At 37.2% G+C, this 144,179-nt stretch overlaps 2 protein-coding genes across 2 annotated transcripts; one reads left to right on the top strand and one right to left on the bottom strand.

Annotated features, from left to right (window-relative positions):
- The first annotated feature begins 3,007 nt into the window (after positions 1 to 3,007).
- LOC140340232 (5-hydroxytryptamine receptor 3A-like) lies at positions 3,008 to 12,730 on the top strand. Its single transcript, XM_072425287.1, has 8 exons — positions 3,008 to 3,145; positions 4,527 to 4,571; positions 5,833 to 5,942; positions 7,766 to 7,935; positions 9,065 to 9,222; positions 10,021 to 10,225; positions 11,432 to 11,656; positions 12,471 to 12,730. Exons 1-8 carry the CDS (start codon positions 3,008 to 3,010, stop codon positions 12,728 to 12,730), a joined length of 1,311 nt encoding a protein of 436 aa, XP_072281388.1.
- Positions 12,731 to 39,420: 26,690 nt separating this feature from the next.
- ZBTB16 (zinc finger and BTB domain containing 16) lies at positions 39,421 to 137,177 on the bottom strand. The gene is made up of 7 exons (XM_072425432.1): positions 137,063 to 137,177; positions 127,734 to 129,030; positions 85,175 to 85,272; positions 66,540 to 66,626; positions 52,962 to 53,132; positions 48,138 to 48,305; positions 39,421 to 47,678 (listed from the first exon to the last, which is right to left on the bottom strand). Exons 2-7 carry the CDS (start codon positions 128,960 to 128,962, stop codon positions 47,449 to 47,451), a joined length of 1,983 nt encoding a protein of 660 aa, XP_072281533.1. The 5' UTR covers positions 128,963 to 129,030; positions 137,063 to 137,177; the 3' UTR covers positions 39,421 to 47,448.
- Positions 137,178 to 144,179: the final 7,002 nt, after the last annotated feature.

Below are 144,179 nucleotides of genomic sequence, written 5' to 3'. Positions count from 1 at the left end.
ATGCCTAATTAGGTCATTGGGCATGTTGGTTGATTAGGAAGGAGTCTTAGTGATATTCCAAGTATACTGTAATTTCTAGTAGGTTTGTGTCAACCTGCATTAGATACACTATATTATTTTAATGTCACCTGTACTGTACAATACAGATAGTGCCCAGGTTACATAAGAGATAGGGACTGTAGATTTGTTCCTAAGTTAAATTTGTATTTAAGTCAGAATGGGCACATTACTTTGATAAATGCAATTAGGACAGATGTTTGTCTCGACATATTATTAGGCAGCATGATGTCAGTTACTGTAAAAATCCTCACTGTGAGGTAATCACAAACAAAGCAAAAAAAACAAAAAAAAAAACTTTATGGAGCCTAGACATTCATTCAGAAACAACTGCAGAGTTTGTCTAAGTCATTAAAGAGTTACAAGATGTTACAGAAGAGTTCAGTCCTTAAGTTCACCCACAATCTTTGCCCCTCCCCATCAAGCCTTTGTCCTGCACACAAGCGAGCAGGGAAGCCCCATTGGTATCTAGGAGTCGTCTGTATGTCAGATGTCCCTAACTCGGGGACTACCTGTATACCGTAATGCACAGAACTTAGAAGAAATCAGCTCTAATATACACTACGGTACTGAGGTTTGCATACGGTATTGTAAACACTGTACAAGCAAATCAACAGTAAAGAGTAAAGAAAAGGTCCAAAGGAAACAACTTGATAACCATTTTTCTTATTCATAACACTTAAAGAAGAAAATGCTGTAAAATAAACATAAATTGTAAATATAATAAAGGAAAAAAGTTATAAAAAAAGACATACAGATTACCATTTTAGTCATCAAATCCTTTGATTTAATGTACATGGGTACTCAGAGAAATAGAAAGAGAGGCTTTTTGTAATTTTTGGGGGGGGGTATTTTCTTTTAAAGAAGTCTGGTTTCTGTGCTTGCTGCTTCACTGCTGATATTCTGGGCCTGATTTATGAAAGCTCTACAAGGCTGGAGGGGATACACTTTTATCAGTGAAGCTAGGTGATCCAGCAAACCTGGAAGGGATCTGGTCCAGGGTTTAAAGCATTTGCTTGAAATCCATTCTAAGTTTCTTGGATCACCCAGCTTCACTGATAAAAGTGTATCCTCTCCAGCCTTGGGAGCTTTATTAAATCAGGCCCTCTGAGTATGCAGGTTAAATTTCCAGCAAATCCATTAAAACCATCCATGGATTTATGTTTTGTTTCTGTCGATTCATCCTATGTACATGATGTGGGAGATTGGCATCAAATGGTATTAAAAGCACTCACTGAAATTTTTCAGGGCGCCTTGCCCACTTTTATTTACAAAAAACTCCAACACACAAAGAAAATCCAGGGTTTTCCCTCGCAGGGGGTCAACGTCTTTCACAGCATAGATCCCAAGTAAGGGAATGCAAATTTCCAGCCACACAATTCATAATAGCCCTATCCAGGCCTTTTAATTCCTTTTTACAGGGAAACCTGAGGTTCATGATGCCAAATACCCTATGAATTTGGCGTCATGTGTATCTATGTGATGCAATGGGCCTGATTTATTAAAGCTCCCCAATGCTGTAGAGGATACACTTTCATCAGTGAAGCTGGGTAATGCAGCAAACCTGGAATAGATTACTTACTAAGTAATTTGTGATTTGTTAGCAAATGTTTACAATCCTGGACCAAATCCATTCCAGGTTTACTGGATCACTTAGCTTCACAAATGAAACTATCCTCTCAAGCCTTGGAGAACTTTAAATCAGGCCCAATGCCTTCAAAGTCTCATATATACTGAGTGCCTTGGCTTGAGTTATCAAAAGGCTCTCTTTTTTGTATCTGGTTGTCAAACCCCTCTATCTTTATTTTTTAAGATCGTCAAAATGGTTAAATGTACCAGCTCCGAGTTATGCGATATCACTTTTATGAGTTTCTTTTTTATCTCAAGATGATGGGCTTACTTTGTATCTTTGGGCTTTCTTCAATATATTGTACAGGTAGTGCCCAAGTTAAGAACATCCAACATACAGACAACTCCTAGATATGAACAGGTCTTCCGTGCTCGCTCATGTGCAGGACGTAGGCTTGATGGGGGGAGGGGGTGGTTTGCATTACTTGCAGAAGAAATCTTTTGCTAAACAGAGCTAAGGTTGTAGGTGTTCTTAAAGGCTAAGCTCTTCTGCAAGCACTTGTAACTCTTTATTGACCAAGACAAACTCTGCAGTTGTTTCTTTTAGCATATGAAAGCACAGCTTGCTTCAAAAGTTATTGAATGTCTAGGCTTCATACAGTTTTTTGTTTTTGCTTTGTTTGTGACTAACTCACAGTGAGGATTTTATACAGTAACTAACGCCATGCTGCCTAATAATATGTTGAGGCAAACATCTGTCCTAATTGCATTTATTAAATTAATGGACCCGTTTTGACATGCATACAAATTCATCTTAGAAAAAAACCTACAGTCCCTATCTCGTATGTAACTTGGGGACAACCTGTACTATGGGGTACAGTACAAACTTAGAGATGAAACACAGTATGTACAGTACAGTATGTAGTCTTGGATTGTGATGTGTAAGGAATACTGATTAAATATTAATTGCTTCAGGAACTGTGGACTGGGACATAATGCGAGATGAGATGCTGCACTGCTGTAAGTTAACTTACAGTTGAATACCAACAGGTCAGATAGCTGATCATAAGTCATCACAGTCAATAAATGGGTAGGAAGTAGAAGTGTCTTTAAATATTCCTCCTAAAAGGTGTATGCAATCAAATTATAAAGCTCAGTATGTGTCACAATACCATTTAGATAAAAATCAACTATGTATGAACATATGTTATTATGGCCTGGTAAATGGCTATGAAATTAAATAAAACCTTTTAAAGCTGATAAATAGACACCTTTAATCTTCAAGCAATGTAATTGTTATTTTTATTATTATGATGTGTGTTTTTAGCTAAATGTATTAATGTTGTTTTTTATCCTTTGAGTGCAAACATCTCATGAATTAATGACCAATAAATCAGCCTTGATGGAACTTTCACACTACTTGATGAATGGGTACGACAAGTCAGTGAGGCCTGTAAAGAACTGGAGAAAGCCTACTACAGTGCATATAAAGATTGCTATATATGCTATTCTTGGGGTGGTAAGTTCTTTATGAGTTATGCTTTTTTATAGGCAATACCCTGACTATTGATCTGAATTGTTTGTTGATCATCTTGAAAACAACCATTGTTCTGGAAAAAATTACTTTTGCTAATATGTTTTTTAATGATACAGCTAAATAAACTGGTAACCAGTACTTCATTTTACATATACACATGTTGCTGCCCTTGGCAGTAGAACTAAAAAACTGAAACATATTCTGTTATACAAGACACACTGAAAATGTGCATACCCATACAGTCCAAGGATAGATTATCAGAGGATTTCTGAGTGGAGATGCAGCACCCTGATATGTGATTCCCTGATGTGCATCCTATTACTATCTTTCATCCTATTTGATCACTTTTCAAAAGGTTACTGGCAACTATGGTAAATAGGGTAGCAGGGCACCCGGTATATAAAATAAATGATACAAAATAAAATTAAAAGCTGTTCAATACATAAGCTTTATTACCTAAGACTTTTTTATGTTTGGCTAAAATGTTCTTTGTTTTGGCACAAGAATGTGAAAACTATATTGCCAAAACAAGTGGTTGCAGTGATATTTCTATAACTATAATTGTATCATTCAAGTTAACTCCTATGGTCATGGTGTGGGGGCTTAGCTTCAAATAGCAGGCGGGCAATCAGGCAACTTCAAACAGCAGCTTCTCTTTAAGGCTCCTGCCCATATTTGTTGAACAAAAGTTGCAAACCAATCAAAGGGTCTTCCCACACAAGGGTGGTGTCAGCAAACTAAAAGTCCAATAAATCAAAAGTATAGCCTCCTGGTTGGTGTAAATCAATAGCTTCAATACCAGTTCTTCACCCATCAGGCAAATCCCAAAGAAAAAAAGGCTTACACAGACCCAGCTATTGCTGCCTAAAACCAGGTATGCTAACTAGGCCTGTGGGCCTTGGGAAAATGGGGGACCCTGAATTGGGAATCTGCCCCACCCTACTCTTTTCCCAGTAAGAGAAGCCCCCAAAACAAAAATTTAGAACAACCAGCAACTTCTACCGAGTGAATCTATATGTAACTTGCATGACCTGTTTTGGCATCAGTTGTCGATTTTATTCCCCAGACACAATTTGAGAGTAGTTATAGCTGTCATCTTATCTGAGTCCCTCCAGTCACTGCCAATAGTATTACTTCTTTAAAAAGACAGAGACAAGATTATTTTCTCGCCAATGAGCTAAAACCTGATGTTGCAGGTATTTTCTGTGGTTTCTGTCTGGGAAACCTTAGTATCCTGAACCTGGGACTGTGATACATATACGTTCATCCTGAAAAATTAAATAATTGGTTACCCATATCTAATTTTATTGCCATAGTCTATGTTTTTAAGTCTTCATATAATGATAACATATCTGTTTTCTAGGATGAGAAAAATCAGCTGGTGAAATCTTACATTTGGTACAATCAGGTAATATTTTTATTACTCAAACTGTTTAGTACATTGATTTATTATTATGTAATTGTAGAGAACCTTGGGGTAGAGGTGAAAGCCAAGTCATTTCGGCCCCTCAGGCCTCAGCCTTCTTGGACTGGTCCATTATGGACATTATGGCTTAAAATGTTATGCCATCTACAACTCTCTGGCTCTCCAGACAGGATCTTATATTTAAGGTAACTGATTTATGGACTTTAATAAAGACTCTACCCATCAGAATGGACATATTAGCACTGACTAGTCAAAAAACTGCCAAACACAATGTGTAGCATGCCAAAGTTACTGGGAGAACAGATGAGTTGGAGGAGCTTTCCTCAAGGCTAGAAACAAATACTCCCAACAACTCAAGGCTTTCCACGTAACGATTGATGGTTTTGCAGGATGGATGACCACGCTCTTGAGCCTGGAAGCCTCTCTCTCTACTATTGCTTTCTCTCTATATACATTTTCTACAAGTATACCTCTAGTGTTACTGATACTGGACTTGAGGAATGTGTCCTTTGGTCCTCAGTTCAGAGTCCTCCATGGTGTTAACCTTGGCTGTTTGGCTGGTGTTCTGGCTTTGGCTGTTTCCCCTGACGTCCTGAACCATAAATCAGTTTTGGAAGAGACTTCCCACTACAGATGGACTGATACGACTCTCTACTTGTCTGAACTATTTTTTCCACTCTTAAATTATTTTATGTACCTCTTAATCTACAACAGTTGATTTTATATCAAGAGGTGGCCTGGTCAAGTGTCTATAGATGTTCATGTTGAGATGAGGTTTACTGGGGGCAGTAGTCATTTCCCCATTATTGCTATTAATGTGTTGTTTTGTAGTCATGGGTTTATTTCCAGATAATATTGTATACCGTATCATCCTTCCTTCCATTTTCTACAATCTTCTAGTTCATGTTTTCAGATCTCTGTAAATTTAAAATGATCAGGTTATTGTAACAAAGGATAAAGAATACTCACTTTTCAAGAACCTGTTTTCATTATCTTCCTTTCATTCCGTTTGACAATAATTAAATTGAAAGACTCTTCCACATTTAGCACTTCTAGAAGTGTTTCATGCCCGCGTCCCCTGTTACATGTGTCACCACAACTTAGCTGTGTTCTAGGGAATCCAAGAAGTGAGCATACCCTGTCTTCAGTTGCATGGGCAAAATGGTTTTACATTTTTGGAGACTTAATGGAACCTGTTTTGACAAGTACAGGTCTGTTGTTGAAATTAACTTTTTTTGTACAGTCTTGGGTAGATGAATTTCTCCAATGGGATCCAAAGAATTTTGACAATGTGACTCGCATTTCAATCCCCACACAATCAATCTGGCTTCCTGACATTATGGTTGAAGAAGCGTAAGTATTCTTGTTAACTTTTTGTAACGTTAGGGCATAGTGTACAAAAATGGAAATGATTTTAAAGTGTGTGCTTCAATACATAAATTTCTTCAAACTAAATATCAAAGACTAAAATGTCTTTGCAAGATGGCTGCACTTTTTCTGCTTGATTCATTTTAATGGGGTTTATTTACTAATGGTGTTTAGTCTGTGTATTTATTACAGAGAGCTAAAACTCTGCAAGAGATTCCGAAAATTCCTTTTGCAAAGTATACCTAACAATGTGCAAAGAAAAGAAAAACATTTTTCACTTAATTCTCTTGCATAGTAATAATTATCTTTTGAAAGTGAACAGCCTAAACTCCTATATTAAATCAACTCCAATGTGGTTACTACAATCTTATGCAAACATTTTGGAATCACTACTCTTGGAGAATGTTCATTCAGCTGTTTTACTTTGTTGTAGAAAAACAAATCAGATATGGTAGAAAAACATTTACCGTTTACAGCTGAACAATATAGCATTGTAAAACATACCTGCACATACCTGCAATTACAAAAATCACATTGTTGTAATTTATGATACATGCCTTTGTCAGTCCAAGTAGGGGAGAAAATTATGGAAAAATTGAAGATGAAATATGAATAATATGAATATGAAAAATTATGAAAATGGAATCAACCCCAAAAATACACCTATTACTTTGTTGCACTTCATCTGGCTTTTATGATCACCCTATTTTTGAGACATGAACTGTTTAGCAGTTTACAGATCAGTTTTGCATGATGCAGCCATGTTATGATGATCCATGATAGTGTTCTTTTCTTTGTGGCAATTGTATTATCATCTTTAAAAAAATGACTTCATTATTAGGAAACCCACTTGAGCATGATTGAACATTACATTTACAATTGTGTATTTACTAAGGCTAAATACTTTTCAGTAGAAATGCCACTTCCTCTGGTGTATTTTAATGTTTTATGTAACCATGAAAATTAGTTGCTTTCTGTGTAAACAAATGTTTAAATGTCAATGAACCAAGCAAAGCAAACGGTGAGAGTGCTAAACCTCTTTGTGATACCCCAAAAATTAGTTCTAAACAAAAATGATATTTCTAAACAAAACATTCAACTCAAAGTATGTTATCAGGTCTAAAAAATAAAACAATTGTGAACAGTTTAGAAACCTTAATGTTATGCTTTGGAGCTAGCCAAGGTGCTGAAATTGAAGCTATTATTGAGTTTTGAAGACCCTCTAGAGGTTATTTGTAAAATGCTGATATAGTCATCAGTGAACTTGAGTGATTCAGCAAACCTGGAATGGATCTGGCCCAGGATTAGAAACATTTGCTAAAAAAATGACTTTGAAGACATCCATTCCAGGTCTGCTGGATTAAACAGCTTCACTGATGAAAGTGTATTCTCTCCAGCCTTGGAGAGCTTTAATAAATTATTATCAATGCTTGTGCTTATTAGTACTAATAAATACAATCCTATACCTCACTAAATATCTATGTTCCTGTTATATGTACATACAACTAACCTAAAACTACTAAAATATAACAACTGACCCAATATCTGAAATCATTTGTGTATAAACATGTATTTTGACAATGTCTACATAAATGCACTGAGCTGCTGCCATGTGATTAGCTGGCTAGATGGTTGTTTGTATCAACAACAGTTGAACAGCTGTACCTGAAAATTGGCCTGTCTGTATCAATATAATATATATATATTTATACATTATTATTTTGCAAATCATTCACTATTCATGCACAAGCACACATTTTAAAAATCAAGTCTGATCCACGTCAATTTTTATTTTTCTCTATTTCCAGAGTGGGACCCAAGGATTCTCCAGATGTCCCTTATGTGTATGTAAATCATCATGGTAGGGTAATCAACAACAATCCCATACGCATTACAACATACTGCAACCTTGATGTTTACTATTTTCCATTTGATGTCCTAAATTGTTCCATCTCGTTCAGTAGCTGGCTGCACACAAGTAAGTTTGTGTTGTACTGTTATCTATCATTTTTCATTGATTCATGCTTGAACCTCTGAATTGTATGCAAGCATTCAACAGCTGTCTATGTACAGATCAAATTGTCTAAGCCTAAACATGTTGTCTACAATAGTCATCTGTGTACAATTGTTTATCTAAGCATATCTATATCACTTTTTATAAACAGGAAAGCAAAACAAATAGGACTTTTAAGGCATCAGCAATCTTAATAGCACCTTTCTGTAACAAACAAATGAACATACTTACATAGAAGGTTAGGTTGAAAAAAGACAAAAGTCCATCAAGTTGAACCACTAGGGAAATAAACATATCCCAAATAGAAAACCCTATAGGACATATTTGGTCCAGAGGAAGGCAGATGACAACAAACTATGTAATGGAATTAGGTACATACAGGACGTCTATAATCTACAAGCAGACCTGGATGTACTGTTTGATTGGGCAGCCAAGTAGCAAATGACATTTAATATAGATAAATATAAAGTTACTTGGAAGCTAACAACATGCATGCTTCATACTGTCTACTGTTGATTAAAAATGTTGACAATCACTTATAATATAAGCTATTGACTTTGATATGTTTTGCAGTTACTTCTGTGTATGAAGCTTTATCAAACTCTTAAATATCTTATTTACAAAAGAAAACACACTTAATAACCATAGTAAAGCTGCAGTTACTGAATTCATTTTTTAATATTTAATATTTTTATAATATTAGTATCACATTTGTTTTGTACCAATTTCTTCCTATAAAGTCAGTAGATAAAAAAATCTCAAATGAATAAATTAGAAGTAAGTCAGAAAGTGAGCTAAACATTTTAGGGGGCTGTGGGTACAAGCCAAGGGCCCCATGTGGCTGATTTTTATTTGTAAAATAGGATTTTAAACCTTTTTACTTTGAGTGCGTTTAAAATTGCATAAAAGCCATCCCCATTTTTTACATGCACATGTACATTGCCTCCACTATGGTAAATTATTTATATATAGCTGAAGAAGATATTTAATAATTTTGCTCTTTTTTGTGTACACCGCAGCATTATTTAACTAACTATAACTTCAATAAATAACTCCTATACAATGGGAAACAATAACTTAAAATATATTTCAGCTCAGGACATAAATATATCATTTGCAAGAGTACCACATGACCTTAATAAGCTTTTAAATCCATGCATAACCGAAGGAGAGTGGGACCTTCTTAATGTGTTGCCGAAATACAGAGAATTCATTGACGAGGACAGCGTATTTGGAGAGATAACATTCTATGTAAGTTTATTTTGTAAACTTTTTAAAAACAGCTTTATCAGTTATGAAAGCATTTTTTTTTCAGTAATGTTATTGCAAATTTCCCCTCATTTAATTTTCTGAAGACCTGGAAGAGGAAATAAGGGTAAATGAACAAAAAAAAAAAATCCACAAATAGAATAAAGACAGCAATAATAATATAAGCCAAAAACTAGAAGCATTTTTAGTAGTTCAATACTATTCACTGAAATTTGATACCTGATTCTGCAATAATAACCAGTCAGGTTATTATTGCAGAAAGGAACCGGCAATGTCCCTTCTGCAATAACTCCTTGTACTTGCCTGTTTGCTCCAGGAATATGTTCCAAACCCTGAGCTCCCAGCTTCTCCTGCTCTTCCCCAGATTGAATGAATTTGTTTGCACCTGCTTGGGAGATATGTCATTCCAGGCCCAAGCAGTCAATACGCCTGAAGATCATATTCAAAAACAGAAGAAGACAGCTGGGCCCTGCAATGAGACAGGTACAGGTGAGTATAGCAGGTTTAGTATTGCATTAAGTTATGGTCTATTATAGTTGCCTAAATTTCTGTTCTGTAACAGTGTAACCAACTTACTAAAAGCTCATAAGTTGCTTGTTCTACCTTCCAAAGGGCTTGAAATTTATTTCAACCACTTTTGTAAGGATTAATTTAAACCAGGACACAATCTGCCACGATTTCATACGTTGAGTTGCATTGTGGTCACTGAGCTAGGTACAATATTAAAAAATGTGATATGAAAGAAGCAAAGCCTAAATGTATGCAATTAACTCCCAACAGATAATCCTCAAACGAAAACCACTGTTCTACACAGTAAATATCATTCTACCTAGTGCACTTCTGATGATCCTGGACACATTTGGATTCTATATACCCCCTGAGAGTGGAGAGAGAATATCTTTCAAAATCACCCTACTTCTGGGTTATTCTGTCTTCCTTGTGATTGCTTCAGATACATTGCCAGCAATTGGGGCCCCATTAATAGGTAAGGTCATATATATATTGTTATATATATAAAATGTGGAATTTGTTTTACCAACATCAGAACTAGCAAGATGGTTGGAATGTTAGCGCTGTCATGGTATCAAGGCAAATGTGAATTGGAGTTCCACAGTCCTTTTGAAATTATGGCTAATTCCATTTAGAATGATTTTTTTCAAACTGGTCTGTGCCTCGGCCATCACAGCTTCTCACTAAAAGAAAAAACAGTTTTAAGAAGGGTGTAAGATAATGTTGAAAGGTATGTGTTCTGGTATGGTAGAGTAAAAGGAGACCACTTTATTTGCTGGCCCCCCAAACTGTAGGCCTGGATAAAGGTCTGATTCGAATATTGGCAGAATCCAAAGACTTTAAGGCCCTGGTCCAGCAACAGTACTCACCAAACAGCAGTTCCCCAATCTAATGCACCTGTCTTCACCTATAGCAAGCCCCTGTTCAGCCTCCGGAGACTGGTTGCATCTCCTTGTACACAGTTAAAGGTCTGATAACTTTAAACGGACCCATCACCAACATTCCTTTTTTTTTTAAAAGGGGTAAGTCTCTCCTTTTCTGTCTTTACTGCCATGGTGGTAAAGACTGAATAAGAGTGCAGAGACTTCTGGCATACATAAGGTGGGTCTTCTGGCTGTTCCTTCTGCGCATGCCTGATTCCGCCTTTTCCTTCAATGGGTAAAAAAATATGCTGATCTCACACAAGCACAGTGAGATCTGCACTGTTTTTTTCCTATTTACAGCAGGGCAGTGCAAGATCAGGTGACATAACTAGGAGAAGAAAAAAGAGGGGGGAAGATGGTGGCACTCAGCGTTTCTTCCATGCCAGGACAAAGGTGGATTACAGAACGGCACAGAACCCAATTGAGGAAAGCCCCAGAGAGATTAAGGGATCTGTGGTAAGTAAAACTTAGTCCTACTTTAGGAATCCAATTATGTGCAAGCGGAAACCGTGTTTTTTAGTCATTTTCATGAATATGATTGAGTAAGCCACTCCACTTGTTCATTCAGACCATTTCCAGTAGGCCAACTTCTTTCTTCTTAATTACAGTTGAATAAGAGTTGATAGTATTTCAGACTGCCTTTAGTTTGACACTGATACAATCTAATCACCTAGTACTAAAAAAGTATTAGACATATTGATAAGTTTGTTTGTTTTTTTAGTAAATGAAGCCTAAAACAGTTTGTTCTGTTGCCTCAGGAATCTATTTTTCAATATGTATGCTGCTGCTAATGTTAAGTCTGATAGAAAGTATCTTCATAGTCAGAATATTACATGCAAAGAATCTCCTTCCTAAAGTTCCAGAATGGTTAAAAAAAATAACACTGGAGAAAATGGCACATGTTCTTCTCATAAAAGACAGGATTTCTTCTTCATGCAACATTCAAAATGGAACATCTAACGACAAAATTAAAATTACCAATGGTAAGAAACAGCTTTTTGATGATGTAAGAAAAGCCAAAATAGTAATAACAGCAATCAAAATGCACAATTGACCATTGTGGATATTCCCAAAATTCTGTCAATCTGTACACTGTTTCTTGCTAAAGCAAGGTGGCAAACTTCTTTACCCTGCTTTGCAGTCCTCTATCTTTCTTCCCTGCCTCTCCAGGAGATCCAAAAGCCAGAGAATTATACCATCAGTATATGATGCATTACATGTTGGGATTTTCTGGTGTGAGCTATACACGGCCGGCTTCTGCATCACATCCTTGGCTTGATCGATGTGACGCGTGAAGCGCAGCGGGAAATTTAAAAGAAGATTACATTGTAATCTTCATTTTAAAACATTGATCACAATGATAAAGTTATAAAAAATAAATCCAAATAATAAATCCAAAAGTTTGATCTATTATTGTACCCTTGTTTGGGCAAATTTAAAAAAAATGTTAAACTTTTTAAATAAAATTATTTAATTTATTAATATATTATTTCATTATTTTTTTTTAATTATTTAATATAATATAACTTATGATTTGTGTTTAAAACTTTATTATACCCGGGTGTTATTCCTAAGAATTACAGGCCTAAAATATTAAACAACAAATTTCCACGCAAAACAACGTACCACTTTTGACATAAAAATACAAACATAATTAGACTGCCAGGGGGGTTAGTAAAGCAGACCCAGTGTATCAGTTCTTACATAGGGGTGTTTACCCCTCACCATACATATCTTCATATTTTACATAAAACAACTTCACATCTCTGGGCTACTTTTTTATTTTTCTCTACACAGACAACTTGTCTAACTTCTGCAAGAGGAAAACATATGATTGTAACATGCTGGAGCAAGAGACATGGAAATATATGGACTATGCAGAATGGAACAACAATGTGAAAGAGATGGCGACCATGTGGAAACAACTGAACATGCCAGAAGAACAGAAAAATGAGTGGCTTTGTGTTGCCTATGTCTTGGATACATTCTTCTTCCGGCTGTATCTTACGGTTCTGATAGCCTATGGTTTGACTATGGCATTCCTTTGGTCTACATAGTGCAGTGGAAATGGCCCACTTTAAGTGGTATGATTTTGTAAAAGAATACATAACTTAAAGTACACGAGAAGGCAAATGTGCATAAAGATAAAAAAAAAAAACATCACATAATAACATTACATTTTTATTTTCTGATATGTAGACATACAAGAGTACACATGTGTTTGTGCTATTCCTATATTATTACATTCTCAATGGACACTGTCACTTTGTTCTTTCCAAGCATGTCTATGGACTCTCTACTATTCCAATGCATGAATTACATTGTATTTATAGTTTAAAAATAGGCATTGCATGTGGGTAGTGTGCTGCATTATGTGATTTTTACATATATTTGCTTCCTGTGCTGAACAGTGCTTGCTGTTGTTATTATATGTACATGTTAATGGCTATGCTTAGATTACACAAAGATTATTGATAAAAAAATCTAGGTGGCTAATCCCTTTTTTTTGGGCTACAATTCTTTCTCCAGCTCAATAATATGATCATAATCATTGAATTAGTACAATAATATTAAAGCAGGTAAACAGTTCACATATCTATTCATATTTAAGGATAGTTTAGAAAAAATATACGCATTATGCGGGATCAGTGGCAGAAGTAGCCAACTATGGTCCGTATAAGTAGAAGTACTTTGGGACACCCCTGTTCAATTGACTTGAGGTCCCTGTGGAAGTCCTTGTTGGCTAAGGAGGGACTGGAACCTTTCTGCAGCAAATAAATCTTCACATTTCCAGACAATTTGCATGCATAATTTTATATTTATGAAAGCTTTGTTCTTAAATCTATTTAAACATTTAGACATTTTAGTCAATATGTCACCATCAGAGATAATATACTGCAGTAATGTTTACATTTTTAGTAAACCTTTTGACCTGTATATAGAGCAGACTAGATAATATGGAAAATGTGTCAAATAAATGAGTGACAGATTCAATGCAATTAAAATAAGGAAACAGCAGTATGATAATGTATTGCTTTACAGCCACCGTGACATGAAATGTTCTTGGAAGGAAAAGAGTTGAAGTGTGGGTGCAGGCTCATCAGATATTGTGTGATATTTTAGATTTAGTTCAATATACAAGGTCATTTTTTTTATTCCAAAAGACATTAAATTGTGACAAAGTGTCTTTTCTGATGTGTATTTATTAAATATTATATATGTTCTTTTTGAATAATTATGTCCTGTCAAAGAGAGCCTATTCAAATAGAATTGTTTGTATTGTGTTTTCTGTTTTTATGTGATAATAAGCAAATCTTTATTCCAATGTTCACAAAAAAAAGTTAATTTTATTTGTATAATTGTAATTTTTTTAGAATAATAGAAATATAATATTTATAGCTTTATCTAAAATTAACATTCCTTTTTTTAATTATTGTCTAGCAATATATGTAAAACAAATGCAACATGTTCGTGAAAAGCAAAAAGCAGGTCATTACAAATCTTAACTATTTTTGTTGTAGCATTTGTAATATTATTTGGGGCAATTCAATTCTTTCATTGTTAATGAGCAGCACAGGACTGCCCCCATCATTATCACCATTGATGCAAAGACAGTTATTTGAAAACTGCTGCAGATTTTATTCAAGGCTTGATTCAACACATGGCTGTCCCCTATTAGTTTAACACAGTATAATACATTAGAAATGGTGTTGCATCTATGTCTGTATATACAGCATGCTAACAGTAATACTCATATATAGTACTCCCCCCTGCCCCCAGAGTAAGGAGGTGTATAAGTAAATTTCCAGCAAGAGATATTACAAATTTCATTGTCACAGTTCTTAATATTCTGTAGACAACCAATAGAACCACACCAGTGATGTACCCTACTTCACTATATCTAAAGCTACTAGTTTGCTGTTTCGATTTGGGTCAATTGCAACACGATCCTGATCATTATTTTAATTTTAATAGAACAACAATATTTTAGCCTAATATATGAACAATGGGTTCATAGTCATACCACCAAATTGTGTATATAAGGAAACTCTTTAGCTCAAAGTATGCAGTGAAATTACGTACCCCAGAGTGATAGGTTAAAGTGGCAATAGATGTTTTTTTTTTTTTTCAAAACCATATTTTTAATTTCTTAGCTTTTTAAAACCACAGATTGAATAATTTAGTGGCTAGATAAAAAGGCTTAGTGCAAACATTTAATGTAGTTTTAGAGGTGTTTATATCCACCCAACAAGAGGGACAACTGAAGAGGAAAAAGGTACACAGGGACTTGTTGGAAACAAATGTAAAAATTGGCTGGTAAGTCCATTGTCAAAGATACAAAGTAATTGAATACCCTCCAGAAAATTGCTTTAAACACAAATTTGCCTCATCCCCAAAGAGCCAAATATGTTTATTATATTAAATTCAAAAAGTTTCTTTTTCAGCCTCTAAAAGTCCCGACTTTTTAAATTTAATAAAATAATCCATTGTCAAAGATAACAGCAATCAACATTCCGATTGGCTGGTGGTCAGCAATTCCGAACACAGCAACCCACCATTGCACTGCCCCTGGCTTTGGCAATACAATCCTGTCTCAAGCCTTTGTCAACTGGTTTACCTGAAAAAATAGGTCTCAAGGGGTCCCTCTGTAAAGGTACATATATCTATAGCTTAAAAAATGTGAACATGATCTGTAAATTGTATTTATACTAATAATAAAGAACAAGATGAATTTCAGTGTGAAACCTGTGCTTGTTTTACCTGCTTAATGTAAAGACACTCTAACATTGGTGATCACTGGAAAAGTGGTCCTTACATTGATAGGGGGAGAAAGGCCCATTTACATGGTGTTCAGTGGAAGAAAACAATACTACAATACATTGGTTGTCAGCAGAGAAGGACTAACTTACATTGGTGGTCAGCAGAGAAGGACTACCTTACATTGGTGGTCAGCAGAGAAGGACTACTTACATTGGTGGTCAGCAGAGAAGGACTACCTTACATTGGTGGTCAGCAGAGAAGGACTATCTTACATTGGTGGTCAGCGGAGAAGGACTACCGTACATTGGTGGTCAGCGGAGAAGGACTACCTTACATTGGTGGTCAGCAAAGAAGGACTACCTTACATTGGTGGTCAGCAGAGAAGGACTATCTTACATTGGTGGTCAGAAGAGAAGGACTACCGTACATTGGGGGTCAGCGGAGAAGGACTACCTTACATTGGTGGTCAGCAGAGAAGGACTATCTTACATTGGTGGTTAGCAGAGAAGGACTACCGTACATTGGTGGTCAGCGGAGAAGGAATACCTTACATTGGTGGTCAGCAGAGAAGGACTATATTACATTGGTGGTCAGCAGAGAAGGACTACCTTACATTGGTGGTCAGCAGAAAAGGACTATCTTACATTGGTGGTCAGCAGAGAAGGACTACCGTACATTGGTGGTCAGCAGAGAAGGACTCCTCTACATTGGCGGTCTTTTGAGACATGCCACCTTACAAGGATATTGTAAAACATTTATTTAAAAAAACATTTTGGCAGACATATACTTTACAACTTGGCACTATCTTTATAAAAATCATCTGGCACAGTCTAAGCCACGGAGCGGGTATAGAGAGGTGATGTTTAGCATCTGTTCTTCACTTAATGTGCTGATCATCCCTAAGTAACCATCTATTGATGAGGTGTCCAGACCGGGAGTTAGTAAGACAGTAAATCAGCCCATTGATCCCTGTTAAATCAATTGAGTTACAGAGCTGATCAGCACAATGGGCAATTAACAACCTCTGCAATCGCTTACGTTCATGTAACATCAAACGCCTGGCTGGACAAATCCAATAGGCAGATTGATCTACGCCGTCTTCTTCTGTATATGCCATATAAATGTACATAAAACATGGAAACGAACAGCACTCGTTGCTAGATTTATATACTTCATGAAAAAACAAGGTCTGGAGCGTTTTATACCTTGCTGCTGAGAATATATTTCTTTCTTTTCTTTTAAGCATCTTATGTTTTAGGTTGTGTCCTTTCTCATTAAATGAATGGAAGAATAAGAAAATGCCTATATACAAAAATGGGCCAAATACTCACTTAATAGGGAAGTTAAGGAAACTTCCAGGTAAAATTTGAAATTTATTCATGATTATGAAATACAAAAATTCTATTTTGTTGTCTTTACTTTTTGCTTTGGCATTTCAAAGGTATAACAATAATTTTTTACAATTTTTACTCTGCTTTTGTTGGTTCAAGATGAGGAACTAACCAGCAACAATTCCTATTTAAGAAATCCCAGATTTCTGAGATTCTATCTTCTATAGGGATTTTTTGGGGCTACAGCCTGGTAAGAAATATGACAGAGTAAAAATGAAGTCCATAATTTTAGAGTTGACCCCAAAAAAACAGGTGGAGGGGTAAATCTTTTAATAGGAGACACATGGTCCACGGACAATTGTCTGAGAGGGGTGAATGTTCCATACAGAAACACAAACAGCAATCAAAACCTAACAATGCATGTTATTGTTATCCTGAGCAGACACAACTATTCTGGTTTTCGTGACTCAATAAGACATTAGATCCCTATCTTAATGCAGTTTTAAAAGCTAGATCTGTACCATATCCTGTAGGTTTTCTTTTGCATTGTAGTTCAAGAACAAATTAAAATATAATGGCTTCCACCTAACCAATTGGCTGACAGTGAGGATTTCCTATAATGTAATCCCTTTTACCAAATAACATGTGTCTTGGGATTTCACTAGCTACATGCTCAGTATAGGTCAATATTCCACCCTTTTGCAAAGCTAGGATGAGGATAATAGTATTGCCCTTTAAAAAAAAAGGAAAAAACACAATTTGGGATGAGGTTCAGGTCTGCCACATCTTAAATGTATGGAGAATCCTTGGAATATGCAAAGTTCACAAATTGCAAACTTTTGCTTGAAATTGTCACAGTTTCACTATCAAAAATAAAGAAAAACTAATAATGAAGTGCATAGCCTTCCATCTGTGTGACAACAGCCAATAATTTACAAACAATAGATAACCCGTTCCCCTTTCTATAAAAGAAGAGGCTTACAGCAGCCACATTGTCAGTAATGTCAGAGCTGTATGGGAAAGCTGGCAATTATGTAGGGAGAGACACTTTCTGGCATTGATATATGTCCCCTATGGCACTTTGCATTGCTTTCTTTTAACAATAGCTTGCTTATTATCTCTACAAATGGATGGAATTAAATAGGAAGATTCCCCCTCTTTAGACTTCAACACGGTTTGCAGTAAAGTTCATGAACTTCCAAGATTTGTAAAACTGTTTGGGAATCAAGTGATTCACTTATCCATAGCCAGTAGCAACCGTTCCAATATTTGACAGTTTGCCTGCATATTCAGCATACCTAATCCTAAGAATGAAATGTAATATATTGCATATCCTTAGATGTGCATTTGTTTAATTTTTTTCAGGGTAAAAAGATTTTCGGCAAGTACTGAAAATGTATGCTGATGTTTTTGACAATGCTTTCAGCTTTCCTAGTTCTAGGTATTTGTATTCCAAGTCAGAAAAGCAGCCTGGAGAGACAATGTTGCGTCTCTGTACTGTACAGTCTTCATTCATAATATTATTATTATTATTAGCCAGTATTTATATAGTGCCAACATATAAAGCAGGGTTGTACAAAGTCAATGGTCATGTCGCTAACTGTCCTCAAAAGGGGCTTACAATCTAATGTCCTTACCATAGTCATATGTCTTTAATACCGTCCAAGGTCAGTTTTCAGGGGGGGACAATTAACTTAACTGCATGTTTTTGGAATTAGGAACGAAACCGGAATACCTGAAGGAAATCCATACAAACACGGGGAGAACACGCAAATATTAGGTATATATTTGGTAATCCGATCTCATACTATAAGTAGATGTGATAACATTACAGTGCAACAATCCAACCGTTCTACCACCAGGCACTTTAGATGATAAATACTGAATATAATAAAGCCGGCCTTAAATATTGAACCTTGATTCCACAATCTTCTTTAAATTTACCAAATCTATGTAATAATAAATCTTGCCTAAGAAGACCCTTCTTCATATGACAGATTGTTCAGTCTACAGGAGATTGTACAGTTATGTCTGTCATTTTATGGCATTGTTCTGCTCCGGATACCATTGGTCAAAGAGATCCATGCTATTTATAGTTTAAGTTCAAGGATAATGAGCCCTGGGAGGAACCTTAATTTTTAATTGGATGTAAAGTAATCCAAAGTAAGAGATTATGTTTTATCTATCAGTTATCCATATGTCATTGTAGAAATAAAAAATGTAACATTGCTTAGCCTTGTGCAGAACATTGTTCCTGGTTATAATGCACTGAGCAGTAAACCACAATTTAGTGCTGCCTTAAAACCAGAATTAGCTATGTGTGCTAAATATTGCCATACACAGAGTTTACCGGGCTTCCCCTTAAAATTTGAGGCCAGATTTGTTTGCATGCATCCAAACCAATAATAACCAAATAAATAAATAATATTAAATAAGTGTTTTGGGTGTTGCTGCCATTCAACTTACTGCATCTCAATTATTAAAGCAAACACATGCTTTGCTCAAGCAGAGCAGAAAACCTAAAAATCACATGCCTAGCTTTTCTTTATTTCACCTCCCATCTATCTATCTATCTATCTATCTATCTATCTATCTATCTATCTATCTATCCACTGAAATGAAAGAAGAAAAAACTCTGTATAAGCTCCAGGTTTCTCTCATCAGAGCTTACACAGGGCTATAGATGTTCACTAACCCCCTAAGACATCATTGCAACAATCCCCAGCGATATCACAATAATTGAATCATATATTCCTTCATACCTGGATATAACCAGGTATGGTTAAATAAAATGTCTGCTGGTATTAAAGCCAGTAAAACAAACCTGCATAGGAAGAACACATGGTTGCTTTAAATCTGCCATAAAATATTGTACATTGTTGCCCCTCAAACTAATAATTTCTTTACATTTACCATTAAACACATTTACTTTAAATTAATATTATTAATATTATTATTAAACAGGGTTTATATAGCACCACCATATTACGCAGTGCTGTACATTAAATAGGGGTAGCAAATGACAGTGACACAAGAGGAGGAGAGAACCCTGCCCCAAAGAGCTTACAATCTAGGATGCTATCAAATGTATTGAATTTATTGTATATATGATATAGTATCAATAGTTATGCAGTTATTACAGCTTGTCACTTGCTTAAGACTTGCATGACATTTGTCCATTATGTTATGATATGTTGTCCATTCAGGAAAGAGCAGAATAAATCTCAGGCTTTTTTCATTTAGGATTCTTCTAAAGGTTCCTTGATCAGTGGCAGGTTTGTCTCGCACCTATATTACCACCAGTATAAGGGGGTCATTATCAACAGACATACAACGAGGGGACACTTCTTTATTGATTGACAGTATAGGGGAGAGCTCCCTCAATGTAAACAGAGCAGCTCAATTTTCACAATCTAAATTTATTTTGTTTTAAATAACATTATCAACTTCATATTACAATTATTAAATCAGGAATACGTTGCAAAATGATCCACTGCTGCTGTTAAATAGTCTAGGCCTGCAACGTTTTTTATTCATTTATTTCAATCTTATCTTCTTATACGACCTCATGATCACACTAAGACAATGTAAGCTGTAGATGTCAATTTTTTGCAGAGGTTCTCTAAAACATAAAAAGCTTTTAGGAGTTTCTTTATGGTAAAAAGGTTGAGAAAGGATGCAATCACAGACTATTTCATTTAAACTGATTGAACCACTATGCAATAGTTTTGTTGAAAGAAAATGATTGTGAAATTAAAAAAAGCAAAGTTACAACAAGTCCAATTAATCTTCTAAGAATAAAATTTACCTTGATATCAGATTTATCTTTTTTATGCTTTTTTTAAAAAAAAGAATCACTTGCAGAATTATTTGTGTCCACTAGATGTCAGAAGTGTTCTCTTTTTGGGGCAAGCTCACAGCTTCCCTGGGGTAGTGCTACACTACCAATAAAATCTTCTCACATAACACATCTTCCAGTAATCAATATGCCCAACAGGTCCTTCAACAAGTATCAGTCTGCAAGAGATGTAATGGAAAGCAAAGGTCTTACTAACACCAGCCTGGGAGACATCAGGACACATTTTGTTAACATTCTTCACTAGTACACAGGTTAAAAGGACTGCGTAAACTCTTATGTACGTTCACCGTCTGCCTTTTATGTCTTGCTAGTAGTATCAGTGGCACTTGAATGTATTGTTTGTTAATAAAATCAGTTGTTATATGGTCCGGTTAATCTAATGCTGCCCGCAGACGCATCGATTTTTTCGTGCGATCCACCAAACTGATCAGTTTAATTGTTTGGATGTGTGAGAGTATTATTCAATACAGCACAGACAGTAAATTCGCCTTCAACAATCCAATTACTTTTAACATCGAAGGGTTATTGGAAAAAGTCATCAAATATCAGAAGTGATTATTTTTATGATTAGCCATTTAATTATTATTTGTCGGGCTATGTCAAGTGATAGTCAGAAAATGATTAGAAATTAATGAGTTCAAACCCATCCTGTGGGGTTTATCAAAATTTTGGTCGATTAGTGGCCAAATAATGGTCAAGCTGAGATCAAGCCTGTGATATATAAAAAAAATATTTAAAATGCATCCAGATCAGTTCATAAATAAAGACAAATAAATATTGTATGAAATAATTGGCTTCTCAATAATCCCAAACATGTGCTTTAGATTATATGTTCCAGAAATCAAAATGGGCCAATAAATCCACTTTCTTCTCCTTTTATATTCCAATCAGAGGCTGGGGGAGGAACAAGACCTGTAAGAAATTCTTAACTGTGGCAGAGATGATTTAGAACTCATTGGAATATCAGGTCTTTCATGTATTTTATATTATAGGAGTGATATGCAAAAGTCGAAAGGAACCCTGTTTCTAATCTTATATCAACGCTAATAAGCATTTTGTAGCCATTTACAGCTACTACAATCAAATAAAAGAAATGTTCAATAGCAAGGTTACATTTTCACTATTTTAGAAATATAGTTTTTTATATGTTCTTCATCAGTTTATGATATGCCTTATACTGAAAAAGAGACATTGCAATCTTTAGATTCTAGTAATGATGGCTGATGAGAGGTAGCATGTGAAAAATATGCCATTCGTTCTTTCTTCTAATATTTGTTGCTTGAGCTCTGTCAGAATTATCTTGCATCATATGGTCTATGCTAATCCTTCTTGCTGATTGTAACACTGTGTAAAGTAAAACCTGAATGATAATGCACTGAAGGCAAATGTCTAGTAATGCAGAAAGAATAAAGGACAAAGGCCACCGACCAACTAGCACTTTCAGAAGGCAGTACCATTAGTCCTTGACGGTGGCAGATTATGACCTATGTCGCCTTGCAGGCATGGAAGCTGCTGATATCTTGCCATTGACAATGAGTAATTTTCCAAAATTCCAACTGTTTCTTTATCATGGGTGAATCTTTTCTAAGTTCTTCCCTCCTTGACACTCACAACATGGCCTTCCCTCAACCTCTCTACAACCTGCTCTTTTGACCTCCGGGACCGGTGGACTCCCATTGTTGTATCTTTAACCTTAAACTTTGCTGGGTTTATGGTTTCTTTTGGTAACACTCCACAGTGTGCAGAGGTTTAGCACTTAGTATTAACCAGGAACCATACCAAAGTGTTGCCATGCCTATGTTGGTAATGTAATGTCTTCTGTAACCCAGAAGATTGAATATAGAATAGGAAAATATCAACAGAACAAACAATGTGAAAACAATGCATACCTACTGATTTTAAAAATATCCCTGCAAGTAATCAATGGTCAATCACGTTATTCAGCAATGTAATTCTACGTCAGTCATGATGAGCAACAAATGTTAACCAATCAAACTCCAACCATTCAATGACATATTCTACATGCCACTGAAACTGCATGGAATCTGCAGAATCACTCAGATATTAATAAGATAAGATAAAGAAAACTTAAGTTGCCAGTACACACAAATAGAACAAGGAAAATTCTTCCCAAACAAGAAAACTTTTTCAGAGCAACCAGTAAGATCCCTTGTTTAATTTTTCCAAACAATAAAAAATTTAAACCTGATTACTCACAAAGGACAAACATTTCTTTTTGGGAACATTTTAAATATGTGGACTGTCATTGCTGATCTTTACTATAAGATCTTTACCATTTCAAATGACCTGCTGCCTGTATTTCAAATGTTCAGTTCAACCAATATTCTAATACGTTTGTGAGTCAGTGTACAAATGCCTAACTGGTTCATACAAAGGGCAACCCAGGGAGGTGCGTGGGGACCAGTAGATGTCCTCCAGCTACAAACTTTATACTTTTGTAGGGAAGGGAGAATATACTTGTGGTATTCGGTTTCTGATGGGGTGGACCATGCCAGTAGAAATAGTGGCTTTTTCTGTGTCTATATCAATTCTTGGTAATACCAAGGGATGTTGGATACAAGAAAAAATGAACTCTGATACCTGAAAGAAGGGGTCTGATGGACTTTGAATCTTTTAGACTGGTGGGCTTTTTTAATTGCTAAGGTTATGAAGGGTTCCTTCGTATTGTCATACACAGAGTTATGTTATTGGTTTTTAATAGTTCAGTCTGACTGTGATTTTAGGGATAAAATCAAAATTGTTGATAAAAACTGACAAGTATAAAATGTTTTTAGGGTTCAACAACTCTTTAAGGGCTTTTTTGTAGTTGTATAGATGTTCGATGCTGTACCAAAATAGATCTTGTGTGGGGGAATGAATTGTGTACAAAAAATTGACTTTTCTGAACTTCTATCTAAATGTATTATTATTAAATGGGCTCCCTTGTCACGTACTGGGGGTACAATTCACGAAAATCATGATTATCCAGGCTCTTCTGTAGCTTGAGGAACAAGGTGATGATTTTTTCACTAGACTGCTTATAACAATTGAAGAACGAGAGCAGGCAACTGAAAAGTGACCAAGAGCGACAAATATTCTCAGAGTCAGGGACAAGACAAAGGTTAGAATAGGCAATGAGCAGATGAAGTCAGGAACAGGCAGAACTTAGTGAAGGGAGAAGCAACAGGAAGGTATGTGGGAATCACAGAAGGCACTATGGTAACTGAAGGCACCAGGGCCAAAGGTTGTCTGGGTTCCAAGGAGGCTCTATGGCCACAAGCAAAAGCAGCAGGAGGCTCAACCATAGCAATGCACTGCTATATCCTTAGGTGTCCTAGCCTATCAGGAGAACTTACATCTGATTGATCGTGGTGCCTTGTTGTGAAACCCAGAAATACGGTGGCCATGCGAAGGGGGACCCATCACTGAAATAGAGGCATAGTACGTGTGACACCCATTATGGTTTAATCTTTCTTTACACATGCTTAATTCTTAGTCTATTCCCTAAGATCTAATAACCATTATTAACCATAATAGAATCTTTTAGCAGTGAGAGCCAATGCGCTTTGAATATAGTAATAGCTGAAATTAACTGTTATTATGGAAGATAAGATATGCGTAAGTAAATTGAGTGTAACACTTGCTAACTTAAAGAAGAAAGGTCACATGGTTTACAGAATCTATGGAGACACAGCTGGAGGAAGTCTGGGCAGGTTTACCCTTTAGGCGAATAATTCAGCCATCTCAGTGCAGCAACATCCCCAGAAGCTCATCATAGCCGCTCCACTGCCAATTCTAGTGATGATCACAGTTCATCTTAGGCATCATAAGAGATCCTCATGCCGGTAGTGCTTACTTCTTTCACAGCCAAGCTCATCTTTTTTTTTACACAACTCCAATAAAGTCTGTACAGAAAGTAAACGACAATAACGTAGAAGAGGACAGAAAGGTGTAAAGATTTAAACCACATCTCAAAGATATGGATAACCCCCCTCTTCTTCACTTGTCTTCCACCAGCCCCCCACACAACTGACCACGGACACTCTCATTCATGTGGATAAGCTCTCGTCATTGGCACACACCTTTTGCTAGGTAACTTTCAGACAGAAATTTGTCACTGCTGCATCGCCCGAAGCCACCATCTTTACTGCCAACCCTTTCAAGCCCATGGCAATCTTCATTAGCCAATAAATGGCCACTGATTATTTAATTCCTGTGGTACCTTTTCTCACAGTAGGTCTGATTTAATAAAGCTCTACAAGGCTGGAGACAATACACTTTCATCAGTGAAACTGAGTGATCCAGAAAATCTATAATGGATTTCTTCAAAGTCATTTGCTATTTGCCAGCAAATCAGCAAATGTTTTGAATCCTGGACCAGATCTATTCCAGATTAGCTTTAATAAATCTAGTCCAGTGTATTGAGCCAGGCTCTACACCTATTGGCTTATTCGCCTTGTATTGTAGCCAAAAAACAAAAAGACACCATAAGTCAGAAAAAAAAGTTTTTGTGGCAAAAGAGACCATGCATATTTCTTACTCTGGTGTATAGTTTGTGTTTAGTTTCACTTTAAGTTGCAGTCACATGACACCACATCTCAGTCTTTTTTCTCTGTGTACTTTGGGGTCCGGTCCTTCCTCAGGTGTCCTCGCCTCTGATGTTATAGAGCTTTCCTATTCATTGTCTGTGGTGAACTCCCTTTCTAATTGGAGCAAATGACATCAGCAAGAGGGGACAGGCAGTGACCAATCAGTGCCAACACCATTGCAGTGGAGGGTAAGCAGTTCCCTGGAGAAAAACAGTGCTGCCACGATACCTGTATGGCATATTTAGGTGGGTATACCCTTCTCAATGCAATAATGTCTTTTCACATGCCGATTATTACTAAATCACACTGGTTTACCTACATTGCAACACTTTACAAGGGCTTTTTACCTTCCTCTGGATCATCATCATGTCTATAGGTTTTTATCTGGGATATGTTTCATTCCTTAGGGTAAACTACGATGCAGTATAATTCATGCGGCTGGGTCAGAGATGGGTAGAAATATTGGGGTCTTTTCCTTCTTTGACTTGGATGCCATCAGGACTTGTGCCATCTTTGCTGCAGATTATAAAAAAACAATAAACTTCCAGAGGACAAATGTTTAGGCTAATGTACAAGTAGGGCATTTATACAAAAGAGAACAATGTGACAAAAAACAAGGAAAAAAAAGAAAGGGTAAAATAATACTTTAAGAAAAGTTTTAAAACAGCATAACTTAGACGAGGGTACAGATATAATAGTTTTGGTGCAATAAGGCAGCCTCTCTTTGTTTGCTCTCACCTTTCAGCTGCCAGCAGAATTAGCTGTTATTCTTCACATATGCCTACATTGTATATCCAAATGGCACAGGAGAAGCAACTGAAAATCAGCGCAGTTAAAAACCTCCTTCTTTGAAAGCGACAAATATACAATGGTATTGTTTTCCATTATTGTAAAGCTCATGATGTTTATTTTCAGGGGGTGTGGGTGAAATAAGAGCTGCGCAGTATGATGGCAGAATCCTGTTAACTCACACGTGCCACTTTAACTGTCTAGCTCTTTGCCAACTCACCCCAAGCAGCAACACAAGCTGAACCAGAGCCAGGCCTGCAATTAGATGGCATTGAGATGGTCCCGTTCTGCTGACGTGGAGCGGCACAAAGTGAGGATGATCCTGCATCAGACCATAATCTGGAGGAAACTTAATTACACCACTCTCATCACAGCTTAATTAGTGCCACTTAATATGAAGCGTTAAACTATGTTTTAATATAATGCCAGGCTCTGTGGGAGGGCAATGGTGGGGTGCAGAAGGAGGGCTATGTATATTTTTATCTATACGCTGTTGTAGTTCTTTTTTTGCTTTTGACATGGGGTGTTCTGTTGGCAAAGCAGGGGTGGTACAGTTTAACCCTTGTTCTTCCTAGAGAAAAAGTGATAGCAGAAAAGGCACCCTATGTAGAACCATTGTGGCCATACAGGTAAAACCTATACATGTAATACATGATATGCACAAAAACATAGGAGAACATTTTTTTTCAATATTCTTTGAATAATTTGAAAAGAATAATTAATTTTGCTGAAAGAAGTACCACAATTGGGGCAGAGAAAAACAATTATTTTACATTATATTAAACTGACCTGTGAGTTGCTGACATTAAATGTAAAAAAACAGTGCACAAAAGCTGCATGCTGAAGAAGCACACGGCCATTTAAAACAGTATATTCTGTTGCCGTATCTTTCAGCTGATCTTCTATTAGCTGGTGGTTGTTACTAGCTACATTCAAATACATTTGATATGCTTTAGGCACATTTGATTTTCTTTTGCTAAACAGAACTTTTCACATTCAACTTATTTGAATTCCCAGTGACCATATCCTTGTGTTAGGATAACAGGATCAATAGTATTGTTGGGGGTATTGTTAGGAAGTCATATGGTTTTAAAAATGGCAGAATACATTTTAGTGTTAGGTTACAGATTGATTAGTTTGTTTTTTGGGTTTGTGTGTTAGTTTAAGAAAACACTCCCTGTGCTAAAAACTATCAGCACCTAGCTTCTGCTGCTGAAAGCTAAAGTCTCATAAGAGTCCAGAGGTGTATTAAATTGCATTGAGTGTACTTCCTTCCTAACATGACACTCTATACTTTGTACTAAATGTAAATTAGGGATATATTTTCAAAGCCACAAATGCATCACTTATTAATTGCCACTTTTTCTGCATTCCTATTGTCATAATAATGCATTATTAAAATTGGTACATGTCTCTAGTAAGAATTCTGAAAAGGGAAAGTCGCTTTACCATTAGTCACCATATCCATGGTGGAACAAATTTGAACATTTATTGATATAAGATTATTTCCCTTGTTAACCAGGCTAACCATAGATTTTATCGCCACAGCTGCAAACACTTTCAAGCAGTGGGCCCCAACTTTTTGGAGCTTGCGGACCACTAATTGCACGGACTCCGGATCGCGCCTGTGCAGGGAGCCGTGTGTCACAAAGGGTGAGAAACTGTCCAGAGACATAACCTGCCCACTGCCTTGAGCCTGCTATGTCTCCGCGAAACATGGTCTACGCCTCTGGCCGATGCACCCCCCAACTGAGATCCTTCTCCTGACCACACTAGTGGGTGCATCGACTAACCTGCGGACCGGTGGTTGGGTACCCCTGCTTTAAATATAAACACAAACTCCACACAATAGGCTTGCTGTAGGCCATTATCTAAACAGCAAACTGCATCCTTTCCTCATTAACTCTTTTTTTCACATATGAAAGCAAAAAAATATTGTTGTGACCAGAGATCATTAAAACCAATTTACCTGCATCACCATGCATTAGTTATCCTAATTGTAATTTTTTAACCAATGTTCATACCTTAGGAGTGTTATAATTTAGGTTAAAGGCTTTCAATTAGCACACTTGTTTAAAAAAAGTCTGCTCTGTTGTTAAAATGTACATAGAGATGTTAAACAAGTATTTTTATTTTCAAATGAATATATCTTTTTAAATGCTGTAATTGTATCTAAAATGACAGTATCAAATAGGAGCAAACTGCCATCTTTGGGATGTAGGGTTTATTTTGTTTGAATAATTTTTTTAGGTTTAAAAAAAAAAAAAAGAAAAAGAAAAAGTATTAACACAGTGACATAATAGTGCTTCATATCAATTTCAAAATAATATGAGTACAAAAGAATATTAGGGAATTAAACTCCTTTAGGAGCGAATAGGGGGTTTAAAAGAATGAAAAAGATATTACATGGAAAATAGTTACCAGAAATCGTTTTGGTGGATTATTTATGTTTTTGAAAGTATATTTAATTACACTTTCTGCACCAAGATTGGCTAATCTAAGAGTAGCCTAGCTAGGGACCTTTGATGAGCTTTTTTTGCTGGAGCTTAGAGATGTAACATGGCAAACATACCGGCATCTATACATACTTGAAATATCAGCTTTGGGAGGATTCTCATGTTCACATACAGATTTAGCCATCATTGGATTCCAACAACTATTGTTTAATAAATAGAAAACTTTTGAAAGTGTTTGAAGTCATATGAAAACTGACACATGTATTGCCGATGCTATTGTATTTGAGTGAAATGGAAATGCATTTACAATAGATTTATGTAGACTGTTTAGATGTACAAAAGTAAAAGCAGCACAAAAACAGCAGGGATGGGAAGCAATGAAAAATAAAGATAGTAGAGCCTACTTAAATTAGAAGGTATCTGTGCATTTCATTGTTTTCCTATATCTAATAAATAATGGGATTTTTCCTTGTTTTAGCATAGAGGGCAGGTCTATAGGAATCAATGGCCTTATTAATGGTCCTTCTTGCCCTTGGGCCAACGTTGCATCCAGAAGTGCTAGTTTACAGCACAGATACAACCTAATATTATGAAGCCAAACTGCATGCAGCTGTTTCGGACTTGTTGGCCTCAACCGGTGCAGTGTATGGATAGCACGACTGGAGATAATCTCGGAAGCACAAGTACAAAGTAAAGTGAACACAGAATACCAGTACTTCATATGATCCAGCTCAAACATGACATAGAAGTAGAACACAGACATTTGTGTATATTCATTAAGTGGTGCAACTAGAGCAGGACAGTGTTGTGTCCTCCCTACAGGTATATCTCAGGTGATAGGGTGCCACCTGAGAGCCAATCGACAATGCCAGCATAGTTCCATCACCAACATCACATTGTAGAATCCAGACCACTGCACTGGAATAAGGTCGGTGTTGTTCTTGTAACAATGTAATGGGCTATTTTCACCTACCAATATAAATGTTCCTTTACACTAGAGGTCAGTGGGAAAAATGCTCCTCATATTGGTGGTCAGCAGGAAAAATGCAACATTCTTCAGAAACAATTACAAACATTACCTCTCCTATCTGTCTTGTGTTGTTACTTCCAGACTTTAAACCTGATTTATTAAAGCTCTCCAAGGATGGAGAGCTGTGGCTGGACATTGGGAAATGATCCAAACGCCAAATGATATCCCTGCTGCCTAAGCAGACATGCTTGGATGTATATTATAAGTGTTCATGTCTGGGTACATTCATTCGTGAACCTGGGTGATCCAGCAAACTTGGAATGGATCAGGTCGAGGATTGAAAACATTTTCTAACAAATATAATTAATTCCATTCCATCCACACACTTTTACTGATAAAAGTGTATCTTTCTCTAGCCTTGGAGGACTTTAATAAATCATGTCATGTGTTGTTTGATGTTGCTCTGCAATTTGAAGTTTATTTGTAGTTACAGCTGTGTGTAGAGGTGGAATTACAGGTTTTTGTTGCATGTGATTAATGGAGAAAAGAGAAGGGGAGTTGAAAAATGACCAATGTCAATGACACTACCTGCATGACTCCTCTGACCATGTAATGTTCATCAGACTATGACAATCTTTATATATCTTTGGGTGCATACAAACATTTGCAGGCATCCTTTGCAGGCCCACAAAGCTCAAGGGACAAGTCTGTCAGCTATGTTGGGTTATCACAGGGAATAGACATTGTCCTCCTGGGATAATTCTGGAAGAGTAGCTTCGCAATACACAGACATGAACACTTATAATATACATCCAAGCATGTCTGTGTGGCCATTAGGCAGCAGGGATATCTTTTGGCATTTGGATCGTTTCCCAATGTCCAGCCACCGTCTGACCGACAGCACTTGCAACCACTGACAGTTCCCTCTAAACAAGGCACTTGTACTTTTTGTTATTCTCTTATTTCTACATATAGAATACTGGTTAAGTTATCAGAGGCAAACATGTTTGGCTTTGCCTCTAGCAACCTACATTTGAAGGTACAAAATAATGAAATAAATGCCTGCTTATTAAAGGAAGGATTTTATAGGGCATGCCCCTATTCAGATGTGAAGTGTGTATGAGGCAGATAAGAACAAGGGCGGCTCTCTGGTTAATGTAGTCAGTAAATAAATAACGGAAGCCTTAAACTTAGTGTACTGCAATCAGCTGGAACTATGGCATAATTAACACAGCGGGGGTTCAAAGTGCTCCACACTCAGGTTTAAATGAACAAGTTGCCTCTGAATGGAAGAGTTACTCGCACGCTTTCCCTGGGGGAGATCAGGAGGTTCAGAAATTAGGAAAACATTCCTGGACTCTAGCTTTTCTAGAAGAGATTACAGAAATAATATGGCTTAAACAAATCAGCCATATTTACCTGATCTTTATTGCCATAAAGCTAAATTGAAGATTTTAGGAAAAACTACATTTGGCAAACAAAAAGTCTGATAGAATATAACTGATGATCTACAGAAGAACATCAGTAAGGTTGTATAACAGATAGGCTTCCCGTGCAATACAATGTGTTTTGTTACGCACTGGCTTCTTCTTCCAAAGAACATGAACCGAGGCTAAAGTACACCAAATGCACACATACAAATGCTTTGTGCATGATGATGTACTAAATTAGAACAAAAAATATTCAGGACCTATATGTTAAGATAAATGGGTTGCCTTATTAAATGTACTACAATGCATATGATGCAGTTGCGGTGTGAATGGGCCTATTCAGATAATAATAAAGAGGATTGCTTAACAGAATATTTTAAGTTTGGAAAGACAACATGACAATTGATTGTTGGTCACCATCCAGTGCCTATTTTACTTACCTTCAGAATAAGCATCCTTTTTTTTATTGGTAACAAATTTAAGTTAAATTGAAGTTAAAAGAGAAAAGTAGAAGTTACTTAAACATGACTGTTACTAAAAAGCAAAACAAAAAACATATTAGTAATAAAATGTTTGGCAGGTGGAAATAAAGAGTAAAAGGAAAGGCGCAAACATCAAATACATAGGGCAGCTGGTATAGACCTACAAATAGTAAGGACTGTTGTAACCTGTCCAGGGGATTAGGAGTGATGTTCTCCTTTGTTGCATTTATCCTTTTTAGTTGTAGCACTGCGATTGGTTGTTGGGTATTGTAGGATGTGATGGAGTTCGGGTGGATAGAAAGGCACGCAGCCTGGGAGTGGGGTAGTAGTGAAGTTCTGCCCCATTCTTAGGGTACTGCAGTATATTGTCAAGCCCTAAATCAGTCTCTTGCTATATTAGGGCGGTTGTGACAAAATAGTAACCCTGACAATTGCTGTTCTAAGTAAAGTGCCAGATTCAGAACATGAACATTTCTAATTTCTAGGAATTTTACAATAAAGCTGATTCAGGTTGTACTCTGTGAGGACTTAGAGCAGAACTAAAACTTCGGCATAATAAATGAGATCCAACAGATTCTTTATTGCAGAAGAGACAGGGAAAGACCCTTCTGGAATAACTTACCTGCCTGATCTCATAATATTTTTTATTTAGACTCGCCTGTCTTTGCTTTATGGAGTGTGCTGCCATCTTTGTCTGGTTCGCTTCTGGGTGTCAGATCTTTGGCTGTCCTAATTGGTCAGGCTGGGATTACATAACATCCATCCATACTTGTCATAGTCCATATTCTACACTAGGCTGTACATGTATAGCTCAGCGTACTTGGAGAAAAAGATTGCAAACAGGCAGGTAAGTATGCTTTATTGCAAAAGGAACATCTTCTCTCTTGCCTTGCCTTTTTGAATTGGGAACTATGGCCTAGCTTTTATTGGTGCATACCATATTCAATGTTGGATGGGCTGTTTGATATAGTCTTGCCGTATAGGGCCGGTAGTTGAGATTGATTGCTCCTAAGTGTAGGTTACATGTTGTAAGTGTGGCTGTGCCTGTGTATCCCAGGAAGACATCCATGGAAGCCTATGACTGCACCTGCCCAAGAAGAAATGAAGGATGGGGTAAAGTTCAAGCGCTTTTTAAAAAATGGGGATTTGCCAACACCCATCCCTGTACATCTTCTTACCACTCCCTGTTGATTAATTAAGCTTCCCATCATATTTAAACAACAAGAGATTTATCCAGTGGAGGAAATGGTGCCTATGATGTTCAGATTTGCACATCATTGTATCTGTCTATATTATGCATTTTTTATCATATGTTTGCTCTGTACTGGCTTGATTTATCACAGGCTCACTTTAGAGCTGTACCAGACATAGGGCGGAAGAGATATTAGAATCGGAAGAACTACCATGGGTTAAAGATTGAAAAAGCTGTGCTGATGATATCTGTTTTTTTCATATGCACCTAATTCCAGTGTAGATTCCCAGCAATGGTGGATTTTAACCTACTTGCCACTTAGATTTTTCACCTTCCTGCTGGTAATGTTTTGTCATTTGGCATCTATTCTAGAACTCTACTAAACTACAACTACCAAACTGTTCTATCCTGAACTGCAATCATTACAAAACATTATTATACTCACTTTTTACTTATTTTGGATTGTCTCCATTCTCTTAGTCTGCAGCTTGAATAGATTATCATATAAATTATGCTGTACCCTAAAATCCCTGAAAACTACCATGTGTAGGAACAGAAATACAGAGCTGCCAATAATATTTTGTTTTTAAAGGTGCCAATTCTACAGTTAGGCTTGGTGCAATTGCCTCATCCAGAACACTTATAATTGATAGGGTTCAGACTCCAAGAGCAAGATGGAGACCCTGTAGCCTGCACCTTTAGGGGCCCATTCTCATCAATACATTGAATGATGCATTAAATGTATTTTACTGGAAGATTAAAGTACAATTCATTTTGAATGAACACCATATGCACATAACACTGACAAAAGTCTGTCTTTTTTCATTAAAATTGCCTTAAAGTCACTAAACTCTAAATAAAATACCTTGTTATAATATTGCTTAAAGCGGAACTAAACCAAAAACAAAAAAATGACACCCATCTCCCTAATGACACTTACCTCCTTAATCCTGCACGGTCCCTCGATGGCATTGGTCCTTTCCGCGATCCGGTCCCACATCGTCCTGGAATTCCTCTTCGTCAGCACCGGACGCCACGATCTTCATTCTTCTCCTCTGTCTTCTTGGCACATCACCCGATCTTGCACTGTGCAGGTGCGAGATGGGGTGACATAGCCCGCTGTAAAGGGGAAAAAAAAAAAGACGAGAGCAAATCTCATATTGGCATATTTCACTTAATAGAAAAAATGCCCCTTCATGTCTGAGATTAAGGCATGCACAGAATGAGCACCCAGAGCCTCCCGGGATGCATGACGTAGGTATCCCGGAGGCTCTGCGCTCCCATTCAGTCTTTATTACCTAGGAGATCAAGACTGGAAGGGGAGGTGTTGCATCCCTTTTTTTTGTTGCACTTAAAAATAAATAACATTTTCCCTTTACGTATACATACAATGGTTGTCTATCCTTTTATGTAAAGTGAAAATGTTGAGTTTAGGTAAGCTTTAAATTGTTTTTAACACACATAGGGTCTTTTTATAAAACAGTAATTATCTCAAATACTTGTGGGAATCATCAAAGTCCATGTGTTTCAATGGCAGTAATTGATTCCCAAAAGGGAATTTTTGAAGGAATTTCAGATTCCCTGTTTTATAAATAGAGCCCATAGTTGTGAACAGGTCCCTTTCAGCAATGGCTGTCTCCATATTTAGACCCTTTCAGGTTTATTTAATATTTTTATATCAATGATTTAGTTTGGCATCAGCAGCACACATAGTGGTTGAATTGTAAACTATAACATCAGTACAGTTGAGTGCTGTCCGTGATATTTTTTAATTTGCATTAACATCTAAACTTTCAGGATGAGTTTTTTGTGGGTCACATGGAGCAAAGTCTGTTTATACAATTAATAAAGAAGAAGAATAAATAAAGCAATTCACAATAAAATTTATAATATAGCTTTTTCCAGTCCCTGTAGAGCCAAAACATTTCACAAATAAACATACAGTATAACGCTCTAAGTACATTGCAAAGAAATGGTAAGATCTGGAAAAAAACATTCCTTTTGTGTAAATAACAGATTCCTCTGGCAATAGAACAGCAGGCCAGTGCAGACAAACTAAGACAAATAACATCCCGAACTATGGTTACTGGGCCCCTCCTATTGTCCCAACTACATTCATCTCTGACTGCCCACAGCTACTGGAAGTTTTAGCTGTTTTTAATATAGTTCCACAAGAAATAGTAAGTATTTAAAACAAATGAAGTTTCACTTCTCAGATTTTTAGTCAATTCTAAAGACAAGCATTTATTTTCGAATGAAATGCCCAAAGTAATTCCTTCCTTTTACTGAACATCTGTTAGGAGACTTGTGGGAATGTATTGTGATGCCTTTCTCCCGGGTTATGTTTTTTACCCATACAAAGAGATGATCAGTACCCCGGTGTTTACACAATCTGGAAGAAAAAAAATTAACTTCAATTAATACTGCCAAAGGAAACAACATGGTTTACAATGATAATAACAATAACGATAACAATAATTTAAAGTTAGTATTTGTGGTACAGTATGAGCTAGAATACTTAACCATTGTTGGCTGATAGAGTAGGAACATCTATAGTGTACATGATTTTGCAACTTCAAAATTACTATTATGGAAAGAAAATAATTTTGACTAATGTTTTTATGTTGCCTTTGGAAGAACCATGCTATGCCCATCCCCCTCTGTATCCCACGCTGTCTAAATACAGCATAATGGAGGCCACTGAGGCTTTGTTTTGCTTTGAAAACTTCTCTGCAAGGACAGCCCTTCCTATCCAGAAGATTATATCTGGGTCAGAGAGCAAGCACAGATACAAACCCCTGGACTCCATGACAAAGGCTTTTCAAACATTAGCAGGTCATCCCCCCATCACGACCTTCTTAGCCCTTCAAAACATTTTTTCTTTCATGACCATCCAGTGGCAAAACCTCTCACACGTCTTTGGTGAAAGACTCTGATCTCACTCTAATCCATGATCGCCCTACCTGAAATAGCTAATGGGTTCTAAACAGGATGGCAAAGAGACAAGAGGTAGCCTTGTCCAGATTTGACTCCTGTTAGGGTGAAAGACTTTATTTACAAGAGGTCTTCATGAACTCTACTTTAAAATGAATGTACAAAAATGCCTACAGGGTCTCTTCAACCACAGTGGTTAGCACCTGACATTACCAGCGCTAAGTCAATTTGTTTTTATTTGATTCTATATAGCTTGTATATAGTTGTCAAAAGAATTAGTTAATTGTGCACTCCCCCTGATCAAACATCAGCAATGACTAATGAGAAATGTATTAAAATTCATGTCTTCCAGCTTTGTTTTACATCCTGCAATGCTAAAATTCTGCACATAGTTCCACTGTTAGGTGCCGGTCATTCTATCTCAGTCCAAAATGTTTAGCATACAGAACCATAAATCAATATAGCCATTTATTTTCAAGCAATAGCATGTGATTGGTACACCCAAAAATTTACTTTCTTTGTGTTTTTTTTAGGATGCTTGACGGGCTTTTGTTATCATCAGAATTGTGTCTTGTCACATAATACACAAGCCTATGGCATAGCAAAAAAAAAGCCCAAAGCATGCAGATGCAGCTTAAAAGCAGGTTAAAGATACTCATCAGTGAATTCTAAATCCAAAACGAATGCCAAATGAGAGCAAAAGCACCCTAAAAGCAAGCTGCATTTGTCATCACCAAAAACCCTTATCCAATTTGGAAGCTAAATTGATTCTGGACTTTAGAATGGATTAAAAAGGATTCTAATTTTATTACCATATCTAATAAGTAAACTATTAGCTCTGCCACACACCTGGTATTGATTGGTTTGATGAAACATGAAAATAAGAGCAAAATTCACATTTGCAAAGTTCTCTGTGCAGACCTTTCGAGCAGAATAGAAAAGTGCCCTAAGAGAGGCTCAAGTTGCTGGACAGAGATATGAAACATGGTAATCTTGACAAGCATGGGATCCGTTCAATCTACTTGCAAGTACTTGTCTTTCTGGGCAGCTACTAAAGCTGCGTACACACTTCCAATTTTTGTCGTTGGAAAGGATCTTTCACGATCCTTTCCAACGACAAGGGAGTGCACGATGCATGAACGGTGCTGTACATACAGCACCGTTCATGCTCTATGGAGAGGGGAGGGGGAGAGCGACGGAGCGGCACCCTGCTGCGCGCTCTCCCCTTCCCTTTCATTAGGATCGGCTGTCGTCCATCGTCCGTGGATCCGGCAGGTCGGTCGTCCGGACGATGGACGACACCGACTGTACACACGGCAGATTTTCGCCCGATAATTGGCCGATGCCGATTATCGGGCGATAAAAATCTGACGTGTGTACATAGCTTAAGGGTTGCTTTTAGTTAGTGTTTAGCAAAATTTCAGGGTTTTTAACACTATCTTTGTTTTGCAGATTTAAATTCGGTTAAAACAAAATGTAACCAAGATGGCAAGAAATATTTGAACAGTATTCACCATTATAGTCTATAATGAGGTATGTAGTGTACACCAACAGGATTGTGCATTTGCTTATAAATGCATCAGCTATTTTGATATCCGGATCAGGTGTCAATGTAGTGTACTTAACACTTACAGTTGAATCCAAGCAATTCTCCATAGAAAACTGTTCCAAAAAAACCTTGTGCACATCAAAAGTTGTGGCTATGTCCATTTGGCCACTTTTCCTAACCCCCCACCCTTTTAGGTCAAGGTTCCAGTACAGAACTTTCTTTAGTTCAATAACATAAACAGGAGCTTTCAGTTTCCAAACTAAAAGCTTAGAATCCCATATCTCACCAAGCCTAACCCAGCTTGAATACTTCTCCATTATTTAGACTTATTTTTAAAATATCACCCTTCTAAAGAACAAGGCATAAAATTAAATTTTACAGTAACATTTTCAGTGATATTAATAAATATTCATATCACTGGAAATGTTACAGATTTAAAGAGATCCTAAAACGGCCATATTTGACTTTTTTAAATAGCAATGTTTGCCAATCTCTTGAAATGGTTGTGTTGGGAGGAATATATTATAATGACTGTATTTCACGGTATGTTGTTTTCACTGTAATGAAGCACCAATATTTCACCGAGTGCAGGGCAGAAGCTTTAGCAAATGCTACCCCTTCCAGCACACACTAAACCAAATCTCTTCAGTATCCCATCTGTCGGAGCTGTCCTGGGTCTTATATTTTATGCATGATATACCCGGTTAGCATCTGCCTAAGGTATTGTCTCCATGTGATTGCATAGTTGGGATATGGTGAATTAAAGAGCAGGAAGTGAAGCAGAAAAACTTTGATTTGGAACTCCTTTTTTCTTTACAGCAGTAAATGATGTCAGTGCTAAGCAAATCTATATAGGTTCAGATGTTTACAATGATTTCTAATTTACATTGTTACACTTTTATACTATGTAAAAGGAGAATATAAACATATTCCCAAATTTAAGTGTAATTTACAAACCGATGATGATTAAAATAGATAAATTTGGTATTTATAAATTAACTTCAGTAAAACAGCATTTCCAATCCAGAATTTTATTAAAATCTTGTCTTTTGCCGATAAGAGTTTGGTCCAGTCCCTTCGGTTGTCTACAAGTCTACACACCATGGTAAAGAAACAAAAAAAGAGGCTTTAAGGATGGTAAGAACATAATGAAATTTTACTTTTCAAAATAAAGGTAAAAAAAAATAAAAACATGTTATCATTTGAGATTCTTAAATAGAAATGTACTAATTTTGCAGACATAAGGTTTTCGGACCATGTAATGTTTCCCTTTAGTACAGGGAATGTCAGAAGTGGGAATAAGAAGCTTTGAGGTCAGACTGGAAACATAAACCAAGAAGTGTGAAGTAACAGCAGAATACACAAATCAAAGGCTGCTACAGATTTTTCATATTGAGTAAATCTTAGTAGGGATTTCGAAATGCACAATGGGAACATTTCTATTATATGGTCAATTACCTCATTGCCGCTCCTCAGAGTACACTGTTCCAACCTTGTGATTGGCTGCTACGGGATGAACATTGTCACATGGGGTGTCACATGCTCCTGCATACCCAGACAGAATGAGGAGGCAGTGTAAGGAGGCAGTTGGTGAGTATACCATCCAAGGGTTTTATTATTTTTAGGGTTTTAGTTTTATTATTAACAGTGGGCAGCACGGTTGCTCAGAGGTTAGCACTCTGGCCTTTGTAGCACTAGGTCTCAGGTTCGAATCTCAGCCATGGCTCTACCTGCATGGAGTTTGCGTGGGTTTCCCCTGGGTACTCCAGTTTCTGCCTACATTCCAAACCCATGCAGGTAGATTAATTGGTTTCCCCCAAAACTGACCTTAGACTGTGGTAATGATATAATTATGGTAGGGACATTAGATTGTGAGCTCCTTTGAGAGACAGCTAGTGTAAACACTATGGACTTTGTAAAGCGCTGCATAATATGTTGTAATATTAATAGTGTCTCCAATTAGAGAAAGGTTATGTTTTTCTTGCTATAAAATGTAGAAGGAAAAATCAGGCAGAAGTGGCACATTTTGACACAGAAGCCCTTTGAAAGTAAAAAAAGTAACAAAAAGTTGAACACACAAGCCCTCTCTGGTAATGTTGAAAACCTGTCCACCTTTGCTCACATCGTCCTTTTTATTTTTAAGACAACCTATCAGGGTCATGGGCCAACAGAAAGATGTCGAAGGTAGTCGGGCAAGTAAGATTGGACTAGAATAACTAAGGTTTTCAGTGATCTTGTAAAGTTTAAAGGTAGTTCTTGGTGCCAAGTCTTTTGTTGGTGCTTAGTTTAGTAATTTTTTTTTTTTTTTTTTTTTTTTTTTTTTAGAAATACACATTACTGAAACATGATACACACAAAGCCATTCTCTTATAAGAAAATAAGACACAAACTTCAAAATACCAAGGTGACAGTGGAATTAACTTTATTCTAACTGCAGATTTAAGGTATACAACCAAACATTTGCTATTTTTCTGTTTTTTTATGAGACTTATAAATAAAAATACAAAAAATGTTCACTACAAAAAAATTTATTTTACTGTTAGTAGGATGTAAAAAATATTTTCTTTGCTATACAAGGCACAAACTTCACTTAGTGACAATGTAGAGAGAAAAAAAATCCTGCAGCATTTTATTCAAATTTTTTTTCTCTATCAAAAAGGAAAAAAAAAAACCCAAGAAGAGAGAATGAGAAACACCGTAGATACAAAGATGCTTGTCTACACAGCATGGCGAAGGAAAGTGGCACAGAGAGGGAGAGAGTCAGTAATGTAGCTATGCCCTCTTGAGATTACTGCGTCTGCTCAGCAAAAAAAAAAAAAAAAAAACAAACATAACAAAAGCAATATGAAAACCAGGAAGGCAGAAGCTCATTAAGGTTTTGGCTATATCCTTTAGCTTTAAATAAAAGTAGTATAAGCTAGATTTGCGGAATACTAGTTAGTTTCTACCAAAACAAGTCACAGTGCTGTATTCTAAAGCAAAATAGAACTCTGCATTCACAATTACATCTGACCATTTACCAAACAGGCAATACGTACTATGCATGGATAAAAACATTGCTTAACCTAAGCCTTATGAGCTAACTTAACTAACACCTAAAATCTGGCACTGGAACATCTGAATCACAAAAACAAACTTCTTCTAACTTTTGGGATCCCAAAATGGTGGGGAAAGGGCTACAAATCTGTGCCTGGAACAGGTCCATCATGTAACGTATGGTCCTTAAAAGGTTTTTACACCTAGCTGGCCTTTAATTTGTTCCAATAGTTGTAAAATCAAAGCTAATGTTCACAATAAATCACTGATGATTTACCGAGAAATAGCCATTCATAATTTAAATATCAAGTTTGGTCTGAGAGACTGCTTGGATTGCAGAGAGCCAATGGGGGAAACCACAAATATCCTTAATTTATTAAATTTTAATTGCTCAGCAAAAGATATCATTTCCACCAGCCATTATTTTCCATGGTGTTAATATATCACACCCAAGTTCAAACCATCTGAATGAAGTGTAACCAGTTATGAATGATAACCGATTTACACAACAAGCCCTCATTACAATCGGGAAATTCATTATGCCAATACAGGAACCTTTAAGTTCTTTGGCCCGGCAAATGTTTGTCCAAATACAAAAGATAGAAACTTGCTTTATTATTGATAGCCATGGTTAAAAACCAGACATAATAGGGCACTGGGGCAATTACATTACACAGCTTTCTTCTGCACAGAGGCTTCCTATTCAGAGTTAGAGATTCTCAAACCGTCATCCAGTGACTTTAGTGATAAAACTGTACATGCATGTACATATAACACCATAATAAATAGTTGATAGTAAAAAAAATGTTAATGCAGGTTTGCTTTTTAGTAGCTTATTTTACACATCAAAAAGCTAAGGAACCCATACCAGGCCAGAAAGCTTTCAATAAATCAGAATAAACGGAATGGCATATTTTGAGCTAAATTATTAATGAATTAAAGGACCACTTAAGCAACATAATTTTTTTTTTTTTTTTTTTTTTTAAGCAATCACTGCTCACCTATCATTATGCAAAGATTTACCAGTTTATACATGGTAACGCTAAAATAAGTGAATGCAGAAAAGGGGCTTCAGTACTGAAAGCTGATGAATAATGCAGAATATTGGCTGTGGTCTTCCAAATATTAGGAACATGCATGACAATAAAGGTGTTGCATTTTGTGCTGCTAAAAAAAATAAGGGTTATAACACTACCCCATGTGCCTACCTCTACAGGGTCCATGATGGGGACTACAAACCTAAGGAAAATATAATTATGAATACAACGGTCTTAAGGTAAGACGCGACTTGCTTTCCTGTCTCCATAGCATTCTACTACCTAAAGATTCACACCTTACCTAAAAGGTAGAAAATTCAGGTACTCTACCAAGTACTCTACCAAAGTCACATAAATGCTACAGATCTTCTGTCCTACTGAGCTAGCTTGCTAATATTTTGGTAAGTAAATGGATAAGCATTGTGTGTACCCAGTTCTTTGCTGTAGAAATACATTTAAGGAACTGGAATAAAATTAAGAAAAATATTTAGCTTTCAAAAGCTGTGGCGAAATCAGAGGTGAATTTTAAATGACTAGGCAGTAACCTGGGCTTTATGAGAATTGTTTAGCTTTACTGTTATCATGAAAAAACGAATATTCCTTGCATGGCTTTTAAGCAAAGCCAAATAGATGCAGAAGTCAAATGATGAAAAGGTGAGAACATGTAAAGCTTTCTAGGTTATAAAAACAATGACTTTAGTACTAGTGGTTTGGCATAAACACCACACCTAAGCAATGGTTTGCAGCCACTATAATTACATAAGCCTCTTTCAGTCTAGGACAAGTGGAGATAATCAAAGCGAAAGGTTCAATGGGTTTTACTCCATTTAAAAACACCATGCTATAGACCAAGCTGGTCAATCTATTAAATGTACTCTGCAGCAAAATCTGGCTTTATGATTACATTTGATTTACACCTTACATGAGCCACTGTTTTAAAAATAAAGGTATAATAAGGACAAAAGCTAGAGAAATAAAAGAAGAGAGGGGACATACAGGGGAAAAAAAAGAAAAAGGTATTTTAGGCAACATAACCAGTAGGCACCCATTAAACATAGGCAGAGGGTGCTGAGGTAGACTTAACATTAAACATTTTAATGCAGGTGGGGTAGACAGAAATGTCAAACCCACTAGCAAAAAATGGTCAGATAATACACTATTTTATTTATTATTTTTTCTTGATTTCTATTAATTTACTTCTGACAGCATTTGCGACTGGCACTTGTGCTGTTATAACACGGAGGCAAGCAGAACAAAAAAAAAAAAAAAAAAAAAAACTAAAATAAAAGAAAAACTGAAAAAAAACAAAAGGAAACAAAAACACATAGAAAACGGGGAGGGCACAGGAAGTCATTTTGCTAGGTCCCTCATGGCAGTTGGTCCATAATGTTACAATATTTGTGCACATATAATATAAATGGACAGATTTACCCAGGCCTCAAACAGAGCAGATCACATGCAAAACACATCATGAGAAGTACAGCAAAGACAATAGAGCAGACTAAATCCTTTGGATTGAACAGGGGTGGCACCATAGGTAATGCAAACCAAGTCGGTTGAACAGCTCGCCTAAACAGAACTTATTGGATGGACCTATGACTATGGTACTTGCGATAATCATAATATTGACAGGTTCAGCAGCAAAGTACAATTTTTTTATTTTTCTAGGCAGACATGTAGAAAGAAAGCAGTGTCCTGTTGTGCGCATTAACTTCCTAGTGTATGCTTATTTTCCCAAACGTTAAGATTCCGTTAACGTTCAGAACTATTGAGAAACTGAGATTTTTTTCAATTTACTTCCAGACCTATGGTTTTGGGTGTTCTAAATAGTTATTTGTGGTACTTTTGGCATTGTTCAATATAGACAATTTAGCTTCTGTGGCATCACAAATGTTTTAGAAGCCTGAGACATATAAAAATTGGCTTTCCCTTAAGTAACCGATTTAGTATCCTCATACTTGTTGCATATTTGTTATTCCTCCATTGGTATTTTGTTACTTGCTGTTAATATTGTTACTTTTTTTGTTGTCCTTGTTAACTTTGGATTGGAAAAAGAAACTCATCTGTGGATTGTGGTTTCTAAACAGACAAATTAGTCATAGTTCTAGGATATGCCAAAAAGCAATCAAAGCAGCATACACTAGGAATCAGATATTCACCTATTTCTATATGCTGAGTGGACCTAAAAATTTGGTAACAGTCACATTTTTTAAAATTGGTTCCGGTTTATGTATAACTGCTAAAATATTAGCAACTAGCCACCCCTGGCCTTAATCCAAAGCATGCTGCTCTTTTTTATGTTTTTTTTTTGTTTTTACTTTTTTTTTTTTTTTACAATCATAACAATAATGATATACTGCAGCAGACTTTTTTGTTTTAATACATACATATTTTGTAGCTGGACACCTTTGCTGCATTTAATTTTTTTCTTTACATTTTTTTAATTAAAATAAAAAATGTTGAGGCACAAAGAATAAAGAAGCCTTTTCTCTGTCAACATACAGCTGGTATTGATAAGAACATAAAACACTACATTACGGTTTAAGGTTAAATGAAGAGATCTGGGATTTCAAACAAGATTACAAATAAATGCATTTCAAGATCTTGCAGTTCTGATAAATGTTTCACATCAAATCTGTTTAGTAATGTGGTACATAAAAGCAAAGGGTACACTGTAACCGGCTGTGGACAGTGATGTGCCAAAATGTCATCATAATGAATAATGTTGCACCGACTATCCCTTTTTTTTCCATTACTGAAGTTGGGGCTTTTTCCACCTTGCCTAAAAATAAGGTATTGCAGGACAATGCTGTGCGACTGTCAGGATTGTAAATACTTCTGACCCATTAAGTACCTTGGCACACCCTGATGTATCCCGCCAGATCTTTTCTTAGCGGACTACCTATTCTTGAAAGTATTAGGACAGCAGAAATAGTTTACACAAGGCAAACGAAAGCTCAAGCTTTAATAGTGGCATGAGAATATGAAACTATAGGGTCAATGCTCACTACTAACACAGCAATCCTGCTTTACAATATCAAATTTATTAGAAAGGTGAATTATTTAGCACCCATTTTTTTTTGGTTTAATATGTATGCAGACCTATACTGAAAAAAGTCTGATTTTAAAAATTAGCCAGATATAAGAAAAAAAAAAATCATGAAATGTTAGAGAAAAAGTTAGTGATTGGTCAGGAAAAAACTTGTACTTTATGCAATAGCCCCATTTGAGCAATACCTTAACATTGGTTTTGTGAGCCAGTAACAGAGTGACCTATTATTTCTGTTATTGCAGCAATATAAGGTTTTCAGTTGCTGCTTTAAACTTAGCTTAGCTTACATTTGAACACATTTTTTCCAGTATATTTACAGCTTTTTCTTCTTGGGTTCAACAGAACATATTGCTTTCAAAAATGACGTGACAATTAGGACATCTCTCCATTTTACTCCAACATAAAACCTATAGAGGTTGCTTTTTAGACTGGATGGGCAGACATCATGTTTTAGGAAGTAAAAATTGAAGAGGACAATACACCAAAAAGCGTAAGCAGTGTTTACATTACCATACCAGCAGAAGCAGAGTCTCTGATTAAGCACAATACTGTATGACTTTCAATACAACTGAACACGCAAGGTACTTCTTAACCAGGCGTGTATACACGCATACACATACACACAGAGTTCTGTTCACATTACAAAAAAATATATATAGGGCCAAAACTGACAAAAAGACTAACAAATATTACAAAAATATCACAACTTTGCAAATATTAGTCCTTCCCCTTTCAATATTTATGTTTTTATTTCTCATGTATGACGAAAAAGTTCAGAGCAGAACCTCAGGGAAGGGATAGATAAGAAGTTTGCCATTTGCTTTTCTGGATCAACTTTCAAATCCCTTATATCCCTGTGTATGACGAGGAAATGCATCAAGCATTTTGCCTTGAAGATTTTGGCTGGCATTTATCTGTTTTTGTACGAGTCTGCATTGGTACATACTGCAAAAAATATATATAATGTATATCTGCCAAGATATTTTAATACTTTAATCACCTTCACATTATGAATTGAAATCAAAAGAAGAAAAAAACAAAACAAAAAAAAAACAAAACTAATTTTCTATTCACAAATTCAAGTTTAAACCGCAGATCCTTCACTCCCCCTCCCACTACCCCTTAGAGCTACAATACAAGATCTCTATAATGGGGTGCCAATAAACCAATAACACAGGCTTTTATAGTAAGGAGATGCAAAGCAAAATGGGATGTGCCAAGTGAACAAACATACAGCGCTCACCTCACTACGGAGCAGACTGAAACTCTTGACTGGTCGTGAAAGGTCACTGTATCATGCAAGCCCAACTTGCTCTTTTCAAAGTCTTACTGAACAAGCCCGAAAATGGTTCTTGGCATTTTAAAAGGCAAAAGACGACAACAGCAGTATCTTAGCCCTTTGTACAACAAAGAGGTCAAAATGGAAAACCACTTTGCAGTATAGAAGGTTAAAATGTCTCCTCTGCTTTTCCCCCAATAAGGCTATCTACCGTATTATCCCGCTAAACCAATTATATTTCTTTTTTTTTTATATATATATATATAAATGCAGCTTAATCACAAAAACAGCAAGAAATAAAAAATGAGATGAAAACAATAATAGCATTAAGCGTAACATAAGATTAACATGGAACGGTAAAAAAAAAAAAAAAATAACCTATTCGCTGTCAGAGGAACCTACACAGCATTGTTAAATGTCTCATAGGCACCTCTTGCAGCATACAGGTTACGAGGTAGCTTTCATGAATAAAAAAAAAAAAAAAAAAAAAGCATAATGCAAAAGGGCCATGTCAACCCTTGTTTGAATACCATATTTGGTACTGAAAAAAATACAAAAAAAAATAAGACACACTGTTTCATCCTGCACACTCTGTATTTGGCACATTTCTTTCCTACAATGTGTCTTATAGAAACAAAATGCCTTAAAATTAGGCACTGGTAAAAATGAGGTCATCAAAAAAAGAAAAGACAAAAATTCAAGTACAATGTGCTAAACATAACAAAATTAAACAGACTATGTACACATAAGCAGCCCCCTAATAAAACTGACCTCTGTGAAAAGATACTGACTCACAAGAGGATGCTGGGAATTATACATTATTTCCAATATGAAGAAAAGGGGAAACAAGCAAATGAATCAAACACATCCATTAACTTGGCTTTTATGAAAGTAAAGTATTTCCTACATACTTTTAAGAACCAATTTGTAGCAACAGATGCAATTGAACTTTTTTTTCTGTTGCCTTGGACAACTCTCAGGACCTATTAAACCAGTTTTCCCATGATCTGTACAGACCACTGACAAAATGTTCCAGTATCACTTAGACCAGTTTTGCTCTGCCACCAAAAAAGGTGTCCCCCTCTTTATTATTAATTTTCCTTCCAAATGAAAGTAAGTTTTTTCCCAAAGTGCTCCACTTCAAATACCTTATAGCCACCACCACAAGCCATTGATGGTCTTCTGCTTTGCTTGGCACAAAGTCTAGAAAATAACATTGTTGCATACATATGAAAATAACTAAATATAGATCAGTGGTGGACTAAAAGATTGAAGTCAAACATAAAATTTGAGGTTCCAAACCCCTTCAGTGCTACAAAAAAAAAAAAAAAAAAAAAAAAAGAATACCTGATGGTATTTACACGTTATGCTCCACACTAGAGCATAATACTTTCTTCAACCAATCCAGCTAACTTGGCTAGGTCATTTAATATCACAGCATGATCAAGGGAGCATTAAACAAATGAAGGACTTCAAATATTTTGAGAAAACATCTGACATTTGAGTCATTTCAAAGATTTGTGGATGACCACAGAAACATTATCCAAATTGGTAGACAAACAGTTACCACTAGTATCTGAAGAATTACAGATTAAGCACTCATGGATATCCTCACACCATCAGTAACAGCCAGGACATATTTTGCCCATGAGTACAAAGCACACGGGTGTTAGGTTTCTGCAGTAAAGAAGAAAATGTTTCATACATATTTTACTTCTCTGAACAATTACATGTTCTTCAAAATTAGGCAAAGATGGGATTTCTTATTGAAGTGGGATAGATTAATTAAATTTGTATTTTTTATTAATCTTATCAGGGAGCTCACAAATAAACCCAAAAAGAGAAAAAAAGCTTGGGTTCCATTACACAGTTTTTTTTGGGAATCACAAATGATCCCATACGAAGCCAAACATGGTGGATGTGTTTGATTTCTTTGCTTTAAAGTGGGTTTTTCTTAAACATGTCTGTATTGCTCAGCCTTTCCCAAATCACTATTTAATCTCCCCCACAAACATATGTATTTATTTCACTACACATAACACAAATACAAGTAGGTCTTTTCAATTCTCCAGTCGGCAGGGATATCCTCAGGTTTGTGACTCTTCATGTGCTTCTGCATGGCAGATAGGCTGGGACAGTATTCGAGGCAGATGGTACATTGATAAGGCGAGGCTCCGTTGTGGGTCCGGAGATGCTTTATCATAGCCGAATAATCTCGAGAGCGCTGGTGGCACAACTTGCACTCAAAAGGTTTCTCACCTGAAGAAAAATGAAAAGCATAACATAGTGAATATCAAAACCCTTTAAACTATGCCATTATCCATCAACTGGCAGTCTTGCCCAGCACAAAGATTTAGGATTAGGTTTTTTTTTTTTTTTACAAAAGCTGGTAGTTATGTAGAAAATTGTGGCCTACACATACTTAATAAAGGATTAGTCTAAGGAAAACATCCTACATTTCTAAGAATGTTAGTTACAAGACCTTTGCTTACAATTTTCCAGAACTATTCATCAGTGAATGTTACAAAGGCTTTCATCCTTCCTGAGGATTAAAGCTTCTCGTACCATACTGGGTACCAAGTAGAGTGCCCGACACATAACATTGGTTTGGTGAGTTATCCTGCATCAACCAAGTTAGTTTTGAGTAGGTTGAATCTATACACAAATACAGACAGTGTAAAAAGCTTTATATCTTAGTTTAATTTCAGAGACACCTACCTGTATGAACTCTGTAATGTGTTTCCAGTTGGTGCTTCAGACTGAACTTCTTCCCACAACCATTGCACTCGTAGGGCTTTTCTCCTGTATGGATACGCTTGTGGCCCTTCAGTGTACTTTCATCCCGGAAACAGCTACCGCAGAACTCACACTCATATGGATGGTCACCTAAAAACACAATGCAAGTAAAATATTTTTTTTTTTTTCTAGAACCACAAAAATGAATGGATTTAGCCTTCCTTTTTTTCTACATGGCAAGGATTACCAGTACAAACAGAGGAGGATTTTCTCTAATGGGGATTAGGATAGTAGGTGGTCTACCACCTCACAAAAAGGTTTTGCCTAGAGCTACACTTTAAAGACTGGTAAACTGCAAAATATTTTATTTCTTTGATTTCGATACAATTGAATCACCATCATTACTAGATGCATATCTTTTATTGTACTGTACATGTCAGTTTTATATGATGCACACTTATTTACCCAAAGATAAGCTTAAGTTAGACTCATGTAAAGGTTAGAGGTGAAGCAAACCTTTTACAACATAGATGTTCAAAGAACATAAGCCTGATCATACACATACCAATATCAGTCCATATGTACATTACATAAACACACAACTTCAGTGGCGCACATCCTTTCCAGCAGTCAGCTAAGTCTAGTGACAGAAAATATAATAAAGAGGGTGACAGGCCCGTGGCTCCTTATTTATGTCAGAAGGCAGAGCAAGGACAATAAAACCAGATTGATCACTGCAGCCCCAGCTCATGAATATTTAAAATATTACTGATTCCACTTGTCACTGTAATTGCAATTTTCTGCGGGCTGCGGATCGGAGGCCCTTGCATTTACGGCGGGGGAACAGGGGCGCCTGTATTTTTTCCTCGGCCAGCCTGCCAAGCGTGTAATGTTCTCGTTGCTTCATACATTTTCTCCGACTCCCAGAGACTTTAAGTCATCCACAATGACCTACGTTTTTTCATTATCCTGGTGTCAGGCCGCGGCTGTGCCTCTGCATAAATTGTCCTCCTGGTTACATGTGCTCTATCTACTTGTATTCTTTTATTACACTCCTTATTTCCAACTGCAAAACTATAAACACTAGATTAAAAACAAAACAAAACAAAAAAAAAAAAAGGAAGGAGGAGGAAACCTTGCCAACCATGAATATGCCATAAAGGGTTACGCACTGCTGCAAAATATTAAATTGCGCTCCTTATCTATTTAATAAGTTTAATTCTTAATGGACTCCCAATACATAATTGAGCGTAAGCAATGCATAATCGGCCTCTTGTGAAGAAGCAAGAGTTAGACACATGTTTATTCTGCATACAAGCTGCAGCAAGCAGACAGATGGGACAGCAATAGATAGATTCTAGATGTATATCTAAATAGCCCAACTTAATACTGGAGACTTCTAGAATCATTTAAAGTCTAAAAGCAGCGGCCAACACACACAAACAATAAAGGTAACATGCATTTATTTAATAGATTGAAGTCACAATCATGGAACACAAATGTATGCAGTGGAGAGGAAACGCTGAAAATTTACACTACACGTGGAAGCACAGTAGTGGCGTTTGTTACTGTTAGAATAGTAATTGACTAATGTTGTAAACTAAGCCATCCAAACTTTTAAAACTTTTGAAACATATTAAATCTGAATAAATTAAAAAAAAAATACAAGATTGTCTAGTTTATGTCCAACACAACACTTCCTGTCCTAAAAAGTTAGGAAACACAGACAACTAACACTCTTTAAAAAGGAACTTAAGTCAGAAACTGAGGCAGAAGGAAGCTGGATAGAGCCAGCCAATCAATGCTTCTGATTGGCCAAAGAGAGACATATCAAAGGGTCAAATCAAAATAAACCAACTTTTAAAACTTTTGAAACATATTAAATCTGAATAAATTAAAAAAAAAATACAAGATTGTCTAGTTTATGTCCAACACAACACTTCCTGTCCTAAAAAGTTAGGAAACACAGACAACTAACACTCTTTAAAAAGGAACTTAAGTCAGAAACTGAGGCAGAAGGAAGCTGGATAGAGCCAGCCAATCAATGCTTCTGATTGGCCAAAGAGAGACATATCAAAGGGTCAAATCAAAATAAACCAACATAAATGAAAGTATGCTTGCCTCCTGAAATACAAGATTGTGTTTATGGATAGTATTGAACCTCCACTTGTTGGTTCTTTTTGGCTAGGGGAGGGGTCATTCTTCTTATGCAATGTAGTATTCCCACCGATTACCATGCTAAAATACTGACAGTTGTGGATATAGTGGTTAAAGAAGAGGTTCCCTGAAGACTTGAAATTTATTTCAAAGGTTTCCCCATGTTAAAAATGTCAGGAAAGGCTACACTAGATGGTGCTTATTATATACAGCCAGCTTAAAATACAGTTAAAGTAAGTTAAAATACAGCTCCACTGAACAGCCGCTCAACCAGAATAATGTTCTTTATATTGATTGCAAGGTTTCTTTCAACTTTCATGTGACTGTAATATGTCAGGCCAGGGCAATAGCTGATAAAAACCTCAACTGTCACTGCACATTCCTATAGACCAGAGAATATACTGGACCGAATGGCTATTTTATTAGAGCAGGCTTTGGTGTTTGAGTTTATTACAGCACAACAAATAGATGATTCATTGTAGACGTCACTAGCAAAACATTACCATGATAAAATGATGACCCAATAAACCCAAATATAGACTTGTTGTGAACAATTTAAAGTACCATTATTTCTGGTTTGTATCGCTAGTTGATAATATGACTGTCAGGGCACCACCAGTTAGTAAATTACCTGAAATGAGTGTTGTAATCAATATAACCTGGACTACCAAAACTGAAAAAAAAATAAGGGTTTAATAATCTCAAACCTTTTATTCTGACAAGAGAAACAGCATAGTTACTTTTTGGCACTTGCCAAAGTAAAAGAACATTTGCCCCCATATATATTTGCCCTAACCAAATTTATTGGCAGTAGTTTTTTTTCTTAGCACATTAATCTAATTTAAAAACCTGTGCAGACAGAAATACAGATGGAGGCATCACAGACCTTCTTCTGTTGCCTGGCTGCCTCTAGATCTGAATCAATGACCTGGAATAAGTATGCAGATTATCAATGCAGTTTGATGTTAATACTTCTGGTCTGCATGCTTGTTCCAGGTCCTACAGCTACTGAGGCTATGGGATCAATGACATGTAGGAACCAACTGTCTGCAGCAGGAGAAGTGTCGTCCTAAATTTCTTAGTTTTTTTTTTTCTTTAAAAATGCACACTAGTTTCTTTTTGGAAACGTGGGGGCTGCTGCTATGGCAGAAAGGCCATTACCCATGGCCCTCTCATGCCTTTTTTGCTAATATGATAGTACATGAGGAGTTCCACTAAATCAACGCCAGGAGGCTGACAGTGGCTTTGCTATCAAATACAGCTGCTGATGTTAAGCACACAGCCTGGGCACGCATGCTGAAGACACCTCCTGCATTATTAATGAAAGCACGCGCCACTCTGCAGCACAAAACTGGGGGGGATCAGTTGTCTACCCATTACACTTTCTACCCTGCTTACCAGAGAAACATGTCAGGCTCTGGTCAGTTGTGACTTAAGTAAAAGTTGATTGTTTTCACATAATCCTTTTTCTATAACTGACAATTCTAGCTCTGTATGCCTTCACTTGTTCTGACAGGGGTTGCTGTTCTGTTTGCTTTTAGCATGATATATCTACAGCACAAGTAGACGGTAACCACAAAGCAGCAATTCTAGATATGGCAACAGGACACCTAATAGTTGGTAAAAATACAGTCCAAAAGGAATGTAGACCAGACTGAGTAATGTGACAGAGGTGCCTGGATCACAACCCCTCTTGCAGTCGAACAGTTTCCATTATTGCAATTCAACTTTTTCCTTGTTCTTTTGCCTGACCGTTAATTTTAAAAGCATTCATAATGTAGAACATTCTCAAGGTGTATGGATATATACAGGTAATGGGATACCCACTTTGGGCATTTAGTGGGAAAGGTTGTGTTATCTTGCTGGAGCATTTAACTGGGGAATACACACATTTAAGGTAAGGATGAAAAAATCAGGCGTTTCTTTCCAAATTTGGTGTTGATGGCCATTTCTATGGTTAACATTATCATGGTTTTTTGTTCTCCATCAAATGCCACAGTAATGGGACTTTATCTTAGTAAACTAATGGACTATTTTTTTAGATGTTTGTATTGCCACTAAAATGCTTGATTTGGAAGCCTTAGATTTATAAAATGATTCTCTAAGTAGCTTTAAGTTTTTGTATAGTGAAAAGGGATCAAATAAATAGTAGAAATATGCTTTTCCCTCCAGGGCTAAAATTATTGTTTCAAGATGACACAATAGGCATTATAAGTCTGATGCATGTCATAATATGTTTTTTTTTTTTTTACACAGGTATTCGGGTGAGGTTATGGAGCTGTATGGCTTTCTGGAACATTTCAGAAAGGTTAGAAGGAAGCAGAGTTGTAGACCACCCTAGTACACTGCTTAAAGCAACTAAAAAAATGGGGGCTTTGGGGGAAGTTGAGGGCTGGTCGATAATGGTAAACCACAGAGGTACTCCTGTGTAAAAGACAGTCCAACTGCATAGGAAATTATTGCCCTTTGAGGATCAGATACGTAGCTTAAGTACAAAGCTAAAAGCCAAAAAGGTAAAATTGGCTGACAAAATAGAAACATTTTTTAGATGCTTTATGAACATAGACCCATTGAAGGAATCCTAAAACTAACTACCATAGGAAGCCATACAGAACTGTCCATGGTACTGTAGTTATGACGTCCTCTTACCTGTGTGTGAACGGAGATGGCGTTTAAGCGCAGTATGGCTGGGAAAAGTCCTGTTGCATTCACTGCATATGTAGCTTCTCACTCCTGCATGGACCTCCATGTGCTGCTGGAGTGCGGTCTGAGTCTGAAAACGCTTCCCACAGAGGAGACAGAACACAGCCATATCAGAACCTGAAATAAAATAGATAATGTAAGATAGTTTCCTGAGCCTGAACCTTCCAGAAGATAAGAGAAGGTCACATTCTTAATTGCAAATTAATTCTTTATCTGTGAATTGTGTACAACTAGTAATTCCACACATCATCTAATGTTTTTATTAGGAATCATTTATTATAAATTAAATGGAGTAAAATGAGTCTGAGATTTTAACATAGCTTCATTCACTTATAGACAAATGCCGAATGATATCAGTTTTTGAACACCTCTTTCTAGGGACTGATAACCCATGGACCTGTAGGTATAACAACCATCAAAGACAAAGGTAGAAAGTGGACACTACAGTCCACTAAAATACTTTGTAATAGCAGAAACACAACATTGGAGGCAAGGCATATTTACCCACAAGCCATAACTTTACCTCCCCTTTAAACCTTAAATATATTTCATGAACATATTATAAGTCTCTTCCCATAAAGGACTACTATACCATTATGCATTTCCAATAAGTGTATATAGGTTTCCCCTGTATGCAGTATCTAAGAAGGCAGCTACGACTATACCTACTGGTCTGAGTCTGGTGAGAGTATCTCTGAATTTACAGCATGTCAAACCTTAAAACAGATGGGCTACAAGAAAGAGTAGCAAGGGACCACACCGAGAGTCACTCCTAAAAACAGGGATCTGCTGAGAATAGGTACCCGAGGACACATTTTGCCCAGGCTCACCAATATTGGACAAGAGAAGACTGGAAAAATGTTGATGAGTCAATATCTGCTGTGACATTCGAAGTTAGGGTCATAATCTGTCAACAACATTAAAGCATTGATCCATGCTGTCTTGTATCAAGGGCTCAGGCTTGTGGTATAATTGTGTGTGGATATTTTCTCGGCACACTTTGGCCACTTGCCAGCTGAGCATTGCCTAAAGCATACCTTAGTATTGTTGTTGATCATGTTCCCAATGCACCAGGCTTCTGTTGGCTACATTCAGAAAGATAATTTGCCATGTCACAAAGCACAAATCAACTGGTTTCTTGAACAGGAAAAGGAGTTCACTATACTCAAACGGCCTCCACAATCACTAGATCCCAATCCAACTAAGTGAAACAAGAGATTGACACCATGGATGTACAGCTGACAAATCGGTAGCATTTGTGATGGTGCCATGCCAGTATGGATTAAAATCCCTGAGGAATGTTTCCAGCAACTTGTTGAATCTATGTACACATATACACACACTAGAAACCACAAGATGGAAAAACAGAACTGTATTTTTATCAACAGCTTGTGTGCTAGCCACAGTTTACGGAAAGTTATTTATGTGTTCAGAAAGCAGCAATGCCGATACGTTTTTATTTAATTTGTGTATATATTTTGGTTAGCACCACACGCGAATACAGAAACACATTATGAAAACATTGATTTTAAAGCAGTGGCGTTTGAAATTCAGATATAAAGAAAGACTCATTAATGAAAATAAAAGCAGAACAATGAAAAAATGAGATAATATTTGGAATTAAATTCCGAACCTAGCTAAGCTGAAAAGTATTTTATTATCAAAAGCACAATGCACAGGACATTAAAATGAATTAAATAGGCAACCAAGGGCAACATAAACACTGCTTAGCAGCTTAACGAAGACTATTAGTAGTTTAAGAAATTTCCATAAAAGAAAATCCAATTGCTTGAAATTAGTAATATTTAATTTTAAAAAGGGAATAAAAGTGTGGACGTACAACAGCACGCATACAGTCATTACAAAAGTAACATGATCTTGCAAAAAGAAGTTGCGGAGGCATAGCTTAAATTTGATTGAAAGACTGTAGTAGGCGGAGTTCAGCAGCTGATTAGGTTGGGTACAGAGGGAATGGGCCTGATTTATGAAAGCTCTCCAAGGCTGGAGAAGATATACTTTCATCAATGAAGCTGGGTGATCCAGCAAACCTGGAATTGATCTGGTCCAGGACTAAAAACATTTGCTAACAAATAGCAAAAATAAATTCCAGGTTTGCTGGATCACCCAGCTTCACTAATGAAAGTGTATCCTCTCCAGCCATAGAGAGCTTTAATAAATCCCAATAGGTCATTGACTTTGCAAAATTTTTGCAAATGATTGCAAGCTACCAATGGTGGAAGACAACACACTGACAGTACTAGAGTAGATGGTGACTTGAATGTAGTATAGTAGACTACAGTAACTGTAGAAATCTTTCCATGAGAAATTGCTTTACACCAACCCTAATATACCCCTTTTATCACCATCTAAATCAGAAACTAAATCTTTCCTGTTATGCTAAAAGTAAAAATGTACTATTTGATGCAATAAATTGCTGCTCCCAAATGACTTAAGAGATAAAAAAAACATAATCATAATCAGAAGGGGGTGTATGTTGACAATTAATGTTCGTCCTGGACTATTCATGGAGAAATTATTTAGAATTGGCTCTTTGTGGAATTAGCTATTCAGCGGGTGTCCCCCTCCCCCAGCTCTTTTTAAAGAAAAAAAAAAAAAAAAAAACACAAAAATTTGCATTCAATAAATTAAAATAAACACACACAGACACAAGGCTTATTCAGGGAACTGACGTCTTAATGGCTTTTTCTCTCTTTTAGAAGAAGATTACAAATTAAGCAGCAGTTAAAGACATTTTACAGAAGATGCAATAGGGAGGCTTGTTATTCATTTCCACGGTAACCAAAATAGTGTCTGTGTAAGAGGCCTGTACTGTACCGGGAACAATAGGGCCACACGGCCACAAGGACAAATACTGACTAGAGAGAAATTTAAATCATTTATTTAGCAGGAAATTAAAAAAGATCATTAAAAAACCCTACATTAATCTAAGCAATGTTTTCTTTTTGTTATGTTTGCAATACCAACATCTCAGGAAAATTCAGGCACATTTCATTTGATCTAAATAGAATCAGCAGCTGATAATTGTGAAAATAAACCAGTGCTAGACAAAGCTTGGTCCAGGTAAAAGGATTTAGAAATGATTGTTCTTCATATAAGAATAAAGGCAATTCTTTGCACTCTATAAAATAAGCCTGGGAAGAAATAATTTAGGTTAAGGGGCACTTTATTTAAATCAGACCCGGGAAAGGGGTGTACCTGTGCAATAACTTTATTTTAAAACTTTGCATCACTGACCAGAAAAAACTATGTATAACATATAGAGTCAGCAACCCCCAGTACTAAAACCAATGGGATCAGTATGGCAATCAGACAACTATATTTATGTTGTGATTTGAGCAATATACACTGATCATAAACATTTGCCTGTAGATCAGCCATTCTCAACCAGGGTTTTTCAAGCTGTGGCTGATTGATCTCTCTGATAGTGCCTGTCTAATCCTGGATCCAAGACCAATTGGTAGAGTCACCTATATGACACCAATGATCTTTTTCACTGCCTGAAGATCTGATCACCACTATGAGGAAAAATTTCCCAGAGAACTTAAAAATGTTTGCTTAGGGTTCAAGAAGGCAGATATGAAAGAAGGTTTGCTGCATTATCTGGCAAAAGGTTCGCAGCAGATCCTTTGATTAATTCTGCCTCAAGCTTTGACATCTTTCCCTTGTAGTCAAAATTACATTTTCAGATATTTACTCTACAGTAGCTCTTCCGTGGAATCAGACAAGACTGGCTAGACCATCTCCCCTCCTCTATGCACATCAATGAACCTTGGTTGACCCTGTGAGTCCATCAGTTGTCCTTCTTTGGACCACTTCTAGTAGGAACCAACCACTGCGTACTGTGAGAACCCAATGAGGCCTGACATTTTGGAGATGACTTGACCCAGTCTCATAGACCCCAAAGTCACTCAGGACCCTTATGTTTGCCTGTCTTTACTGCTGTTATTACATCATTTGATAGGTGCCATTGCAAAGAGATAATCAATGATATTTAAAACACCTTTCCGGGTTGGTATTGAAACTAACAATCATGACCAACCTGTTCTAGGGAAGTACAAAAATAATTTTAATTTACAAGTATGTATACATTAATTAACTAAGGACCTACTTAGTTTTACTTTAGGTTTCCTCCAAATAAGTCAGTCTTCACCATTGTAAGACAGAGTTGATCTTTATTATGCTTGGGCAATCTAAAGTTTCTCAACAGACATTCGATCACCATCTTACAGTGTAGTCATTTTTACTAGATCTAGGATAAAATACAGTATCTACAAGGCAAGTTAGGCAATATCCCTAAATGAGTGTCATCCAGCTAAAAGCAACTTTCCCAGTCCCTAACTTTTCCTCCCTCCTCCATTACCCTACAAGCGAAGGTCTTCAACGCTATAGCTTAGGGAAGAGTCTAGCCATAATCGTGAGTCAGTTGGATAGTACATGCCTGTCCAACATTTCAAACTTGTTTATCTCTAGACTGTTGACATTGCACAGGATTAGGCAAAATAAATACCAAAAAAAGTGGGGAATAAAATATGTTTGGAAACTCAAAATACCTAATACTAATCCAATCCTTTGATAGGTATCTGAAGAATTATAAAGAAAAACTACTTTGTTTTATTTGTGGGTCCAATTTCTTTTGTCGCACCAAAGTGATATAGCCGAGACGTACAAGCCGGCATAGAGTGTGTGGCGTGAAGTCAGAGCGGGTAATTAGTAAACATGGCGTCTCTCTGCTAGCTCATTGGCATGCGAGCCGGACGGAGGGAGGCTCGTTTAAAATGCAGCCTGACGGAGCTTTGAGGGCTGCAAACCATTTGTTAGCTCCTATTGAAGAGGCTTCGGGGCCAGTGGCAATTAAACTGGAATTAGTGTTTGGAATGAGATACAGCAGATTCATACAGAGGAAGGGAGAGGGGACGGGTGGAAGTGTTAAGGGAGGCAGGCTGACTTCTGCAGAGTACCTTCTCTTTTCGAATCTTTTTCATGCCACATCCTCCCTCCCTGTGTTCACTGGACAAGAAAAAAAACCCTGATGTGCTCAAGACTGCCTAGCAATATACTGAAGAGCAATTATAGTAACCTCTGCCAGCAAGGTTTACATAGAAAAGACCTGTCACTGCTTTAAAAATAAGAAACTAGTGGTTCCAGGCAATGGTAAATTGTAAGTTAATTTATCCATGAATTACAGATGCACAACAGCATTTCCAACTTTGGCCACAAGATAAGCTAAAGTTTGTACAAGTTTCAGAGTTACTAAAACAAAACAGCCAATAGCCTAGGCAACTAGATCGGGGAACATGATTGATCACGTTTACAGTTTAGTAGCAGAATTGTAGCAGTCTCTGAAGTCTGGGGGTACTATTTAGTAAGTTTGACCTATCACAAAAATCCTATATTTTATATAATTTTTTTCACAATATGGTTTCTCCTTAAAAGTTTCTGTATAAACATGTGGATTTCAGAACTATTTTTCAAAAACTATTTTCAAATCTGTAAAAAGCTTGATGAAAGATTTCTTGAAAGCTTACATTTTTGATAAGTTAGGCAACAAAGGCTTTTAAACTCCAAATGTTCCGTAATAATTGATGACTTACCCAGTACAGCACTCTACTACATATCACAAACAAGTCTTACGTATACTGATTAGACCAACAAACAGTGCGTCACAAATGCCGTTGTGCGACATGTCCTACTAACTAATGAGAGAATGACAGAGAAGGAAAACAAGAAGGCTTGTACTCAAGAACAAAAAAGAGAACATTTGGAAAACCAAAGTAACAAAATATAAAAATAGCAAAAGAGAAAATAAAGAAAGCAAAAAGTATAAAAAGAAAAAAAAACAAGACCAAAAAAGCTTTGAAAACACCAAGGAAGCACTGGAGATTTTCAAGGGAGAATCAAAAGAAAAAAAAATACACAGGGCCAGGCAGTAAAATGGTTTTAAATGTAGGAGTGTTCACTCAGGGAAAACATTTTTATTATTTTATGCTTGTGACTTCTGAAAGTCGCAACAGCATTTTGGTTCCCTGAAGGTAGCATGGTGCTGAGTGACTTTATAGAGCTTAACTGAAGCCCAATACCCATGGAATCACATCCCATGTGGCTTTGTATTTGTGTTCATCACCACATGAATTGTAAGAATTATATGGCAAATGAAGGGAAGGGAATCCATGCCAACAACTAAAGCATGGCCATGATACGAACCGTAACTGTAAGTAGAGGAAATCAGTTTAGTAGATTTCAAACAGATATAAGGATGGTGCAATTATGAACTAGATTCCCTATAAGTATCTTTCATGACAAAAATCCTTACCCTTCATTACTTTGCACTGACTGATTATTAATACTGCACCTTTTATAAATTTTTACTGTTAATGTATTGCTTACTGGAGTCTGATAGATCAAGTAGAAAATAAATTATACAGAGACACCCCCAGGCCTTTATCTTTACAAAATACACAAATACATATGCATTTTTGAATTGAAGTGTACTTATTATAGATTTCGTATACAGCAACCATGTGAAACTCCAGATAAACATATTGGCCACAGCTGCAATTTACTCTTTCTTTGCTTGTCAGTTGGCCAGTTTTACCCTGATCATAGAAGACAGTAAGATTAGCATTCATGGATTTGCTGCCTTGTCTACGTTATACATTTTCCATAGATCACACACATGATCAAATCAACCCGATACATTTTTTTTCCAGAAGATAACAGGCTACTTGATTATTTTGTACCAAAAATACAGTGCAAATTTACATTTCAATGGAAGAGGTATTGTGCCATTGGCATCAAAGATGGCTGGTCTATACAGAAAAGAATCTTTTATGTAAAGTTGGGGAATGGCAACAGCTTGATGTATTTGTGCCAAGTATTCTTGAATCATTAGATGAAAAGCCTAGGGATAGACATCCTAATCAGACATAGGTTACTTTGCCATTTCCTGTTTGTGTGCCAATCCATTTCAAAGAAGGCCTTCCGTGGATATTGGTGGAATGGGGTGACCTTTTGTAGTTTGTGTCAAAATACCATTGGCACAGACATAACTTTAATGTGTGTAAACGGCTTGCTTAGTCAAAGGCCACATGGTGGTCAACAAAATCATATACTCTTAAGGGATATCTGAATAAATCAAAGGTTAGTTTGTATATGTAAAATTTACAAACTATCTTCTAAACAACTTTCTATAGTTGCATCAAGGACACACAAAAAAAAAAAAAAGTCAAGATCCTTGGAGTAGACAGTATGGAGTAGGACATTACATTAACATTTTTATTATAGTATGCATGTTGTATCTTGGTAGTGAATGGTTTTCCGTATGTATTCCTACTACTAACTAAAAGTCTACAGATTTGGACTATACGTAAGTGTTTTATAACAGATAAAGATGGTGGTTATGGGGTGAAGGTAATCAATGCATAGCATTAAAAAGAGGAAATGAGCAATCCCTTAAAAAAATGATGTAAGATATTTCCCAAGCCGTTGCTAGACTGGATTTAATTTATTCCAGAGGCCATCTGGCCAGCGTGAGCACAAAGACCTGTCCCTTGTGAATGAGAGGCCATATTTGTCACACCCCCTTCACACTGACCCCTCTGTCCCTAGTCTTTTCAAGCAGGGACAAGCCAAGGTTCATTCTTTTTCCCCTGGCCATTGTCTTCATTCCCAATAGGTCCCTAAGAGAGGGGCCGCCACTAACAAACATGCTAGGGACGTCCCCATGGACAGCTGAATGAAGCCAGCAACAGAAAGACGTTAAAGCCTTTGACATTAGAGGAGCTGCCATCCTACTGTAACAAACCCATATTAACCCTTTTCCCTCTAAGGGGTTAATGGGGCAACACATTTGTAGAAAAGTAGCATGTCTAAAAAGAACAAAGAAAAGGATTATCGAGCACCATCTTTATTACCCATCTAGCTGAGGAACAGCACTGTGTGAGGCACTCTACAGCTGTAGAAACAAAGCAAGTAAACTTCTGTTTATTAAAATTATTGATCTGAATTGTGTAAGCATTTGAACATTATCCCCACTGACTTCCTATCTTGCTAGAAAAACTTATTTCCACTCCACTACCTTTATCTAAACCAACCATATGGGATCACCCCAGTAAAATAAAATGTTTGTTGAAAAATAACCTGCCTTACATTCCTTGGGAGATCACCGTGGACATACCCCTAGCCTCAAAAATCAAGCTTCCAGATACTGGGACAATGGGCTTCCCCCTCTACCATTCTGTAATGCTGTGCACAATATTCTAAAAGGCATGTCACTAGGCTCAAAGATTTCCATGAAAATCCATAGACAAAAATTGACTTTCAAAAAGTTGCCAATGCAGTGATTCTTGAGGGAGGGGGTGGAGGTCCATCATGGTACGGACATTTTCTATGAGTTGCCCATGTAAGGTATATTTATTGCTTACAATACAAATGTAGTTTAAAAGCTAATGAGCGCTGTGGTGAAATAAGTAAGAAGTGTACCTGAACTCTGGATGCTGTTCTTTGTTTTTAAGCATATTGAAAAAATTGTGAACAGCACTACCAGTATGTGGCTGGTGCCAAAGACTCATTATATGGCAGGTGCCCGAGGCAGCCAGGTATGTGACAGTGCTAAACAGACTTCCATAGACTCAGTGGATAACATTTTTGCAATGCCTGTGTCCTGGATTTATTTCTTACCAAGGATGCAATCTGAACAGAGAATGTAGGTTACTTGTGCTGCCCTTCCTTATTCTAGGGAAAGTATTAGGCTGATACTAAGTAAAATATACATACTTACACCAACTGCATTTAAAATACATTTCAGGTTTTTAAAAAACATAGCAATTTCCATACTAAATGTGCTTGCCAAGTCTGCTGAGGTTTAAATAGCCAAAATGAATCTACTAAACCTTTATATCAACCATTGATGGTGATGAATGAGTTTGCTGCACTAGCCAAACACTCTTCTGGGGAAAGATGCAAATAAGCATTTCAGCCAGATTGTAGAAATGGAGGGAAAATGGGATATCCCCTTCTGTTCCCTCTCGTTTCCCTTGTCTTCTAAGAAAAAAATAAGTGTGGGATAAAAAGAGAGGGAGGGGAGGCTTTGTGTCTGCAGAAAGATCAGACCCTCTATGTACAAAGAAGAGGGCTTAGGTCAAAGCACAAGATGACCCTGTGACTGGACAAAGCATAATATCACTCCTAAAGCTGCCCAATACATCAAAGTAAAAAAAAAACTGCAATATAATGTTGTGTAATTCTGTGATTGAATAACACAAAATGGATAACAATAAGTTAACAGGTGGAAAAAATGAAATCAGACAAAAGGTGAGGAAAGAATGCACCAAGACATTCCATCACTTCAATAAATTATAGTTAGGCGACAATACACGTCACAATGGCTATTATCAGGTCTAGGTGAAAAAAGGGTTAACTGAAGTTGAACTGAAAGAAGAAACAAATGCCAAATTTGGCAGCTATGACTACAGCTGTACAAAGCTTCTCATGGTAAAAGGGTTAATGAATGTGGCCACAATGGCAAAGTACATGGAGAAAATGCCATGGCCTCATAACCATAATGCTTTTGTGGACAGAAGGTGAAAGGTCAAATCTGCATTACTGCTAATCCCTAACCAATGGTGCTGTCATGGGAAAAAAGTAGCAGTTTGTGGTAGGGGATTATTAAGGGAAGAACAGATTTCTGGAAACAATCCAATAAAGTCCTAGTGTTTCCACTAATTAAGGGGCTCTTAATGTATGCAAAGAAAAAAAGACAAAAATATAAAGTTAGAACATTGTTGGCTGTTTAACATTTTTATGTTTATACTTTTATTTATTTCTGCCCTAATATAGTAAAATAATAGAGGACCCAACACACTCAACCAAATTTTGGTTAACTGGTGGCAAACAAAACTTATATTGTATGTACCAATTGTTTTCCAAACCTGTGAAAAGGTTAGATTGGTCATATGTTGGGCACTGAAGAAATCCATGGGCCTAGGATAACCATCTTCATGTGCCCACTGGTATTTTTTCAGGACTTTAATGAAGGGATGCTTACTGGGTAGTAATGAGACTGGTGTGCGGAATAAGATGCATTTATAGTCATCTATATATGCATATACTTATATAGGGAAAGTCAGAGTAAAGAAAGACTGAATTGTTTATTGTAAGTAAGAAAAGTAAGTAAAGATTTAGGGTCACAGGTGGGCATTTGCAAAGTTGGCATCAACATTTTTACCCACAGCAATCAATGTTTTAACTTTTTTTTTTTATTTAAAAAGGTTTGTTTTTAAGAGCAACACAACATTTTTCTTCATTTTATAAAAGTCATTCCCAGTAATTAATGTTTGATTAGTTCAGTATCTGTCTTATTATGCCAATTTATTTTGCCTACTTTGACACGTCTACCCAATGCCCTATGTTCAACCACAGACTCCTATTAAAACCACATGTTTCTAAAAGGAGATACTTGTATATCAAGGTCACGAGTAGGGGACTTTACAGGCGGAAGATTCTGGCCTCCATTTCTCAAAATGAAGCTGCTGAACCGGAGGGAAAAGAAATGCACATTTGTACACAAAATAAAAGCCCAAACTGTTGTGTGAAGGCAACTTTAAATAAAAGGAAATGGTGCGAGTACCTCCATGCATGCTCAGTATATTATCTCTAGGAAAGGGTCATCTACAAACATTCCACCCCTTTATATCTCTAGAAAAAAAAAAGTAGAGTAAAATAAGAGACAGTTGTGGTCCATCATACGCATGTCAGAGAGTATTGATGTTTCCGTTTCACATGCGGATCAATGGTCATGATTTCTATCACCATTCATGCACTGAACAGAACGCAGGACAGACGCATGACTAAACACCCGCTCTATACAACTGCCATTCGGGCTCTTTAAGTTGCATAATGTTGGTCATTTTTCAGAAACCATCATCAGTTCAAGCTCCATTGACTGTCACAAACAAAAGTAAGGAACAGTTTTTTGTTTTTTAAATGTTGAAATATTCATCAATTTCCTGCTCTCTCACTCTAAGAAGGGGTTTTATGAAGGTTTTTTAAAAAAAAATTTCCCTTCAAGTATAACTATGAACATAATAAAATTCCATTACACCGCCTGTAAATAGTACTGACATTGTATTTCTGAGCCCCTTGTAACATTAAATTTACATTTTATTACCTGTTGGTCTGTTTAGTCGATACTTTATTTTCTTACTTCAAATAACAGGGTGACAATGCTGTTCTTTCTGCAGTAAAACCACACAGCAGCATTGCCACTCTATAAACAGCATAGTATTTAAAAGGACAATTTCAAAATAGATTTTAAACAAGAAACAAAAGTAAACTTAAAGTAAACTCCTGAACTTTCAGGTTTTGGCATCTTGAGCTATCTTGACTGGCCAGGCCAGAAAGATGCAACTCCTGCCCATGTGCACAGAGGTTCATTTGTTCCCAGCATTTAGGTATGCCAGGATTGAATATTGTGCTGTACATCGACAGCTCAGTGTACATTTTACAGGAGATTCTGAAAAGACAGGTACTCTTTTATAGTATTAAATATTTTGTTTTCTACAATAAAAAGCCTGCTGTGCACATTTTTTTTGTTTTTAAGGTTCATTTCTGGTTAAAAACCTCAACAAATGAAAATCTATAATTAAATGGTTTGCTCCAATCATAATATATGTGAGAATTTTCTTGGTCAGTTAACCATCTTACATTCTCCCCCCCCCCCTATGGAAAAAAAGTTATTTTTACTATTACAAGAAGTTTGATAACATCATGAAGGAATCATATCCACTTTAAGGAGAAGTCAGGGGGTCCATTGGAGGATTACTTGGGTATTGAATTATATTTAAACAGCTTGGGCAGGATCAAAAGGTAATAACACTATATTATAAGAGGACTCCACATCCATGCTAGCTACACATAGCATCATTGGCAACATTTTATCATTAACCCCTATTTTTATTTCAAGGTATGATTCAATGGGCTCGATTTATAAAACCGGGAATCAGACATTCTCTTAAACATTCCCTGGTGAGAATCTTCAAGGTCCACGTTTTTCAATTGTCCGATTCCCTGTTTTTATAAATAGAGCCAAATGTGTTTTCTTCCCAAAAGTGGCCACAAGCTGCAACATTAAAAATTTATATTACTCAAAAAAAATGGCGATTTAGGACAGTGAAACAGACATTCTTAATGCTAATTTGTTTTCTACTTATAATCAGATTTATAAAAATCTAATCTAACTTTGCAGTAGCTGTGTCTGGTCATCTCCATTGGTTGTTGGTAGCACAGAAAGCATTACTCCCACCAACCCAATACAATATGGATCAACTCATTCTGGGATGTAGTGTTACGTTCCTGAAATCTTTTTTTATCTATTTCTATCTATATTGAGTATATTGCACAATTTCACGTTATTGATACTGCCACCTAGTGTCCTCAAAGCATAAATACCAGAAGGACTGGTAGGAAGAGAAGAGATTGTACTTAAACAAGTATAAAAGATTCTGTACAGAGGGAAAAATAAGGTTACTCTCAATTACGCACGATATTGCCCATGAACAATTTGTATAAAATATATTTGCAGAAACAAGCTTTTATTTAAACACTGTACTAATTAATGTTTACTTAATAAATAGCATTGATTCATTTTTGCCAGACTTGTGTATATCCTAAACTAAATGTAATTCTCTTAATAGCATGAATATTTATTATTCCTTTTACTACTATAATCCTTACCCCGTTCATTACAAATAAATTACAGACGGTGTGCTTGTTCTTTTACCATGTGATAAGTCAAGCAAATTCTTCAACTCTTTCCAAATTTGCAGTGAAACGTGATGATAGAAAATGGGCAGTGACCATATGCTGGGCGTGGCTAATTTGGGAAAAATTCCAGTGATTATTCAGGGCCAAAGGGTGATAAATGAATGTTTCCTTTTACTATGAACTTGCCATCTGATTGCAAATATCACATGCAGGAAACAAAGTACACCACTTGCAGTTAGGATGTCAGCCTTCTGAGAATCTGTAAAGTTATCTAAACAACTTACCAATAATTTTACACCCTGGAACTTCTAACACATTGATATCTCTAGGAATAGCTTGTGCTTTCAGATTAAGTAGATTTCAAAACAAGTAAATGAGGTGAAAAGGGTATGAATAACATACACAAGAATGTTCCTTCTAATTTTGCATAACACCTTGTAGAAATGAATTATGAAGAACTAAGCCTATCTACCACTTTTTGGCCCTAGTCAAAAAAAACTCTGCCGTTTGTACACAACAGGTCCAAGTTGGCTTTAATGGTAATAAACACTCTTCACTGGATCATCAGACTCGGCAGATAGTGATATCAAATACGAATGTGCCAAAAATAATATGCCAAGGCAAGATGCTTCCTAGCTCTGCTCCTATACAACCAATATATATTGGATATTATGTGGATTCATGGTGTTTGAAAGATAGAGGGAGGAGTAATAGTAAAGTATTAATAGTAATAAAGTTACCAACCATTATGCGTCCGCCGGTGCGCGTCATATGCATCTTCCTTTGAGAACTGAGCTCCACACTGCTCACAAACGAATGCTTTGGCTCCAGCTATTAAAAGGAAAATATAATAACTGGTGAACATGCACAAAGCAAAAAAAAAAAAGGTATATACATAAATGGGTTTATTCAAGTGAACAAAAACAGTAGGCTCATTTATAAAAACAGAATAAAAAGGGGGCCTGTAGACCACCATCTGGGATTATCTTGAAACGCCAGCCTCCTTGGGGAGCATATGGATCCACCAGCCTCCTTGGGGAGCATATGGATCCACCAAAGATATTCTTAGTATGAATGCCCACCAGACATTCACATTTTGCATTAGGACAAACCTGATACATGAAGGACTAAACCAGAACAATTCAGTTATCCTTAGGATTTTACTAAATCAGACATGATCTGCCATTGTTGACTTGTTTTTCTGGAGAAGTCATTTTGATGTCGTAACTTAGTAAATCACTTGTTAAAACAACCATGCAGAACAGATTCCAAGCCTTGCATGGTCACTGGCCATTAGGCTTGTTCCACATAATTGCCAAGTATCAAGGATGAGAATTATACCATTTGCAGCATGTACCTTTCAAATAAAGTCGGAAATGGTACATGCCATACTTCTTTTCTCTTAGGGTAACCCTAGATATCACCCGTCAGTCCCAATCAGGATGCTTTTGGCAACCTCCCCACTGCGTTAAGCTTGCTAAACACCTTTTTAAATATTAATTGTACAGGCAGCACTGAAATCTGTATTTACTACTCTTGGATTGGAGTTGAAGTCTATGCAAAGCTCAAAAATGTGATAACTACTTTATAAATGCTTGTGACGAACATCCAAGTAGAGTTTCAGGACCATGCTGGAAACCTTAAATCTTCATATTGGGAAAAGCCAAATCTATTCTGCCACAGGTGTTCTATGCAGTAGTGACATTTCACAATGCTCATCTAATAGGGTTTCTTGCATTTCTTGCTTGCATATATCATCTGAACTGCAAAGCAATACCTCCTAATAGAATGTTACTTGTGTTTAAGGTACCATAAACCATCATGGTGTATTACCTAGAACAAACTTTTTTAATCGATTCAACACTGGTAGCCTTAACTATTATTTATATGGTCATTGAACACTTAACCACACAACCACCAAATGTTTTTTTTTTACATTTTGGATAGAGTAGGGTAACACTGCTGTTTTATTTTTCATTGTTATCTCATGATGGAAATTCCCTTTACTTATTGTACTGTTAACACATCAGGAAGTGAAATGATACACACATGAACAAATAATTTCCTTCTATTTCTGTTGTAGCTGAAACTTATATTTTCAGGTTCATCCTTCTTTTGATTCATGGTTACAATGCTGTTCCCCAATAAGTACAGAGCAGGCATAACTCCCAAATTTATTAAAAAATGCCTTTAACCCCAACAATTAAACCAAAATTTATTTGTAAAATGGCCCTTCCTAATATTGATCTGCACATTAAATGAACCTTAACACTGAAATAGGAACAAAAGCGGAGGTGGGGGCAATTCTATAAAAAAAAAAAAAAAAAAAAACATAGCAACAAAAGCATGGCAGAATGCCATTCCTACCCTAACATTTTATTAAATATAAAAGTTCCAATAAAAAAAAAAAAGCTTTTTTGTGCCTTTTGTGTTTTATATCTACTGTTTAAAATAATTAAACCACCCAACCCCAAAAAAATAAAATAAAAAAAGAAGGCGTATTAATAATACTCATAAAAACACAGTTTCAATATGCATGTCATAAAAATTCCTGTGGGTTTCAAAAATAAACAGGCTGGCAATTTGCTTACAAGATCTGCATGTTCAGTCTGACTAGGAAGAACATTGTGTTCCAAAACAGTGTTCCGAAAATTTAAATAAATAAAAAATGAAAAACATAAGAAAAAAAAAAAAAAAAACACCACATACATAAGACACAAACCAGTGGAAAAAGAGAACAATGAGTACAGACAGAGCTTGCTTTATGGCAGGCTCTTTGTACAGTCTTATTTACAGTACTCCTTATCAGTACAGGAACAGCCCCTGCCTGCCAAATTCAAATAGCTAGTACAGAGTGTTCCCTGCGCCTCTTTTTTTATATCATTGTCAACAAAACAAGGAGGGAAAAAACTCCACTAGAGCAGAGAATGAGTGGAGACAGAAATAGTATCAAGGTTATTCTTTTTTTTTTTTTTTTAAAGTTCCCTTTTTTTTTAAAGGCAGAAAGGGACAACATGCGTGTTTAGAATAGTTTACCTAATCTAATGTGAATAAAGTCTGCTTTAGTTTTTACCTTCTTTTTTGGTGGTTATTTACTTCCAGTCTTAATGTAACCTAAAATGAATGCATGATACTCATTCTTGTTGTGCACAAACACAGCCTTTCAATCAGCACATTTATAGCTTAACTTGCAAGCAAATTTTACCACTTGAAAGCCTTTTAAAGGAGAACTATCCCACGCTCAGACCATCATTGCCTACCAAGATTGCCAAGTTTAAAAAGAAAGGGAAGAATTTTAGGCACAAACCAAAAAACCCTTCCAATGATATTTTAATAAGAATGAAGAGCTGGCACCAAACTGGCTTTTCATCCATTACAGTGTTTGAGCCTAAATGCCTGTAAAGACATCACTGGAAATTATCTTTCATAAAAGAATAAAAGAATAAACGCTGTACATACAGCACCGTTCTATTCTATAGAGGAAGGAGGATAAATGAGTGGCATCCTACTTTGCGCTCCTCCACAAAATGCTCCAGCAGTTCCCAATCGGACCATTATAGTCTACTACGGCAGGGTGATGAAAAATACTGGGGGACTGTTACTCAGCTAAAATATCAGAAACATATTACTGCTGAAATAGATACTATTTATTATTTATTGCCCACGTCAAGAATATATTGGGTCTTGGAAAGCTATAAAAAACAGGCAAAATGCAAGGATCTAAACGTCCTTGATAAGGGGCACATTACAATGTAGAGATAACTGGGTCACAGCAACTCCAAAACAGCAGGTCCTGGGGGTGTTCTGCCATATGCAGTGGTTCAAGAAAGAAGAAAGCACAAATGTGAACTGGTGATAGGGTCATTGGTGCCCAAGGCGCACTTATTTATATAAGAAGGGTAGCCAGATGTGTCCAACCTTGCAAAAGAGCTACGTAATGCTGGGTATGATAGAAAGGTGTCAGACTACACAATGCATCTCAATTGAAAGGAGATGGTCTGGGCTGTCAAACCATTTTCTTTAAAGCCACGTGTGTGTATTATTTTCCTGGGGGGGGGGTAGATGGAAATACAATAGAAGTGTACAAAAGAAGTGAGCCTATAGAGGCAGTGGGACATAAATGCTACTAATATCTTGGCACCAAATAACAGAGGAAAACTTTAGCAGTTTTGTGGAAATCATTCCTTGACAGGACAGAGCTGCTTTGGAGACACAAGGTACAAATACCAAATATTAGGCAGATGGCTGATCAGTGTATGTTCAATGCTACTACTAAACAAAACTACACAATCGCTTACTGTCATTCTGTCTGGCTGTGAATTAGTTAAGTATCTTGGCTGTATTTATTTAGCACATTGCAGGATGAATTGAAGTGTCCTGCCAAGCATTAGCTATTTAGGAGTGAGCCTTACGATGCACAGTGTCACTCGAGACTCTAAATTTACTAACAAGGAGATTTATAGCTGGGACAGGAGCCAGTGACCTGGTACAAACTGTCCCCAACAGTCACACCGTGCCAGCTAGTTAGATGCAGAGGGGGTCATAATGGGTATACTGGGGCAGGCAATGCGTTTTCTTTCTGTGTGCAGAATATCGGCAAAGTGACATAAGTCACTGGCAAAGCCATTGTCTGGTGACATCAGCAAACATCCTGAAATACTTCTACTATCCTAGTGAGGCATACCAACACATCAGATGTAAAGCCTTTTAATGCCAGCAATCCCCCCCAACTATTTGCACCAACATATCAGAGAATAAACATGCATAGTGTATAACCTTGCAAAGAATAGCCGATTCCTAAGAAGTTCACATTTACCCAGTGAGCACCCACTATGGAAAAAAACTACATGTTACAAATAGGATATTTTCTCTTGTAAATGTTCATTTGTAAATGTTTGTTTGCTACATTTTCTGGAAGCCAATGTATGGATTGCATAAAATGGTAACTTTCCCCATATGTAAACCAAAGGACAGAAATAGGAAGTCTTTTGACTTGCTTTTGAAGGTGCAGGTATCAAAATGATCATTCTAATTCTGGCCAAGCACATGAAAACATGGTTACCTTTAGTTTATCCCATAATAGAATTATTCAAACAAGGACCAGCATGGCCTAATTACTAAGTATTGTTTTAATGAATGAGACCGAAAAAAGCCAGGACCTTCACATCCATACCATGATATACTGTACATTAAACACATGGAATAACACAATGGAGATACATTGTATTTTTATATATATATATATATATATATATATATATATATATATATATATATATATATATATATATATATATATATGACCCATTTACCTTATTTCAATGTTGGAACTTAAGAACAGGTTTGAAAAACACTGCTGTTGAGTTTTAATTGTTCTGTAGCCTTAGAATAACTATAGCAGGAACTCTTCAACTCTGGGCCAGTATTTCCTGCTTTTAACCTGAATACCTGCGTGTGTGCTGCCAAAAGTATAGGTGGAACGGATATCAAGAATATGGGTTATGAGTTCTCTTTAATCATAAAAAAAAATGATTGCTTGAACTTGGCCATGATTTTAAATTTTGCCCTAACACCATACTTAGGTGATGGATACATTTTGTATGGTCATCCCTTTGTCCTAAACTGGGCACAGATATTACAAATTGATAACATTTTTGAAGAAGTACCCACGGCCAGTTGGCTGGAAACTGAACAGATTTAGAAAAGGTCTTTGAATTAAAACTGTATGTGAATAAAAAAGTATGCAAATGGTCATATGTGCAGAAATAAATGCAGGCACCATGCAAGGTCACAACTGCTTACTTTTCTCTTTTGTATTCAAGTAACTCTGGTCAAGACTGATTGGACACACAACATATTTATGAATTAGAAAGCTTATTAGATTTACATTTGCATTATGCAGTGCAGTAATGTTCTGTTAAATAAAATGTCCTGCCTTTCCTAGCAAATGTTGAGTGGCGCTGTGCAGAGGAGTACAGATCATCAGTGCCATAACAGACTTCGCTATTTAGCATTCTTGCTCAGCTCCTGGTGGGTGTGCAACCAATAGTGTCTCCATCAGAGGTATGTATGACCGGTGACAATGCAGAAGCAAAATAGGGAGACATTTGTCACCCTAAAATAGGACATACATGAACAAGGACATTCATGGTAGAAATACCCGGCATCATTTTAAACAAGTACTAAAATTACTTTAATACGTTAAATCTTTTATGAGATTTCTGTGGATGGCTTTACAACTTTTACTTTAAAAAGAAGAGCATTCAGTCGATTGTTTCATTATTTCCATCTTTTGGTCATTTGCAATAAATGCCCATCAAGGTACTGAACCTTTCACATGGCTATTTTTCTATCACAAGATTAAAATTTATGCAATATGCATGCCTACTTCAAAATTGTTCAGCTTTCTTGGTTTTATTTCTTGGTTTTGTTTTTTTCCCCAGTGATAATAGCACTATGTACCTGCAGGTAACCTAATGTAAATAGAGAGGAAGCAAAATAGTGGTGAACACTTTAATCAGGACTAGAACAGGTGATCAATACCATTTATAATATTGCACTTAAGACAATCCCCGGAACTAAAGATCTCACATTCTATGATATACACCATATGTGCAATGCATAGGGAATTTGCTGAATCACTTCTTTATGTGTACAGATTTTAAAATATATAAAAATCAGCATTCACCTAGGTCTGGACTTTGTTTTGGAATCCAAGATTTAGTAAATCGCACCTACATTTAAGTCTACAAGCTTTAATAAATATGTCTCCCTAGTGCGACTGTCTACAAGAAAAGCTGTCAAACACGCACACATAGAGAAATCCATAATGGCCCCCGGCTTCTTTCCAATCTATTTTCTGCTCAGCTGGCTTTAAATGAAGTTATTATGACTCATTAAAAGAGCCGCAAGCCTGTGGAAGTCAGCCAATTACAATTTTAAATTTATCTTGTTCTTTGGGGTTTCAGACTGAGCTGCTTTACCCCTCCCTGGATGTTGTCCGTACACCCCAAATAAAACTTGTCCCATATTGGGGGGTGCAAGCAGGCTTGTTAACTCTGCGTCTGCCATGATTACAGAAACGCATTGCCATCACATCTAATATGTTACAGTGTGTGCAATTAAGTGCACAGCTGTATGAAATAATAATAAAGGCCTGCATATAGTTTCTTTTAGGCATGTACCATGCAATTATACAGACTCTAAAGATGGCAGATTTTTTTGTCCCCAAAAAGTTAACAATACATGTTTTCCTTCATGATACGTCCGAGCCACAGGTTTATCAAAAAAGCTTCCATATCTATGACACTGCATACAGTTAAATGCCCATTTTGCCTCTTCTGCAATATGTACAAGTAGTTAATGTTAAGGAAGGATACTGATTTATCCTGGTCTTGTACAAGTATTAATTTGTTATGGTGACCAACAGTTACTGTATAAAATAAAGACTGGAAGTGGAAGAAAATGCAGCTAGTAGAATGAAAACTTGATTTATGACCCCGATTTAATTACCTAAAGTCTATAAAAAATGAAAAAAAGGCCAACCTACCCGAAACTGCTGATATTATAGCTTTAAATTGATATCAGTAGGGTTATTGAACAAGTATTTTTGTTTATGCAACAGGACTTTGGATGACAGGTCTCAGCATCTGAAATCCAGGATCTACCCAAACAGCTATGGCTGTTAATGTTAAGATGGTGTTATCAGTTTCCTCACAGATGCAGCAGGTGGAGGAAAACTTGCTTGACTTTGCAATGGCTTCTATGATCTCTTTAAAGAATGACTTCCTAAATAATATATATATATATAAATTAAAGATTGATTTAAATGTGGAACTCCTACTGTGTATTCGTGCTTACAAAACTTTCTTTGTCTAACTTTCTCTAAGTATACCTTTGCAGTTCTATAGGTACATGGAGACCAGGTTGTGGTTTACAGACTCTTATCTCAATTTACAACAGTTTGGAAAAAAAAGGCTTCACATTGCTCTTGTAGTCTGGAGACCTTATGATTTTTGCCTAGGCTTTGTATGCCTTACAGCAGTAACTTATTTTATCTATATAAAAAATATATACATTTTAACCCAAATATAGTTCTTTGGTACTGACATGTTTCCTGATGATTTTTACTGAACAGTACACTTTAAAAGTCATTCCATTTCCTTACAGCAACTGCAAATGTGTCATGGCAGGACAGACATGGTGGGTTCAAAAGCTTGGCGATTGCTACCGCAACTTCTCATTTATTGTTGAAATAGACGGGAGAACTGGTACTGATTTTATGCTTCAGCAGAGTACAATAAACTTTGCTGATTTGTAAGCAGAGACTATACAGATTATGTTAAAGTTAAATCTACTTTGTTTTTGCAGGTTTTAGCTCCACTGTGGTTTTACTTTTATAGCTTTGTTATAGACTGTCCAACTCCTTGGGGTAATAACTTTGTATTGTATGAAATGCATGCTTTGAGATTATTTATTTAAAACAATTACAACAAGTACAAAATGTGCTTAAGCATATTCCGTGGACTGGCTCTTAAAAGTCCTAAATTGTGCTAGTAATTTGAAACTACGTTGGCCATCTTTCCGGGGTACAAGAGGAGAAGTATCTATTTTAGATCATCTTCAGTATTGGCATGCACACAAAGTTAAAATGTACAGTCATGCAATCTCCCACTGACGGATTCTTACCTTCCACAGAGATCATATGACCCAATGCTAGGGAAATATAGCAATTTTAAAGCTAGACATTGTACAACACCCCAGAATGATACAATCTTAACCGAACTATAATTACTTTATAAATATGCATGCAAACCAATAAAATGCATACAAGGATCATTGCACTTCCATCCAGGTATTTCTAGAGCACCATAGTCCACCCCACTGCCCTTTCTTACTAAATCTAATAACTCTTTTCCCTTTCCTCTTCATGTAATGCACGGAGGTATCCCAATACACAAAAGGGAGCCAAAGAACAGCACAATGATCTAAATACAAAAACATACTGCTAACAAATCAAATAAGAAAAATCAAAGTGATTTCCCTATTTCAGGACAATTGCCTTTGAAGGACTGGATCAAAACAAAGGTCAATTTACAGTGGAGGTCAAGTCTAAATAAAACCTTGTGGTATACAAACTGCATAAATGACCGTTCACCCTAAAACTGTGTGAAACGTATAAAACAAGTCATTCTTATATGTTCACTTATAATGCGGTTTTGTTTAACAAACTGAATATACTGACCTTTCCTTCAACTGTATTGCCTGCTTGTGTTTTGTGACTGTGTTGTCCACTTATACTTCATAAACATATTGATATCCCCAGTATTGGGCAACATGTGATGGCACAGACATTAGATATCTCGGATAGGATACTTGAAATGACAACTTCAGATAGCACTAGGATTATCAGCAGCATATTAAATACTAAATCAGGAATCCATAGTTGGTCCCTTGGCCTGGCTGGACCTTACCCAACAGGCTTCATTTATTCTCCAGCTTAGTACACAGATAAGCATATTGTTGCAAGATATAGAATAGAATATATAGATAGATATAGAATTACTTGGTACTGCAACTAAATCTGTCCCTTTACCTATTTAGGGCAAATTACCAAGTTCTCTTGATAGCCCGCCTTCTCTACCACTTATAGTTACATTTCCCATGCTCTTCATGGCTTAGCTAAAGTCCTTTGGTAAAGGTTCGGTCATCATTTACACAAGGCTAATAATCTTTCATTGCCTCAAAGTAACAGTGCTCAGGTCTATTGCACTCAATACTGAAGAACTAATTGTAGGAGCAGGAGAGAATGTCAAATGCCTTCCACTTCCCTAGACCTCCAAGCATTTTTAAAGAAAAAATTGCATGGTGGAGGAGTACAGTGAAAGTATTACAGAAGAAAATATGTTTTAATTAAAAGATCTGTCCTTTACCCCAATAAAGTTTACCTCCAAGTAATAGGCATAAAAATAAAGCTGGCATGGTATACATGTTTTTGATGCTGCAGGATTCGAGGATGTTATCCTGACATCCATGCTCATATAAGGACAGTGACTTACTAAGGGGGTGAAACCAGGATCAACACGACAGCCCTGGAGCATGGACTTATGTCCGTTTTGGGACCTTTCATTCATTAGTTCTCCCCAGTATACTTAAACTTTTAGGGGGTAACCTTGAGGGAAGTGTGCACAAACCTATGACGAAAGGGGAGTATTTCTTTACATTTTCCTTTAAATGTAAGCAAATCCAAATCATTAGGATCATTTATGACTTTGTATATGTGAAAAATGAGGAGATCAGAGCACAATAAAAAGGTGACGAGTTACTCAGACAAGTTGCAAATTTTCAATCCTTTATCAGACTTGGACAGTGCAGAATAATATCCGCTGACAAGATTTGATTCATGAGCCGGAACATTGAGGGTGTGTTCAGACAGTGTGAAAAAAAAATCATGTTTAACATCTGTGTGCGTGCCAATATAAAAACTTGAAAGGTATGAGCACTTCACTTATAATAAAATCAATATTTGATCTTATTGACCCTGAATGAAATGAATATGGCTTCTAATATACAGTCACCTAAAAATAATGGATAGCCATGTTTATAAGTTACAAGATCTGACAATACAGTCATATTGTTTAAAGAGAAATATTTCTAGACAAGTTATTAAACCTTACTGATAGTTACATATTGTATAACTACTGCAGGATTATCTGCGTCGGTTATCTATATTATAAAACGTATTGGCACCAGCTGGAAGCAAAAGCTTCATCTTACGATCTGCATCATGAAATCTTTTATGACACTTGTTAAGCTCTTTCTGTTAAAATAGCCACCAGCTGTAATTTTGTTTTTTCTTTTAGTAAATATGCAAGATATGTATGTAAAGCTGAATATGTGAATAGACAAGCCATAGTACTGTACTATTTCAGGACACACCAGTCCTAACCGCTGGATGTTCTCAGTGCAAGAAGAAACAATGCAGGATTGAACAGTCTGTGTTCTGCTCAAAAAGCACAGTGTGTACTGTACATAGCATAAAAACTCCAAACAGCCTCTAGACACAGGCTGCTTCCATCCGCCATCAAAACACTTTGTCTTGCATACAAAAATAAGACCCAGAGCTGTATGGAATACAAAATAAGCCCATTACAGTATGGGAGGGAGGAGAAGGGGGGAGAAGAGCTGCTACTTAGCAACAACGCAGAGCTTTAAACCTAGCTGCCTGTTGGGCATAAACATTAGTAGTGGAGATGCTTTTGCCATACCTAGGACTCTGGGCGGCTTAACCCCTTCTATTCTGATACCTGTTGAACAAGCTGGCAAAGACCGAAGTCCCACCATGCCCCCCAAATAGTAAAACCTTTTGGAGTTATTTGTTCAACATGTTAGGGGTAATTAGAATAAAAGAATATAACAAATGGTAAAATAACTACAGGAGAGTTCACCAAGAAGCTTGGTACTGGTGGTCAACATTTAATATTTACCAAAAACCCCCGACTAACTGGGCTGATATGGTTTACTAAACCATGATGTATAATACACATCTGCACATTTGTCAGGCTCTCAACCGAAATCTGTGCATAATGTTTGAGCCATGAAAATAAATCCAATGGCTATGGGTGCGCCAATTCAGCCATACAGGGAGTAATGTGTCAACTGCCTCTACTGCCCAAAAAATACTAGTTATCTGGCTAGAATATGATTGAGTGGGTAAGAGAAGGAGTGTTTGGACTTCATTTTGAGCTCTTGTTGTAGGTTAGTGATTTAAAGTAAAGAAGCCAGAAAAAAGTTGGCAAAAACTATACCAGTGTTCCTCCAGAAATTTTAAGGGGTTCCTTGAGCAATTTGGACTGCTCAAACCCATTTTCACTGACACCAATGATTTTTACGCGCTATCTGCACTATTGGGAAGAATGCCATCCTTACAAAGTAAAAATAATTTTTTTCAATTACCACCACATTATTGTACGGTGAGCTGTGGATATAGTAAATTTAGACAGGGTTCCTTAAAATTACATTTTTATTTCAAGGGTTCCTCATGTTAAAAAAGGTCAAGAAAGGCTGCATTGACATAATGTCCGATACCCCATACATTAGGGAGTATAGTGCCTACAAAGCTTAGATGATTGACATCCCATACACTAGGCAGGCCTTGACTCTGACAGTCACAAAAAGCAAGAAAGGTTTTGCAAAGGGTCTAAACCAAAAAAAGAAAAATGTCTGGAGTTAGCTTTAAATACTTTTTTTATGCTTTTCATTCTCCAAATATACCAGAAATGCAGCACTCCAGTGTGACCTCCCCATAATGTAAGGATGCTAGGGAAACATGGCTTTTAAATATTTACTTTACTTTTTTACCCCTGCATTCTGCAGCCGGTCACCTGTTGAAAATCAAAAGAATTTCCAAATGGTGCTAGGATCTAAACAGATCTTGTCATAATGTAATTTAAAGGGAAATCTGTAAGGCAGTAAAATGTGTAAGCTGCCATGTTAACCCTAAGAGCTCTGAAATTAGTCAACTAACAACATCAAGTGTCCTTGAGCCAGAGTAACCTTTGAATAAAATCCTAATTTGAATGCTTTTAGGAGGTCAGCAGTTTAAAAAAAAAAAAAAAAAAAAAAATCCACTGGATAAACAAGGGTACTGAAAGTTACTGTGAAATTTGCAGTTTGTGAAAATGAGTCTGCAGCAGCATACCACAAATATCTCTGAGTACTATAATTTGCTGCAACCAGGATCCAGTGAGCACCTAACAGACACTGAGAACATACCATTAGGTACAATAAAATTTATAAAAAATGTGTGAATATGATTGGTGGCTTGGAAGAACGTGATACTGGATTTTAATGTTTAAAAAAAAAAAAAAAAGAAAAGCTGCCGAAGTGGGGTGGTTAAGAAAACTCTTCTGCTGGGGAGTTTCAGATGTCAAAAGTGAGTGAAGCAGATTAGTGCACTACAAAACTACCTGGACATCTAAATGAAATACGCATCAGGTATATGCCCTTTTTTTGCACGTCATTATTTTAAACCTTTAACTATAGTGTACCTTTACTAAAAAAACAGATCCTCAGCACATACAGGACCCCCATATCTCCTATAGAATCTACATATGAAGACAAAGTGTCACAAAAAGCATCCGGCTTTGCTAGTGCTGAATTGCAAAATTTCAACACAAAGTGAGAACAACAATGATTAGGAGCTGAAGTTGAACACAGTTTGCTAAACCTCAAGTATGGTCAAAAAAAAAAAGAAAAAAAAAAAACAGAGACAAGAGTATAACCTCTCATTTTACTTGGAAGCCCCAAGTCTGAGCTACGAAAACAAGTGTGCAGCCTATTGAAGATCAATATTTACTACCAAATACAAGAAATGTAGAAGTAAGAAGGTGTCATGTGTAGAAGAACAGAAGTAGAAGATGTGCCAGTGATTTCTAGGTAATGGCGGTGAAGTGTCGAGACCCCAGTCCAGCTCCCCCACCTTTTAGCAGGTTAAAAATCATTGCCCCGTTTTAGTTTATGAAATATGTCTTGTACAAGATCTGCCAAAACAGGAGCTCAAACCACACTGAGCCTCTTCGGCTGTCAGGGCACGGATAAAATAAAGGCAGAGAGGAGGAAGGGAGGGGGATGTATTTTTCATCAGGCGGTGTATAATTTATAAACAGCATTAAATAGTTTGTGCTGTCACCCCCTCCTCCTCCTCCAGCGAGTCCCTCCTCTGTATCAGGGTTGGACAGCACTCAAGCCTGCATTAATTTCGTCTCTGGGTACAGTGTGTTCTTGGATTCACATCTGCGAGTGATCATAAACGCTGTGGAATGCTGGCAGAACATCGAGACCTGCCAGCGCGCCCATGACATCACTCTGGGAAAAGGCTGGGGGTGCCGGCTGAGGGCCAGGCTCTGGCCTAGGGCTGTGTACAAACAGCAAGCACTTCCATCAACATTTATGCTAGGTATAAAACTATACACATGCCCAATGGTATATATACACATAAAGGTGCAGCATTGGTTTGCGGGGAAAGAAGCACTGATAAAAAATGAGGACACGGCAGACTGACACATCATAACCTGTAAGACAAATGATGGCACACCAGATTTCTGTCCTACACATTTGACTTTTACCTAAACTAGCCATATCTTCCATGTACTTAAAGCATGTAGTCATACAAATGCAAACATATTCTTTATGGTAAAAGGTCACTATGTAACAAGGGCATAGCCCACTGAGCCGTTTGGCACAAATAAAAGCTGCAAGAAACAGCCGGCTAGCGCAGGCCATGTTGCTTTTGCATTAAGTCTACTGAAGGATTTGCTTGCCAGAGTCACTTTTGCCAAAGGAATCTTATTCCTAAAGCTAAAACTCAAAGATGGCTTAGTATCAGATTCAGTTATTCAAAATTAAGCACTCACATGTTGAGCAAGTGAAGCATCTACTGTTAATTGACACAGATCAAACCATAGCTTCAGCTTCTTACTTTGTTACAAAATTGTTTACCTAAGAACAGCTTTCAAATGACAAAAAGATGCAAATTTAATACATTTTATGTGACAAGTGTCCCAAAAGCTTGTGGGGAAAGTACGAGATGGGGTGTATGTAACACCCAGGCAAAAGTATTATATGTTTAGAGCTTCAGGAGATGTGTGTGCTTTGCTTGACTTCTCTGTTTGGTTTATGGAAAGCTGTAATGTTAGGGTGGGTCCCGTCACAAATTTATATTCTATTAAACAATTATAGATTAAACAAACATTCTTTGAATATCTATAAAATCTGTTTTATGCAACTTGCATCATTGTTAGTAATTTGCTGCTCTTTCTGATAATTTTTGCTTTGAACAAGAATAGTACTAGTCTTTTAGGACCTTTGCATACAGAGTTCGGACCGTTAAAATTGTGCAATGCTGAATGTTTTCACCATGGTCACTAGCAACAATATGCCTAACAGAATGTTTGCTATAATAATCTACTATTAAGTAACTATAAACATTTCCCCTATCCTGCCCAGGCATTAGAAACCATATGCTCCTTGTTTTTTCTTAGCTTGGCAAGGAAGTAGCTACACATTCATCCAAGTTGGTCTTGTGAGAGGTTAGTGCGCAATAGACAAAAATATACATGTTGTGTCATTCCATGTGCAAAGGAATATAATGTACCAAACACTGTGCTGGAATGACACAGGGACAATCAGAACTTTATGCTAGAGAGTGCATGGGTGCCAAGGAAGTGTAACAGTGTACAGTGTGTGGTCAAGAGCAATAGCAAGGAGGAGGCAGAGCAGCTGGGTTTAGAAGAACACACAGAACTCCCTTTAAATTGCCTATTTTGAGCTGGTCAACAGGTTCCTTTCTCTCTGATATAAATTGGATATTTGGACATGGATGAGCAGAACATCTAACAGGGAAACAAGACCTGTTAAACTGCCCTTTAAACTGTGTGTGCTGCTAGAAACCTCTGCAAAAGGTGATCAGGGAGTTCTAGCAATGTATGTTCAAAAGCTTATTTCTGATGTTCCTCCTTACCCCTAGGGAGGCCCTATCATAACATTACACCTGTAAGCCTTAGGTATCACCTGCATGGAGGGGGCTATACACACCCAAACAAGCACAGTAGGGTAGCCATCCCAATTGCTATTGCCTCAAACTTTTAGTTCTAAGATGAAAACATAAAACCCTAACCTCTGATTTTCAAACTCAAGGCTAGTTTTTATGTGAGGTTTCCACATTTTTGAATCTATAATAAACCCTTTGAGTGAACTGCAGCCCAGATTCTTTGGTTAGAGAATGGTTGGATAGTTCACAAGTATGTTCTGTAATGAAGTAGAGGTTAGCAAATGGAACCACAGCAAACTTGAGAATACACTGGTATCTGACACACCTAGAAGTGTCGGATGGTTGAGACCCACTTCTCTTGGTGCAAGTATAGTAAAGACTTGTAGCTTACCGACAAGTATTCAGGGTCATTTGCAGACTGCCTTTTAAGGTTTTCTCAAATGGCAATGTTCCAATGGGGTTCACTTTAGCTGGGAAGTTACCATTACCCAATGCTTTAAAAAGTTAGCCAATGTGGAGCATGACCATGCTGTAGAGGTAACCATTATAGAGGGTATCACACCCCAGATGCATCACAACCGCCCTTTCCACTTTACTGGTTATTGTTAACTTTCCAAACACACCCGTTCCATAGCTGTTTCCCCTGTACACTAGAAAGAATTGAATAAACCTAAACAGTGCTTTTTAAAAAAGGTACCTTAAAGCAGGGAGGCCAAAGGGCTGCAATGAATTCCAAATGGCTAATGTCTAAATTTTTTAAAGCAACAACCATTCCAAAATGTTAATACACTATTAAAAAAGTGCATATAACAACACTTAAACAATAACACTAAAAGAATAAAAATTTAAATGTGTCCTCACCAGAAGTGAACTACACTTTCCCTTCAATAAATATTGATACAATTCCTCTATGTTGAGCCAAACTTGCTGAAAACAGCGATTTTAATATGAATGTCAACATAAAATATTCATTGTTAAAAAGGAGCCAAGTTAAAGAGAAACAAAAACAAAGTGATCTTTTTTTCTCCTACTACAGAATCTCCATGGTGCTTTAGCGTAAAGTAGTCTGCAGCAGGGATGTGAATATCTGTGTTGAGCAACTGAGAACAGAATGGACACTTTAAATCTCTGCCCCGGTTATGCACTCTCTGCTCCACCCCCTGGTTACATTAGAACAGGGAGGAAAATAGAAAAAGCATGTATCTGTAATCTCACATGATGATACACTTGGCTCCGAGCACTGTACATACTGTACCAGAGCTCTGGCAGAATCCCAGGGTGGGCACTCTGCCAGATGCACAATAACAAACCCAAACCACCAACGTAAAAACAAAACAAAAAAAAAAAAAAAGGACAAGAAATAATAAAGGAAGGGAGAGAAAGCTGCCCGCTGCAAAACAGTTTTAACAGACTGGAAGAGAAAGAAGTTCAAAGTAACACAAAAGAGACAAAAAAAAAAAAAAAAAAAAAAAAAAAAAAAAAAAGATAGAAAAGAAAATTACTTCAAAGTAAGCTACAGAGTAGCAATAAAATGGTTTTGTACAAAAATATTTGATAAAGTTGTGATAACCTTGCATTTTCTTTTTAAATTTATGTGCACTGGTGACTGTAGATTTATTTATAATGCATTATTTCAGAATAGCTCTGGAATAGGATGGATAACTTACATCTGCAGTAAAATTTTGAGGTATCCAGTGTGGCTACTGGTAGGCAAGTGCAATATCGGAATTCTCCTTGGAATTAAGGGATAAAAAAGTAAAGGGCACTGCTCTGTATTCAGCAAGGATGCTTAGTTACTTCATCAGTAGAATTAATGTTAATGTTATAGTACTAAGGCTTTATGAAATTCCATATAAAATCTAGTGTATCCTATATAAATATTTCTTTACCCATAATGATTTTTAGAATCTTCTTATTCTTCTTAATATTTACACAGTATTTATATAGAGCCATCATTTTACACAGCGCTGTACCAAGTCCATAGTCGTGACACTAACTGTCCCTCAAAGGGGCTCTCAATCTAATGCCCTACCATCTTTATATGTCTTAATTACAGTCTAAGGTCAATTTTTGGGGGGAAGCTAATTACCTTAACTGCATGTTTTTGGAATGTGGGAGAAAATCAGGGTACCTGGAGGAAACCCACGCAGACACGGGGAGAACCTGCAAACTCCATGCAGATAGTGCCCTGGCCAGAATTCAAACCTGGGACCTAGCGCTGCAAAGGGCGGAGTGCTAGCCCCCGAGTCACCGTGCTGCCGGATTCTGTACAAATCCCTAGGACCCACTATAGGATCTAGAATCACCAGCGAGTATTCTGACCACTCTATGGCCTATAATCTACAAAGCTAATGTAGCTACTTATGAGACCTGGATTGGTAGCTATCATCTAATGAGGGGAACACTTATACTTCTCCCAGGCGCATCACCTTTTATACATTACCTTCTCCTCCTTTCAACGGCCTCACCAATGGCAAGTTATTACCTACAACTCAATAGTACTTTCACTGGTTTCCCACAAATCCCCTGAGGAAGCCTAAACCAGTGAAACGCGTCGGGACTCGGATCCAGTTCTGCCAGTAGATCTTAATATTTTATTTTGAATTAGACATTTGCAAAGCACAGTACCTGTTACCCTCTGAAATATTGAGGGCAACATATAGTCCTTGTCTAAAATAAAATTTATATATGTTTTGTTCTTTGTATATAATCTGTAAATCCACATATAAAAAGACTTGAGCCAAAAAATCCCCTGCTCTTCTCTGCTATTATCATTAATATATTATACCAAGGGGCTTGGCTCTGAAGGACACTTTTTAGTGGTGGGAGGAGACTCACCTTTCCTAATAGTATTGTGTATGAAGGCTTTTGATTACCTGCAAGCCCCCCCACCATATCTAGCCACTTCAGATTTGACCGCAGTCAAATCTGGTCTTTGGTTGGGAGGGTCGAAAGTTAACCAGTCCCTCTTCTGCAGGTGGAATATGTATACAAGCTTGTACATGCATTTTTTTTGTGGATCAGATTTGCCCAGCTTTTAGGGCCCTTGGGACACTCCTAATCCCATACAAAAAGGTACAAGAAGGCCACCTATGTTTTGAAGTCACTACAAATTAAAAATGAACATAAACCAAAATGTATTTATAAATATATACATTAATAATTATTTTTTATACTTATTTAATGTGTCCACTAACAATCACTAACTTAAAGCATTCACCATTTAAAATAATACCTTTTAAATTTAGTATTAACTCCCCCCATGCTATCTTGAGGACAAGGTTCATAATAAACATATGGCCCCCTGAACCAAGGGTACCACGATTGTGTGGCTTCTACTAACTGGGTATACATTGTGTGTTTCTAATCTTTCCCGCAAACTGGAGTTCTTTTTTTAAAGAAAAGCTGGCAGTAGAATATCAGTTTTGACTCTAGTCAACAGATAAGAATATTATCAACAGTCTAGAGGAAGTTGGAATCTAAATACCGGACATGAACCATGAATCATTATTGGACCCATGAAGATTGACAATTAGTTGTGTGGAAAATTGGCCACACTACATGCAAATTTTCAACTTACAGAGTGCAATTTACCATATGAATCTGGCACTGAAGTATGGGTTCCGGTAGAATACAGGCTGCTGATGCCCAGCTGGCAGATGTTAACCTCAATCAAGTTATATGGCTCTTGGCTTGTCTGTATCCTGCACTTTCTTTATTCTTTTTATGGACATCATTATGCTCAATCTACAACACTGTTATTTCAGCTTTGTGAACTTGTAATATAGTGTATTACATTTCAACTATGTGTAATCAAGATGGCCCTTACCTGAATGAGCCAGCAAGTGCATTCGAAGCCTCAAACTGTCCAGGAACCTTTTTCCACACAGCTCACAACCGTATGTCTTCATGCCACTGTGCAGCTTTCTATAGGATACACAAAACAGAAAATATTACAAAAGAATCACAAATATGTATACTGTAGATTTTTATTGTGCCAATTTAATGAGCTGTGCTGAAAAGTTTTTTTTTGTTACTTTCACCGAAAAAAAAAATCCAGTTTTTAGCATCACTCTATGCAGTTACCTAAACATATACTAAATCATACATTTAGAAGAATAGAAGAAAAATGTCCTTCAAAGGAACTTGTCAGTAGACCATAGGTGTAGTTTATAGTGGAGTTATGGAGCACAGTACCTAGACTTTACTGGGAAATGAAAGTTGGTTGGGGCAGAATGTGAATGCTTTGCATGCTTGATCTAGTTTTTGTTTTGTTTTTTAAACGAGCCCTTCCGCACGGACAGTTTTGAGAAGCCTTCAGAAGTTATAACACTGTGCACTCTCTTTACATACCTGTATCTAACACCTTACCCACATCCTCCTGCAGTAACTAGCACTATATACAATTGCTCTTGACCATATTTTCCAAAGTGGAAAAAAAGATAAAACAAAGTGTTGAAAGTGAATGAGCAAGGGTAATACACAAGCACTACATTGATATTTTTTCAAACAGATAGGACAAATCTTTGTATTGTATATGGCAAAACATTATGTACTCAATTGTGTACATTATGCTTCATGAGAAAGTGCTGGCAGGCCATGGTATGAATTCCTGTGCCTTTGCCAGCCATTTCTAAGACTTCCGAAGTTCCAAAGAAAAGGGAAAAACCCTTGTGCCTTAGTATGTGCTTGTTTTCTTCACTTGCTATAAAATTTAAAGTAAAAACATGAGTTGGAGAGTAAACAGAGTGCCAAAAAAAGTGCTTAGTGTACCTAGCATTTAACCAACCATATAAAAACGTAGCTGTAAAAAAAAACTACACAAGTAAACTTCAACAACTAACAGCTACCATGGGGCCAATGGTCCTGCACATATGTGGGGGAAAAATTGCACATATACTAAATAACATATCACTTTCTTGTTTTCAACTTTTAACAAATCTGCACTGGTGGTTTAGAAAGGTTGAGCAGGTCTACCAAAACCATACTCTGCACAGCCCTGAATTACAAGAAACATTATGCTATCAATATTTAGCATCCTATGGATAATTTAGGATTACCGTCACCTAAGGCTCTATTACCCGCTTTATATTTCCCAGCTAACAGGCATTTTAAATCTCCTCCTAAAATAGATAAATAGAGCGGACACAACAGTTTCCACCAAAGGACAAAGAACTTTATCTGTACAATAAAGGGAAACAAATAACAGGATAGTGGGATCAACTTGTCTCAATTAACTGATAAAACTCACAGATTACACTGACAGATTTGACTGATCAATCTGGAATTACAGCAGAGCCATGAATAATAATCATGGATTAGGATCTAAAACACCCCACTGGGGAAGAATCTGAAAGCACTAATGATTTAGGAAATAGCTATAATTTGGGAGTGTGTGACTGCAATAAGTCTCTGAACAGCAGCGCCATTTGTCCTAACTATACAGTATTTAAATAGAATTGTGGATTTACTAAAAATAAAAAATATGTACACGCAGGGAGATTACATTATTTGTAATTGATTTTTATTGACCTGTTTGCTTTTAAGGGATTTGACCAATTACTGTAAATTTCAGGCAAACTAGAAAAATCTAGCTGTGAAGAGGTTCTGAGCAAAAGCAACCAATTTAATGGAAATTAAGTTAGGATAAGCATAATGTTTTTGTTTTTCAATGGTATAATTCATCAGTACATGTAGAATGAAACATAATGCACATAACCATCTATATCAGTACCTTCCCCAAAGGAGTTACAATCTAATGTCCACACTACAATACATAACCTCCCAGCTGCATCCTTGTGAGCAACATGCGAATAATGTGATAGTATGTTGTAATAAATTGTGTTAGAAAACTGAACAACACAAACAATATACAAAGAGTAACCAGTGGGATTGCATCCAAAAATCAAGGCAGTTGTGCTGACCATTTTTCAAACAATTTCTGGGTTTCCAGTCATTAGTTTACCTAAATGGAGGAATGTTAACTTCGGGAGTCTAACAGGGAAAAAGCTTTTGTTGGGTGCGAGGTTGGTGGTGGGGTGTGATGACAATCTACCTAATGTCCGTTGTACAAACGGCAAGGATTTGAACAAACAGCCTTAGATTTTCATCCTGTTTTCTCTGATACATGACGGAGCATTGCATTAACGTCCTGAAACAGACGGCTAATTGTGAGAGTCTGTCTGCTGTAATCACACAATCATTTCTTATTAAAAGAGAAAATCTGAGCCATGATATCCCTCCAGATGTGAACTACCTTTGGTAGATATTTCATCAAATATTGAATGGCTCACTGCAACAAACCAGTGCTTGGAATTGCTCACATTTAACCTCAAGCTCTATGGGAACCTATGGGAAACGCAGCAGACAATTCACATTGAATGAACCAAGAACTATGAAGATGGCATGTGAGCTCAGGAAGAGAAAGCCATGCACAGAAACCTACTGAATATTAGACCTAGGTCTGGGGTTATTCAATCTAATAACCTGTGATATTCCAAAAAAAGAACAAGCTTTGGATGCAGTATGCTCTGGCTTTATCACCTTTGATTACAGTTAGATCAAAATATACCCGGTAGTTAATACTTGCTACATAGCTTTGATTTACAACCCAGCAAAGCACTTGTTTACCACCTCCTGATTTCACCATCTACAAATCAGACTCATTCACCTAAAACCATGATTACACAAGATAAGGTAAAAACATTTTGTCTATTGAATTTTGTTAAAGGACAGTTGTCCTCTTAGAAAAAGGGGTAAATGAACCAAAGTCCAAGCTCTTTTATTACAAGTTGTGCAAACATCTTCTAGACAAGGTTGGTAAATGGATAATTTTACAGAAACAAATACTATGAGAACACCTTATTTAACCTTGTGGTGAGTATATAACCCTTTAATTGCTACAAACTATTTTTGCAGTTTGATAAATTAGGTAAGGTAAGGGTCATATGCTAAAGCATTACAATTGACCAAAGAAAATGCTACAAGTCATCTTCTATTAACTTTTTGATCCAGAAATCCTTGTACGAGCAATTTTTTTTTAAATTCAGTATTACTTTGTTATTCATCCTGACTTTATAGTAAAGCATCCCCAAACTACTACCTGCCCAATTATGGTGCCCTAGTGGACTGTAGGGAGACCATTATTGCAGAGGTGGATGGAAACTGATGGAGCTTAGCCATGTGGCTAGGTAAAGGTTGATCTCGGCAACTTCAAACGAGGGGCACATTTTCTGACCAATAAAAGACAATAGTACCTTGTTGCCTTACGTTTAAAAGAAGTTTAGGATCTTTTTCAGACCAAGACAGCCCCACGAGTGCCCCCTAACCTGTCTGCTGCACCCAGTACCATTTTATTTTGAATAAAAATATTTAGAGCAAACTTGAATCTTACAGTGCAAGCTTCAAGGAACTTTTTATATTATTTACCTTTTATTGAATCAATTATTTTGTATAACTGTGCAGTTTAATTGGAGCATTTCTTATATCACTATTTACACACTTGTACCAGGTCAGTGATTTATTAGGTAGGTAAGCCAGAATAAGTAGGACAGTTGCAGCCTTTGACTAGTTTATAGAAAAATACCCGTTCTGTAGAAATTATGCTGTAGTCCCTTTTGGCTGCTCTGCTATAAAGGGCACAATTCCCCAGCACCAAAGACCTTCTAGTGGCTTACCCTTGCAATGCATAAATTGTGACCAAAGAACCAACTAGAACAAAATAGCAAGCAAATGAGAAATATAACCATTCTTCTACCTAAAGTTTAATCGTGTATATGACATTTTTGAAGAAATATTCTATATATATCTAGCTCTTTTTTTATTGCAGCAGTAAAGCGCCTGGAGTATGTAACGCAGAACCTGCCTGTGTCTTACCTCGATGGATATCTCAATACATTGTAGAGGGGGTTCAGGACACATTCCCTTGCTGCCAAGATTAGTCGGATTGTGCATTTGAACATGACAGATGCAGAGGCAGATACGGCAGCTGCAGACATGAGGTCGGGAGGTAACGTACCAATCAATACCTAGTTACAGGCTTCAGTTTGTAAGCAAGAGAAGATGAAACATGGCAGGCATGGATGCTCTATGTGAGATTATTACAGCCTAACAGATACTTGCTCAGGTAAACTTCACATAATTATTCCTTCAATGTGACCTTACTGCAACATGATAAAAGCTGTAAATACATACCCAAGAATGACCACTGTCATTTTATACATCAACCCCAAGACTGCAATGAATGGGCCAAACTCTAAATAAGGATTACTAAAAAGAAACCTTTGGAGGTACTGGTGTGTTTATATAATAAAACAAGAATATAGTGTCTAAATGATACACTATTATGAGCAAAAATTAAATAGTTTATCATACAGGCATCATATAGTGTCAAGTACTTTATATATCAAAAAAAAAAAAAAAAAAACAGCAACAAAAATGTTTCCGTGTTCTTATGAGGACAAGGAACATCCGCCATACAGGTTAATATTTCTCAATACAGTTACAATGTCTGCCAGGTACACAGTCCACCTGCATTTCAAATTTTGCATGACAGCTTCCTTTATCAGCTATTAAAAAAGTACTAGTACAAGAAAGGCAAAGCTTGCCAAAAACTCAAAGCTTGCCAAAAAGTTTCGGTTCTTTTGCATACTGCTCAGATTACTCTACCACCAAATTACCCAAAATATAAAATACTTGGATTGAGATAGGAATTTTGACTAATTGCTTAAAAGTTCTTCATACTGAATTCAACAAAAAACAACCACAAACGTTATCAGAGGTCTGAGTTAACAGGTTTGCATTTGCATCAACGCTGTTTAACCATGGACAACTCTACAGGAATGCAAAGGCAGTCTAATGCAGGTCTGCTGCAAGTCCATGAATACTAAGTTATCCCAGAAACATCTCTAGCGGATATTAAAAGCACACTGAATTTGCAGCTCAAACACCAACTTTAGCCCTAGCAGCCGTTGTCCTACCCTGCAAACTTGTTAAGGCTATGTGATACACTTATACACAAGTCAATATTTAAATCTTAAACATCTCCACGGCCAAAATTCATCTCTGTCCTTAAAACTTGAAATTTTTGTGGGCACATTTTACTACAAAAGCAATTGACACTGCTAATTTCCTTAAAAATGCCAAAAGGAGGTGGTGCCAGATATGACTGTTACAAGAAGAGTCAAAACATTTTATTCATTTCATCAATTTACATTTGTGAGGCTACAAAATGTTTTCAAAGATTACCTTTGTGTCAAAATAATCCGTTTAGTTTACTAGTATCATGTTTTCGTATTTTTTATTATTAAAGAAAAAACATTAATAGAAAATGATTAAACACTTTGCTTGTAAAGCAACGTATGGATCCAATTCATCTAAAGTCATAGTGTAAGTGGATTTTTTTCCCCCATCTAACACAATGTGCCAGCACAATGCTTAGGAAGTCTGACAGAAACCTATTTAAGGTCATTTATTGCCTTAATAAGCACCTTTGTCCAACAGGCAGATTTTGACAACAGTGATAAATTCCAAATTTATGTCAAACATAGCATATGTTTAACAGCTCATTTCTAAGCAGAAGCAGCAGGCTCCCCTATAAATCACAGCTCAGTTTGAAATGAAAGCAGATTATAGGGCTGGGGCTATTGAGAGAAATATAAATCAGGAGAGTTTAACTCTTAATGCAGCACAAATTAACTGGATAGGTGGGGAAAATCAGCTGGCAGAAGCAGCGCGTACTAGTAACCTTGTACAGAACCAAATGGCTACCATTAAAAAATAATACAATGTTCTTTTTGTGGATATAAAAACTTTTTGGTTCTGGAATTTAGCACCTTAAAGATCTGTCCTAAATCTGTATGTTATTGCATTTCAATAGTCTGACAGTTCTATCTTAAACTCAAATAAAGGTTTAGTATACAAACACAATAGGCCAGATTTAAAAAACGTTCTCCAAAACTGGAGAAGATACTAAAATGAATAAATCCATTCCAGGTTTGCTTGACAGACTATCTGCTCATGTCATCAAGATTTTTTAAGTGCCAAAAAAAAGTAAATTAACCTGGCTTCGAAACAAACAGGAGTATCACTGGTTCTCTCCGTGTCTGCATGGGTTTCCTCCGGGTACTCTGGTTTCCTCCCACATCCCAAAAGCATGCAGTAAGGTTATTTGGCTTCCCCTCAAAAAAATTGACCTTAGACTACATTAATGACAAAGGACTATGGTAGGGACAATAGATTGTGAGCTCCTTTGAGGGACAGTTAGTGACATGACTATCGACTTTGTACAGCACAGAGTAATATGATGGCGCTATATAAATACTGTGTAATATTATAAATCCCTAGTAGTTACCCAAAACCTCTGACCCAAACACCCATCTACTCAAGCACTAAAGCTTAGCCCTCATCCTTACACTGAACCCTTGAACCAAAATCCTAAAAGGTCTTACATAAAACAAACATAACTTTTGAACAGATTGTGAAAATCCACAGCCAGCACTCCTTAGCAAGTTGGGTTTTTCACAGCAAGACTAGATCTTCTGTGAACTATGTCTAAGACTACCTATATATATTAGGTGGGGAAATGTACAAAACTGATCTAAAGGAATTGCAATTGTTTGTTCATGTTCTACTGAATACCAAATCAGAACCCTAAAAAACTGTGCAAGCTAATCCAGGGGTCAAAAAAGACCCAAACCCAACATTGGGAGTACCTACGTCAATTGAGAATTAAGTATATTAGAAGTAACCTTCATGGGTCTGGAGTAGGAAATCCCATATATACTCATGCATTTATATATTTTTATTTGTTATAGTACTAGAATACATTTTCCCCTCGCTCAAGTCATTGTGATGTCAGTTGGGGCTGTAGGATTTTCACTGAACTGTCTCTCCCTCATGCAATTCTGGAAGGTTAGCAGCATTATGAGAGGCCAGACTATAAAAAGGCTCGGAGTGTAAGTATTTCCTTTCCTATAAAATATTCATTACCCCGTGTGTGAGCCAAGTAACTGAGACCTCAAACATTTCTAACTTTGTACTGCAGCAATAACAGGCTTTTATTGAATCCTTCTCCTTTTATTTATACCAAACTATAAATATAAGGTTATATGGACACTCGTGAGCGCTTACACACACGGATAATATATAAAACCTTTCTGTCTTTCTTTAAAGCAGAAGTATAAAAAGACCTGCTTTTATTTCCACACAAATAGCATAATTGTGTGCTTTGCCGGCTCATTTTAAGGGGTAACAAAATTACTCTTTCCGAATTAACACAAAAATATGTTGGATTTTTGGCAACCATGGGGAACGCCATCAAAAATGTCATTTTGATTGTCCGTTCAATTGTTCCTAAACTTGTTTAGGATCATTTAAAAAAAAAAACGTCGAAGTCAGCAATAACCTATTTCAACAATCTTTGAATAGATCTGTAACCGAAAAAAAATGCAGGGTAAACTAGGCAATTTCTCTGCCTTAATAAACATGAATATGCCATGTATGTCAGCAAAATAAGTATATAATACAGAATAATAAATAAATGCATAAGAAAAAGACTAAAGAAGTGTCTAAACTGTCGTTTTTTGGCTTGTAGGGTTCCTAAAAGCAATATGAATTTCTATTTATATGTAGTGCAATTTGCATGTGCCTTCCTGAGCTTGAAAGTAAAACGCAATCCTTATCAAAGATTTAGGAGAAGCCAAAACAGGTTTATAATTAAGCAAACCACATAATTCCAAAATGCCGACTTTACATAGGCGACTTTGAAATGGCCACAGTAAACGCAAATCCAATTGGCTCTATGCTTCACTGTGATTGTTACATTTCCCTTGCTTTGTTGACCTAGCCACACAGCCGATACATGTTTATGCATTGAATTCAGCATCTAGAACACAAAACCCCAGAAATCTTCCCTCACCGTTTGCAGTGTTATATTCAAGGTGTATTTTCATGCACCTAAGGATGCTGCCACAAATCAATAGACAAAAATCAATTCATCTCGGAGCAAAGTTTTATCAGGATCTAAACACACGCACATAGACCACAGTATTTACTGCACAATAAGGTCACCTCAGCAGAGGGGCACCCTGCAAACGTCCCAAAAACATACAGAAATTTAAAGCATGTTGCCGGCAAAATAAGAAAGTGAACAAGAACAGAGGGGAGACAGGCAGATATACAAGCTGGAGGAGAAAGCAATTACAGGGTAAGTAGCTGGCAGCTGGATTCCCAACGCTTGCCAAGTTGGTTTAAACGTGATATAATGTACCTGTCAGATGCCACCTAACACCGTAGTCAACTACAGAGATCTTTTTAAACAGATTACACATTTGGAAACAGATACATATAACATAAACACAGCTTAAACAGGAAATTGATATCCATAATTATAATAAAATACGACGTTGGAAAATAAATCCAACACTGAATGTTGAAAAGACCACCAATCCTTCAAGGTGAGCTTATGATCAAGGTAAACTTTCTAAAGCAAGACTCAAAATAAGATGCAATAGAAAATTATTGTGTGCACCAGCATACAGGTATCTTGTACGATAACACCTACTTCCCTTCACATGTATCAATATGGCAGAACATAAAAGGGCAGAATCCAATACTGGCATTATTTTGCACTATGCTTTTCACACTAGGGACTGGTTTTTATTTAAAAAAAAAAAAAACAATATTAGGTGAACTGTTACTAAAACTACATTTTATTTTACAGAGTACATGATTACTATTGACTACATATCTAGCATAAAGTCTAGAGGAATGTATTGCAATAGATATTTCACAACAAAATTGAGAGTTTAGGTCAAGGTTAGTGAAAGGTTTACTTTATGGCACAAATAGGCCCGCAAATTAAACAGGTGCTCCAGACAGACAAATACAGAATAAAAACACACACTCCGTTACCGTGTAATGATTTATAGTTTGGTTTAGTAACCCCTATAGTCAAAAGGGTGTACAAGTCCAATACAAATTTGAAAAATAGAATCACATGCCTGAAAATCCAAAGGTGTCCTAATGATCTGTTAGAAGCAAACCCAGAAAAAAAAAAAAATAAGCTTGACACCTAAAATATATTTATTTTATTTTTATACCGAAGCCACAAAAAATGGCTACAGGACTGCGTTAAATAGACAACATAGCAATGGCTCCATGAGCTTTGCAAATGTAAATTCTCTTTAAGAAGCAGAAAGAAGAATCCAAGAAATACAATAAATGTAAAATATGACAGATCAAGAGATAGTGGAGTGGCAAAGTAAGATAATAGTGGTAAGCATTGCTTGTTTATTGCTACAAGTAGTAGTAGTTCGGCAAGCTCCACGACGCACGTTAAATGGAACGGTACTAGCAACACACAGCAGGGAATTCAATTATTAGCATACTGTAATCATTTGTATTCTTTGTTGCCTGGACGGGGAGGATCTGCAAACCTCTGATACATTTCCACCCTTCATGAAAACTCATCTCTTATGCCCAGCGGCCATTCTTGTGTCTATAATTAATCCTTTAGTGTGTGGGGTGGTTAGAATTGTGATTCTGTCAACCAGTAATCGTTAGATACAAGAGAAAACAAAAAACCCTGCTCCCTTTCTGCAGCCGGGGCGACAGTCAGAAATGTGATCATTCCATGCTGAATAATTCGGGAGATTAGTGACCACCTACCAAAAGCCAACTGCATCTATTTTAAGGCAAATCCATGAATGTTCTTTAAGCCTAGTGTGTACCTGAACTCCAGATGTCCTTTTCAAATAAAAAGGCATTTGTATGTTCTGCTCAAAAGCAAAATTAGCTACATACCTTTAGATTGTCTCAGTTCTGGAGTAATCCCACTTCTTGCTTGCAGACTCGAAGTCAGTCCGCAGACAGAATATGGGAATTTTTAGGAATGGGATACAAGTATAGGTATGTAGCTAATCAGGTTTTACAGGAGAACATATTACATTTACATTGCCTCTATAAAAGCAACAACTCTGCTACTCTGTTTCCCCGATTATAAGGCACGGTCTTATATTTTTTGAAATGCCAAAATATGCCCTATGTCTTATTTTCAGGGGATGTCTTATTTTTCCATGAAGAAGACTACAGTACACATTTATTGTTGAAAGTCACTCATGATCACTCGTGTTCCATTGATTGTCCCCTTCTGATCACTCATGTGCCGTTCATATTCCCCTTCTGATCACTCTATGCCATTGATTGTCCCCTTCTGATCACTCTATGCCATTGACTGTCCCCTTGTGTTCACTTACCGGTAATTAAGTGTAGGGATCGCCGTTAGGGCAGGGATCTCCGTTAGGGCAGGGATCAGCAGCTTGCTTCCTGGTGCAGAATGCCGGCTTGTTACTTTCAGTTTCACTCTGCACTGCAGCCAGGAGCAGACACGTGCTGCAGCCAGCATCAAGGAGACACACACAGGATCAAATATCGGGGGATGTCTTATTCACGGGTGAGTATCTTATTTTAATTATTTTTTCAAAAATCGGGAGTGGCTTATTTAATGGGGATGTCTTAAAATCGGGGAAACACGGTACTAGGTATTTATAAAGAGCACCTATAGGTACCTAAATAAAGCTAGTTAGAGGTCTTGTGTTATTTTTTACCTTGAGTTTTCTGCAATGGCATTGTGATTAACCTGCCAGTGATAGCCTAATACAGCAATAAATCAGCCCTCGTTCCACACCCTGCCAATTTGAAGTGAGCCCCATTAAAAAGAAAGGCAATGCAATGCAGACACCCATGTGCAGGTATCTCAAAGGGGAGATCAGTTTTAACATTACACATCAAAGTATTTTCAGGGGAATTTGTGCAACTCTGTACCTAAATAAAATAGTACCCAACTAGTGGTGGTGGGGGGACGGGCAACTTGGAGCTGAAAATGAATCCCTGAGGACAAAACCTCCACTCCTTGCTTATGTTTTAAAGGAAGCACAACAAGCAGCAGTAGACCCCCCAAATCTGGTAAGGTGCAGTAGTCTCTAATATGATTGCACCCTGGAATGAAGCTAAGGTACTTAAAACTATTTTATTTGGGAATAAATAAGGACAAAGGGTACCATTTATCACAGTATGCGTATTGATTGACTATATGACATCTGGGTATAATTCAAGGCTGTGGAGAAAAGAGATAGAAAGCCCAAATTGCCATATAGTTTCAGCATTCCCAATACCAATTTAACACACGAGAAAAGGCCAGAAAATAGCTGGTATTGCCCAAAGCTGGTCACAGACTGTTCGCTTTTTGCACATTCAGGTAAAAACAATCATTATCTCCCAGATAGCAAATCTTTTACCTGGATTACTGCTGAGCACCACTAGATATCGATCAGATTTCAGAAGAACTCTGATTGAATATTGATTAGATTGCTGCCACCTCTAGCTTTCTACCACTCATTATGGTACCACGCCATGTAGTTGCTGATCGCCAACCACTCTACCCCGGGACCTCCCATGCACCCACCTGTGCGTCAATACAAGAAGGGCATTCATGCTCAATGTTTTATCAATGTTTCCTTCAAATGGGGCAATTGGGAGAACCCTGTTTTTTAACAGATTGAAGATATATAACATTCTGTACAAACTATCAGTTCTGATGGATAGCATGGTTAATGCACTTTTTAGTATTTTTGCAAATGTAGGATTACATTTTTTTTTCCTTTCAGTTAAGATTCAAATAGCAATGGTGGAATAATTTGAATTTCTCCTATTCTAGTGTGCTTACACATTGATTAGGACTCCAGAAAATTTGAAACCAAATTCTGGATTTAGAATGTTTATAATAGAAACTTTTTCTGTGAATCTGTTTTTGGAACTATGAGACTATGCTACTTGAAACACAACACGTGACCACCCATTGTTTATTAAAAATCTCAAATTTTGTAACCTTACTTTGCTTGGTGTTTTTTAACAAAACGTGATGCAAAGTCCCTAAAATGCCTAACTGGCATATAGGTACCCATAGGAATCCTTACCTGCTAAATCTTCCCTAGGGTGAGATCCGTTCAATGTAAAGTCACCAACTAGGTGCCACAACCTGAGCTACCAAACAATGCAATTGCCATAATAAAAAACTAAGAAAGTTTTCACCTGCCTGGCCATGCAATATGGCAGAAGTGAGAAAATCATAATAATGAACATTTTGGTGTATTTATGTTGATGTTCTACTTTAATAACTTCTTAAAACAATTTGTAATGTTTACCAACTTTGTAAATTGGTATTTTTTTATCATTACTTGATTACCCGGATATGAAAAAGTACTGTAGCAGGTATAGTAGAAAGGTTTCAATGTCTCTCCAACGGAGCATCAGGAGGTTAGAAAAAAATTTTCTAATTAGTCTCATTTCTTGAAGCAGCTTAACAGTTAACATTGCTGATTGAGAGAACACTGCAGTTATTGGTTTAAACCAGTTCCTTTCACTTACGCACCAGCAGAGAAAAACAATTTTATCAGCAACATCCCCCTAATTACATGAGCTTGCTTTCAGCTGAAATACTGGGGTTTTACACCAATGCTCAGCATCATGTGGACTAATTCTCAGCATCTGCATGAACTGGGATCACAATAAGCAAGGGGAATACACTAGCTTTACTTAGAAAACATATTGGGCCGAGGGAAGGTGTGTGTGTGTGTGTGTGTGGGGGGGGGGGGGGGGTTCCATTTTTTTTGCAATTTTTTTGTTGTCTTAAACTTTTACAGTGGAGATTCTCCAAAATTCCATAGGCTACAAAACAAAATAAAATCTATATATACCTACCTACATAGGTAACAAAAAAAGTAAATATTGCCAAGATATGAATGTCTGGGGATTGTAGATTCCCCATCTACATGGGGGAGATGGGTAATACGAGATGAGAGGTACGTGGCTCAGTTTACCTGACCAAGGTCCAAGGACACAGACCTTCTTTTAAATATGGCTATAAAGAGAGATAGCAGCTTTTTCATCCGATTGTGAACACAAAACAAGAGTCTGCTTTGTTCAATTAAGCCAAAGACAATGGACATTTGTGTTCTTGGCACTGCTGGAATATCAAGAAGTGACATAGCCAACATACAGAACATTCTATTTAAAGCTGTGATGAGCAAGCCTTTAAAAATTCTATCCATGACCCATGAAATGAAGAAAGAGGCAAACATGGACTCCAGCAGATCAGTTCAATTTCTAATAGCCATTACAAAGTAAAAATGAATAAACCTCTAATCAAACTATTAAAATACAGAAGAGGCTTTAGGAAACACTAAATTTCTCACCAAAAACCTCCCCAAAACTGATATTTTAGTTATGGAGGGGAGCACAGTGGCTGGGCTTGCATTGAATTATGCATAGCTTGAATACTTTAACATTATTAGAAAAAAGGTGAGGAAGGAAGATGTTTTCAGGAAGTTGGCACCATGGTGGCCCCCTAATCAGTCATGATCTGTCTGCGTTGCTTGTAGAAACACAGAGACCCAGAGATGGCATGCCAATGGGGTGGGGAACCAAGTAGATTAACCAGGGAAGGCAACGTATAAACAGATTTAAATTCAGTTATAATTTCCTAGAATTTATTAAAAAATAAAATATCAGTGATGGTTCGACTTAACCTTTTTTAACCTAAGAATAATTCCAGGAAAACCTCAACCTTCTCTATAACTACTGGAATAATTCCAATGTCTTACAGTTCAAATAGTAGGAATGCTTTTTTTCCCCCCACAGGCAACTAAAGGCCAGTTCTACAAAAAGAAACCAGGGCACAATAAAATGAAAAGAAGTGTAAGGCTACATGCACACACTGGATAATGGTCACCCAAGACGAAAGATTACTTAACGAGTGGCAATGACCACGGTCATTTCCTATAGAAGAGGACACAGTAGGGTGCCTCTCGCACATTGTCATTCTAGGGACAGAAATTTGACATCTGTACACAGCTAAAGATGCTAGTAATCCTCAGTATCACTATTATACTGGTCCCAAAACCATTGACGGAGTTTCCTTTTATAGTAATCCCCTATAATTTACTTAAAACACAGAAAGATATTCAAGTAGATATTTTTACCTTACCCAGAGTGACCCACGCAAAAACTGCATATTAATTTGCAGCATTTCAGTAAAAAGAGAGGAAATGACACACCTGCTTTGACTCATGTACCTAGAAATCTGTTCCCAGAACAAGAAAGAAAGCACTCGGTAATGCAACAGATTCTGTACTCTGTCATAAGTTTCAGATGTATATTAAGCAACTTGTGGAACGTGAAGACATGACAAAAAAGGTCCAATCACAGCAAAAAATACCCACAAAACTAAAAGTGCCTACAAATTTCTCAGGGTTCTTAAACGATTTTTTTGCTACAGTGTAAACACCTATCAGAGAATATTTATATGTGAAAAAACTGGTAGGAGTATTGTAAAATATAACCTGATTTCACACGTGTTTCCTAGTTGGAAATGTGAAGACTGCAAATCATCAATCTGAGGACTAGTAACGCTTAGTTATTCTCTAGGGGAAAAAACAAAAACAAGCATAATATAAATATACGGTAAGTAGCCAAAAAACTAAATAGAATTTCTTTACACTTTTCTGTGTGTGTGGAAAAACATGTCCCTTGGTTTTTTAAAGTATGTGTAAAGTAATAAAAGTAACCACTCATCGGCATTGCCAAGACAAATAACTAAACTAAAACGCTTTAAAATTTACACAAGACGTTTTTTTTTTTTTGAAGGTTTCATTCAGTCAGGTATTGACCCCATTCCCCTCTCCCACGCCAGCTTTATGAGACGGGGAGGGTAGTCACATGGATCTTACTGTATTGACAGCAATATTGCCCATAGTTGCATATTGCCCACAGCTGGCAAGACCACCAAGCAGGCAAGCATATTGGATAAAAACAACAACAAGTAGAGATACCCATGGTAGACATAAATTGGTGTGAAAACAATAAATTCAATAAATCAAGTTGGGCTTGTGGGCACTTTTGAAGCTAAACTCCAGAAAATGCACAGCTGAAATGTATTCACCTGAGCCCCCCCAACCAACCATACCTGCTTCAGGATTTGTATTTACACAAGTCTGTTAGAAATTACAGCCAGATTAATGAGCTGACTTTTCTCTATTGAGGGTAAACAAATCTGTTTTGGTCACCTCTCTACCCCAGTCAGTAACACGACAATGATGGAGCAGCAGAAGATTGACGAGCCCATCCTTCTTCTAGCTGTTTTTTATCAGCACAATAACTGTAAGCACACTTGTGTTGAACCAGAACCTTACTGGTCACTAGCTTTTCAAGAGGCAATTTAGCGGTGTACCCAAGTCAAAAACAAGTATTTGACTGCATGTGAAAAAAATATATCTTGATTTTGGTAGGTAATGTATTCAAAAGTACATTTGCTGTGGGCGAATATGGACGTACCAAGGTTCGAAGCCACAAATTCTTGGGCCATCTAATATGTTGCTTTAAAAGTCATAAGCCATTGGTGAACTAAGAAAAAATTAATCTAACCATATTTTGGCCTGCAGTGAATACTGTAAAATTCTACTCTTTGTATCATAGTTATGACGGGGAATAAACAATCATGCGGAGGAACAATAACATGGAGAAGAGGGGAAGGGGGGGGGGGGGGGTAGAAAAGAGATAAATTTAAGAACTGGCAATCTAAGTCATGGCATTTCTTCCTGGTTATTTTGGGTAAACCAATTATGCTGCTATCTTTACTCGAAGAGATAAAAGTATAGGCCTATAACAATTTAAAAGAGCATCCCAAATGACTGTGCAAAGTATTAATTAATGTATCACACTGTCTCCACTGTACGTCAGCATGTAAAGGCTTGGCATTCCAGAGGCAGTAAATTCAGGATTAACCTATCCTCTGCCGGCCAAAGCGAAGAGTTCCATTTAGCCGGTCCATCTCAAATGTAATGAATCAGTTATATGATAAACAGGTGAGGTGATTGCAGAGGTCTAAATGTCAAAATGTTACAATGCTTAATAGTCACATACATCATCCTTTACTTGAGTCTATAATGTAGAAGAGCAGACCATGAAAAACAGTCACCTTTCCAGTGAACTCTGCACTCTGTCTGTCTTCTCTCTGGACATTTAGTGTGCAATAAATCTTTGGTTGAAATGTTAACTGCTAAACTGATATTCTTTTTTGTTCTTTTGAATGACCAATGGTGAATTGAATGCTTTTAATCTCAAAAAAGAGGTTCTGCCCTTGTGATCCTAGTTCTACCCACCTGTTGCTGCCATCAGAATTGTGTTGCTTCCTGGATTCTACATATATACCTGGAAATAAGACCCGACTTTAACACCAGGTAAATGCAAAGTTAATTAGTACAATTTACACAATTTTTCAAATGGCTGCTAAAAGCTAAAGATTAAATTGTAGAACAGTGGAGTACCACTACAGTGTTTCCAAGATCTGTTGCACCCATATCTGCCAATATTACAAGCAAATAGTATGCAGTAGAGGCACCAAAGCTCAACCAGGCCATAAACACAGATTACGATCAGATTTTGTTCTAACCATCTCTACTTTTATTATTGCAGGATTTCTAAATCAGTTTATAATGTAAAAGGAAAATCCACTGCTGGCACTTGAGGTTTTCCCAGAATATGAAAACACTGCCGGCATATTTGCACATAATGGAATGTTGACCTGACACACCTCAAAAGCTTGGGATTATAACGATATGTCTTTTGGGTATCCAAACGTCTCCTATTGCATTCTGCAAGATACAGAATGCAATACAAGTCCTGCAGGACTCCCTCATCACAATGTAAGTTTTACAAACCGAGGAGGAACAAGTCCTGAAAATCTATCAAAAGCAATTAGGCGGCTTTAATCTATGGCATTCTCTGTACACTGAAATATGCATTTTGGATGATCTGACCCTTTACAGCTGTAAACCACTACTAAATTTTCTGAACCTGCCAGTAGTGCTTTGTGTTCCCTAATGCACACCTGAAAGAGTCACAGTCACAGAACCGATCGGCATACATATTGGCACAAATACAATATACAAAGGTAGTTTCACACCACAAGCCTTTCTCAAGCTTTAGCAAGTCTAGATCTCTTTCCAATATATATTTATATTCTCCCCCCAGCCCCCAATATTCACACATATACACAAGCACAAAGAGTAATGTTATAGTTAGCTGTGCACACTTTCCAATGCTGCAAAGGGTCCTGGGGATCGGCAAATTATTCAGTATCTCGCCCCAGGAAAGTCAAGAGGTGCCTTGCAAATTACAGAGCTTTTAAATTATACTCTTAATGAACGCAAATAAAGCACAGTTAAAAGACAATTTGCTCTATAGGAGACAAATATTTAAGCACAGCGGGTCAAAAAAAGAGAAATTTTGTTTATTTAAAACAAATCTCAACACAAATTTACTTAAAAGTAAATGTTGAATTATAATGAACTAAACAACAATCTACAAAACATGAGCAATTACTAAAATATGGGGGTAAAGTAAAATATTTCTTAAGCCCCTTTAATGTTACATTATAACTTTACCCAATACCTAAAGTGGACCTTGCACTTACCTTGGAAGGTACCTACCTATCACAGGAAGGTGAAGGCACTACTTGAACATTTCCAGAAGTGTAACATATAGATCAATCCTCCTTTGCCCACTTGATGCTCCATACAATAAAAAAAAAAGATCACACAGAATTTCTGATCAAAAGATATTTATATTTTATTCAGCATAAAAAATAAAAGAAACTCACATTTGGAACTACTTCCACTAGCATGTGGAAAGACCACTCTTTTATACATGTCCACATGGCCAAGTTCTACCCCTACACAACAGCTTCGTCAAGGGTATCCAGTCTATTTTTATGCTGAATAAAGCTAAAGAACACATGGTATGTATGTATTTTTTTGTATATATTGAGTAGTAAAAAGAAGGGAAGGAATGATCTATATGTTACAACGGCTGGGGATGTTCAAATGGGGCATTTACCTTTGTGTGGTAGAAAGGCAATTAAGAGGGTGAGTGCTTTCCTAAAGAAGGTGGTGCCATCTGTGTAATCTCTAAAAAGAAGCTTTTGACCCTGAACACACAGGTGCAGCTTCCATACTTAGGCTCAGGGCCTACCAAGAAGGTTAACACAGACACGCTAAAGCTTGTTGTGCAATTTTAAGAACCACTTTTATTTTAAAAGCTATCATGTGTAAACGCATTAGTGTTTTGAAATTGCATTCTAGAGTTAATTAAATGGACAGTCTTTTATCCATAAAAGAGAAAGAAAGCAATTAAAAGCTAAATGAAGAAAAACTGCTATAGCGTGCTGCCTAGCCGGGCCCGTGAAGATTTGTATTAGCTGAGAGGACAGGCAGGAATATCAATGGAGTTTGTGTCCAAATCTCTTTTATGATACCCTGGGTAACTGTAGCAGGAGAATGTGCCATCCTTCTGAGGCAGACAAACGCCGATCACCGGAACAAAAGCCCCACCAGGGCCCAGTTTGTAAGCAAACAAGGAAAAGACAAGAAATAATCATAAAACAAAAAGGTGTTACATTTTCCAACATGGATGTAACGGTGTGAATTGTGACAAAAGCACACAAAGGGGGAAACAATAACAAAAAGACACAAATCACACCTGGCAGTAACAAACTTCAGCACAAAGACGGTGAGAGACAGGACACGTGAGAAAGAAAATAATAAAAAAAAATCTGGACATGTCATAAGTAAATACTTTAAATTTGATCTTTGGTGTGATACTAACATGCCCCCAAGCCTTCTCCAAACACGAATATATATTAAAAAAATAAAAATAAAATAACAATCTATCTAAAGCCCATTTCTATTCTCATAATGTAGGAGTGAAATGTTACTGCCTCGATCTCTCCTCTTCTATTTACTCCTGACTAGTGGTGGAAAGAACCAGCAAGATGGACAGGTGGGGATTGACCATTGCAGCAGCTTTACAGTGCTGGAACAAAGCAGTTAGGAACCTGGATTATGGATTTAGGAGAGTACACGTTTCTCACCAGTTAAGCAAAAGAAACATGTGGGATGAGTTAGTTATATGAGGGGGAGGGGGGCATTGGCTTTAAAGCCCAATTTTAGGCCCTACAAGTGTCCTCCTATGCCTGGAGGGCCCCAGAACCCTTTTTCCCCCCATTTAGGAGGTGGCAGTTCATAGCAAAGCTTTAAGTGCAGAAGTACACTTTAGAGAAGTCATATCTTCCTAAACTCTGCACCTAAGGAGCAACTGAAAAACATCTCTGCATGTTTTCTTCATGTGTGCCTCATTTTACGCTCCCCGTCCCCCTTTGTCCCTAGTGTAGGCCGCCTTTCCAAACGGCTCATGTTGTCAATTTAGGTCACAGGCACTAAATATTGACAGTAAAAATCATAATTTCCCCATGCAACTATATTTTTCTCGGAACATTTAACAAGTAATCATTCCACCCATGTCTGTTAAAGTCAGTAAGATGCCACATCTAGAATGTATTCACATAAATTGCCAAATGCCAGTAAACATCTAGTTTCCCATTTTTACTCTAGCATCAGTCATCTTCCAGGTTTATGAACTCCCAAATCTCATACAACCACTTCCTTTAAGACCAGACCATCATGGAAACACACCCCGGGGGTAAGTCAACATGTCAGCCTAGGTTTACAGATGTGCTACTCTGGGTATCCGTAAGCACTGGAGGATGGACCCTACCCATTATGTCATTATACAGCAAAAGGTGGTTTGAAATATATGTATTCTATCTATTACTTAAAGTATAGGAGGGGGAGCTAAAATCTAGTTTTTAAATGCCTATATAGGTGCCATTATCCCAGGAATATGCAACACTGCCGGTAACAAACATCAATTTTTTATGCCTAACAAAACCTACAACATCTAGACATGACAGTAAAGCCTAAACTAGCCGCATATTAGACATCAATACAATATTGCTGTATGTATATATATAAAAACTGTTTGACTTTTAGAGTCCAAGCATCCTGGAGCTTCTGCCCATAGCTACCAAATTCCATTATTCAAATTAAACTATACACAGGAACTGAAAGCCTATAACAAACTGGAAGAAACTAAAACAGAAGAACACAAACTGACAAAGGAGCAAGCAAAAGATTATTAAAAAAAAAAAAAATAAAAAAGTCCACGCAAGCATGCAATAATTGAACTGTGTCGCTTCTAGCGCTTGTACATTGTGTGCAATACTGTATAATGCAAAGGAAAGATTCAGCTAAGTAATCTATATAAATATGTACACGCACACAAAGTAAATGGAGTAGCAGGGAATTCCCGCAGCCTTGTTTGACCTTTTGTTTCTATTAAAATGCAGGTTTCCCCAGTTTGCTTGTACAAAACACTAATGCTCCAAAGGTCTTTGTGCTTGGCAAGCCTCCAAGCATCACATCATTATATAGAATGGGTAGGGAGAACTGTACTCCATGTGGTTGCTCACACACACTGTACATTTACGGATAATTATAAGCACATTTTTAAAGCCTATAAAAAGGTCTATATTACATCGTCCAACACATATAATACAAGCAAAACAAAACAGTTAGGAAAAGATTATTAAAAGGCTAAAATTTCGCAATTCATTCAAATTTCTTTCACTACTATATTATTTAAAAATGTACAGGGTATTTTATAAAAACCATCATGTTTATTTAAATCATATGCATATCACAACATGCATTTTATTAACGCTTTCTGCATTATTTTGTTAGGTTACGTCAGCATACGAACTAAAAGTTTGCAGGGTAAAGGGCTGGTTGTCCTACATTAAAAAACAGATTTTAATATCAACAGGGCCTTCAATAGGTATTATTGCACCCGCATTATTTTGGGCAACACAATGCCCAGGCATGAATAGACACCATTGGGAAAGCTGCTCACCTACATTGCTTGTTCCTAAACATGTTGCAAAGGTGTGAACAAGGGCTTCACACAGATGTAAAAAATTTAGAAAGAAATATGTGCAGGTAGCAAACACATCGTTACACAATGTTCAAGTCTACAGATAGTGTATAATTAGCAGTCTCCTTGGCATTTGGCAAATTATTATTCTGCACTATGAGAGTAGTAGGAAAAGAATTAGCAAAGGACAACAGACAATGAAAGGGTTAGCAAGCATTAGGGGAGGGCTGAAGGCTAAAACTTTTGTAAGACTGAACAGAAAGGAATTTGGCCAGAGGTGAGAGGTCAGCCTTACCTCTCATCATGTTCCTTAAAATGAGCTGATAAGCAGTGAAAACATCCTGTATGCAGTTTATATGGCTCTAGGCTCCTGTCAACAGCACTCTACCCCTCTTCCACCTTTTTTCATTGTAACTCTTATCCCCCAGTTAAAGAATGCACAAACAAGCCAAGGATATACCCATATACAACCTGACAAGTGTGGATTGTTAAGGGGACTTAAAATTGGGGAAGGGAGTGAGAACGAGATAAGAGTTTATTGGGCAAACCAACACCACTTCACTCTCCACACATACTCAAGGTAACAGGAATTATATAACTAAACATTAACAGAAAGATAATTAAATCAAATATTCATAATGTTATACTTTGTAAATTTTGGCCATATAATATTATAGATTGATTAAAGTCTGCAAATTTAAAGTACATCTACACCCAATCATTAAAATCTATATATGTGTATATTAATATAATTTCAAATCTAAAACTTTTATTAAAAATGTCTAAGGATTTTGCCATAAAGGTCTTTTTTAGGAATTTCTTGCTAAGAGGGCAACAACTTTCTACTAAACATATTTCTGCATTTTCAAACTTTTAAAGGTGACCCTAGTGGGCACTACAAGCACCTATGCTGGCTGATACACAATGCACAGACATGGTACAACTTTCAGTAATAGAGTCCAGAGCAATTAATGTGCATATAGCAAAAAAAGAAGTGCCTGAAGAAGATCATTAGCCCTGAGATGCAAAAAGATTGGGGGGGGGGGGGGTAATGAGGAAAAGCAGGGCAATTTTTTTTTTTAGAATTTTTATGTAATAGGACTTCAATTTACTTTTATCCCCAAAGTAGTCATAGATGGAGCTCTTCCCCAAGTTAGTTAGTCACTTAGCTAACCAAGTTAAAATTTACAAACGCATGGTATGTATGCCTCTTTTTTAGTTCTATGTACAACCCGCTAAAAGGTTCCATCCTGTCTATTCAATCTAACGGTAAAAGCTGATCATTTGTTAACCACAAGCAATAAAAATCATTTCTCAAAAGCTTCTATGTATCACACCACCTCAAATTATTTCCTGCCTAAAGTATTTCTCCATATCTTTAGGAAACATTTAAAGTATCATATATAACTACGTTTAGCAGATTTTATTTACAGCTACAATTGTGTTATTTTACCGTCTATCCAAAATCTTCAAGTGCAAAAAAAAAATTATAATAATTCTAATATGTATTATAGTCTAATACAGCAATTGCTTTCAGATATTAAAACATAAAATGCTGTAATTTCATTGGGAAAGAAAAGACTGTTAAAAAGTGTAAAACGCAAATGAAAAGGAACCTTCAAATACTTTCACAAATCCTTACAAATATTTCCAAAGTAAGAAAATACTCAAAATTTAAACCAATTTAAAAGTTTTTATTTTCAATAGCAATGTAAATATGTAGATTTTATAACGTCCGAGAAAAAAAAACGCATAAAATGGGGATCCTCAAATCCTTGGTGCAAGTTTATAGCTAGTAAGCTCAAAAAACATACAAATCCTCATTTGCAGCAAAACTGAACAGCAAACTGAAGTACTTTTGTCTAGAGACTGAATTTATCATTTCCAAAACAATTCGCCACTGGAACAGAGGTATTTCAACAGCCCTTTGGAGGGGCTATCAGGTCAAGCAACAAAGTAGCAGGAAGCAAGAACTATTTTTGGGCATGGTTGGCTTAAGGTCACTCATCCTTTATAAAAAACAAAAAAAATATGGTGTCATAAAATATAATTATCTAGGCGCTTTGTCGGTGAAGAAAAAAAAACTTTTTAACTGTCCCTAATTTTTAATAAACTAAGGGGTTAATAGCACTTGGACATACATTGCTCAGGAATCGGTCAGTCATCAGGTCGGGAGGAAATAGGGCTTCCTAGGGAGGCTGGTCTCGGCACGTGCCAGCATCCTTGTAGTACGCAGCAAGCGGTAGCCCAGCTGCCAGGGGTCCCACTGAGACAACCCTGGCCCCGTGCCCAGAAAATCATGTTAACCCCATTACAGCTGTAGCCACCATGCTAGCAAAAGAAAGAAAGGGGGGCAGTATATGGCCATATAAAATTCGATGAACAGGATGCAGTCTTAAAAGAAAGCGGATAATATTCAATACCACCGAGGTGTAAACAATCACCAGTTCATTATTGTAAAACAAAACTGAGTGTTACACACAGCAACGATAAAGAGCTTGTAAGCAATAATGAAAGCTTACCCTAAAGCACATGAAAGCCTAATGAGTAACATGTGGCATCTACACAAAATATGGGAAACTTAGTACCAAAAAGTAGAAGTTTATCAAGGAAAAGTTAAATGTGGCATTGTAAAAACTATATGTAGTATCAAGGCAATATGATAAAAGTTTTCACAATGTGTACAGAATTTACAAAGCATATTTAATTTGTGTCACAACAGAGTGTTGCTGTCCCAGCAGGGAACATTTCATAAGAACTGGCCTCAGGGCATACAAAGTTTCCATTCACTAACTGGTCAACTGGTTTCCGCAGGAGAAACAAAATTCTAAACAGACTGGACACAATAAAAGTGATGTCAATGTTCAGTTCACAATATTCAAGAGCAGCACAAAAACAAATATACTGGTAAATCTACTTTTTAGACTAGAACCTCTAGAAGTTTTAGGAGACACATTTTTTTTTTTTATGACAATCCACGGGACCCCCAGAAAGGTGCCCTTATTTGAAATAAATAAACTGCACTATAAAGATTGACCCATTCATAAAATTTGCTTTTCTGAGGATCACTGGATTAGTCAATGTTATTTTTACTGCACAAGTGTGGCAATCAGAACTATTTGCCTCATTGTAAAGGCCTATGAAGGTCACCACTTAGTAGCAATCCCATGAGCGTCTTATGGTCAGTAAAGGGTAAATACCACATCAGCATGAGCTAGTTTTTATTCCAATCATCAAGGAGAAAAATCATGTTCCCTTTTATAATTACAGAGCCCAATTATAAAGAATGGCCAATACAGATCACTTTTTTGAATCTACACTTTGAAATCCCTGCAATTATTTTAGACTACTATCGTTATTAAATGAATAACAGGTTGTGTTCCTGGCAATTACAATTTCAAAACTAGCAAATGCTACCTAGTGTTCTAAAAAGGTTGTTTAGGATTTCACCATTTGTCCTTTTGTGAAAGGGATCAGGGTACAAAACTGCATTATGCCTTCACGAAGTCCACAAAGTACATTTAGCTCACAAGCAACATGAATGTAGGCATATATTTAATGGTGGACAGGCCATCTTCACATCTCACATACTCCAGTCTTGATGGGGGAGTTGAAGATGAAGCAAACAATCCTTCACAGCTGACATACTGTATCAGAGAGTTCGCACAGCTCCGCACCTCTGTTATTGCCTCCATAAATGCAACCAGGAAGGAAGAACAATGGAAATCAAAGCATCCACATAGAATGCTGACTCCAGACGGGTTGTAAGATTACACACCTCCTGGATACACACATCCAATGTAAGGAATGGGCCATCGTTTTGTTACCATTTGTTAGTCCTAAATACTAAACTGCAAGAAACCCCATAGCATCAAAACTTTAGAATGTAGGGCACAGGAAGACGGAAGCAATACTACAAGTGGCATAACACTTGATAATACCGATTACACAGGCAAGAAACTAATGCTGAGCAGTGAAGTACAACTAATGCTGCAGCAAGGGCAAATAGGAAGGCAATGGCTGAAAGGACAGCAGCACTGAATTCATAGCAGATAATGTATATATTACAGCTTTGTGTGTCAGTGATTCCTATTTTATGCCAAAGTGACTGCACTTTATTATTATAATAAAATAAATAAATAGAATGATGTCTAACAAAGCAACCAAAAATTGGCCAGCTTTCATCCTATAATAGTAATGCCCCTCGCTCTATTAGGATATAGGAGAACTCAAATTTACAGTATTCAAAGCCATGCAGACATACACAGAAGCTTCTTTAGGAGCCATGACAGGTTTAAAAAGCATGACTGATGCCTTTCAGTGAGGGTCACTTGTCAATGGTCACTAACCATGTCCAAACTCACAATACCTGTATTAGACTTCCCCTAAATCCGCTCTAGGACCCAAACATCCAAGGGGGAGGGGTATAAACACAGGCAACACATTACCCTATATATAAACTACAAGGAATTTAGGATTACAATATGAAAAGAAAAGATTAGCACTCAAAGAGTAATTTAATGAAAAAGAAAGGATACAGTCGTGTCCAACTGTTACTAAGCAGCAAGCATCCAGTGCTCTGACCAGAGGGTACACTTATTTTCAAAATCTCTGCTAATTAAGCTTGCTATAGCCTGGAAATAGATATGTGGACATCTCGGCTGGGCAATAGCGGTTCACATGACATGGAAGTTTAAAAATATAAAAAACTGAAAATAAAATAGTTGTATTAATAATTCAATGGCACACAAAAGCAAGCATTCTAAGATACCGATTTCTGAATGTCTGTTGTATAGAACATGAAGTACAACTCATTCCTGCTTTATACTTTAGCTAGAAAACCCAAACACACAGCAAGGCTTTACGGTAATTAAACAAGTTAGTATTGCACAATAATTCACAGTAAAATGATGAAATGCACTTGACAAGAGAACTGGAAATGACCAAACTTTGAATTAACCTATTTCTACTCCTGAGATCTGCAGCCACACCACTTTACCATCCAACCTAAAAGATTTACTATTTATACTCATTCATATAGTTCTATTTTTTTTTTTTTACTTTTGTGTTTTTCCTTTTATAAATGTTATAAGTACAAGTGCTGGTTTTTAAGTACTACACACCCCTGGGTTGTGTGATCACTGATTGATAACATTCAACCAGCAATATAATGACTTTTCTGAGATATTCAATCAGAAAATAAGATGTAGGAGGTCCTGAGTGTTACCAGTCAGAAAATTGATTTATATTATTTGGTCAAGTGTGAAATGGTCAGCAGGTTTTGGCTGAGTGTAGCAGCCCAAACTAATAATCTTATAAAAAAAAAAATATCCCAATCAAAAGTCTTAGCACCTTCACCAATTTTAAACCAAAGCAAAGTCAACATATCCCAAAAGCTGATTCTGATTTTTCAAATCATAGAATAACAAAAAAAAGTGGGAGACTTTAGGGATAACTATTTCTGTAGTAAGGCAGTTAACCTGTAGCAGAGAAGGTGAAACTTTTGTTAATTATTTATGATAGGCATAGAATACTAATTTAGGTAAAATTGGACTTGTGTCATCAAGTTAATATAAACCATCAATTTTGGGGAGTGAGATGAGGAAATGTGCCCAGTTATGAATAATCACATTAAAATGACCTACATAGAATAAAGTGGTTGACTCTAAATTTGTGACACTCCAAAGCATTGGACTGACATATCTAGTTTTACTGGTGGTTAAAATGTTGCAGTGATTAAACCAACACAATGACATTTGAGAATTAGAGAGTGGACAGGCTTGAGACTTCATTATCCATCAGAGAGTAAAGTCTAAAACAACTCAACCCCCCACCCAGTCTTCACTCCATCATCCTTCACCAAGCCCATCCCCATATCAGTCAAGCCTGACAAAGTTACAATAAGCTCCTTTGGTCCACTGCAAATCCCCCTTCCCATTATTGTATACAGTCCAGCCTGTAATGGCCTGAATGAGCAAACACAGTGTCCTTTACACAAGGTCCTACTCATCGGCCTCTCCTTTTTTAGTAGGGCCAATAAAGACCTACTGTAAATAATAGATTTGGGGCAACTAAAGGTTTTTCTTGACCTTTGCCTATTGTTTACAAAACTCTACCCAGCAAATGTATGGCAGCAAAGCAGATTTTGCCAGCAATAAAGTTTTGTACTAATTACAACATTAAGCCAAGGACAATGATGTCCTTAACAGTATATACCTTTTTCACTGAGGGAAATAAGTATCATTTAGATAAATGCCTTAAGACAGATGTTCAACGGGGCCCATGGTGAATAAAGTCAAACTCCAGGAAGAAAAGTACCTATAAATGCAGTTACGTGTCAGTAGTGCTTTGAAACTTTGAAATCTCCAATCCCATCATAAGAATTTTGGAGTGACATCATATTTGGGGTCCCCTAGGTCTATTCATAGGAGACCTCACAAGCCGTTATGTTGGGGTTAACATATGGTTGTTCTCCAAATCTTAACCACGACCACTCAGATATACTGAAAGATTTCTGCCACTTCAAACAGTTTTTCTTCATTACATGGTTTTCCTGTACCGAACAACTTTTCTTTTTAGCACCTGCATCAATAATAAAAAAAATCTTCAAAATAAGCTTGCGTATCGGGATTACCTAAAACAACGAATTATTCTACTTGTTGATTTTGAAAGCTTTGGTATATTTCAACCACAAAAATGGCAATAAATAATTTGTAGTGCGATATATAAATATAAGTATATAGGTGATAAATAACTCATTATCCAAAATGTGGAGAGAACCAAGGAACAGCCACCTTTTATGAAGTAAATGTGCGGTTTGTGTATCAATGAATCTTTGTTAGACACCTTGTCGAGTAGTTGTTCCCATGTGTGCCAACAGATATTTTACTCATTTGACCAAACTTGATATTGGTTTGCCTCAAACCTAAGTAGGCAAAAGTGCCTAACAGTCTAGGTAAAGGTTTAGGACACACAAAGTGATCTTCTGCTCTGTTCTCCCAAAAAAATTTTTAAGCAACACAAAATTCAACCTAATACACAACCATCAAAACTAACCTGACATGATAAGCAGGAAACCCTATTGTGTACGTCTTGATGGCACCTTCAGAACTTGATCCAGTAGGTCTCCAAAAGGCATTGTAGTATTATGGGTTTAACAGTGGCAAACCTCTACTACATCTTACAATGCGTTGTGAAAAATAAATCATTTCTAGGCATTCAAATGCTCCAAAGAAATTGAGAGCTTTGTATAAAAATGTAGGTCTTGCTGGTCCAGATCGGGACACATCTTTACATTTATGGGTAATATGTGGCCACTACAGACAAATCCAATGACTTGTTAAACCAAGAATTAAATTAAAACCAATTGTCCAGAATAAGTTTCCACTAACAGTCACTATTGCAGGTTGAGAGATATCCAATTGCAGGAACATGCATACTTGGTTAATAAAAGCGAGTAGGTTTATATCCAAATCCTACAACGGCGATCTCATGTCTCTGGGGGTGGGCACCGTTCACTGGTATCTAGGGGACACTTTTCTGAAAGACACACTGTCCAAGCTGACACAAAGAAGAGAAAAGAGTTACAAAAAAAAAAAAAAAAAAAAAAAAAATGGCACTGACAACATTGCTAATTTGCATCTCATTAGCCATGACTGTTGTCTGGAGTAATAATAGGCATTAAGTGAAAATGGGGTGAGAAATACACTTGGGGAGACTGCCAGACACATGGAATGGTGTGTAAACAACATTTTTTGTAAGGAAAAGTACACAGCGTACAGACATCCTGATTACGGACAGAACTCACACTGGGTTCACGTAACAGAGCAATGCATAGATGCATGAATGGAATCTGTGAACTATCCCTGTCAGGTCACAGCACACAATAAAATTTTACTAGGAGGAAACAGTTTATAACATTTCACCTGCCTATGCTCTACATGAGGGTAGTTTTACACTTTATATTCTGTTTGTTTTGAACAGCATTTCGAAGGACTTACAGACCATCGCTAAAAGGAAATGTTCAGTGGTTGTTTTGTTGCCGAACATTCTTGGTACCAGAAATAAAAAAAAAAAAACATAGAAGTTTTCAGAGTTTAAGAATATACCATACAATATTTGTCCTAAAAGTTTATGGATGCTTTTACCTGAATGAGGCTACCCAAGGCTTCCAACTTCCTCTAAGTTTGTTAATGATCTCCTCAATACTATATAGAGGAAGCTTTCAGTATAGGCCATAGTTTAGGCAGTTTAGGATAGTATTGTAATTCTAGCAGACAGTAGAACCAAGTATTGGCGTTTTCAGAAAATGTCCCAGATCAAAGTACAGTAAGAAGACATGTTAAACTGAGAAATGGTGACACTGTGGAAATAATTTTTACATAACTTTTTATACCATGTATATCAAATGGTGGAAACCTTCAATCACAGTCAATATTCATAACGAGCCTACTTTGGAAAAACATCAGTTACAAAACTTTCCTTTCACAGTTGTCAACCCCCAAATGTTAAAGCATTGTCTCCCCATTTCATTTTCTTTCCATGCACATCTTGTAAGATGACTTTCACATGACATACTTGTAACAGACTTTCCATGACGGATTGTCCATGAACTTTAGGCACAATGGCTGGAAAGCTCCCATCACTCTGCAACTGGCCTTCCAGTGGTCAGAAATACATTTGACCCAATGGCGTCAAGGATTTCACCAGACACAGGCAAAAATGCAATAAAATGATTGAAACAGGCTACTTGTCAGCGGGCAGCCTACAGTAGAATATAGATATGGCCAACAGACTTTTGAGTACACTTGCATCAAAGCAGTATAAGGGGCACTATTAAAGAAGTTGTAATACTGTTTCGAATATATTGTAATATTATAAAACTGTATTGGAAATTCCATCTGAAAATTGCAGCACCTGGGTATTTTATGATGTCACATACTTTATGGTTTGGTTTTGTAATAAATAGGTGCAATACATACACTATCAGAGATTCATAACCCTCCACTTGGGTATTTTAGGCAAAAATAATCAGGGAAAGACACCAAGCATGTCACTAATTGCTGGGCCTCAAGCTCTCACGGAAGAGCAGAGCCACCAAATGGCTATTAATGAACAAGTGTCATAACGCTAGCACTAGAATGTATGTGTTGGTAACCAAATGTTATACATGACAACATGTCAAGAGTTGAACTAGATTTTCTATGGGTAATGACATTTATTAATCAGTGTTGGTGACATTTCTAGGAAAATTATTAAACACTGAAAATTCTGAGAAAAAAAAAGTACCCATTATAGAAGATGTACTAAAAAGCCACAAGAAAAGAACTGCAGCCGTTAGGTATCAAAGAAAACAAATAAGTTAAGAAACCGACCCTCGGCTCCTAGACTGTAGTATTTCCTACTGCTCCCTTTGTAGCGATGCTTACTGATTTCCTCTACAAACCACAACTATACATAGTCAAGTGGGGGAGGCCAAAAGGCCCGAGTATGTAGTGAAGTCAAGAAGTTTAAGAAGCGGGTATGACAGGAGGAAGAGTATCAAACACACAAACACACCTAATGCATATTACCCAATGTTACACAAATTGTTCTAACCTACGCACAACTCTGAATCAACCACAAGCTTATCTCAAGGCAACCGCCCATGACAGTTAACCTCTATTAAGAGGCAACCAAATGAAAACTCCGGAGATATGATAGATTTCAGATAGCCAACACACAGTCTTGGTTACAGAAAGATGAAGTTGCAACCTATTTATCTCAGAACTGCATTGATGGATACATATTGCCAACTGACAACAGAAACACAAGCAAGACAATACAATATCAGCTTTGAAGTGGGTTTTGTATAGGCCTTAAAAACAAACCTTTTTCAGTTAATATAAAGAGAGTTGCATTTTCTTAGGTATAGGACACATTTTAGCTAGATTTGACCTAGTTGTGATAAAAATAAAACAAACCGGCATACACTACAGTAATATTCCCAAAATGTTTTCTAATCTGGGTGGGAAGAGGCGGTAGGTCCATCTTTTTTTCCTAAAAGCACCTGGGTGGTTACTGACAAATGCCAGGTCGTGCACCCAGCAAAAAGGAGCTGGGGAGAACACTAATAACTCATACTATAGATACATTCTTATTGGATTGACATTCATGCTGTGTATAAATTAGCTCAAGGTTGTCTAGATCCTCCAAGTGGCAGCCTAATGTGGTCTATACTGAAAGCTGAACTCCAGCCCTACACAGTACTGCAGGAGCCTCTCCCATACGGATACTGCACATTATGAACTTATAGGTGGAGTTGAGAATCTATGAGAAGTATATCATGGGAAGTAACATTTGGGTACAATGGGTGCCAAAAAATGAAATTTCCTTTTTTTTCCCCCCCTTATTATTTCCGTCACAGCACTACCGACCTCTTTTAGCCTCTTTGCAGCCATTTCCGTTCTACAGGCATATGCGTTAGTAATAGCTACATGTCATTTCTAGGGTGGGCTTCTTGATGGTGACAACATAGCGTGCCTGGACATTAAGAGTAGAAGGAGCACATTGATAACCTCTTCTCTCCAATACTTTCCTATCCATATGCTCATTGTCGGCACATGAGTACTACAACACAACTGATTGGCTACTTGTGCTACTTCTACCCCTCCGCTGTACTGGGACAGAAAGAGACTGAGATCATGTCAAATCCAGAAGCCAACACTGCTTGCATTTGAAACATTTGATACCAATTAATCAAAAAGTGCTGCATGCAAACTTCACACCCACTTTCTGGCCAATGGGGTGCCAACTTTTCATACAAGTTTCTGTGCTATAAACAGTTTTTACCACTAAGGAATAAATGTTTGCAGACCTGATATGCATATTGGTTGCAGCTTTCAAAGATGAGATGGAACTTATCTATGGCCTCTGAGCACTCTTAATGGAGATTTTGTACCATTAGATTGCACAGGGGGTCCTCTGAGTGTACTGCCTTGCTTACCTTCCACAACAGCAAACTTTTCATTCTCTTACTCATCATACATTATTTAAAATGAGCCAAATTAGAAGGAACGTGCTAATGAATCACCCTCCTCCTCTCATTAAGAACCGAAAGCCTGCGACATTAATACAGCTGAGCTGTGCTGATGTGTTACACATGTAAAGATCGTGTGTGCTAAATCGAGAAGCGTTAGACTGTGGGAGAGCAGAAATTCTAAAGCACAGGTGTCTGATTCAATTCTACCCAGTGATATAAAAGAGTGTGATGTTTAATTGTTTTACTGAGCTCACTGGGTAACTTTTGTCTATTGAAAGATATGCTTTCCCCCTGCATCCCAGAACAGAGGGACTAAGAGCGTTCCCAGTCCTCTGCTGTGGTACTGAATGATTTGTAGATATGATGGATTTGTTACAAGTATACACTGTGACGCAAACGTGTAAAACAACTTTTTAAATGATGTTGTTCAGCTACTTTAAGCAAACTGACTAGCAAACCTAAAAGGGCTCACTTTAAAATAGGGGGAGCCTTCATTACAATTTGGTTAGAGTCAGGAAAATGGTCAAGTTACTGTAACCACAACCTTAAAAGATCTAATTGGTATTAAAAGATGCCCTTACCTAACCCCAATGCTGACACTAACCAAATACAGCCACCTTTTCCCCAGATCCATATTCTCTGCAATCTGAAGGGGCTGAGGTTGTTTCCAACCCCCGATGCAGTTATCTGCCCACATCTGTGCAGTACAACTCTACTGACTTCTTTGGGCCATCCATCGCTCAACCATGAGCCCTATTGAAGTATATGGAGTTGGACTGCATGGGCAGCAAATGACTTAAAGAAGTGAATGAATGTCAACCCCAGACTGCATCCTTTGAGAACTTTTACAGAACTATTGAGAAGAACAGTATACATAACAATCCAATTTGCTTAAAAAAATTGTAATACAATTTCAATAGTTATGTTCCAACTGTGAGCACAAAGTGCCTTGAAGATCAGATAACCTGTTCCCACCAAGAACTGGAGTTACAAAAGGTGGGTGAAGCAAAAAAAAAAAAAAAAAAATGCCTTGACTTGCCCAAAACTCCACTAATACCTGAAATGTTATTTTTAGGGTGTAATGATAAATAAAGGAATTCAACACAATGTCAGTCTGTTATCTGTCCTCAAGTGTCAGTAAACATGTCACATAATTAGGCCTTGTATATCACCCACAGGAAGTTTTCACAGTGTCTAAGATATACACAGGGTGATGACAAAGTGGTCTGCTAATTAGCTGCAAGTCCCAGGTTAAGGCTCAAATTTAACACTTCCAGTGCCAGAGCACCACACAGCTTTAGACAAAGACCCAGACAGCCTTGGGAGACAATATGGTCCATCATGGTTCACAATTACCTTTCAGACAAACCTCACCATACTTTTATTGAACCTCAGTAATTGATTTGAGAACAATCATGTAATGTTACATGCTCATAGGTTTGTAACCTTCATGACAAGGGTCATCATTAAATGATAGTACACAGCATTGCTGCATGGAACACATCTGACCAGTTTGTGGAGGGAAAATGAACACAAAACAGTTGTAGGTCTATGATAAGCTAATAAGCTTTCTTACCCACTGGCTGAAACTAGTTAACAGTAGACAGTTTTATAAGTAACATTAAAAATGCCCATTTTGGGGTTGGGGCAGGACCAGAGTTAACAGGAGATCAGGTCTGCGTGGCAGACTATGTAGATTACATAAATATCAGTCCTTGCCACCAGATCCAACTTTAGGGGTTTGATCCTTTAAAAAATCTACCCTAGTGAAAAACAACAGAAGTAGCCATGGAATGCCTGCACAGAGACACATTTATGTCCACTAAACAAATAGATACATCAACCACCCTGGCTAGTGAGACAGTTGTTGAAAACAGATATACGTCTCAGTGACAACATTTGGTATTGAATAGCCTAGGCTACTAAATAAATGGGGGATTTGTGAGCACACACACATATTTAATAAATCTGATGAATTTAGAAAAAAAAAAGTACTTATTACATTATGGTCTATAAATGAACCATGAATTCTTTTAACGGTGTTAAAAATAAATAAATAAAAAAAAAAAAAGCTGAAGCATCAATAATTTTTGGTTTATATCTCTTTTGTTTTCAGCTAGAAATTTCCCTTCCTTTCACCCCTAAAGTGGTTATCTTTGCATAACTGTGAAGAAGGCGTTTGAGTACTACACATGCAGCAGATTGTGTGATAAAACAAACCACAGGGTTATCAGCTGAACTGATTAGGCACCAAATACATTGTTATTTTACTTTTTTTTAAATTTATTTTTATACTATTTTTTTACTAATAAATATAATACTGTTAAATGGAGTCATGGGATATTTGTGCATTGCTTTGACCAAAGGGGTCTTACTGCATTCCCTCATTCCCCTCCAACACCAAACTGGCTTTTCAGCAAATTTAATTCTTTTGAATAAGGAAATTTTTGTTGTACAGATATTTTACAGATGGAAAATCTGTATCCAACAATGAAACCTCAGAATTTCTCTCAATCATCCCTTGAAAGCCAGGGAAATTTTAACAACAATTATAAATTTCAGCTTACCAGGCCTCAGAGAAATCAGAGAACAACTATATCTGATAACAGTCAGCATAGAAGTCATGAGTTCAAGATATCTGGAAAGATCAACAGGTTGGCTGGTGATAATGTAATAATATGTAGAGACCTCAAATTTATGTTTTTAGCCTTTATTTTCCATGTAGGGGAAGTGGTCTTCTCCCTTGGTCCACCATGGCAGATCACTAAAGGAATGGAGGGATCACTGTAGACACTAGGTTTTTACCCAGACAATTATCCAGTGTGTATATGTAGCCTAAAGCTATGTACAAATGTCAGATAACTGCTCATGACTGCCTTCAGTGAAAATCTGTCATGTGCACAATGATCCTTCTGACATTGTTCATCAATCTGTCACATCAGACTGATGAATGACCAGGAAGGCACAACGGGGGGGGGGGTGCCACTCGCCCGCCCTTCCCCCTTCATCATAGATGTGTGTACAGCACTCGTTTATTCATCTGTAACTGGAAACGATCACCAAATATATTTTCCAGCAACAATCCACTGAAATCTGTCTAGGGCTTCAGCAATACAAGAGGCATGTAGTAGAGATTTCTGCACAATTCTCAAGTTGTGAGACTAATCACAAATCACACATGAGCTCTACCTTATACTAGGAAGCCAAAATATGGCCGAAGAGGTAGTTGAGATAAAACCTTTCCTCTACAAATGTGAAGAAAGATGCAGATTACAATATATTTTTTTTTTCTTGTTAATTTGTTGTGGTTTTCAAGACATTGAAAACTATTTTGTTTTGCAACCATAGCAACTGGAGACCTTCTAAAAATCACGTATAGGACAGCACCTGAACTAATTTCTTTGCTCGTTTGATTGGTTTGTTTTCCCCCGAAGTCTGCAGACAATGCAATGTTAGAACAAAAACCTCCTGTTGAAGTTGCAGTTTTCATTTGTCCCCCCCCCCCAGACTTAAAGGGCTGACATTGGTGCTAAAATGCAGCATAACATGTCAGTATTCTATAAATACATAATATTATTATGAGCTTATAATGAAAGCAGATCCCTCCTTTTTTCTAATAACGTCTGCCAAGAATTTGCTCCATATTTTTATAGGAGAAAATAAAACAAAAAAAAATCTGATGATCTGCATTGTACCATTTTGATGTTAATCTTTTAAGATATAGATATTCACCACTAGATGTTAAAGGCCATTGCAAAAAAAAAAAAATAAATGTATGCCAATCTCTATATAGGCCATCAATAGATTTCTGCACCGAGTCGGCCCTTTCTCTTACCAAGGTTCTGCCTCCCGCAAAGAATTTTATCAGAAACCACTAAAAATTGTAAAATCTGCAGGTTCCTGTAACAGAATACCCAAAGATTCTGGCCACTTCAAGACATGGTAGAGGCATGTTCCCTAATTGTGACGCTCTAACAACCTACTCTGAGACCAGAAGTTTCTGCAAAGAGGCTGCAGATAAATAAGATGCTACAAATAATTGAAAAAAAAAATTTAAACTTAGGATTTAGATAAGTGCAATCATGAATAAAAATAAATCCTTGCACGTACTGTACAACCAAACCTAGGATAAAACCTCATCAGAACTGAATCAAAAGCAGAATTTATGGAGCCATATGGATAAGTCACATACAGATGTTCTAGTTTTTGTTTTAGTTCTCAGCGAGTAATAATTTATAGGAGTTGGAAGTTGCACAGAAGGATAAATCATAGTTTGTTGGTTGATAGATGCAGAAGAGATTTATGCTCAGAAAGGAATACAACCAGGTTGTGCGTATTAAGTCCTTCCCTTTGTGCAGGACCCCCCACCCCAAAATAATGCCGCAGCAAACTGCAACCAAACAGGTAAACAGAGGACCCCCTCTGCATACCCCCACCTACCCACCACGCTCAATCAGTGGTTCCTGTACCAGTTCTTAGCAATTGGGCCCGGGGTGTGTGGAGGTAAAGAGTCCACTAGCCTAAGTAAGCTCAAACTGGGTCAAGATTGACAGATCTTGCACTGAACTCCTCTCCTTTGCTCCTGGCAGTAAAAGCAAGTACAAGATGGTAAAAGTCACACACACACACACACACACACACACACACACACACACACACACACACTGCTACTTTGCTCTACTCTTTCATCCATTAATGGCATATAGCTGTAAATTGGATGCCATATTAAAAGAACCAAAAGGAAGTACCAGGTAAGAGGGCCACTTTGCCACCAAGATAGACAAAAATGTCTACACAAGAATTTTAAAATTAGTGTCCATGGATACCTTCACTGCCAATTAATTTTATTGTTTAAGTTTAATTAAAGTCGATTAGATTTGTTTTACTTATTAATACCCTCAAGCTATCCCAGCATTTCAAAAGCACAGTAAAACAAACATGGTACAGCCTTTAGAGCAGTACCCAAATGGCTCCATTACAACAGTTGAGCCCCCCACATCTCCCTATTTTTCCCACATGCCGGGCACATACAAGGTACTGTCACCCAGTATTGTGGGTGGGCCAGAATTAAAGGTATTTCTACTTACTCATGGTTCTATTAAGCCATCTGGCCAAGCATTTATTGTTCATGTTTATGAGTCTGGTCAAAGTTCACTATAGTTTAATTATTTCAGTTTAGTACCATTAAGTAATCATTTCAATTTTAAATTGGATAATAAAATGTCCAATGCCCAATTAAACTGCCAGTTCAGTGTTTTGGGTTATTTAGAGTGCCTTTATAAAATAGGATTGGAGTCTTATACCCTTTTTCCTAAGCTAAAACTAATGTGCCAACTATCACAGCCATTGGTGGCTGTCCATGGACATATCTGGTGTACAGAGGTTACAGCAAGGAACATTGAATTTCTGCAGGTATGCATAACTATAGAGGGAAAATATATATAACATCAGTCCAGTATAGAGGAAAGCTGTTTGTATAAATACGGATATGCTTGGTCAGGGAGGTATCCTATGGATAAAGGATTCAGAATCATCAGGTGGTGTGCAGGGGCATCTTTTTTAGCAATGCCTTTTTTACAATGTCATGGGTCACACATGGCAATATCCTGAGTAACTATATTAAAGTTATCTAATGTTGCATTTTCACCAAATCTGCAATACCATCAGTTCTACAATTATTTTAATATAACAAGTGGAATCACAGCTGCAAGAGCAAAAACATGAATTACTATATTCTAGTTTCTGATGACCATTTGAAATCCCCGAAGCATAGGGCATAGATAGATAACAATTGTCTTGTTAAGGATAGTAATTTAAGACACTCAACTATTCTGTGGATTATTGTTTGTGTTACAGATAGTAAAAAAAAAAAAAAAAAACACCAAAGAAAGGAGGTGAGAAAAAGAAAACAAAATACGCACACACCACCAGCAAAGACAAGGTGACAGATTCCTGGAATAAATGAAAGAAATACGGGTACATTAGCAGGAAGAGGTTTACCAGCACCTTAATCCACACACCCTGTGCCCCCTTCCGAAAGATCTGGAAGCAATTAAAGGCCATTAAAGTGATCTGCCTGCCACTAATTTTAACCCCAAACACCATCAACTTGCCACTTAGACCAGGGAACTGAGAGCTTAACCACACCAAAGCTACAGTATGAACAAATATAAAGAATAATCATAGAAAGACCCCATGGATGAGTTACAATTTTTAAAAGTTTGAGTGCATGGTATGGTACTTACAAAATACGCCAATCCCTTATTTGTAATAGAAATAAGTTGTAGCAGCATGCATTAAGGGGACTTATAAAGTAATTAAAAATCCATTTTAAAGTAAATTTGGCTAGTTATATATTTATCCAGATAATCATAAGCAGCAAGCCATTTACAGAAGATCACCAGGCCCCAACAATACGATTGAAGTCAACTAGTTTAAGCAAAATTTTAATATGTTTGCTTGTTAGTCAGTTCAAACTATTAGTTAATGTGCATTATATTAAATGGCATGGTTAATAATGCTTCACATTTTCATGTGATAAAGTTCTTTACAACTTTAGTCTAAAGAGCTAAAGTTATACCGGTATATCAAATTATGTGAATATATACATTATGAATTCCAGATGGGATGTAACCAGTTAAACACCCCCCTACCATTATCCCACTTCTAGCAGCCCATAAATAAGTCACCTTAGCCTATTAGTGCTCCCGGCCTCACTCCAGCATAGGAGGCCCAGTTCCAAATCCCAGAAGTCTCTGACAGGGCACTGGCAAAGGTTAGCCAGCTCAGGTCAGCTGGGAGGGGAACCTTCATTTCCTGAGCCAGGCCAAGGGCCGAAAAAGAATGAAGGGAACTAATCAGGGCCTTACTCACAAAAGGGAGTCCAGGCCAAGGGACTGGCTTCCATTACGAAGACTGTAATACCAGGTGCCACCAATAAACGCGACCACTCCATTGCTGGCATTAATCAGGAGTTCCCGCTACAACACAATTTCCAGCACTAAATACCTTGGAGCTATTTTCAATAGCCACAGATGCAGTGCTATCCCCATGTTTGCCTTGACGTGACATCACTTGGACAGTTTTGTGCCGCAGAATAGGACATTTACCATTCAAATAAACTACATACAAAAATGCATTTTCAGCAAGATTTCCCCCATTTAAATATAGTTAAATATAATATATTTAAATTAAATAATTAAATATAGTTATCAAAATGGTCATATGGTATACCCTCCAAGAACAAAAAACAATTCTAGCTACATTTTAATTTCAATTTTTGTTTTTTAATTTGAGATACTGTTATGCTATTTCTGTGCTGTGGTTTAAATGAATACAAACTTTAAAGTTGTGTGGATATAATCACATAAATAAAAGAATACAAAAGTTTTCTTGTCATTTGTATACTAAAGCCAGTAACTATTTATAAATAGGTTATGTAAATTAAAAATATGTTTAGAACAAAATCAGCTCATAGTTATACACAGAAAAAAATTGGGTGTTCCTTAGAACCTTCCTACACAAAGATACAGCAACAACCGCAGTTACATGAAAACCTGAGTCAGTGTATAAGAATGTACAGTAGTGTACTGTACAGTGACAGAGAACATCCATTCTCCTCATTCCACATCTAAGAAGGCACAGTGAGTAACGCACAAAGATACGCAATCACATTAGCTGCTGCTTTTTAAACTGAGCAAAAGGAAATTTTTTTTTTTTGCTTAGCTTAAAAAGTTTACAATTTTCTACTGATACAGACAAAAGACTTCCCTTCGCAGAAACACTTTCCAAAACTGCTTTTTTCTACTTTCAATACCAGGTTTGCAAAGAAAGCAAAGCATTTTCTGTGCGGGGGCGGAGTGAGGGTGGAAAAACACAACTCTATACCTTCACCCACAATTCAAGCCTTACAAGAACTAATAATAAAACAATCTAACTTTAAGTGGCCACCAAGGCAACCAAAGAAAACCGATCAACAACAAAAGCTGGGATTGTTCCACCAAAATGGTGTTTTTAGTTTGTGGTAGAGTCGATTCAACCCTTTCTTGAGGACTTTGGTGGTGAGAACTAGGTCTACTAGTCATGACTTTAACAAGAGGTCTCTCTTTTGCATTCTTTGCTACACTCATAGGGATGTAGTAATAGGCAAAAGAAAATATTTGGTAGTACTTTTTGTAATGCAGAGCACCATAGTGAGCGGCAGCCTGGTATTGTGCTGCATCCTATGTGTAATTTATTGGCTGATCAATTTTCACATTATTTATCTCAAACATTGAAAGCAGATTTGGGTGGCCTGAACTTTTACACCTAAAAGGAAAACATCACCAAAATAGAAACCATTTTCATATTGGCACATCCACTTCACGTTAAGGTATTCAGTGGTGGGAAGCTTAAAGGTGACGGTCTTCTAGAAAGATAGACATCCCACACCATTTGCACTGAATAATGGACCCTTAAAAACACAAAGAACCCTCCAAAAAACAAGGGCTTCAAGTCAATAGGACTGTTGGAATGATGAACCAGCAAGACCGCTAAAGCCTGGCAATGTAAGGTTTAAGTACGAGCCCTAACACATGATATAGCAAGAGTCCTAAGTCCTTGTTGGTTTTAGTGTTATTGGGTGCTTTGGTATTTGATGCTTACATTATTTGCTGAAAAATCGATGTCATGTAATACAAGTGCCGAATTCCCCAAATCAAACCAAAACCATCCTATAAAAATCCAACCATGGATTTGCATTTGTTAGTACATCTAGCACAGGGGTCAGCAAACTTTTTTGGCTCCGCCCCTCACCAGGAACTCCCCTGAAGGGAAATCCCTCTGCTCCGCAATGCATATGGAGGAGAGGGTGTGTCCCCTTACCCTGGCAGCAGAAGTGTTAAAGCCAGCCATTATAAATAAGGAAGGAAGGCATAACAAGGAGGCTCAAGAGCCCCGGGTTGTCGACCCCTGCCGGCCTGGATTAGACAGATCGACCAGGTGGGGCGTTAGGCCATAACGGACTACTGGCTAGGCCGTATCTGGCCTAAAGGCCGGAGATTGCTGACCCATGATCTAGCATATAATGTTTCCGTCCTATACATAAAATGTTGACTATCTAATCTGGCAATGACTGCCAAGTCTTTGGAAGAGGACAGTATAAGCAAACATGTTGGCATAATTTTTTTTGTCCTGCGCTTTCCAGTATCAACCAGGTGTGGAAGGTACCTGGCCAGCTGATTAATATGTACAGTACATTCAGGCAACACAAGCAATAATTATAAAAAGTAAAACAGCTTGAAGGCAAGATTGTACCAGCACTTGAGGACAATGGATTTAATTCAAATAGCACAGCTGATGTCATCTCTTATGAAGCACTACACTGCAGCCTATAATCGGTATCTTTATATCTCAACATGTAAGGCATGCAGAAAAGCTGTAGATGTCAACATGCCTATAATTACTATTGTTAAATTTATATAGTATGCATCATCAGTCTACATTAATTGAAGGAACACACACACCCACAAATATTTAGCTGATGCACTGTAGCTTTAATAACTGGGAAACAAAAAGTACAAAATGTTACACACACTAGAACACCACACCTTGCACATGTGGCAAGGCTGTTCCACCAACCCACACCCAGCTCTCCCACATTATGCACTGTCTTCTGCATTATGTGATGATTAACTTCTACGAATGACCAATAAGCTACTGTGTTTAGCTAGTACATTTTGTCCTTTTACAGTTGCCTGCTCCCTATGATTAAGACCTGGAAGTTTGTTTAATTTATTTCTGATGTGACACTTTGTACTGTACAGGAGATATGTTAATACTAAATCTGGCACTAGCTACAGTTCAAGTGTGGAGAAAAAAAATGGTAGGCATCATCAAGCTGTTTTAAGTTACTGATTGCAAAACATAGTAAAATAAAGCAAAAGAATCATAATGTAATTCCTAATACAGTGGATTTCATTGATATATAATGTATGCTATCTGAAGCCAGTCAATGTGCAATTTAAATATAAATTCAAAAACTGTACTCAACTTTCCCTACGTTAGCTAAACTAAAAAGGTCTTTAAGTTTTTACTTTTCGCTGTTCTAAAGATTTGCCTTTGCTTTTTGTCCCAGGAAAGCAACAGCAAGTGCACGAAAAACTCTACACAGTGTTGGAAATTCCCTCCTAGGACAGGATACAGGTTCAAAGTTTTAACCTTTACCTCTTGTTCTGGTGAAATCTAAAAAATTTTGGGTTTCCCATTAACTTTCTCTTAGTGACAACAAAAGAATCAAACTGGGACACCAAGAACCCCTGGCAAGATTTTATTTCTAAGTGTTCCTTCCTGTTTTCATGAATGATGGAGAATCTCTCCAAAAGTATAAAGTTTTCAAAATTCTATTTTAACTACATTTTTGCCAGGTTAGTCTTTACATTGAAGCAGTCATGTACCATTAAAAATGTGAATAATATTTCATAGACTTAAAAAAAAAAAAAATTCTTACCGGTGATGTTCTACAGATTCATTGTCTGGAAGGTTTGCACCGCACACACTGCAGCGTTCACTGATGTTTCTACCGTCATTCTTCATCCCAGCGGCAATTTCACCTAATTTGCTGAACAGCTCACGCTGAATGAAGCCTTGCGGTAGGAGTCCTCCATAAGTACTAAAGTCCATTGACACAGCCAAGGCTGGCTGCATGTGAAGAGCAGAGGCCATGGATGTTGGCACACTAATCATGGTTTCACCTTTATGATTTGGGAGGACAGAATAGACACTAAGTTGTTTCTCTGCATGAGAGAGGGCATGTTCTTGCCCTAAGCCGAAGCCCTGGCTTAACTCAAGAGCCTGTTCGGGAGCATTCTCATCCCGACTAAAGTTGAGGTCTCGAGCACTTGTGATAACACTACTGCGAGTTGGGGTACCTGGGCTCTCCTTGCTTTTATCATCGGACTTATCTCCACCAGATCCACTGGCTTCTGCTGTTGGGCTGTCTTGGTTAGACACCTCATCCACCTGCATGACTTCTGTTTTCACCTCAGACAGACTTTGAAGTCTGCTTGTGGAGTGCAAATCTAATGCATTTTGTTGCAATGCTCCTTGAAGCAATGACTGCCCAATAGTCATTAAACTGTCTACAGCAGTCTTGGTTGGGCTCATGCCCGAAAGTCCATAAGACGTTGACACTGATGGACTTTGATCCACCAGACTTTGATTACCCATACTGGAATAGCCACTCTCTTCACTGGAATGCTTTGCATTTAACATACTTTTTATATACCTTGATTTTCTATCATCTTCATCATCCATGGTCTTGTCACCAGTACTAAGTTCACTGTCATTCTCTTCTGAAGCTTGTATGGTTTCTAAGATCTTTAGACACTGCTCTTCTAAATACTCGATTTCTAGTATTTCTGCAGCATACAGAAGGTCATCCAAATCTTCCACCTTAGCTTGCAGAGTGGCAGTGTAAGCATACTCCAAAATTTGTTGAAAAGTCTTTGGCGACAAAAAGTCCAAAGTGTAATGTTGGCTGCTACGGTGGAAAAGGATTTCAAACATCTTACTAGTACAAGCCAATACTGTCCTATGGGCATGAAACTCTTGAGTATCCACCATAATGACCACATCACAGAGAGTCCCAGCTAACCGCATTTGGTTGGCTTTCAGAAGAAGGCCTGTGGGGTGATTGGGGTTTTGCAACTGTATCATACCCATGTTAGTCAAATCCATACTGCTCCGGGGGTCTAGTCATTAGTATGTTTCTTCTTTAGGAGGGCTGAACACAGGAACCAGTTGACCTGTTGACATAAACAAGGGACTTTTAATAAAAGAAACGTTTAAAAAAAATGAACACATTATAGAAAAATCTTCTAAAGATCTTTCTGATCGAATGATTTCTATTAAAATAAATTTCAAATATCACCAAACTCCTACATCAGTAAAACTAATGACAGTGTAAGACATTGCAGTTTATCGAACCATCTCGGTTCATCGCATATTATTAAATAGGCAACAGAACATTCAACAATTATCCCTACATTTAAACTGTGACCGCTGCCTAGAAGATCTTGAAACCTAAAATAAAGAAAGTTTGCTTGCCAACAATGTTCTATAAATATGTAGGATATGAAACCCATGCTGATGTAATGGCTTCAACCATTCTGCACTACAAACTCAATGTATGCAACTGATAGTTATCAATGTGTTGAATCCAGAGACAGCCAGACCACTGGAAATTGGATAACTAATGGCAGGACTTATTTATTCGAGCACAGGTTTTTCTTTACATGTTTGAAATGATGAAAAAAAATTAGGTATCTTGTATAAAACATTGATTATAAAAAGTCAAGGTACTGACAGCTTCATTATAAGTTCCTCAATGCAATCAGTTGCTTTAATTTATCAACAGTTATGGGTGAGCTACAGCACTTATCTCAAGCACTAATTCACCAAGAGTACAGTTGCATGTGGATGCAATCTTTCTCAATCTGTACACACTATGGAGGAAAAACGATGGTGATGAGCAGGAGTTATATAGCAATTTGCTAAACTTCTAGGAAAAGAAAAGTCCAAACTTTTGACTTGTCTCCAAAAAAAGGAAAATCTTCTAATGGGCACACTTGTTCCAATGATGTCAATTTATAGCAGGTGTCAATTTAAGCTAAAAATGTGTGTGGTTGACAAACTTTCTGCCAGTTTCCCATTAGTGTCCTTGATTCAAAAGGACTATGAAGTCCGAATGGTCTTTTTCTATCCTCCTTTAGATAAGTATGTTCAAAAGAAGGCTCTGAGAAGTCTGACCTTAGAGTCCATGTCACATGATAGAACTTGAAGATAGTACAGCAGACATGAAATGTGTTGAAGGACAGGGGTCAGGGAGTTCTGGTGGATGCAACAGACTCACAGGAAGGAAAGGTTAGCAAGTGGAGTTCCACAGGGATTTGTGCTCAGAGCAATGATGTGTAATGTCTTCATTAGTGATATAACAAATGACTGAGTAGGAATGTCTACCCCCTTTTTTTCTTTCTTTCTTTAAAGGCCAGTGACCAAACACCCTCATTTGTTAAGGAGGTTTTTACAAAATGGCATTTAAATGAATACAAGCAGTTATTTGGAACCAATAACTGAAATGCTATACATTGAAAAAAAAAGTTATTGTTTAATAAGGCTTGTTGGCTAGTTAAAAAAAAAATGAAATAGTACTGGGAAATACTTGAAACACACACACTCCATCTCCTTACTCTTTCACCTAACTATAAACATTTTCACGGCTATTTTTCGAAGCATTACTACTATAAATGAGGAAAAGTTTTTTCTTGTTTAAACTAGAGGTCCAATAAGTTTTTTTTTTTTTTTTTTTTTTTAATTGTAATCTAATAAGACTTTTTTGGTATCCAAGACGATTACAATGTTACCAGTTTGGTTGAACTAAACAAAATAGGTGAGTTGACGTGGCTCAAAAAAAGGCAATTTATCAACATATTTCCAAAGAATATCAGCATCCCATTGAGGAACTCAAGACTTGATTTTCTGGAGAGATGTGTATATATGGATAACCTAAACACACATATATACATACATACATACATACACTTTATTCCACCATCAGACGATCTCTAGCTTTTAGAAAGAGTGAGAAATTTTCTGTTGTTTTGGGTCGGTAAAAGGAAATAATGGATGTCTCAGAGAATCTCATCCACCAACACATCACTAGAAATTGTGCATGATGGAAATACATTTTTCAAAGTTTTCATTCTGCTTGTAAATTAATTACTTGAGTTACTTTTTGGCCACGCACACAGTTGCTGGTCAGTGGTTGGGGGAATAGTTCTAACAAATGATCCATTACTGCTTTTTAAAGGGAGTCTGTACTTAGAGAAATACAGAAGGTGCGGCCACCACTTATCACCCACTGCACCAATTCACTATTTTAGGTAACTGCCAACTGACTGACCCATACCAAGCATAAAGCAAATGAATCAGAACTCCTTAAATGCACGCTTGTTCTGATCAATGACTATGGAAATATTAAGGTCAACTGAACATAATAAAAAAACCTAGCATTCTGCAACAGAAATACCACGAGAATGTGCCTTTAAAACAGTTACTTAATGAGTAAAAAGGTAAGCTTGAAATCATATGAAGCTGATACACAGCAAACATCAATCCTAAAACAAATGTAGCCATTGTGATACAACAGTAACATTCTCCCATTCAAACAAAACATAGGAACTGCTTGCAGTTGGTCCACTTGACACCAAAATCAATTAATGTACCAAGGTGAGATTTTTTTTAACATTATTCGGTTTGAGTTTGGAGTCCCAAATTTTGATTGTTAAATAACTGGTTTTGGAAACATTCTGATCCATCCGAGTGACCTTGATAAAATACAATAGGCTACAGAATTATTCGCTCATCTCAAATAGCTCATTGCCAGAAAAAGCGGGCTCAACTGAATCAGATTAACAAAGAATCATCTTAAAAAGAAATAAACTAGTATCATGGAAATACTAACAATTCTGTACAGCAGCAAAATGTACCTATAGATTGCATGAAGGACATTCGTAACCAACAGATCTATTGTCCCAAACATGCATTATGTCCATTCAATTTAATGAATTCGGTACAGACTATGATGCCATTTACATAACTGATGGACCACAATTTCTTTGGAATACAACTAATATTGACTGAACCTAAAGAAAATAGGGCCAATATATATATTTTTTTATAAAGCATTTTGCTATAAAAAAAAACAATCAATACAGCACAGATGCTATCAAACATTTATAAAAATAGTTGGACATAGAGGACATCTCTTAGCTATCAAAGTCTAGAATGTAAGCTCTCCGGGGCAGGGTCCTCTTCTCCTCCCGTGTCACTGTGTGTAGCTATCTGTCATTTGCTATCCCTATTTATTGTACAGAGCTGTGTAATATGTTGGAGCTGTATAAATCCTGTTTATTAATAATAATAGAATAAGAACACTCCAACATTCAAGATAAAGCCAAAAAAAAAAAAAAAAAAAAAAAAAAACCAGTATTGTGCATTCATGTATCAAAACACTGTCTCCAAAATAAAAACAACTATCAAAAAAAAAAAAAAAAAATTTGAATGTCATACACACACACACACAACAGATGATCTTTCCTGTCCATCTCATCCATAAAATTGCCTAAACCCACCAAGTAGATAAAATAACAGTAGGCTGGATATTTATTTTTGTGCACAACTAACACAAACTAGTCACAGCCATAAACACAGGTTTGCTTTACCGGGTAACAAAAGAACATGCAGCCTGCAAGGATGCTTTATTGTACTTGTCAGACTTGGAAGAATAGTGAGAATTGAGGTCTGTGAAACAAAAGTACAAAGCAAAAAAGCCTTAACATTAAGCCTATTGTTAAAACTCCACCTAAGCAAAAGGGTTAAGCTCCAGTGTGCATTGTATAATTACACAAGACAGCTCTCTGCAATACAAAATATACACCATGGACACCCTATGATGTGTCTAAGGCATGCATTTTGAACATTTAAGGGTTAATGGGAAGGTATATAATACCAATAAAGCATCATAAAGAAAACTTCCTGACCAGTAGAACCCGACAATATATTTGGTTTAAAACAATGTTGTAACTCTTTCTAATCTAACACTTTTCAGTGTGCAACCGTATCAGTTAAGATTTGTGTTGTGTTAAAATAACATTAGAGGGGCAAGGATAATAAAAAGGCTTTAAATCTAAAAGATCTCATTTCTGGTCAATATATTGATTCAGTGGCTGTTGCCTGGATTTATTTTGGCAATAGCGTTGTTAAAAAAAAGTTGCACTAGATATGACAGCAACCACAGCATTAACTGAAGCCTGAGCAGATAGCTATTTCCTTTCTAAAAGAGGGCAAACCCAACAAAGTATTATTAAGGTCAGCAAAAGATAGAAACCTGTGCGATGTGTTAGGAGCAAGGCAAGATGTGCATCCTTTGCCATCACAACAAGGGTCTTCTGTTAGCACTCACCATAGGAGGTCTGTGGCTAGCGTCGGCTTTAAATACAGTGCCCCATTAGGTAGCAGAACTTGCTGAAGTTAAAATGTAACACAGCGCCCCCTTATGATAGCAAGAGAAACAGCAAATCTGGTTTACACCAGGTCTAAACTCTAGAGAAGCTCCAAAACTGAAAATGAAAACAATTTACCAGGACTAAAAAAATAACAAAGATGAAAACTGACATCATCTGCAAAATGTTAATGTTTTCTTGAGAAGGTTAAACATATCTGAAACCTGCCTCTGCTATAGTTACACAAATTCAGCAACATTCACATTGACTTACGGTTATAAAAGCATATCATTTAGGCATTATTAGCTTCAAAAGTAACATCGTAATCCAAAACCGTATCAAAGACTAACATGCAACCGTCATCCTTGCCTACATATTGAGCAAGCAAGCATTTGAAAATTGGAAGGTCAATTTTAATCACCAACTTTAAAATAACAGCCCAATCCAAACCTTGTTGAAAACCAACATGTAACAACTACCATTAGACAAGTATTTTAACCTGTGATCAATACTAACCAGCTATATTACCAGCCCAATCCAAGCCTCGTTATAGAACAACCATAACCACCGCATACTTATGGACCAGGCAAGCATTTTAACTTGTGATCAATTCTTATCAGAAATAGCAACTATAAACTCACAGCCCAATCTAAACCTTGTTTAATACCCACATGTAACCATATTCATTGCACATATGGACCAGACAAACAATTTAACTTGTGATCATTTCTTACCAGCCATACTCACTATAAACCCAAAGCCCAATCTAAACTTTGTTAAATACCAACATGTAACCATAATCATTGCAAAGCAACCATAACCATCGCATACTTATGGACCAGGCAAACAATTTAACTTGTGATCATTTCTTACCAGCCATACTCACAATAAACCCAAAGCCCAAACTAAGCCCTATTACAGAACTACATGTAACCATAATCACTGCATACTTATGGATCAGGCAAGTATTTTAACATGTGATCAATTCTAACTGAGGAATTCACCTGCTGCTTATGTGATGAAAGCTTTAAAGCTGCATAAAAAAAAAACATTAATGGGGAAAAAAATGTGATTACGCTCTAGAATCTAGCTCTCAAACTCAAGCTTCACATTAGACACAACAAAGTAGAGTAATAACAGTTTGAAATAATAATTCTTTAGCATTATGTTTCCCTACTCCTAGTTTATTCTCAAGATCAGCCAAGAATTTCTTGTGTCTCAACTTAGCCAGCATTCCTACAGGTCATTTTTATTAAGCAAAACTGCATCCCCCCTACAGGTTGCTTAATATATCGGCAAAGACTATAAAAAAATAGGAGATACAGAGGATCGGAGCATAGAGCCCAACAACGCATATATCAATAATGGAAACACAACTCAAGTCAGGATAAAAGGGTTAAGAAAACAGATCCCTACAATAGCGGCTAGTCCTATTGTGTGGGCTAACCCAGGAATGTTTTTGTCTGTTGCAAAGTAGAAGCCAGTTATACAGTGTGAGGGTCACAGGGATAAAAACAGACCTGTACAAAGCCCCAAATAAACCTTAGCTTTTCTCTATGAGGTCACTCAAGAGTGGGGGTGAAAAAAAAGCAAATCCTTCCTCTCTGGCACTTTAAAATACCTTGACATAGCTTTAAAAGTAAACACCTGCATTGCTTATCCATCAGTGTATCAGATAATACAAGGTAATTGATCACTGATTGTAAAAAGGAGCTGTCTGCAATGCAAGCTTTAAACAGCAAGAAGAGGGGAGGGAAAGAAAAAAACAGTGTTACACATAATTTATGAAGTGTTAAAATATGGGCTACAGTTCAGCTCTATCCATAACAGAATTCTATTTCTGCTATCTTTTATAGATGTGTAAGCATTTTAGTGGAAGAATCTGTTGATTCCTTGTGAAAAAAAAAAATTAAACATCACAAGAAGAGTCTAAAGAGACAAAAACACCATAACACCAAATCACCAGGCAACTTAAAATATTATGATAAAGCTCCAAAAATATTAGGGATTGCACCTTCCAAAAAGAAAAAAAGAGTGGTGAATTCAACTCTGCAGAGAAGCCGATTTCACATTTTTCTTTTTACTTGATAGTTTGTTTTTCTTTAGCCCAGGGGGGAGGAAAAAAAAAAAAAAAAAAAAAAAAGACACCCATTGACAGGGTTTCTTTTGATGACTTGCAAGGGTTAATTAGTCAACTATTAAATCTCTTTTATCAGTTGTGTATTGCTCAGCTCCATTTAAATCCTAAGCAGAACTAGTTTTTTGGGGAAAAGAAAATCATACATGTTGATTCCACACAAAAAAAACAAATCAATGTTAGCAGTCAGCAATAATGATAAGAGCAATGGGTGATTAACCCTTTAATTCCAAGGAAGGCAAGGAAAAAAAACACAAGTAAAACATGACAAAGCTAAGAATCAAACAAAAAAAAACTTACAATATGTTAAAATGAAGTGACTGGCGACCCAAGCCAGAAAACTAAATCCTGCTCTGTCACATAATCTGCTTCTATTCCACACAACAGTGGCTCAGAAGGCATTTTCAGACCTGTCTGGCTACAACAAGAAATGAATATTTGAATATTAAGTACGCTACAGCATCCACAGCTAAATCTAGCCTGCCTGGACAATTTACACAAATACAGCTTGTAATAAGTCAAAAGAAATAAAAATCTAAAACAAATAGATGATCTGGGAAGAGGGGAAATGAAAGCCTGGGATGAGTTGATGATTAAATAATAACCAATGGAGAAGAGGGGGGTTAGGAATACAGAGAAGGGGCTGAGGATAGAGAACTGATAGAAAGTGGGAGATATAGGCAAAAATCACTATAGGGAACAAAGGCTGAGCAGACAAGAATAGGCTAAAATTCAACAGATGAATACAAAGACAGACAGGGAGGGAATGGACTATATTGATGGCACAGTCTACAGATTAAGCACTATTATCCATTCCTGCCATGCAATCCTGTAAGTGCAATAGGGCACAATGTCCCTATCCTTGGATTTTTTGGAATCCAGTCGGAATATTTGCACTTTTTGTGTTAAGCAGACATAAACAAGTCATAATTATGCATGCCACATTTCCCTGTCCCCTATCTCACACCAATGGCAAAGCAGGCAGAATGAATGTAAATGGGAGTCTGGATGCAGTGCCTAGGGAGAAGACATGGATGGGGGGGGTTGTTTTGATGCTGGCCAGACTTAGTGATCCTATGCATGGAATATCTCCCATTTATCTGCCACACAATGGATCATCACACATTAGTATTCCAAGCCCATACCTAAGCCAAGCACGCCACTCACCTGCATTAATCACCCATAATATTCGCCATACTATGCCTAAGAATGGAGGGATGCACAGTGCATGCTGAACAGGATGGAGAGGGATCTGTTAGGATTTCCTAGGAAGCAATGCTGCTAACATTACAAACATCAACTTAAGCAGACAGGCTGTCTCGTCCATCCGCAGCAAGTTTTGCAAGGCGATGTGTCTTTTGAAGTTTGCTGGAAGTCTCCCTGCGCAATTGTCGGGATTAACTTTGTGCCGGTGACACGGAGACATTTGCCATGAATGAACCTAGGGCTGATATTGGGGGTGTCACATGCTGATGGGGTGACATGGAAGAGAAGGGGGTAACACTCTCCATCCTCCTGCATCTCACACAAAAGCCAATCACAGTCATCTCTGCTATAGAAATGTGAAGTTAGTGGAAGGGATGAAGACTTTTCTTTTTTTATATTTGTTTCTCTGTGTTTGTCAGGAGGTGCACTTACCTGTGGAGGGGTTGTGTAGTCCCCCTGTGTCTGCAGGCATGTAGGTGAGTGGGGATGGTGCAGTTAAAGCAGCAGTCTGATCCAGCAGTTCGCAGTGCCCGCTCTCATGCTCACTAACTCCTCTCTCCTTTAAGGTTAGCAAATCAACACAGTCTGTGACGTCAGACCGGCTCCTGGAGCACATGCCTCCCTCCTCCCATGCTGGAGCAGCCCAGCCGCCATGTTTAGTGCTGGCAGGAGGGGGAGTTCTGCGTGTCCCGGTAATTCTAGGGTTGTGCAGACGTTGTAGCTGGGCGGCTGCATTGATTTCCATGCACTTGTCACATGCAGGATCTGCTGCTTCTAGAGCACGCACCCTCAAAAACTAATTGCGGCAGAATATATGGTTTGTGGTAAATGAAAAAGAGAACTTGTTGATAATGTCAGAGACATAGAGCTGTGCCCACCACTCATAGAGATAATATTCCTCCAGCCGCTCTCTCTGGTGACCTACTAATGACTTTCTCACTCATAACCTCATCGCACGCACGGTTACAAGACTTCTAGAGCTGCCCCCGACTCTCTTGAATGGTCTTCCTCGTACAATTTGGCTTGCTCCTACTTTCTGCTCATTTATTATTATTATTATTATTATTAATAAACAGGATTTATATAGCGCCAACATATTACGCAGCGCTGTACATTGAATAGGGATAACGTTTATAATATTTATAACGTCCTGAGTGGTGAGCCTGAGTGTGAATTGAGGTAAAAATAATCTGCTGAAAGCGGTAACCCCGAGTCACATTCGGGGTAACTAAAAAAGTAAAAATCAAACACCTGGTCCCATCGGCGTCCTCCAGGCTCCTGCCATCCTCTGGCCACATCCTCGATCTGTCCCCCGGCGAGTGCGCTAACGTTCCCGGTGACGTCGATGCGTGTGGCCATCGATAGGGGCGTGGCGGGAATTTCAAGTTATTTTGTATGGTATTCAATACACTGGATTTATATGTCTAAAAGCAGTACGTTGTCTTTCATGAAAATGTATTTTACAGAATAATATTTATTTAATTAATTAATTTAATATTTTTTTCAATTTATTTCATTTTATTATTTTGATGTGATTTTGTGTTTCAAACTTTATTATACTCATAGTATTATAATATACTGTAAAATACTTTTTCATGAAAGACAATGTACTGTTTTAGTCATATAAATCCGGACAGAAATGAACCACCCAGGAGGGTAAAAGAGCAATCAAAACCCATTTTCATCAGCTTGCCTACCCGTCTTTTTCTGTCTTTTGAAACCGTCACTACTTCCCACCACTACATATCTCCCCTCCTATTGTGTGATACTTCCCCCACCTCCTAGACTGTAAGCTCTTCGGGGCAGGTTCTATTCCTCCTCCTGTGTCACTCTCTGTATTCATCTGTCATTTGCAACCCCTATTTAATGTACAGCGCTTTGTAATATGTTCGCGCTATATAAATCCTGTTTATTAACTCCCCTATCAATAATCCTGAGTGTGACTCGGGGTGGATTTTACCTGCAAAAAGTGGCAAACACTTGCTACGATCACCTTGGGATCACCTTGCTCCGTTGCCGTCCCCCAGCGTCCTGATGGTCCCCTCAGGTTTTGGGGACACGTCCTCCTCCTCCGCTCTTCAGTCGCTATCCCCAGGGTTTCCCGTTGACGTCGGTGCATGCGTCGGCGCGGGCAGGAGGATCCGTGGGAAATTCAAATAATTTTGTAATGGATTCAATACAAAATAGCTGGATTGAGCCTAATACAAAGAAATCTTCATATAATATACATATAATTATTTTATATATATTATACATGCTATTGTACAGTTATATTACATGTTTCACTATTTTCTTTATTTTATTTTAAGATTTGTGGGCTTTTTATTTAAAGTTTATTATTAAATTTATTAAATATTGGACATATTTTGGTGAGTTGTGCCTAGAAATTATAGCCTACAATGTAAAATACATTTCCATGCAAAAAAATGTAATAATATTAATAATGACATTTAGACTTTAGAATGATCAGACTTTACATTGTAGGTGTAAAAGGGTGGCAGGAGGATGAGTAGTTACGCAAAGGACACAAAGAAGAGCTGATACCTCTAAGATTATGAAAAGTTTGCGCGCTGTCAGCCCAGAATAAATGCATGTTTATGACAGATTCAGAAGAGATTTGTACTTTCAGAGGTATTTGTATTGTATATGTTGTATTGTAAGCTCTTTTGTTCAGGCCCTCTCTTCCTCCTGTGTCATTGTTTGTATCTGTCTGTCTTTTGCAATCCCTATTTAATGTACAGCGCTGTGTAACATGTTGGCGCTATATAAATATTGTTTAATATCAATAGCTCATATTTCATAGCACTGTATAAAGTCCATAGTCATATCATTAACTGTGCCCTAGAGGGGCTCACAATGTAACGTCCCTACTATATTATTATTACACAATATTTATATAGCACAGACATTTTGAGGGGAAGCCAATTACCTATCTAAATGTTTTGGGATGTGGAAATTAGGAAATATTACAAACCCACGCAAACACAGGGAGAACATATAAACTCTATGCGGGTAGTGTGCTGTCTGAGATCTGAAACCCATGACCCAGTGCTGCAAAGGCAAGAACACTAACCACCGAGCTAACCATGCTGCCCATTACCAAAAATTGCTCTGAAGTATATTTGTGGGGAACCTTTTTTTTAAGAGCTTTGAATAGAATGGGAAGCTGTTGATCTTTTGTTTAATTTTTATTGCTGTCTGTGTACCCATTGGGAAGAGGAACTGATTGTACTGTGCACAGAAAATTTTAGAGTTGTCCCCAGAACAATAAAAGTGATGGGTGATCTTTCAGGGTGACAACATTTTGGGGCAATTTCCTGTAACTTGTGTTGCCTGGTGCATTGGGTAGCCAATGTACCCAATGATACACAGACAGCGATAAATAAATGACCTGGCAGAGGTTTAAACCTTTCACTAAAAATATACCTTAAGATGGGCGGGTATAGCAGGGGTAATGCCCAGGAGGTTAGGAAGGGGACCCCACAACTCTCACAGTGAGTTACAGATTGTCCTGCACTGATGGAGACAATGCTGGAACTTGTAGTTCTACAGAAGCTGGAGAGCCTGTGCATAGTTGTCACCATTTTTGGGAACATCTCTGGGAGATCACCTTTACTTTATAGGTGCGATTTGTGTGACAGCTTGCATGACATTCGCTATGTGATGGGACATTGTGTGGATTGATGGGGGAGAGGCACATTGTCTGGACTGTCCTGCAATAAGAGATACACAGTGCAATGATCCTACTGGTTTTCTGAATTAATACAGGAAGCCATCTTCCTGGACAAGAATGCCACCTTTTGTGACAAGTTTGAAGTCTCTGCATGGGGGGTACAATTCTGCCAAAACAGGGATACTTGGAAGCTATGGCAATGGATATTTGGGGATTGTAGGAGCAGGAGGTCATGTCTTGGTCCTGTGCCAACTTCTCTGAAGACTGCACTATGTCAATATGCTGCTGGGTTTGGTAAAACTGGCAGACTGTCTTGGAGAGAGAAAGGCATTTGGCAACTATGCCACTAGTCTTATAAAGATGGTGGGCATAAGATGGCATCTCCTTGGGCAGGTGTGTCACATGCAGTAAGAAGTAAAATGATGTTTTTTGCAGGATGGGCTCTTCAGTGAAGTCCTAAAAGAAGGGGGGGAGGGGGGGGGGGGGGGGGGGGGGATTTGGAAATGGGGGGACACATGACAATTATGGAACTGGGTTCTTAGAGATCACAGGGACTGCGGGTCACATCATTAGAAAACCATGAAACCTTTTGCTGCCAGAAAATCCAACACTGGATTCATAGACCTAGTAGATAGAAGACCTTGTCGCCTCAAGGCAATCAATATGATGGGTCAAAGGCAAGCAAATCTGTTTAAGGCTTGCAGTGGGCAGATCATGCAAGACAAATCTGGAGTATTAAGGTCTTGGTATCACACACATAGGATATGATAGAAAATGTATGAAGATGCTGAGCCAAGAAAAACATGGAGGCTACCATTGATGGCCTTATGCCGGTTACTTGGCTGTCTCTAGTTTTATTACTTTGAATTAGATGAACCAGCAACACACATGGTGTCAGTGATATCACAATGGATCTACATAGCTGTTGTGCGCCAGTAATTGAAACTGAAGCAATTTTATCAATAGCAGCCAGGTAGCATTTTTCTTAACACCTGCTTCTATTAAAGTACATTTTTAAGGGGGGGAGGACCATTGCACCAGATAGAATGTTAGCCAAGTCATCATTGTATTGTGAACATAAAGCATATAATATAAATAAAATATTTGATATAACACTTGTTTTTATGATGGATGTTTATTTTAGAAACAGGCTTGTTGATCAACAAATCAGTATTAGCTAAACATAACAGGCATTCACTGGAGAAAGTTCAAGTGAATCAATCACTTTTATGATCACATTTATGGTTGTCAATAACTTGTATGAAAGTTATGGAGGACAATGATCACAGGCAGCTGTAGGTAAATGTTGGCCCATTGTTGTGCTATTTATCCTCATGAGGCTTAATAGGAAAACTAACATGTCATAATCATAAGTTTTGCTTCAATATAAAGATATTACCCAAAATTACAAAGCATGTCAGCACATTTAACAGTGCTGCAACCCAGATTCATTGCTAAGGTGTATTCAGAATAAATAGCACACCAACAAATTACTGGACATTGCAATGTGAATGGGTCAATACATTTTTCAGATGAGTTAAAGGACCTGGAAGAAAACCCATTCTACTAATAGAAATTCTCCCAGGATCACAACTCTGCAAGGAAAACACTCTAATAATGCCCCACACAATTTTATTTGTATAATATATATTCTCTGATTTACCATTTCTGATATCCTGTCCTCTAATAAGTCATCAATCGTGTATTGCTCAAAGTAGATATTCAGACTCTGGATTTGATTCTGGCAGTGCAAATAATCTGATGATAGTTGGAGACAACAATGTTTTTTTTTTCTGACATTTACTTTCAGAAGGATAGTTGTCTTGAATGACTAACCTGTCTTGGATGTCCAAATCATTGGACCCCGGGGACAGCGGTTGCACTATTCTCCTTTTAAATGTCTAACTGGGTGCAGTGATGTATGGTTTTATATAACATTCCTTCAGGACTGAATTTCAAAGCCATCTCCATTTCATTTTAATCAACTATAAAAGTGTGTGTGTTTATCTTTACTGTGTGAAGTGTTAAAACTTTTATGTTTTCTTGATGCTGTAATGTGTAATGCAAATGAGACTTGCCCTGACTATTCCCCCAATGAACTGAGTTAGCAAGATTTTCTGACAGCTGCTGTAAACAGGGAAATTGCCATAAGTATTTGGATAGAAAATAAGTGTTGTCATTTTTTTAATAATAAGATTAGCTTTAATTCCCCTTGATAATGTCTACCAGGTTCACATCTATTTCTTTGGGGCTGTTCTTTTTTTTTTATAAAGTTTTTTTTTTAATCCTCTTTAAATGGTGGTGCAAAACACCAGGTATATGGGCTTGTATCCCCATAGTTTACAAATAGAAGCTGTGTGGTTACTATAAAATCAGCGCTAATGACCATAGTGTTTTCTAGGGAATTAAGTTAATGAAGAGCAATAAAAGGCAACAAGTGATGAAGTTTAAAACTTTATTCTTTTCTCATGTATTCTGTGTAAACTAATGCAGGCAGATTACAGTGAGCACTTCACATGTGCAATGACGTGGAAAGGGTGATTTTAGGGTTTTTTTCCCTCTCCCCAATGTATTGCAATTACAATTCCAACTACCAAGGCAAGTATGGATTTGGCTGGTGGCTGTGAAGAACTTCTATGTATACACGCCTATGAAGCTACGTATACACGCTTCTGTGGTACCCTAGATTTCCTCCAGAAGTTGCTTGGGGTTCCTTGAGCAATGAGAATTTGGATCTCTCAGGTCATTTTAACTGTCACATATGACTATTTAGCTATCTGTAAGGGTGACATTCTCCCCACTGGCCAGCAATGTAAAAGACATTCTTCCCATTAACCCCCACACTAATGTACTGTAACCTGTAGATATAGTAATTATAGTAGGGGTTCCCCTAGACCTAAAATTTATTTCAAGGGTTCCTAAAAAGGTCAAGAAAAATGATTAGGCATGGGTACAGTGGTCTCTAAATGTTGTTCTTTAAATCGCCCTGACAGATTGATGAATATCGAGCCAGGATGAGCACAGTAGAGTGCAACTCGTTTATTCTACTGTTTCTAGAAATGATTACAAAACATAATTCCCAGTGACAGAAATCGGATGTCTATCAGAGAGATTTAATGAGATGAGATTTAATGCAGATAAATCTTGTTTCCTGTGTATGGAAGAGCAAGGAGGTAAGGGGTTGCTAAAATACTAATTTACCAACAAAAAGCAGGTGTAAGGAGTCAACCCTTACAGCAATGCCTGGATAAAACATTGAAGCTCCTAGATACGAACAGGGCTTCTCTGCTCGCTCAGGGCTTCCCTGCTCGCTCGTGTGCAGGATAGAGGCTTGATGGGGGGGGGGGAGGGGGCAGTTCGCATGACTTGCAGAAGAAATCTTTTGCTGTTCTGCAAGCTCTTGTAACTCTTTAATGACCAAGACAAACTGTGCAGTTGTTTCTTTTTGCATATCAAAGCACAGCTTGCTCCAGAAGTTAATAAATGTCTAGGTATTTAGGACATTGTGGAATATTTCGATACTTGGAGCACCAAGCTGGTTATTAAGATTGGGTCCTTTACAGGACATTAAAGGTACCGGCTTTATGCTGATACTGATACTTCACCCCTGAAGATACCTGCTCATATTCAACATGTACAGAACTGGTACCACTAGGGGAGAATTTTCTTTCATTTAAATGCAATAAATGTGAGAAGTGGAACCAGCTGACCAGGTTAGATAGTCATTCATTGAAAGCTATCCAAGATTCAATCTGATCCTGAACATAATTTAATCATCTCTATTAATAAGGATTCTGAGAACAGAAGACTATATTCTGTAGAGAGGAACATATTTATACAAAAAGGGCCAAGTGTCTGACAAGATATAGATGAAGC

This window comes from Pyxicephalus adspersus, chromosome 11 (genome assembly GCF_032062135.1).
Source record: "Pyxicephalus adspersus chromosome 11, UCB_Pads_2.0, whole genome shotgun sequence".
In the NCBI taxonomy this organism is placed as follows: Eukaryota; Metazoa; Chordata; class Amphibia; order Anura; family Pyxicephalidae; genus Pyxicephalus; species Pyxicephalus adspersus.
Note: the sequence above shows the minus strand (reverse complement) of the source record. Positions and strands in the feature narration are given on the sequence as shown.

Coding starts and splice junctions, on each gene's coding strand:
- LOC140340232 (XM_072425287.1), top strand. CDS start 3,008: ATGACCAATAAATCAGCCTTGATGGAACTTTCACACTACTTGATGAAT. Junction 4,572..5,832: donor CTTACATTTGGTACAATCAG/GTAATATTTTTA, acceptor TTTTTTGTACAG/TCTTGGGTAGATGAATTTCT. Junction 7,936..9,064: donor CAGTAGCTGGCTGCACACAA/GTAAGTTTGTGT, acceptor AATATATTTCAG/CTCAGGACATAAATATATCA.
- ZBTB16 (XM_072425432.1), bottom strand. CDS start 128,962: ATGGATTTGACTAACATGGGTATGATACAGTTGCAAAACCCCAATCAC. Junction 85,273..127,733: donor GAATCTGTAGAACATCACCG/GTAAGAATTTTT, acceptor TGTATCCTATAG/AAAGCTGCACAGTGGCATGA. Junction 48,306..52,961: donor CCATCTCCGTTCACACACAG/GTAAGAGGACGT, acceptor TTGTGTTTTTAG/GTGACCATCCATATGAGTGT.